General features: G+C 38.3%; 1 protein-coding gene across 2 annotated transcripts; it reads left to right on the top strand.

Annotated features, from left to right (window-relative positions):
* Positions 1-6,217: 6,217 nt before the first annotated feature.
* On the top strand, positions 6,218-70,898 carry EDEM3 (ER degradation enhancing alpha-mannosidase like protein 3). Of its 2 annotated transcripts, none has more exons than XM_069074416.1 (20): positions 6,218-6,663; positions 12,145-12,190; positions 24,295-24,395; positions 25,879-25,918; positions 30,289-30,401; positions 32,235-32,388; positions 38,850-38,984; positions 41,324-41,429; positions 42,922-43,019; positions 44,598-44,723; positions 45,707-45,790; positions 50,794-50,877; positions 51,540-51,664; positions 53,051-53,216; positions 53,487-53,641; positions 54,511-54,664; positions 55,911-56,105; positions 59,719-59,884; positions 62,966-63,151; positions 66,939-70,898. In XM_069074416.1, the coding sequence occupies exons 1-20, from the start codon at positions 6,491-6,493 to the stop codon at positions 67,343-67,345; spliced, it is 2,814 nt and encodes a 937-aa protein (XP_068930517.1). In that variant the 5' UTR covers positions 6,218-6,490; the 3' UTR covers positions 67,346-70,898. The 2 variants fall into 2 exon arrangements, with proteins under 2 accessions (XP_068930517.1, XP_068930516.1); XM_069074415.1 differs by having other exon boundaries at positions 6,223-6,663; positions 54,508-54,664.
* The last annotated feature ends 54,807 nt before the right edge of the window (positions 70,899-125,705 follow it).

The following is a 125,705-nucleotide window of genomic DNA, read 5'->3' as shown; positions in this document are numbered from 1 at the left end:
CCCATTTTGAGTTGCTTTCCTTTAACAAAGCAGATCCAAGAACCTGTATGGGCAGCAAACCCTGAGGACGCGCTTGGGGTGCTTGCTGCTACAAAGAGCTGTTTTTCTTTCTTTCCAAACTACAACTAACAACCTCAGAAAAGAACTTATAAAGTAATTGCAGCCAACTCCACAAAATAAGAAGATGGAATCCCTAAACATAGCGAAAATCTTATGCTATAACATCAGAGAATTTGAATACTTTGTCCTCATATTCAGCACCTCCAGGTCACACATTTGGGGACAAGCAAACACAGCCTTGTGAATCATGGTCCAGCTGTAGGATCCTTGCTTGTTTAAACCATGGCAGTGATACAATTTAAAACTCATGTGACTCCACAAAAAAAGATGGCAGACACTGATTCTGTTATTCTACAGGAAGGAAAGAGTTAATGACAGAGGAGATGAGGTGGGAAGGGGAGAGACAGGTAGAAGATGCAGGCTGCACTCAGAGGCACAGGTTAAAGGGGAAAGAGCCTGGGAAATCCAAATAATGTCAGTCCTTTCCCTTGTAGAATTTATTCAAGGCAGCAATTGGGCCAGACAGGCCAACTCCTATAATCCATAATTTTAGAAGGCTGAGAATAACATTTATCCTCCCATGTCTGTAGCTTTGGGGGTCTATGCAGCAGTGGACAAAGGAAGAGCCTAAGAGTGAGAAAAATCCAGAGGCCAGTAATAGGAAGCTAAAAGACCAAAAGTTCAAGAGAAAAAGCCTAGTGTACAAGCAGATGAACCAAAAGGATAAGGTCATAAAAACACAAGAAACATGAAAAAAAAAGCATACAATAAAGATGGCAGATAATAGCCATCTACACCATGAAAACATGTCACGCAATTTATATGAATTTATATTATGCAATAACTAAAGGAAACAACTTCAAAAGACCTCCTTTACATTATCATAATCTTTTATTAGTTTTCCTAAGTCTTATGACTTCCTAACCCTGTTCTTAGTTCTCATCATTCCCAGCAGCTCTCAATTCTTTTATAAGCTATCAAGTCTGCACTGGCTATGATCTCTTCCCTTCCCTACCTTGAATTTCTACACTATCCTCTTCTTTCAAATAACTTGTTTGCTTGTCCAATTGCCCTGGATTACTCTTACCAAAGATGTCCTTTGTTTCTATTCAGGTACTGCTTAGCAGAGCTACAGAAACTGCACTTATTGGGTCTGCTGCAAATTTACATGATCTTATTTCAACTAGGTCCTTGCTACAGGGAGGTAAATATTCTGTTCCTCTCTAATCATGTCGTTATCCCACTTCCTACAGTGGCTATTACAAATTTCATCTCTTTAAGCCTTTTCTGGCCCCACCCTCCCTCCTTCCTCCACTTCGCCGCTAGCAAGTACCTAGCCTCCAATAATCAAGCCAATTCACCAACAGTTCCAACTCATCTCATATCATTCACACGTCTTCCTCCACCCTCTCCTACTTTAGTGTGGTCTTGAAAGAAGAGACCCTTTTCCATTTCAAAGTCAGAACTGAACCTTTCCAATCTCTCCATCAGACTAACACCACTAACATCCCCATTCCAGTTTATCTTCAATCTCTCCTATTTAGGACCCTTTTAAATCTTCCTACAAACTGACCAATGTCTCCTCATTTTTTTTTAAGGGTCCTCACTTCATCCTACCATCCCTCTTTGTTAGGATATTATAACTCTCCTCTCTTTGTGACTAAACTCAAGAAAGTTACCTATCTACCTCCACTTCCTTCTCAGTCTCTTCTGAATCTGCAATTTGGCTTCTGAGGCAGCTTCATGTTAAGTGATACAATAAGAAGATAGAGTGGTGGGCTTGAACTTAGAACTAAGTTCAGAACCAGCTGAAGACACTTATTGGCCACATAACCCTGGACAAATCACTGTTTGTCTCAATGTCATCATCTGTAAAATGGAGCTAATCACAGCACCTATCTTCCAGCATTGTTGTGAGGACCAAATGAGATATTTGTAAAGCATTTAGCACAGTACCTGGTGAAAAGCAAGCATTTAATTAAATACTTGTTCCCTTCCTCCTCACCTAAGCTGTGAAGGGTTGCATCCTCTGAGACTGACCTCAGTGCCCTAGTCACTGAACTGAATGACTGAGCTACCAAACTTTTAACCTGTTTACTTGACATTTTATAAATGATTCTTATGCCTTTCCATGTTCACCCAATGTTAATTGGATAGTCTATTCCAAAGTCCATCCCATAGATTGGTCTGTGTTGGAACTATCCTTGCTTTGATAATTAGCCTTATCTTGCCCCATCCAGGTCGTCACAATACTTCCCACCATCTCCATACCATATTCTCCCTCTCTCTCCCCAACCTTTTTCAGTCCCTCTTCAGATATTGTCTTCTTCAATTAGAATACAAGCTCCTTGTAAGCAGGGACTGTCTTACTTATATTTCTATCTCCAACACTTAGCACATTGCCTCCCACAAAGTAAAGGCTTAAAAAATGTTCTATGTAGTGTTTAAATTTCCACTTTTCTATAGCCCACATCTCTGTTAATTAGCTCATGAATATCATGATTGGTGATTTCCTCGGTGTAATTTTTAAAAAATACAATTTTAAATTTAATTAACATTTTAATTTAATTTAAAATTCAACTTTTAATTACAATTTAAAAATTTCCCAGAGTCAGCAATTTATTAGCAAGTCTAGGAATCTCCCTTACTAGACTTAATGGGTTAAAATGCAAACTATAGATATTTATTTTTTCCCTATTTCCTCATTAGTTTGGGCTTCTACCTCAGAGATGCTGTGCCTACTAGGCAAAGCTAATGTTTTGACTTTTTAGCTTTATAAAAGACAGTGATTAGCATTTTCAACCAATGGTTAGGGATACAATTAATGATGTGAAAAAGAAAATTCTAATCTCTACCCCCACATAGTTTTTCCATTATGTACAACAAAAATAATGTTTCATAATCTTATAATTTCTAAAAATAAGATTGAATCATGAAACAAAAAGAAACAATACTCTTCACAACTTGAAAATTCAGTTTTTCACCTTCTTCAATACTCCCCATTCTCCCCCCAAAAAGTGAAGGAGTTTTTTAATAGTCAATTCTGCTAGCCTGGATCATTATGAGCCAGATGGGAGAATCTGGGCTATTGGAGACAGTTAATCTATTAATTGGATTTTCTGGTCACAAATAATTGAGTTGATGGTATTTCAGTGAAGTTGAAAGTCACTAGCTAATTTTCTAGTCTCTATTTTTAAAATGCTGGCAGACTATATTTGAGCTTACCCTGTTCATTGGGAAACCCTTATCCCTTGCCAAACGCCCCAGCCAATCCCCACTCCTAGGTGTTTGTTTATTTGGCGACTTTGATCTTTAACTTTGCCAAAGAGAGTCTAGGTTTGCCAGGTTTCTAAACACTGAATAGTAATGCTCTCGATTATCCTAGTCATATCTGAATGAATAAGAGGAAGATATTGTCATTCAACTTAATTCAGTTGGCTTTCTTTACAGCTATATTGGGCAACTGAGTGGTGTAGTGGATAGAGCACTGACCTTGGAATCAGGCAGTTTTATTTTCTTGAGTTCAAATCTGACCTCTGACACTTACTAGCTGAGCAAGTCACTTAACCCTGCTTGCCTCAGTTTCTTCATCTGTAAAATGAGCTTGAGAAGGAAATGGCAAAGTACTCCAGTATCTTTGCCAAGAAAACCCCTACTCACAGAGAGTAGGACATGATGGGAAATGACTAAACAATAACAAAGGATCTGCCAAATTTGGGGGTCAGTGGGAGTCCCCAAGGATTTTGGGTGTGTGCTTTATGCATAGACAGATAAGGGTGGTACCTGGGAGTAATCAGCAACTCACTCCCTAGGTCCTTTAGAAAAAGTCACACCAAGTTGAAGGTTTCTAGTGGGCTTCCATTCATTCTAAATCATAGCTCTGGAGCATTCACTGAAAAGCACTTTCATTAGCCATAGAAAGCAATTCAAATCAAAGGCATTTAATAAAATAGCATAGTAAGAAAAGTAGTCCTAAAATGTTTCCCCCTTAAACCTAGACAACACTCTGCCAAAGAAACACACATATTCAGTACCAAGGTGGACATAGGTGTGTACATACATAGGGTGTTCTATGGCCAGGGCATATAGGAAGGCCCTTGTTAGCTCTAAAGTTCTATGACTGTATGTCGAGTTTTGATACTTCAGTGGATCTGTGATCTCCTGATGTCTCTCCCATCACTCCCCACCTTCTCTGTTCCCTTTCCCTTCCCCCCTCCCAGCAACCTCATCCATTGTAATGAGAATGTAAATTTTAAAGATCTTCCCTGCCCCTAGGCTAAAGTGCAAGTGGAGCCTGGGGTGGGAGGCTTGTTTTTCAGTAGATACTTTTTGATTGGCCAGTGGGTCCAAAAGGTTGTTACATTCTCTGAGTCAGGAGAAGGCTATATAAGCCCTGATGTGTAGCTTTGTTTTGGGACTCACTTTGAGAAGGGTTCTGTGATTTGATCTGAATTCTGGGAAGCTGTTGTTGAGAGTCCCCGGCTTTGAAAAACCCAGATGTGGAAACCCAGAGATGTTGACTGGGTATGGATGTAATGGTTGGACAGTTTGGAAAGCTGTCTACTTGATCTGTTAATGTCTTGATAATTCTGTCTGTATATTTTGAAGTTTGGGGTGCTGACCTTTTCCCCCTGAACAAGGTAAACGATATATGTCTGACCGATTAAAGTAAGCTTGTTAACCCATTTTGAGTTGCTTTCCTTTAACAAAGCAGATCCAAGAACCTGTATGGGCAGCAAACCCTGAGGACGCTTGGCGTTCTTGCTGCTACATCCATATTTTCCTGTAAAGCCTCCATATGGAAGGCTTTCTCTAGCACTCTCCATTATCATGGAGTGGTCCATTAGGTATCCTTCATAGGGTGAAACTGGGATTTTATAGGATGGGTAGGAATTCAAAAGCAAAGTGGAAGACCCTATAAACAATGAGGACAATGAAAGGCACAGAGATTAGAAAGAAGGGTATGCAATGAGTCAGAGAAAATAAACCCTAGGACAGAGAGTTTTAAGGGGCAAAAAAGAGCTAGAAGGTGGGGGAAAGTAGTTTGAGGAAAAAACTAAAAAGGCAGAGTAGTGACAAAGTGTAGAACATTTTGAATGCAAGACAAAGAATTTTAAACAGTAGCCACTGCTTTCCATACATGCGTGCACGCATATTTACACACTTGTTCTATATATTACATGTATTGCACACATGCAATTACAAATGTAATATAAAATTCCATGTTATATAGTACATACATTGTAATATGAAAATGTAAAATATATATCGATATGAAATCATATAATTGTACAACTGGAATGGATCTTGGATATGATCTCCTTAATCATGCGCTCCTCTTAGAATGAAAGATTTAAAGATACAAGGGACTGCTTCACAGCCCTCGTTTGACCAATGGGAATGGCCCAGAGAGGGAAATTAACTAACCCAAAGTCACACAGCTGGTAAGCTGCAGAGAGCGGCCTGGAACCAGCACGGTCCGGGGCGCTGACCTATTATTTAGTTCCCTAGCTACTGCTAAACTTTTCACGTGTTTACTGTGTCTTTCTTGCTGGACTAGATTGTAAGCACCTTCAGGGAAAAGGACGGGTTTTTTTTTTTTTTTTTTACTTTATTGCATCCTCCATCGGACTTAGAGATACTAAAATATCTCTTGGGTGAATTAGTGACTCATTAGAGTCACGGGGCACAGAAAAAACAAATGACGCCCAGGTTCCCAGAGAGCCCCGAGGCGCGGTAGGTGACGGAGCGAAGGCTGACACAACAGATGTTGGCCGACCTGTCAGTGCCCTCGCGGCCGAACTACATATCCCAGAGAGCAACGCGCACCACCGCTGCCCGAAACATGGCCAGGCTGTTCCCCCAAAGAGGCGAAGGAGGGGGGAACGAAGGGGAGGGGGGAGGAAAAGGGAGGGGAGAAATGAGAAGTGCATTCTGGGATTTGTGGTTCTCACACAAATAATTTCGCGACATCAGGCCCCTAGTTTGCGGATTTAGTCAGGCTGGAAGAGGGAAGCCCCTCCCCAATCCCGCCTTTTGTCCACGTTTCACTAGCGCCTGGCGAAGCCGGCTGTCCTCCGGCCCCTGTCCATGACGGGCTCCCATTGGCCCTTAAGCTGAGCGTCATTGGGCCCCACCCGGAAGTAGCGTTAGGGAAGGCGGTTTCCTAGACTACGCCACCGGAAAGCTGGGGGAGGGGTTCTTGGGGCTGTTGAGAGTGGAGGGCGGCGGCGCTGGCGCTGGGAGACCGGCTCCGCTGGCTTTGGGAAACTGTCCGGTGGCCGGCGCACGCCCGGTTCTCTCTGCATCCGCCCTTCTCGGCGACTTCCAGGCCCGGCTCCCCCAGGTCCTCCCCCAACCCCCAGCCTGGCGATGTGTCCCTCCGGCCGGGTGTAGCTGCTGCGCGTGCGCGGGACCGGCCGGCCGGGCCATGAGCGGAGCCGGCGGCGGCAGCGAAGGCGGCGGTCCGGGCTGCGGGTCCCCTGCCGCCTGGCGGGCGGGATGGAGCCTGGTGGCCACGGCCGCCCTGTGCCTGGTCTCCTCCGCCTCCGTGCTGGCGGCCGGGGCCGCACCCATGAGTAAGGAGGAGAAGCAGAGGCTCGGGTAAGGCTCCGCCTTGGGGGGCCGTGAATGCTGTTCTCCGGAACCTCTGGGACCCCTCGGGGGTCGCGGCTGCCGGCCGCCCCAGGGCGCGTCGCCTGAGCCTGCAGGCGGGTGGGGGATTGAGGGGAGGCGGCAGGGACTCTTGGAGAGCAGCGAGGGGTGGGGGGAAGAGGGAGAAAGGAGGGCTCCCCGGGGACGGGGAGCGGTGTGGGGTCTCCGGCCGGACCCCGCGGGGCAGCGGGGACATTTGTCCCTGCCTGGAGTCAGCGCTTTTGCCTGGGAGCTAGTGCCCTTTCGGGCAGAAGTTCTTAAGGTGCGAAACGCTGCCCATCTCCAGGTAGGGAAAATTCTGTTCGCACCTGTTAGGGGACAGTGCCGCAGACGGTCCTCACTGCCCTGTCCTCGGCGCGGCTGGTTATTGCTGTTAGTAGCGAAAGCGGGAAATCTAGAATAAACCTTCGGAACGGAGAAACCTTCCTGGAAACCCTTTGCAAGCGAGCAGCTCGCTAGATTGCACCTCCCCCCCTTCCCCTCCAGTCATCAGCCTGGGCAAAAATGTTCTCCTATAAGCTGTAGCTGCTAAATGCACTTTTCTGTACATGTAGTAATTGATGGCCAGTTCGGAAGCCTGAAGACCCCATTGCTTTTAGAGTATAGACCTTAGATCTAGACATATTAAAAGGTTAGCAAAAGTCTTACTGGGTCGGTCACTTACAGGCTTGACAAAAGTAAGACTTTCATTTCAGAAATGTTCAGATAAGGCTTCTTACTTTTTTTTTTCTTTCTTTTTGGTCTGACGATTTAAAATAACGTTCTTCAGGTGTGGAATCGTTTAAACCAGAGGGGTGTGACAGTGTTATAATAGTAAACGTTTTTGTTGCTTCATCTCAAATTTGGTAATTTCTTAAGAAATCTAATTAAGTTGCATCAGTTTAATGTTGTACTGTTAATTCAGACCGCCTTATTTTATGTAGCATACAAGTATGTGATTGCATAACTGCACCTTTGGGGATTTTCAGGAAACTGAACTGTCCTTGAGGTTCACTTTGTTTTGTTTCTTTAAATAGCCAGTAATACTGTATAAACTAGGAGATATGGTGTTTAAAGAGAAAAATGTTCATAAGCACAGATGATAGAGATATGAATCATCATGGACATTACTTCCAAAAGTTACTGCAGATCATAAATTTGTGTTAAATACAATTATTCATCTCTTCATATGTAAACTACTTGAAACACACCTGTGTAAATGTCATCTTTTCATTGACATTAATGGAAGTGTCAAAAGGCTCTATCTCTGTAGTGAATTTAGCAAGTGATATACTAACAGAAAACTTATTTGTAAAAATGATTTTTAGAATATAAGAATTTAAATTTACATACATGGAGTGGGGGGAGGAGGAGAAGTACTGGAATACAAGTTAGGGCACTTGGGTTCCAGCCTTGGCTTTGCTAATGATTAGCTGTATGACCTTGGAAGGTAGCATTGTACTGTGAAAAAAGCAGTTTTTGGAGTCAGAAGATCTGACATCAAATCCTACCTCTCACTTGGTGCCTTCTGACCTTTCGAGTCACTTAATTCCTCTGGGCACTTTTCTTCTCCTTATCTGTAAAATGAAGGCATTGGACTAGATGACCTTTAAGGCACCTTTCAGCTCTAAATCTATGATCATATGATCCTATAGAATCACTGAACTTCACTTGATCTGAGGTTCTAAAAGTAGAAAAGTCCTTGCCAGTTCTAGAATTCTTTGACTATGTTATGTTTTGATACTTCAATGGATCTGTGATCTCCGTGTGTCCCTTCCACTCTCCCACTTGCCTCTCCCTACCCCCTCCAATAAAGAAAGGTAGTAACCAAAGCACCTTCTCATCCAGTGTGACTCTTGTCCATATTTTCCTGTAAATCCTCCACAGGGAAGATGGGAACTTTCTCAAGAACTCTTGATGTTTTGGAGTTAGACATTAGGTATCATTCACACCTCTCTGACCCACCTTTTCCATTCATTGCCTTTCTGATGAAATCCTTTATGTTGCTCCTTCTGCACATTTCTTCCTTAGTAATGTTTTGCAGTTTACTCATGGTCACCATCTTTCCATTGCATTTTGGGTGACCTTTAAATTGAATTCTTTAGAGAATGTGATATAATATTAAAAAGATGACTTTTTTGTTTCAGGGAGAAACTTGAGTTTATTAAGTATTACCTATTACCAATTGCTGGAAGTTATATTTATAGACAAATTTTTAGCAATTTTTTTTGGTTGACTGTGTTGAGAAAAGGAAGTTTCTATATTCCTTTCTTGGTGTCAATGATTATAAGGAACATGGTATCTAAGTTTCTTCTAAGACAAGTGATCCTAGATCAACAATATAATAGAAAGAATACCTAAAATACTTAATTTTAAAGGGTATTCATTTTTTACTGAACAAACTGTTCCACAAAGTTTATGAATGATCCCAAAGGGTCAGCGAGATTTTTTTTTCTGTCAGGGAATACTTGGTGAATATTAAAATTGTTTCCTTTGTTTAACTTTCAGTGAACTCAGTATTAAGTTCAACTCACAGATCAAAAATGATTAGGTTAGTTATTATAGCCTAATCTGTAAATTGGACTTTTTTGGTCTGCCAGCTTTATCATTACCAATAACAAATAGGAACTTAATTTGATGTGAGTACAATGTAAAGAAAAAAAATCTCTGGACCTTTCCATTAGCTGTTCTGCATGCTTTTGAAAGTGAGGTTATTTTAACTAGAAATGTCTTCTATGGATACGTCTAGTCCACAAGTGTTAAGTGATTAATGTTCCAGGCACTGTGCTAAGCAGTGGGGTTATAAAGAAAGGCAAAAAAGTCAGGACCTGCCCTCAATATACTTATATTCTAATGGGGGAGAATTTCACATATACAACTGGGTAGATAACAAAGTCAGTACAGAGTAGGTAGAAGGCATTTTAAGAAGGGAAGGCATTTAACATCTGAGGGGACTGGGAACAGCCTGTTGGAGTAGGTGAGATTTGAGCTGATTCTTGAAACTGGGGAAAACAAAAGACCCAACTGAAGGGGAAGAGTGTTTCCGGATTGAGGGATTGCTAGTGACAGATGGGGAGAAATACTATTTTGTTTGAGAAATTGTAGTTAGGCTGGTGTTGCTGGAATGTAAAACTTGTGGATGAGAGTGAAGGGCCAAGTTATGAAGAGCTTTAAATGTCAAACAAAGAATTATATATTTGACCCTAGAGGATAATAGGGAATCATTGGAGCTTCTTGAGGGAGAAAGGGGGGTGCATGTGGTCACATCGAGGTTTAAACAATAACATGGTAACTTAAGTGGAGAATGGATTGGAGTGAGGAGAGACTTGTATGGCAGGGAGAACAATTAGAAGGCTATTGAAGTAGACTAAGCAAGAAGTAATGAGAATACGTTGTGATTGTGTGAGTGGAGAAGAGATGTATAGAAAAAATGTTGTGAAGGTAGAATCCACAAGATTTGGCCACAGATAGGATGTTGAGAGAGTGAGGAGTTGAAGATGACATTGATGGTCGTGAGCCTGGATGATTAGAAGGATAGGAGGGTGGTGCCCTCAACAGTAATAAGGAAGTTGAGAAGAAGCAAGGGTTTGGGGAAAAAATAATATTTTCTGTTTTGGAGATGTTGAGGTTGAGATGCTTTCAGAACATCCCATTTGACAAGTTCAAGGGGCAATTGGTGATGTGGGCCTAGAGCCCAGAAGAGAAACTAGGGCTGGATATACAAAGATCTGGGAATCATCTGCAGAAAGATGATAGTTGAACTCATGGCCATTGATGAGATCTCCAGTCTAGATAGTACAGAGGAAAAAAAAGAAGGTATAAGACAGAGCTTTGTGGGATGATTGCACTTAGTGACTGGGACATGAGTGAAGAAACTCAAAGGGGGCATTAAGAAGAAACAGTTGGATGGGTATAAAGAGAACCCAGAGAGAAAGATGCCATAAAATTTTCAGAGAGAGTATCCAGAAAGAGAAGGTGACCAGAAGTGTCAGGAAGGATGCGGATTGAGAAACAGCCATTAGATTTGGCAATTAAAAGATCATTGTTAATATTGGAGACGTCAGTTTTCAGTTAAATGATGGGGTTGGAGGCCAGATCAGTGAAGGTATAGAAGAGACCGACAGGAGAGGAAGTGATCACTTAATGTGATCATTTAAATATATTAAATGTCATTGATAGGAAGTAATGTAAAACGTTATACATATATCAAATGTAAATGACAGTAAGAAGACAGGTGCCTGTAATAATGAGGTAAGTAAAATACAGAAACTTTGGTGGTCTTTATTTTGCCACTAACTTACTATACTAATTTTTTTGACAAAACACAAATCCCTTCAATACTTGCATTTTATTTTAGAGGTAAAAATATTTCTCTCTTTATCTAACAGTTATTTAGAAGTAGACCATGTAATGAATTGCTTGAAAATGGGGTAAGATACACACACACATTTGCATCTTTTGGTATTAGAAAATTTCATTAATATTGGGGAGAAGCTAGAGTGTTAGTGTTAATAGTAACATACTCTTGTATTCTTTAAAAATTTACTTATATTTTTATAGGAGAGTTGGAATTAACAATAAATAGTATCTGTAATTTTTTAAGTGCATTTTTTTCCTCTTTGCCCCTCAACCAAAAAGGTAAATAGTGCTAAATGGTACTTTTTCTTCTACTGGTATTTTTTCCTTCCTGGGTGACAGACAAGTGACATAATTCCTTTAAGTTTTTATTAAAGTAATAAAATTTTCAGAAATGAGAGGTGGCATGATTCATTAGAAAGACATTGGACTAAGAATTAGAAAATCTGGAGCTTTTGTAACATTGAACAAGCCATTCCTCTGGGTCATGGTTTCTTTTTCAGTAGAAAATGAGGTTTAGGTTAGAGCAGCATTTCCCAGACTAATTGAACCACAGAACACTTAGGCTTTTGAAATATTTTGACAGAACCCATAAATGCTTATCTGGGAGGATGGAATACTTCTGGGATAAGGGGGAGGATAGGGAAATTAAAAAAAAAAAGGCAGAAATCCTAGAAAATATATTTTGAACATGCACATAATTTTATGTCAGTAGGATCAATATTTTCTTCTGAATCCTCTACCCACATTGTGTGGAACACCAGAGTTTGGCAAAACTTACATTTGGAAAAACTGGGCTAGATAATTGCTTATTCTCCTTTGGGTACCAAGATTCTGTGATTTTATAAAATATAATCCCAGAAACAATAAAGGTTTTGTTCAACTGTTCTGTGATTTGGTTATAGCAAAATACTGTCTGCCTTATTTTTGTCTGGCTTTGTTTATTTCCCCTACAGCTAAATTAAACTTCTATTTTGTTTGCTTATTGAGTAACATTATAATTTCAGATAACTTTCTAAAAGAGATTTTTTAATATAAAATACATGTTAAACTGGTTACTTACTATTCCCCTACATTTTGTGCTTTTTTAAATAGGAATCAAGTGCTGGAAATGTTTGATCATGCTTATGGTAATTATATGGTAAGTGAAATGCTTGTTTTTATATATCTTATAAATATGAGCTGTTTGGGAGAACTGTTCAAAGTTAGTGATAAGGCTGAGTTACAGAACGTTTAAAGAAATGAAATTTTATTATTTTCATGTACACAGAGTAACTTAAAATAGACTAACAAAGTAAAGTATTCCTTAGAAGTATTTAAGCAGGGGTGTAGAACCTTCGTTCTTGAGGCCACATGTGGCCCTCTAGGTCCTTGAATGCAGCCCTTGACCAAATCCAAACTCCACAGAACAAATCCTCTTAATAAAAGTATTTGTTCTTGGACTCAGTCAAAAGGCCACATGTGGCGTCAGGGCTGCAGGTTCTCCACCCCTGGTTTAGAGTGTCTTTTTATAACTAGGAAAGAATAATTTGTAGCTAATTGTATATTGGACTTTGTCTAAATTACATTTCTAAAGTGCTTGAAATGTAGTTACTTTTAAAAAAATTGCAGGCCTTTTCTCCATAGAACTTAAGACTTTAGACCAATGCCTGTCTAAATTATCATCATTAGAAGAGCCTGGGACATTTTATTATCTTTATATGTATTTGTTTTCTTAATAATGACTAAAGGGGATAAGCTTTTCAGTGTCAGCTACTTGCATTAACTTACTATGAAAATCTTGAGATTAAAAAAAGTCAATATTAAAATAAAATAAGGAGAGGTAGTCTGCTGTCTTATCCAGATTTATCCTTGAGAGTAGTTCAGATGTTTTCCTTTGCATTGTGAAGGATTTAATTTGCTTTTAGAACTATTATCCTTAAAATACATACATGTGCTTTTGGGAAAAGAATTTGACCTGTTGCCAGACTGCCCCACCAGAGAATTGATTTAGGTTTGTTTTGACTTGAAGACTTCTTAATTTCTTCTCTTGGTCCTTTGTCATCTAAACATTAACTAAAACATGATTGTGTGTCTGTTTGAATGTGCTTATATATGTAGGTTTTGTGACTGTATATTTAAATATATTTTTATGTTTTTCACTTGTCTTTCTTGCCAGATCATGATCTCTCTGGAGGTACACATTTGGTGCTCAATAAATATCTTTTTCTATGTGATAATAAACAATTTAATTTGGTTGGGCAAGGAAGAAGCTTATTTTAACATTGAACAGCTTTAAAGTAATTTCTTGAGCCCATCGATCTTTGATTTTCTACTTTATTCATCATAGGCAATCTTTGTCTGATTACCTAGGCTGACAGAGTGTAGCACTAGATTTCAAATGAGGCTTGGGATTGAAACCTGTCTTTGTTGCTTATTCCATGTATAAATTTAGATAAATTAACCTCTTCAAGCCCCAATTTCCTCTTCTGTAAAATAAGGGCATTGGACTAGATAAGATTTAAAACTTCTTCTAACTCTTCTAGACACTGTTTTAGGTGTTTTAATTTTCTTATAACTCTTCTTGGCCAGTTCAAGTACTTCTCTCATTTAGGGAGTTAACATCTCTACCAACAAACTGATCTAACTTCAGAAGATTTCAGCAACTAATTACAGTTCAAACAAACTAGAATTGTCATTCTTTCCACCAACTCCCCTCCCCCCTGATCCCCCCCATGCTCCCCAAAATCCACAATGATTTTGAGGGAGAGGTTTCGTTTGTTTCATTTAATTTATTTTTATTTTTTGCTAGACTGAGGAATACTATGAAATGTGATATGCTTTGGCAAATTTTGTATGGCTGTGCTTAGGCCAAGGCTTTACTAGGACATATATGTGAGTACCACTGTTGAATATAGTTAAAGTTTGTCCTGTAGAGCAAAGTAATATTTAACTTTTTTGTTAAGAGGACTCAGCCTAGAGGTATATTTCACCCTTTTTTGGTGTCATGCATGTCTTTGACAGTCAGAATAAAGTTTTTAAATGCAAGAAACAAGATGCCTAGCATTACAAAGGAAAACATATAGAAATACAGTTATAAAAATATATAAATGTTCCTGAAATCCAGGTTTAGAATCCCTGTCTTAATAGCAATCATTGAACCTCATTATAGGATTAGTTTTCTGTTTTTGTTAGGACTTTGTTTTTCCCTCTCAGTTTTATTTTTGCCCTTATAGTCATCACATTTAATTGTTATATTAATAAACAAAAACCTTTCTTGGTCATGGTGATGTATTCCTCAGTATTGTCTTTTAACTTCTATCTAAATTAGAGTAAATTGTGTTATAAATTAATTTGAAAAAGGTGGTTAAGTACAATGCTATCTTTAACCACTAAGGACTATACTTGGTAATCACTTACATAGTTAATCACATGAGAACAGTTTATGGTGATGATAGATGTATCTTTGTCTTTTTAAATCAGTAAACATTAAATAACCTTCATTGTAAGTTTGAAGATTGAAGGTCATGGTATGTTCTTCCATTAATGGCACAGTTATACTATGAAATAGCTAATTGGTCTACTTTACTATGTAGAAAGATTTTCTATATTATTTTAAATTTTTATTGAAATGTTTAAATAAGCAACATCTGTATTAGGTTGTTTCGTTGATTTTATTTTTGTGTAAGAGATCTGAGGGAATGGGACAAGGTTGAGGAGAGGGGCCAGGGAATGGGACAAGGTTGAAGAGGAGAGGGGCCAGGATAAATAATTTCACTGGAGTGGGGACCTATGTGAGGAAATTGGTTCTACCTTTGCAGATTGCCAGCTGTTGGAGTTTATGTACTCCTAATAACCGAGAGTACTGAAAGATTAAGTGATTTATCCTGGGGTCACATAACTAATCTGACGTGAGATTTGAATCTAAACCTTCCTGTTTTTGAAGCCTTGCTTCTGTCTATCACCTAGTCTGGAGGGTTTGGTTCAAATTCTCTCTCATATACTTATTAGCTGTGTACCCCTAGGCAAGACACTTAACCTCTCTGAAGTTCTGTTTCCTCATCTTTAAATGGGGATAATAATAACATCTGCTTTACAGGGTTATTATAAGGATCAAAAGATTTATCAATTAAATTTGATCATTTGTGTATGACCTGTCCAAATTGGTTTAGAAGCTCATAGTTCTAATGCTTAAGACATTGAATATTATGATTAATTATACATATTTATTTTATGAAATGACTATTTCATTGACTTTTTTCCCCTCGTCAGCTAGTAATAAAAAGTGCATCAGTCTTGGCCAGCAAACCATCTAAAATCTTGAATTATTTCAAGATTCTTTAACTTACATATTACACTAGATTTCAACTTAGCATAACTATTAAAATTTATAGTTTTCTAATATATATTTGTAAGGACTTTGGGGTCCAATCATGTTCTCAGAAACCCCTCAGTCTTATGTAGTGTAAAAACCTGATCATAATATGTGTGTGATAATTGTTCTACAGCAGCATCATTTTAAGGGAGTTTTTCATATGTACCGATTTACAACATTCAAATGGAATTTAGAAGTTTCAGTATATATAGGTTCTTTTTAAAGTCCTTATATAGTTCTTAAACTTAAATAACTTGTAGGTGTAATGGAAGCAAAATCTCTTTTATAGTAGTTATTGACTTTCTTTTCCTAGACTTTAGTTCTGCCAGCCATAGGATATGATTTATCTTTTTGGCTACTGTAACCCATTAAAAAATTTTTTTAAAATTAGACTTGAAATATATTGTGTACAATTGTATAAAGTGTTAAACTTCAGTGCATTTGTTTATTGTTGTAGACTAAATTTCTACCATACCTAAAACCTAAGTTAGTAAACTTTTTAAAAAGTATCAAAGGCTTTTAAGACCTCCCCTTTTTGGAGGGGATTAGAGGAGCGGTTATATATTTAAAAGAGGAAATGTTTGCTAGGAGAAATAATATCATCCTGTGGTAGCCTTATACTTAGAAACTCAAGTTCTATTCTGTCAGAATGGAAGCTTAATATATTTTATTAATATGCAAGTTAACTTTTCAGTAAGAATTTTTGGAGTGACTTTGTGTTTTCATAAACTGGTTTATGTTCCTGGTTTAGCATATTGAGGTTTCATTTTTCATCGTTTGCACCTGTTTAGCAGAAAGCACCCCTGTGATAAATTTTGCCACAGTGTTGTCATGAAAACTTGGTCTTTAAATCCCTTAATTTAGAAAATGAAGGCTGAAGTGAACTATTTTATACTGTGAGAAAAAGAAATTTCCCACCATCTATACATTTCAGAGATATTAAGATTTACTGAAATATTGAAAAACATTTGTAGTAAGCCTCTCCTTTAAACCATGCTAAAATATTTAATTTTAAGGATTTGAAGGTGTTAGTTCCCCTTCTGTTTAAATGTTTCTACTCACTACTGAAACATATATGACATACTGTATAATTCTCAAAGGACTGATACATGTCACATGCAGGAAGAGCATCTAATGTGTGTGTGTGTGTGTGTGTGTGTGTGTGTATAACACTTGGTAATAAGTAGCTTGTCTAGTGGATATGAATGCTGAACGAAAGGGTAATATAGTAATCCTCGAAGTGAAAAGGGAAAAGATAAGTGTTAGAATTAATCAGTAGCAGCAAGAAGGCACCAGAAAGTAACAATATTATTCAATGAATTCTCTCATTTTATTTTAGAAGGTCTTATCATGATATCAGAGTTTTGAATATCTATATTTAAATGTTATTAACTAATTGCTGTTGTTGTTCAGTCATTTTCAGTTGTGTCCTACTCTCCATGACCTCTTTGGGGTTTGCAAAGATACTGGAGTGGTTTGCTATTTCCTTTTCTGGTTCATTTTAGAGATGAGGAAACTGAGTTATGTGACTTGCCCAGGGTCACACAGCTAGTAAATGTCAGAGATTGGATTTGAACTCAGATCTTCTTGACTCCAAGTTCCGCACTCTATCCACTGCACAGCTCAGCTGCTTCAACAACAGTTATTATGAGACCATAATTGAATTTTATTGTTAAAATGCCTTAAGTTCTTGTGAGCAGGGAGGAAGTACAGTAGCTACTGAATGTAGCATGAGTATAAACATTTCAAAATATGTTATTAAAATTAAATAGATTTTACATTTTTGATAACTCATTTTTTTATTTACTACCTTACAGAATAAATTCTTTGACTTTCAATTGATTTTGGTGCAGACTTTATGAAAAACAAATTGAATATTGGTTCTACTCTGGTTTCAGTGGTGCAGAGCAGAGCTATTTACCATCCTGTCCTGTCCCTAGTCCTTTCCCCAGTAGATTTAGCAACCAATGTGGGGACTACTATATTTATTACTTGCAATCAGGCATGTATGCCATCTAATTTTATACAGAACTCTTCAATCAGCTGTTTTATTTCTGACTGAAAAGTAATATATTTTATCCACATTACATCATGATGAAATTAAATAACCTTTTCCTTTTTTCCCAGACTTAGGAATACTTTGGTTAGGAGGAAGTATTACTTCAAATAGTCTGAATGTTTAGCAAACTAATAAGGATGTTTACTTGCCACGTATGCAGTGGAATTAAAACAAGTCAGGTTTCTTTGTATAGTTAGCTTGAATATAGTTAACTTTTATCCCTGATCATGACAAGTAGAAAAGAATATTTCTTTAATAGCAAATTCAAAAGTTTGCTATTTCATTGCAGTAGTTTGAAGTTATTGATGCCTTTTCTTCCTTGGGTAGGTATTTACTTTTTTTGGCACTTGTTTGTTGCTTTATTTTTTGATAGTAAATTGGATTGTAAGGAATTATTTACAAGTAAAATTTATAGGGTTAAAGCTACAGAAAGAGGGGATTTTGGACCTAATGTGAGGAGGAACCTCCTAATATTGGAACTGACTTGGAAAGTGGTAGATTCTTCTTTGCTGGAAATCTTTAGGTAGGGGTTGGATGGCTACTTGTCTGGTATGTTATAGAAAGGATTCTATTCTAGCCCACATATGAGTTGGATCATTTGACCTTTATGGTCCCATCCCACTTTGAAATTCTGTGACTCTGAAATTAAGGCAAATTATGAATTAACTAGTTCCTCTGCTTTTGTCAGAGAGATTTCCAGTAGAATTTCAGGCAGTTGCCATCCCTCATAGCTACAGTGTAATCTTTAAGTGCCTGGCTTTTGATCTTTATATATTTTTTTTAATTCCCCCTTTGCAGCAACTCTGTAGCATACTCCTGTGACTCTTATCATTGCTATTTTATAAGGCTTGACCTCCTAAATTCCTGGATTTCCCAAGTATATCTTCTTATTAAACAATGTCATTCCTTTTATCCATTCTTTTTCTTTAGAATTTGCTTGTCTGTGTGGTACATTTGGTATCCCTTCTCTCTCCCTATTGAATGTTAGTCCCTTGAGGGCAGGAACTGTTTCATCTTTTTTTTTTTTAGTATTCCCCAGATTTAACCCTGTATATATCAGCACATAGTGTTACTTAGTAAATGTTTGTGAAATTGGATTGTGAATTTGAATTTTCATCTTTTTGGAAGTTTATGCAACTTTCAAAGTGCAGTGGCAACTTGAAAAAAGTTTACTTCTTTGCATTCTTTGCTTTTGAATGTTATATATGTGGTTAAAATTTGAGAAGGTAAAGGAATGAAAAATGTTGCTTACTGTGGAAAAGGTATGACTTTCATTGTTTAAGTAATAGGTTTCTGGGAAGTATGTGTTCTAATTGAATTTAGTGAGGACAGGGAATTCTCTTCCTCTAAACTTTGTGGCACCCCCAGTGCCTACCCAGGTAAGGCTCCATACTAGGAACACTTGGTAAATGTTTGTTGACTGATCGGCGTGGTCATGGTTACACATTTACAATTTAGCTGCTACATGTAGTGACACCTTGTTAGGCAGTAAAACTTGAGTTACAGGTTACTCAGAGGGAAGGAGTATCAGGTAAGCAGTTTTTCTTTTAAATGATGAAACTTTAAAAAAATATTGGGATGAAAATCTTTATAAAAATGTGTTATATTTTTCCCTACATGAAACATGTGACTAGATGACTAGTCTCTTATAACTCAGGAATCTTAAGTCTGTTATTGAGTATCATCATTCCCTTGAAGACAACTTGTCCCCTTAGCACCCTTGTCTATGTTGGCTGCTCCTGTCATGCTCCTCAACACCCTGGGCTAGGAGGAGGCACTGACTTAATGCTGTTACTGCTTTCAGACCTTCTGCTGCTACCTTCATCCAGGAACCACTCTACTTTTCAAGTTTACTTCATCTTTTTTTTTCTATCACCCTGGCCAGATCCTTGTCATCTATTGATTTTCACCTCCCTTTTCCTTCCTTCCCTAGTGAGTTCAGCATCTAGCACACAGCCTTCTCTGTCTTTGGTATTTACTTTGACCTTAGATCAACTAGATAACTTGAACTGTTTCACCTTCAAGATAATAAATTCTGAAGTTCTCTTTGATCACAACTCCTGTCTTTTTGCCTTCCCCATTACACCTCTCTTCCTAAACCTGTTCTTTCTTTCTTTCTTTTTTTTTTTTTTTTTGCTTTTTGGAGGGGGGAGGGCAGGGCAGTTGGGGTTAAGTGACTTGCCCAAAGTCACACGGCTGGTAAGTGTTAAGTGTCTGAGGCTGAATTTGAACTCAGGTCCTTCTGACTCCAGGGCCGGTGCTCTATTCATTGCACCACCTAGCTGCCCCTGTTCTTTATTTTCTCTCTGACTTCATGCCTTTTAGATCTCTTAGGCCCTTGATTTTCTCCTAGACCAGCTTTCTTGTGCTGGCTTTACTTTCTTTCATAGTCTTAAATTCAGCATGGGTCATTTCTCTTTTGCTGTTCGTCGAAGGAAGTCATGAGACTTTTTGCAGAATATACCATAAATTCATGTTATCTAACCTTACCCATGTAGGACAGGTCTTTTATTTACCTATGATTGGCTATGTATGATATTCTTCCCTCAACCCCAAGTGACTGTGCTAGTCAGTCCTTCTTTCTTTCCTCTTCTTTTTCTAGCTTCAAGACCCTAACTTTATTCCATTCCCATCCTCTGTCTGCATATGACCTTAACTCTTACTTTATGGAGAATTTAGAGACAACCATTTCTAAGTTCCTACAGCTCTCTTCTTTTGTATATATCTTTACATGTTCTTTCTTCCTTCCCTCTTTTCAGAGAATAAGGAGGCCTTGTCAAGTTTGACCCTTCTGCTCATGTCCTTGATATCTTACTCTCCTGTTATCTTCAGGAGCTTACTCCATTGATCCATTTTCGTTCTTTATCCCATCCCTATATAGTGACTTCTTCCCCATTGCCTACAGATCTACTCAGGTCTCTCTTATCCTTAAAAGTAAATTCATTTGATTCTGCCATCCCCTCTAGCTATTATCCTACATCTCATCCTTTTCATTGCTGAATTCCTAGAAAGAGTAGTTTGCATTTGTTGCCTCTACTGCTAGATCTGGATTGGTCGCATTAGGTATGCTGTTGGGCTGGAGCCAATTACCATATTTTACATAATTATAACATTGAATAGTATGAATTTGAATAGATGTGACAGTTATTACTCCTCAATCTCTTCCTGTCTGAATTTTAACCTTACTGCTATAATGTAATTCTTCACTCAAAGATCACCAACTCAGTTTTTAAATCTAGTGGCTTTTTGCTAGTCCTTATGATCTTATCCTTTATGTTGTTTCCAGCATTGTTGATCTCCTTCCTTTTGGATTGTTTCCTTACAAGGCATCTGTTACTATGTCATAACTTGGTTGTCTTTTGGCCTGTCTTATTGTTCGTTCTGAGACCCTTAGTGTTCATCATCTTTTTTTTCATTCCCTCTGTTCCTCAGACTCTGTCCCAGGTCACTCTTTGCTTACCTCTGTCTGTACAAGCACTCATTTGGTGAACTCATATATGTACTCAAGCTGTCAATTGTAATTTCTTAACAGGTAAACCCCAAATCTTTATGTCTATTCCTAAACTCTCCCCAAAGTTCTAGTCCCATATCTTGCAACTACCTGTGTAGACAGCTCTGCCTTCAAGTTCAGTATGTCCCAAACTGAACTTCTCATCTTTCTCCCTTAACACTACTTCCCCCATTCCAGACTTCTCTATTTTTGCTGCTTCTAATTTCTGTGGTTCAAAATCTCTCTCCTTTCCCCTCTCTCTTTTATATTCCATATCTAGTGAGTTGCCAAGTTCTGCAGATTTTACCTCTGTAAAATGTCTCATCTCTCTACTTCTGCTCCCTCATGGCCACTATCTGTCCTTACCACTTCATTTCTAGACTGTTGTAAAAGCTTCCCAAATGATCTCTCTGCTTCCAGTCTATCACCTCTACCCTTTTTTCCAGTAAATCCTTCATATTGCTGTGAATAGAAACTTACCAGGTCTGTCTAGGGTACTCCTCTGCTCCAAAACCTTTACAGACTCTTGTGGCTAAGATAACACCTTCACAATGCATTTAAAGCCTTCCATCTTCTGGCTCAAAACTGCTTTTCTAGCTTTATTTCACAGTACTTCCTTTCACACTATGTATTTTAGTCAAATGAGTCTGTTAAACCCCATGTCAGTCAGCAGGTGGTTTTTTTTACATCTGCATTCATACAGGCTGTGTGGGGCCTGGAGTATGTTTTCTCCTCATCTCTAACTTTTATAATTGTGTCTTTTTTCAAGGTTGGGGTTAGGTACCTCACAGAGTAACCTTACCTGATTCCCAGCTGTCTCACTTAAGGAGTATTCTGTTCCCCTTCAGATATTCTTTGACCATTTTTGGGGGGTCTCTTCTTTACTCTTCTCAGTCCTTGCTTGGTATTTTACTTAGCTTTTCTTGGCTCTTTAGTTTTCAAGGGAAAAAATATGGCTTGGTAGAAGGAATTTATCTTTGTAGTTGCAACTCAGTGCCAAGTGAAATTTACCAGGCATTTGGGTTTTGGTCAGATAAGACTTTTCTGTATTAAGAGGTTACCACTTTACTACACAGAGGACTTAGAGGTAGAAGGGATTTCAGTCTAGTCTCAACTCTCTCATTCTAAGAAGAGAAAAGTAAAGCTCCAGAAGGTAGCAGAGTTGTATTGTCTTATGGGTGACATGAGCTTCTAAGTCCCAAAGCCAGGGCCCAGGTCCTTTCTCTATTCTTTATTCCTCAGTACTTCAGTTTTTATGAAGATAGTGCAAAGAGCTCTGCATAATTTCTGCTGTTTGCATCCAGTGCTGGCTGGCAATATGTAACTGACTCTTTGGGATTGTCAGATTTTCCTGGTAGAAAAAGGTCTCTAGACTTAGAAGACAGGGACAACCCTTGCCACTTGTTAGTGTCTTTGCTGTAGATAATATGTTTTAAATGTTTGAATGTTATCAGAGTAGGAGCCACTCTTTAATCTTTCAGGTTATGTATATTTATTTCTTCATGCAGAATATTTTAGAACCTCACCTTGTATGGTATGCCACTAGCCTAGAAAATAAAAGACTAGGGAATTCTATTTCTTTAGGTAGGCCATTTAATGCTCACCTTAGGGCAAGTTATTTGGAGGGTGCTATGGAAAGGATGCTGGTTGGGAATAAGAAAGGGATTTAGCATTCCATGTCTCCCACTTTCAGTGTGGGTAATCTTGCACAGATCACTTTACCTTTTTGTGTCCTTTGTAAAATAAAAGGTTTCAGCCAGATGGCTTATGAATTCGCTTTTAGCTATCAACCTCTGATCCTGTGACCTCACTAAACCTTAGTTTCTTTCTTTCTTTTTTTGCTTTTTGGAGGGCAATTGGGGTTAAGTGACTTGCCCAAGGTCACATGGCTAGTTTTTGTGTTAAACGTCTGAGTTCATATTTGAACTCAGGGCCGGGGCTCTTATTCATTGCTCCACCTAGCCACCCCAGTTTCTTCTTCTTTAAATGTGGGAAGAGGTTGGACTTGGTTCTAAGATCCTTTCCCAAGAATTAAAGTCCATAGACTTGTATCTTTATAAATTTTGAATAATTGGATTATCTGAAGTGAAAATTCTTGGCAAAGGATAAAATGTGTGCCATATCATTGTCCTAATGTTTTGTAGAATTCTAAAATGTGTATTTGTCAGTATTTGCAAAAAAATCATTTTTTGATGTTTGTATTGTTCAGTATTGGTTTTGTTCTTGTAGTAAGGTTCTGTACCAGGGATATCATGTGCTGTTCTTTAAATCAAGAGCTAAAAAGCATCCTGTGGCTCAGGCTACCATGCCTTCCTGACTCCTTTGTGGGGTGTCTAACCTTCTGGATATGATCTTACCCCGAACGCCTAAATCCACTCCATTCTTCCTGATCATGTACAGCAATGTATAACTCGGAAGACATCACCATTTGGCATCTGTGGGACCCTATGTGTGGGGACTCTTTGGATTTCTCAGCTGTAGTCTCTGTAGGGGAAGAGACCAAAAGGAAAAGAAAATAAAAAAGTAACGAAGAGAAGCTGCTAAGGGAGTATTCCGGGGTTTTTCACCTCCTTCAAAGCTGAAGTTTGACTTCTGTTTTGTGGGGAAGGAGGTATTTGAGGAATGAATAAAAGAGGATTTATTATGTGTCATGCCCTGTGCTAAATACTGGGAATATACATTAAGACGATCTGGGAGTTTGCATTCTAATGGAGGTAATGAAGGGAGTATCTGGGGAGTTATAGGGATGGTGAATTGATCATAGAATAGTCAATTGATGGTCTTTTCTAGGAGCAATGGTAATGGTAGTGTTGATTTGATTGATTCCTGAACTCAGAGTAAGAGGTAGATATTGGGGGGGGGGGGGCGGTTTGTGAAGCAAGGTACCAGGAAGGATGTCACAATTAGGTTAATGGCTAAGTAGGATCTTACGCATTGTATAGTCTGATGACCTTAGGAACCAGTTAGATATAGTGGGTAGTTGAATTTACTTGGAATGATTTAGAATTTATGGAATTGAATTTACTCTTTGATCAAGATAATTTGGCTCACAGCAAGAGTTTAAAGGTGAATAAATGAACTCCACTAGGGATTGAGGCTGGTGATCTGGTGTGGATGTCCTATTTTGTAGGTAGAGAGTAGTTTGGGCATCAGCAGAGTAGATGGCAGGATGGCTGGGGTGTATGGTTATATGTTTAGGTACCAATTCAGATTCCTTATATTGTAGGAATAGTAGCTCTGATTGTTTCTCATTTAAATGTACTTAAACATGGAATAGGTTGCAATTATTTGGCATGTGCTTTGCCTTAGTTTTCTAAGTAACTCAGTTGATTTTTCTTACAGGAACATGCATACCCAGCTGATGAACTCATGCCCTTAACCTGCCGGGGTCGTGTGAGAGGTCAGGAGCCAAGTCGGGGTGATGTTGATGATGCATTAGGAAAGTGAGTATTTATATGACTTTTATGGTGCCCGAGGTTTAGACCACTTGCAGGAACTTTGCAAAATGATTGATTTTTCAGGAAAACTTTTGTCATCTTAAGAAATTTGAATAGACGCCCATGTATGGTAAATTTTGAAAGATTAAATTTTATGACCAGTGGAAAGGTAAAAACCAATACTCTAGGTAATGCAAGATATGCTTAAAATACCCTTACGTGATTTTATGACTATAATAGTTTTTTTATTTCTTTCAGTGTTTTAGGGAAAACATTCAGACTTCCATCGTGTTTATACTTTGTCCTTCTGATATGTTGAAATAACTGTTAATTGGAATTCTTAGTAAATGTATAGTTTTAGTAGCAGCCCTTGAAAATAGTTCATATGTAACCATAAGATGGATTTGAACTAGATTCGAAGTCAAATGTTAGTCGTTATTCTGGAAAACAGTGCAAGCATTTTACAAAATGACTGCTTTAATAAATCAAATTACTGCATTCTTAACCTGTCATAAACCAAAATTGTTATCATAAAGCATTATTGATGCTGTTATATTTAAGTCATTTGCTTACCAAAAGTGAAATAATAGTTATTATAATTTTAAGAGTTCTCTGGCAAATAAATTCATGAAGAATGCATGCCCACTGTGATGAGTGCATTTGGTTGCTGCTTTAAATTACCTTTCCCAGTAGAAAGAAACGAATTAGGGAGAATAAAGTTAGTGCCATAGTCTTTCAGGATGAATAAACTTAATGTGTTTGTAAAGCCAGAGTCTCTAGAAATAGGTATACTAATTTAGCATTTTAAATAAGTACTTACATTTCTGTAATGTATTTTAGACTGTGATAAGTGAATAACGGAGCCAACCTTTTATATTTACTTGTCTTAAATGTTGACATAATTTAAGTTCTTTGTGTTTTGGTTAAGTAGACAGATATTTTGTATTTGTCTTATGTTTCTCTTTTTGATCTATTCTGTTCCTTATTGCTAGGACTGGTTAGACATGTTTATTAGGAATAGAGGACAAAGAACTCATGAAAAAAGATTTTCTATTTGAAATAGGTCAGGTGCAGTTGGTTAAATGATAGGAATTCAAATTCTCAAAATATTTGTTAAAAAATGAAATATAATAAACTTCTATTTGATTGGGTCACAGATGGGCTATTCTAATTAACCAGATACTGTTTTAAATAGTTATTTTATATCCACCCACACAGATGATCAATGTTCATGGAATAGGATATGACAGGATAATTTTACACCTCAATTTCACTGACAATTGAATCTTTCTCAGAGCATTTTATGGTCTTGCACTGATTCAGGCTCATCTTTATTAACATTAGTTATCACTGTATGATAGGTGACTACAAAAGTACTGGTTATGAGAGAGTGCTGGTAGATAGAATGCCAGATAACAGAGAGTCTGCTGTATGTGGATAAGACATTCAGGATTCTAATTTTCTATATCTGGTTATACTTGTTTCTTAGATTTTCCCTGACACTGATTGATACTTTGGACACTCTTGTGGTAGGTTTGATCCTTCCTGGATTTTTTTCATTCTATGAATTTCATATATATATATGCATATTAAAGTATTATAAAGATAGAGATGATGAAATAATCAGGAAACAGTTGTATTCAAGATTGAGCTTCTAGTTCCATACTTAGTCTCTTGAACCTTTGTTTTTAAATAAATCTTTTATTTTAGATTCCCTATAATTTGGTAAGATATAGTTTAATCCATGCCATCCCCTGAAATTATTCAGAATATTGTAGAGATATCCAGCTACTTTTGTTTGTGATTTAATTTAAATCATATGGTGTTACCATAGTCAGGAAACACAGATTTTTGTTCCTTCTGGAAGAAAATAATTTTAGCCCCTTGCCTTAGATGCTTCTACCCAAAAGTCACTCTTCCCAGTGATATTGAAAAATGATAAAATTATCTTATTTAAATAATGTATTTATGCAGCTCGCCCTTCTCCCCACTAAATTAAACTTACTTCTTCAAAGATAATTTTTTTTTCTTTTGGATCAGTCCTATAATTTCATTGGTGTAGGGAACTTCCCTGTGAAGAAACTCCATCAACTCATCTTTGTATTCTTAGAGTTGCCTGGGTTTCTGAAAACTGAAGTAACTTTTCTAGCATCAGGCTAACCAAGGTGAAACGTGGAGTCGGTAAGACAGTTCAAGCTTGGCTTTCTGTCCACCAGATTCTTACTTCTTGATATTCAATTAGCAACATGATACAACTTTGTTCATTAGCAATTAGATACAAAATTAAGAAGCTTTTAGCTTTTTTAAGCTAGAAAAAATGACGACATTTTTCAGTTTTGTATCTTATGGAGTAATGTTGAATTTTTTCCTTTTCCGTCTCTGGGAGAGCTCTGGCATTTCTTTTGATTTTATTATCTTTCCTTAAAATGTTTTAAAAAATAAAATTTTCCCAAATTCATTGTCTCCCTGAACATATTTTCTGAGTTTATTTTCCCTCTTTATTGACATTCATTCCCTTCCTAGAAAAAAGTCTGAGATGAATATTCTTTTAAGTTTTGGTGGAAAAGGATTTGTGACTAGAAGTAGTAAGATTAAATTTCACATGCCGGAATTACCAAATGTTATAGTTGAATTATTCTTGTGAACTCATGCCCTGTGTAAAAGTGGGAAAAGTTTAAGACCTACATTGTTAAATTTCATTTCAGGATTGTTTTAAATTTGCTAAGATTTTTTTTTTCTTTTGAAATAATGTTCCTTATAGTGATTTTTTAAAAAATTCTGGGATGACTGTTGAAATTATTAATGTCTGGCTTCTTTAACTCATTAAATCTCTACTTTTTTTCTCCTGAGCCTAATTCCAGAACTTTCTTAATCTAATTAGGTCTTTAGATGCTTAATTTATTTGGAAAGTTTTATAAACGTGTAAACAGGGGTGTTAATCCCTCTTCCATTTTTTTTTTTCAGTAGTCTTTGGGGATTCCTCTTTTGTAGAGAAGAGTCAATTTTACAAGAAGTATCTCAAAAGACATGAATTGTCACCTTGGGAGGAACAGATTCTCCCATGGCATAGGACAAAAATTGATAAGACTGTGTGAAGAGTAGGGTCAGCAAGTGGGGGTAAGGACAGACAGTAGATCTCGTGTATCTTTGCTCTGATTATTGGTGAAATTCTCATCTCTACTTTATTTCCCTGTTTTACACTGACTGCCCTCTAGTAATAACATAAGGCTCCATGTCATGGTGTGCTTTCAGGAATACTAGCTTAAGGCATCCATGTATTTTCTATCAAAAAGCATCACTCTTAATTCCAGGCCCATTCCTAAATGGTTTCCTCACAAAATTGACAAGCCTCTCTGGAAACTGGGTAATCAGTTTTCTTGATTCTCAGTGGTAGCAAGCATTCCAGAATAATAACAAATAATTATTTATGTATGGCATTGCATTAGTCATTTTACCATTGTGATTCAGCTTCCTCATCTGTAAAATGAGGGGTTTTGACTAAATGATCTCTAAGGTGCCCTTAAATTCTAAACTTTTGTGACATTTAGAGAAAGCAGGATATATAGGCAAGTAACCCCAGTTTTAGAACCCATCTTCAAGCAGTGTCAGGGGGAAGTCTAAGGTAGCAAGCAACATGACATCTTTCAAATTGCTATTAAAAAATTCATTTAAAAATTATGGTTTGGATCTTCTGTTATTTTTATCCTAAGAAAAAATGTGGACCATTTTGTGGTTGTTATATGCCCTAAATCCATTTTTGAGTGTTGTTTTTCTTAAATAGTTTTAAAATGAGACTCTAAAATGGATCGAAAGCCTCTCTTTTAACCATGTGGTGGTGGTGATTTATTTTTCAGTAAAGCAGTTTCATTTCTAAAGAAATATTTGGTTTTATAACATTTTGACTGAATATAAGCACTGGCATTTCTAATTCACTTTGACTTTAATTTGTGATTTTTTTTTTCTTTCCATGTCCTATATTAAGTATTGGAAGATCATTATATGGGTAGGATTTATCATCCTTGAAGCTATATACAACCTGATAGCTTTTACTTTGGTCTTTTCACTCTTTATTAAGTGATGCTTTGTTTTATCAATAAAATTACTCTGGTGCATTGTTTTAACTGATTGATTCTGGTAGAGTTCAGTGGAAGTTAAGCCAGTATAATTTTTAACTTAAGACTCTATGCTTATGGTTACTAAGAAATTAGCAGTGGGAGAATCATGAGTGAACAGACTTGAAGATAGACTGAGAAGGGAGTGTGGGAACGAAAATCATTTTTTTTAAAGCCCTTTTTATTTTAAAACTTTTCATCATGGTCAAGGCCAGGGGTCTAGGCCAAAATAAATCCCTTGTTCTGTGAAGTTTGGATTGAATCAAGGGGCTGCACTTGAGGGCCTAGAGGACTACATGTGTCTATGAGGCCACAGGTTCCACACTCCTGGTCTAGGCTCAATATTGTATATTATTACAAAGATGAACTTGTCTGACTTTGTTATGTAGAAAAAGAACATTTCCTTTCTAATTATTTGCCTCTTTTGAGTAGGTATTATAGATTTACAAAAGGCCCCCTTTTTTTCTCTGTAGTATTGGCCCTATAGAAAATATAGGAGGAGAAGTGAAAAGCAAGATAACATGGGCTAAAGAGGATAGAATCTGAGGAGATAGTTTTGGGGAAACGAATGTTAAGACATTAAGACTCCATACTAAAATAAACCAAATTAAGGTCTAGTTTGACATGCCTTTTATTCCATCAGAATCCAAAAGTATCTTGTGCTTGAGACTGATAGCCTTCAAATGTATTAACCAGTCTTAAAATGGGATTAATTTGAGTTCCTTTGCTTGGCTTGGTTTTATCTTTTGAAACCTAGGGTGCCATCCATTTCTTTAGTAAGGCATCAGAGTAATACTAATCACACCTCAAATTTTTATAGTGCTTCAAAGTGCTTTTCTTTACAGTGGCTCTGTGAGGTAATTAGTAAAAGTACAGATGAGGAAACAGGCTCAAGCTGGTTAAGGCAATATGGTGACTTGCTGAGGAACATATACATAGCCAGTAAGAGTTAGAGTTTGGACTTGGAACCAAGTGCTCTAACGTTAAAGAACAGTGTTCTTTCCTGCCATACCAAATTGACTTGCTAGGAATTAAAGGAGTAGGACTTGACTAAGAAAAGTAAAAATGAAATAATGAAAAAGATATTTCTAAGACAACTAGAACCAAATATCTAAATGTGCAAATGAGTAGAGCAGAGAAAATTTACCTGCTTTTATAATATTAGGAAGCCCTTCTAGAATCATTTCCAAAGCCTGCACTGAGGAACTAAGAGTACTCATCCCAACCAGACTTCCTTACTGGTATCGTACAAACTTACCAAGGGATGGTGAAAGCAAGCAGTGTAGTATTTAGGAGCCAGAAATGTTTCCTCAGCCCAAGATTCTAAATGCAAGTTGATGATGACCTTCTTTTGAAGAAAGTACTCTCTGTTGATAGTGAGAGAATGACTTATTTTTTTGAGGTATTTATTGAACAAACAACGTTCAGAAATTGGGGGTGGAGTATTGAAAATCCTTCACTCATTGGCAAGTTCTTAATTGTAAATGTCAAGTTCTAGTAATATTTCAGTGTTCCTGTAAAACCCAAGTATAAAGAAATCAGAATTTATCATCGAGAGTTTTTGTTCTTTACTTGGTCAGATGCTATCCCTCCTCACCTTCAATCACCTCATGTTCTTATGAGGAATCTGAGCACATCAGCACATGTTCAGTGTCTGGTATGGTATGCTACACACAAACGCCTATCAGTTTTTGTGCTGTTGGAGTTTTAAAGTGTTTTGCTTTTTAATAACTTAATCTGAATGCTTTAATCTGCAATTTGTTGAAAATTTTTTTTCATTTTCTTAGGTATTAAATAAAACTAAAGAATTTGAAGAGGCTGTGAGAAAAGTTGTAAGAGATGTTAATTTGGATAATGACATAGTTGTATCAGTTTTTGAAACAAACATCAGAGTCCTTGGGTAAGTATATTTATTATATGTTAAAGCTGTAAATTTGTGCCAAAAAAACTTAGGGCATTAAATGAATGGTTTTCAACTTTTTATGGTTTGAAAATAAGACTCTTGATTAGGTTAAAATGAAGGAACATTTTCATTCTGAGTCACAAAGGCTTCAGTCTGATTTCAAATTTTAGTAGTCATGAAGATCAACAAGACTTTGATTTGCGACCCTAACCACATTTTACAAGAAAAAAAAATTTTCACACCCCTATTGTGTGAACAGGACAGTTGATTGAGTTGAGCATTATTCTTTTGAGTCACTTCTAACTCACTTAAGTCACTATCATAAATTACTATCAGGAACACTATATTCCAGTATTAAGGGATATAGGAGGAATATGAATCATCTTTCATTAGTGTGTGGTTAACCTATGATTTAGTAGAAAAATTTATTATATAATTAAAAAAATTAAAATATCCAATTTGCTCCTAAGCTTATATAGATTTCTGACCATAGGCAACTCTTGGTAGAAAAATCTACCTATAAAAACAAATTTTAAAAGTGTATATCTTTGGGGCAGCTAGGTGTCACAGTGAATAGAGCCCTGGCCCTGGAATCAGGAGGACCAGAGTTCAAATGTGGCCTCAGACATTAAACACACAAAAAAAACTAGCCGTGTGACCTTGGGCAAGTCACCTAACCCCAAATGCCCTGCAAAAAAAAAAAAAAGTATATATCTTGGACAGCTAGGTGGCACAGTAGATAGAACACTGGCCCTGAGGTCCTGAGTTCAAATTCAGCCTCACTTGACATTTGACACTTGCCATGTAACTAGAAGTGTGACCCTGGGCAAGTCAGTTAACTTTTTTTTTTTTTTTTAACAATTGGGGTTAAGTAACTTGCTCAAGGTTACATGGCCAGTTATTTTTTGTGTGAGTGCCAAGTATCTGAGGCCGGAACCGATCCCGGGTCTCCTGACGACGGGGCCAGAGCTCTTTCTCACTGCGCCACCTGGCCGCCCCAAGTCAATGAACCTTGATTGCCTTGTCCAGAAAAAAAGTATGTATCTCAGCTAAAGAGATTAAGTGATCATTATATATTTAAAACATATTTTCCTTGGAAGTTTGTTAGGAAATAACCAGAAAGCTGCTTTTAATTATTTTGTGATGATGATTGTTATTATAATCTAATCTACATCCCTTTGCTGGAGATACAGAGAGATTCAGACCTGAAATCTAGTCATCTCTCAATGAAAATTCTCATTGATATGGTTATAGAAATTCATATGGCTCATTAATCCATTTAGGTTTCATGGCAAATTTTTAACTTACTGTTTTTATGATTTGCCATAGGATTGATAAGAATACAAACAGTGGGGGCAGCTATGTGGTGCAGTGAATAGAGCACTGGCCCTGGAGTCAGGAGGACCTGAGTTCAAATCCGGCCTCAGACACTTGACACATTTACTAGCTGTGTGACTTTGGGCAAGTCACTTAACCCCAATTGCCTGCCCCCCCCCCCCAAAAAAAAAAAAGAATACACACAATGTCAAAATTATTTGCTGAGTACTTAGTTTATGTACCTTTTAAAGAAAGTACTTGAGTAAGAATTTTAAAACACTTCACAAATGGATATTATCAGGTCTGACTTATAGAATATGAAACCTCAGTGATTTGCCTTAAATGATTAGAGTGAGTTAAACAACTGAACCGTTTATTCTTTCTTTCCACGTGCTACAACTGGTTATTCTTGTTAACTTTTGTAATACTCCTCACTTTATGGAGACACTCATTGATTTTATGCTTAGAGTGCATTTATGAAATGTGGATAATATTTCTTACATGTAATTCTAGGGGTCTCTTAGGTGGACACTCAGTGGCTATCATGCTGAAGGAGAAAGGCGAACACATGCAGTGGTACAATGATGAGCTTCTCCAAATGGCCAAACAGTTGGGTTACAAGCTTTTACCTGCTTTCAATACCACTAGTGGCCTTCCTTATCCAAGAGTAAGTTATTTTCAAGGGCAGTGTAGTCATTACATACTTCTTTTGATACCTTATATGGGGAATGTTTTTTGGTTGTATTCTGTCTAGTTTGTGTAGAAATGGTGTTCAGAGTGAGTGTTAATACTTCAAATTATATTAAAAAAATTTTTCACTCAGTTTACATCTAAGTGGTTTTAATTTCATCCAAACTTTTCATATGAAGTCACATAACAGAAAAGAATATTATCCAACACGCAGTTCCAGGGGATGTAATAGCAGTGCTCCACAAAGAAGTCAGAATTGGAGGCATAGATTTGGGACTCATCTGCATAGAGGCGATAGTTGAAGTCATGAGAGTGAATGAAGTTTCTGTGGAAGATAGGGTAGAGAGAAGGCCTAAGGAATGACGTATGTAGCTTACCTGCATTGAGGTAATAATTGAAATCATCAATGTGAATATAGAGAATATAGAAGGGCAGAACATAGAAATAGTTCTTATTTTGGGGGAATTGAAAGAAGTGCCAGAAAAGTAAAAAGGGAGAGAGTCATCAGAAAGGTAGGAACAGAATAGGGAAAGAATAGTGAAACATGAAAGGAATCAAGGGAAGAGAGGATTTCTGGGAGGGAGGGTAGTTAGGAGTATCAGGTGCTACAGAAGTTAGGAAGGGGCCTTTGGATATGTTTATTATACATTCACTTGCCAGCTCTTGAGGAAGGCTCTTCAGTCTGCATAGATGGAGGAGGGAATTTAAAGAGAGAGTGGGTGATCAGGAGGGTAGAGGTTTAGTAAAGACCATAATTTCAGAATTTTGAGAGATGTAGTCTTTGGCTGTAGGTCAGCTGAAGGTTTTGTTGCTTTGAGGCAGGAGGAAAGGAGCCAATGGAGAGGAAGAGATTGCTGCTTCTTCACCTTATTCTTATGTTAATGGACCACCATCCTTTTCAACAATTAGGCTTGATTGCCATTTTTTACTACTTTTCCTTCCTTCTCCCCACATTTAATCAGTCAAGTTCTATATGTCTTACTTCCCTAGGGATTCTCAAATATCTACCTCTTGGGGTAGTGGATAGAGTGTTGGATTTTTAGAAAGATAACCCAAGTTCATATCCTTCCTCTTGGCACTTAAGTCTTAAGACACTGGCTAAGTGACTGTGGGCAAGTCAATCTCTCAAAGCTCCAGTTTCCTAATCTGTAAAATGGGGATCATAATATCTGACTACCTAATCTCACTGGGTTGTTTTATAGCTTAAATAAGATAACATATGTAAACTACTTTGCAAATCTTAAAAGTGCTACATAAAATGTCAATCATTAGTCTCTTCCCAGTGTTCCAAACTAAATTAGCTAGTTATCACTTTATGTCTCAGCTATGACTGCATTCTTGATTTTCCCCTTGGGTTCATTCTAAATACCAGCAATACCAGATTAAGCCTCCTAAAAATTACTTTTCATCATGTTACTTCTTTGTTCAGAAGTCATCAGTGGCTCTTCTTTGCCTATAGATAAAAAACTTGGTCTGATATTGAAGGACCTTTCAAATCTGGCTCACAGTATCCAAACAGTTCTACTTCCTGCTCCTTCCTGGCACAGACCTTCTGCTCCAACCTACTGGTTTACTTGTTACTTGTCAAATGCCTTTTGTTTTACCCATCAGTATGCCTTTGGTTACACTATTCATACTACCCCTCTCCACCTCTCCAGATTTTATCTTTCAAGAACCAGGTCTAATTCTCTTCTTCTATGAAGTCTTCTCTGACCAGAAGTGATAAATTGAAGAATTTTGAAAGTGTGTGTGGGTAGGATTGGGGAGAAAGATGGGGGACTTTTTTTGAAATAAAATGTTGATGAAGGATTGAAATATGCAATATATCTTTTAAAAATTCAATTTATTAAGTGTCAAGTGTATATAAAGCATTGTGATAGGCACTGGATATACAAGATGAAAAATGATAGTCTTTTTTCTCAAGGAGTTTGTAGTTAAGGGACTGAAATGTGCACAAATAAAGATACAAATGAAATGATTAAGTTTATAGGTGTGGTCAGAGTGAACAGAAAGATTTAATTGGAAAGGATCACTTACATACTAGAGAGAATTTAGAGAATGCTTAATTAAGAGGTGGTAGCATCTGTGTGGGGACTTGTCCTTTGGTAGAGATGGTAGGAATGGAGATTCATCCTTATTACTAAATTTTTACAGCATATATACAGAAGCAAGAGAGGAAAGGATGAGATTAGAAAACATCTAATTGTCCATTTTTCTGGTGGATAGAGTGCAGGTGTAGAGACAGATTGTTGAAGACCTTGAGTATCAGAGGAAAGAGTTTATATTTTATTAAGGGGAGAATTTTTTTAAAATCAGAAACTGATGTGATTTTACTAGTGTATTAAGAAGATTATCTTGCCAGTAGTATGAAGGATAGATTGAAAGGGGAGAAACTGGAGGCAGGAAACCCAATTAGGAAGTTATTGTGGTAGTTTAGACATTTCATTAGAGGTCTAAATGAAGGTGGTGGACTGAAAAGGAGAGAGATTTTGGAACTAAAATCAACAGTCCTTGGCAGTTTATTGAATGTAGGAACCAAGGAGAGAAAAGTCAAGAATGTCTCCCAGTATTTGGAGTAGGGGTTCTTAACCTGATAAATTTCAGTAGGTCCATTAATTTGGATGGGAAAACAATTACATCTTCACTTTTATGTCTCACTTTTACTTTTTGCTCCTTACTGAAATTTAACATTTCATTCAGTTATGAATGTAGGTAACAAACATTCTGAGAAGTGATCCAAATTGCCAAAGGAGTCCGTGACACTGAAGAGTTAAGACCTGCTTCAGAGCTTTGTTGACTGGAAAAATGTTGTTGTCATCAACAGAAATGAGGAGACAGGAGAAGGGACAGATTTATAGACAGAAATGAGTTAATTGACTTGAGTTTGAACTTCATATGGATTGATATGGAGGAGAATGTCTAGCATACAGTTGGAGATGATGTAAGAAAGGAAATGAATATTTGAGAATCATCTGTGTAGAGACAATAGTTAAGCCCATGATACTTGGTAAGATTGCCCGGGAAGAAAGAATAAAGAGAGAAGGGAAGAGAGCTCATGACACCCTTCTTACAGTTTGAGGGGAGGGGAATGGTATTCTTAAATAGCTAGGAGGAAGAATGAAGATTGATTCTATCAAAGAGAGAGGAGAACCATTGTAGTAGTAGGGACAGAAGCCACTTTGTGGAGGCCAAGGAGTAAGTGGTTAGTGAGGGAGTGGAGGCATTAAGAAGTCAACTGCTTTCTAGAAGCTTAGTAGTACAGAGAAGAGAGAATGATAGTTTAGAAGCGTGGGCTACAGGATCAAAGGAAAGTAGCTTCCTTTTGTTTATTTTTAGTATTGGGAAGATTTCAATACAGGAAGTGGGGGAGGACCCATCAGAGAAGAAGGGACTGAAGATGCTCTAAGGGATGGGGGGTGGTCAGTGGAGTAAGGCACTTGGTGAGATGGAAAGGATAGTGCCAAAGAGCCAAGTGAAGGAGTCAGGCTTGGCAAGGAGGAGGAACAGCCTCATCTCTGAGACGTGAGGGAGGGGGCTAGGATGTGGGGGGTGCTCTATCACTTATTTTAGGAACATTAAAATACGTTTTTATATATATATATATATATATATATATATATATATATATATACTTGGTTTGCTGAGAAATTTGTCATATTTGATTTAAGTGTAATTTATTCCAAAAATATTGACAACTTTACTAATTAAATCTACTTTTAAATGTTTTTAGTTTTTGTTACAAATGGAGCTACAAGCTGCTGAATTTTAAGGAGTCTAGCATCTCTTAGCTTTTGCCAGTTTAAGAGAAGCAGGCAAAGATTTGAGAACAGAAGAAACCATCAACATTAATAGGAAAGTAAAGAAAGTTGTTATGTTTTGTGGACTTAGTGGCCTCTGGTGTGTCAAGCAGACACAGAAAACACTCATTTTCAAAAAAGGAGCTGAGGAAAAAAAGGAGAAAAAGAACTCCAATATGCATTGAATACAACTTCTACTATTTGGGACGTTGTCTAGTCGGTCTCATTTGGAAATTGCATTTGACGACATTATTTGCACATCACGTTTTTTCTTCATAATTATTTGTAATATGTAAATGCTTTTGAATGGTAGAGGTTGGTCTCACCATTTTGCTGTGGGGTGGGGGAATGTAGTTTAGTAATGAGCTCATAAGTGGTGGCCTGCATGGATTTTGTGACAGGGGCCTCCAGAGCTAATTAACTACTCACTTTACTTCATTGCTCATAAATAGTATATGTGCTTTTCTTCCTTTACAAAATATGGAGTTATCAAAAGTTCAGTTATACTTACCAAGGTTATGGAAGTATTAGAATGCAGCTAAATAGAGACTTTTTTTTTTTTAAATTTAGATTACATTTGAACTCTTAAATGGAATACTTCCTCTTATAATTCCCTTATGATTCTCAGAGTCTTGAAGCCATGAGAATCAAGTTTGCTTCCACCTGGGATCTTACTCCCCTGGCTTGAACATTTTGGGCAGGTTGGGCAATAAACCCCCCATTTTTCTAAACTTGAGCAAATGGATACTGCTGCCAGAGTCTCCTCCATTCTCAGTTCTTAGAGGCCTCCTCAAGGTACTGACCCTCCAGAACAGAAGTAGGCAAGAAGAAGTACACAAACAAATCAGGCATTAATCTTTCTGCTTTCTTGGCTAACAATCACAGTGTTCCCTAAAGTCAGAAATGCATTTTATTTTTGTATCAAGAATTTTAATGAACTGCTATTGTAGATAGTTTTGCATACAAACTAGTCTTCTTCTCTCTCTCTGCTTTACTCCTCCAGCCCAGAGTGAGTGCTTCCTCCTCCTCTGAGCTTTATAAAATATAAAATACTTTTGGCATGTAGGTTATTGTCTTGTAATACTAGTTGTATTAGTTGTCTCTGTGTGGATGTGTTTCTGAAACTCCCTGAGGGCTTTGTCTTAGCCTTTCATATGTGCCCTCTAGTCAGTAGATAACTAATTGTAGTAAAAAAACAAAAACAGTTAACTGGAATGTTTGAGGAAATAAGGTATTATTGCTAATTAAATTTATTGGTTAGCTAGTGATACAGTCAAAAAAATTAAACTTGGAGTTTTTTCTAAATTGTACAGATGAGCTTTGCTAACTTTAATGTGTTAGTAACTGTAACTTATCATGGCTTTCTGTTATGATTGCAAGTCTTATATTGTTTGATGGTCTTGCATTCTTTTTTTTTTATTTTAATTTTGTTTTTTTGCTTTTTGGAGGGGGGAAGGCAGGGCATTTGGGGTTAAGTGACTTGCCCAAGATCCCACAGCTAGTAAGTGTTAAGTGTCTGAGGCTGTATTTGTACTCAGGTCCTCCTTACTCCAGGGCTGGTGCTCTATTCCCTGAGCCACCTAGCCGCCCCAATGATCTTGCATTCTTATTGATAGTATTATAAAGTATAGAAGGTAAGCCATGGTCTTTGTGGTGAGGGATTTACTGGATTGAGAGTAAGGGAAGCTGTTAGCCTGAAGATTTGAGTAGTACTAAATGCCTTTTGTGGGTGACTGAAGCTTGTCCCAGCTGGCAGGGTGAAGGTGATGGCAGCTTAAGCTTCTGCCCCCCCTTCCTGGGTCTTGTCTGAAAACAAGGGGGGGTAGCCATCTAGGGGTGACCAAGGGAGATAATTTGTAACTAATCTTAGATCTCCCCTGTACCCAAAGTTGTTTGATTTTTTGTTTTAAGTTCCTTAATTTAAACTTGTTTTCACATAGTATTCCTTTCTCCTAATAATGACATGCTACATAAATTCTGGATCTTGAGAGTTCTGATCATTTGGATTCTGGTTAACTGAAGGTTTTTGTGAAGTATGTTTGTATCATCCTTTTGAGACATTGTTGTAAATGAAAAAACTTTTTACTTGTGTCACATGGTAGAATGATGTTGCTCTGTCAGTAGGCCAGGAAAGTTGACTATTTTCGACATTTAAAAAAAAATCAGTATTTTAAAATCTCAATCTGACACTTTATCACTATTGTAGTAAAAGATTATTTGGTCACTTCTGTCTAAAAGACTGTACTACTAGTTCTAAGGAGAGGATTTTTAGCTTTTATTAAATTGTTCCTTTAGCCTAACTTTTTTTAGACCTGGCCTAGTTTCATCTTGTTCCTACGCCTGTATTGAATAGTTTTAGCAATTTATCCACTAATATCTTTGTTAGAAGATAATTTTTCCATATAACATATGTAATCTAGTTGAACTTTGATTTTGCTGCAGAAATAATTGAAATTATCCTGTCCCTGAGTATTTTATGGAGATGTCTCAGGTGTTTGAGTTAATATCCTTGTATACTTATTTATTTCTCATCTGATTTTCATAGTTTAATAAAGTCATTATGAAAAATAAAGTAGTCATTTGTCAAGGAGTTAGACTGTATCATTATTGCTAAAATGCTTTTTTTTCTCGTTTTGTTCAGATTAACTTAAAATTTGGCATGAGAAAACCAGAAGCTCGAACAGGTACAGAGACAGATACCTGCACGGCGTGTGCAGGTACCTTGATCCTCGAGTTTGCTGCTCTAAGTCGATTTACAGGAACGTCAATATTTGAGGTTTGTTTTTTATGATCTTTGATCTCTTGGGTATTGGGTTTAGCTAACTTTCTGTTGTTTTTTTTTTCATTAAGATTCTTAATTAGAGGGCTACGGTTTTTTATATTATATTTGTTTATTCAATGGAATTTTTATGTAAATCCTACCCTGGAGAAAAATGCTAAGGAAAAATGGATGTTGCTAACTAGTAGGCTAATAACTGTATTAAAAGTAAGAGTAACCTTGTGCTTTGTCAGGAAGGTAGTATTAAGTTAAGGTTTTATCTTTAAACTTTGATACATAGCCATAGTACTATCAGCTTATAGTTCTTTAACAGCAGGAAATTTCTACATAAGTCCAATATAAAGTATTGTGCTTTATTCTCTTGACCTCTGTGTCCCTTATTTCTCCTCAGAAAAGTTAAAAGTACAACATAAATCTTGCATTTTAAATATCGGTTTGAAAACCTAATCTGATATGCCCAATAAGAGAATTTGTTTACCCTAAGGGAGGTTTTGTTACTTGTTACCCAGAAGACTTAATTGCAAAAGAGGTGATAGTGGCTAATATCATTTACCTTTTTTAATTGCTTAAAGCAGGTAACCACCGTGACCTGGACAGTACCACTCTCCAAATATAGAGACAGTTTGGCACTGGGGGAAGAGTACTGGGGTTTCCAATGAGACAGGAGCCCTACATTCAAATTCAGGTCCCAGTTTTGTGATCCTGGTCCCATGAGTTTCATCCTCCAAGCCTTAGTTTTCCCATGTGTAAAATGGGGTTAATATTTATACAGTTTACCTTTGAAATGTATAAATGTGAGTTATGGGTTTTGTTATGATTTTGCATATTACACATGCTACCAAGCAACATTAAGGCAGCATATGTTTACCCAATGGAAGTGAGAAGCAAAATGACATTTTAAAAGTTCAGAAATATAATTTAATTGTGAAATGTATTCTGGGGGCTACAGGACTTGGTTGGTATATAAAATGTTACATGAAATTAGTTCATTTCCAGTGTATATAAAAGAAAGAAAAAGTCTAGAAATTTCCAGACAAAAACCTAACGCCTGATTCATCTATTCATTTACTGTTGACTAGATTGTCTGCCATTGAGATAAACAGATCCTGGATGCCTAACATTTGGCATTTCAAAGACTCTGTCACTTCTCTAATAACCTCACTTGGCTACCCACCTAAGAAATTATGCTTTTCCATAGAATGGCATCTATAAAGAGTTGTTTGTTTTGTATTTGAGCAGGGGAAATTATTTTAAGAGGCTTATTTAGTTTTGCTAATGTTAAATAGTAATTATTTTATAGCGATTTTCATCTTTGTAGTGCCTTTTATTTAACAAGGGGAAAGACTGGAGAGACAGAGAACTGAGTGGATTACAGCATCCAACCCTTACTAGTCATATGACCCCAGGAAAGTCACTTTAAACTCTACCAGTCTTTTTCTTAATTACTAAAATGGAGATAATAATGCCTACTTGTGGTGCCTACCTCAAAGGGTTGTTGTGAGATTCATATGATAGAGAACAGATGAAGTGCTTCACCAACCTTAAAGCTATTATGTTTTGTTCAGTCACTTTTTCAGTTGTGTCTGACTCTGTGACCCCATTTGGGGTTTTCTTGGCAAAAATACTGTAGTGGTTTCCTATTTCATTTTCTAGCTCATTTTATAGATGAGGAAAATGAGGTAAACAAGGTTAAGTGACTAGCCCCAGGGCCACACAGGTCGTAAGCATCTGAGGTCAGATTTAAACTCCAGAAGATGAATTTTCCCGATTCCTGGCTTGGTATTCTGTCAACTGCACTACGTAGCTGCCACTTAAAGCTATTATTAAATAACAATAAATATATGTACCTATATGTAAAGCAAACTAATTTTCCTATTTTGTTATATGTGAACCTGAGGATAAGTAATGTTAATTGTTTACGATTCTACATGAATTGAGAGTCCCAGATTTTCAGAACTGCTAGCCACTGCCATCTCTTTCTTTTTTTTTTTTTTAAAGCAGTTGGGGTTAAATAACTTGCTCAAGGTTACACGGCCAGGTGTTTCTGGGTGGGTGCTAAGTGTCTGAGCCCGTATTTGGTCCCAGGTCATCCCGACTCTGGGGCCGGTGCTCTTACTTGCTGTGATACCTGGCCGCCCCTGCCATCTCTTTCTAACCACTAAAAACTACATTATTGTCATTTTCTCCCATTTAGTTGGCAAGGGTAATGGATCTGACTTTTGAAGAGAATTCTTTAGTAGTGGTACCCTTTTCGTTCTTTTTAAGAAAAATATCACTATGTGACTTTATACATTGCTAAATTATACTTTTCATATATGTATTTATTTTATTTTCAGGAATATGCACGGAAAGCCCTTGACTTTCTCTGGGAAAAAAGACAGCGCAGCAGTAATTTAGTAGGAGTAACTATTAATATTCATACTGGAGACTGGGTGCGCAAAGGTATGTGAGTTGCAGGTTTTTTTCATCATAATTTCATAGTCTCCTCAGAATGTTTTAGGAAATGATTGAATCAGTCTTTTGGGCTTTCTTTTTGGGTCTTTTTTTTTTAACTGGCCATTTCTAGAGCTATGTAAATGCCTTTGAAAAATCACAAGATAGCTGGAACTTCATTCAAGTGTTATAACTGGTCCCCATATCCTAATTCACCTCATGGAGTAAAGTAGATTCAGTCTTGCTAATTGAACAGTTCTGTTTAGTACCAGAGCTTACTGACTGCTCTTTTTGCTGGTGGCATCTACAGAGCATGTTGTGGCCCAGTGTGCTGGGATGCTAAGGATACAAAGTATGAGATACATCCCTGCTCTCAGGAGACTTAAAATCTAATTGGACTGACAAGTCAACCAAATAATGTTATAAATGTTCAGATGAAGGGCAATATTAGAGAAGCCTGGGCTATTTCAGAGCTGGAACTTGACATAAAGGCAGTTTGATCTTGAGGGGAAAGGACGTGCCTTACATGTAAAAAAGGTCATTGTTTAGTTAGCTGACTAAGCCAGGAAGACTTGTGTGTATGGTGCTGTGGACAGTGCAATGAACAATTTTGGGTGAAAAAAACTCCTTTGAATCGAGTTAAAATGAGGGACTGGTGAGGGGAGTTTGCATTTCCTAAGCATCAGGTTGAGGGGTTGATAAGTGTTAAGAGCTGCTTCAAACACATACCTCAAAGGCTCTGCCCCTGGCCTGGTTACCCTGGGAGGTGCCCCCAAAGCAGTGGCTGAAGGACCCACTCCACATAGGGACCGGGAAGGGGCAAGTCCTGTGGGAAGGGACAGAATGTCCTTGTTCTGGGAGGTATTGGTCCCCCTGGTGCTACTGTTGCCACCTCAGGAAAGAAAATTTCTGACCAAGTTGTGGAAAGAGAGGAAGGGTGGGAAAGGGTAGAAAGAATGCTTTTTTCAAATCTCCACTTTCTTTATATATCCTAATTCTGACGAGTTGTATTATCGGAAGTAAAAGTGATAATCCTAGTAAACAGAAAGCACAGACTGATGAATAAGTTCTGGAAGAATTTAGAGAAATAAGAGGTAACTACAGAAGCAAATACTGTGGAACACAAAAATACGTGACTTTTAAAATGGCACAAAAGTGCCCTCTAGTGGTGTTTTGGTTTAGTGTCCCAGCAGGAATCGACTCTTTTATTCTTAATCATAGTAACTCAGTAAATAAGTCTTTCATCTCTCAATTTTGAAATGTTATTAGAGAAACACTATTCATTCATCACAATTTTTTTTCCCACAAAAATAACAGCCTCTAAAAACATTATTTTGTTTACATATGCTATTATTTTTATGTGCTTACCAGTGCCCTTTTCTTTGTTAACATACCAGTATCCTCATTTGCCCTATGTAAATTATTGAAATAACCTCATCTGCATTTTACATAATTTCTGACAATTGTTTTGAATAGACTTATTTGCATTCATTTTTTGTAGACAGTGGAGTTGGAGCAGGAATTGATTCGTACTATGAATATTTATTAAAAGCCTATGTCTTGCTTGGGGATGACAGTTTTCTGGAAAGATTTAACACAGTAAGTTTTTTCACCTTTCATATTTGTGTTACTTTTAGATTTAATTTAAAGTAAATCAACTGACAAGTTTTTGACAGAATTTTATTTATGTAGTCATGAAATTTTGGCAGATAATTGATTTGTTCACATAAGTGTGACAACTCTCATTTATCCTTGATGATTTTAGGACTAGGTTTTTTTAGACAGTGGAAACACATATTCCAGAAAATTCGTTTTAGACTCTCTTTTCTTAGTTTGATCTTTTATCAGAATTGCTAATAAAGGGAAAGTGGATAGATTTCAGTCTTACTATTTTTCTCTGCCTTTGATTATAGAAGGGAATGTGTTGAAATGAATGATATTTTTCACTTTAACTCTTTAACCTGGTTCTCCCAACCACTATTTTACATGCTTGCTTTATGAACTTTGGGCTAGTTTTGCTTTATTTTGCAACATAGTGGCAAACACTGTTGCTTGCTGACAATTTTTCTCAAACTTTTTATGCTTTGTGCACTTTTATAGTAGTTTGTAAAGTTCATTTAAAGTATTTTGAGTCTCTTCAGTGTTTCGAAAATCAAGCTAGCTAGGTAGCCTCTTTTTTTTTTTTACAAGGAAATATATTTTCCTGAACTAAAAATATTTTTCTTTAAAAATCTCAGTTTTCCTTGCAACCCAAGCGATCCTGGTGTTAATGAACAGCAACAAAACTTACAGAACTTACAGAATGATTTTAGGAGGAGATAGTTATATTGACAGTGACATTGTGTTAATGTAGGAAACTTCTACCTACATTCCAATCCATCTATGAATTGATAGATGTAAATAGCTGGATTGATCAAAAGTGGAAGTTCTTAACCTCTTTTTGTGTTAGTCTGATAAAACCTGGAGACCCCTCTTCTCAGAATCTTGTTAAACACTAAAGTGAACTTACTTAGGATTACAAAGCAAACCAATTATATTGAAATGCAGTTATTCAGAATTTTTTTTTAAGTTAATGGACCCCAGGTTAAGCACCATATATACAAGTACCTCACTAGATCCTGAGGGCATCTTGATTTTAGCGATTTCAGTGACACAGAAATTTATATTCATGTTATTAAAACCTCAGTCATCAAAAAAAGTTAATTTATGTTTTGATATTCAGTATAAGAAGGTATGGAAGGATAAACTTAATTTGGAATGATTCCATCAAAATGGTTAAAATAAACTTTCAGCACTGAAATTGACTCAGTTTATAGATTTTTCCCATTTAGGATATAAAGTCATGTTTTTTTATTACAACATTGCCTTGTTTGTAAGATCATAAATTTGGGGGAGGACATAACTTAGAGACCATCTAGTCAAACTCCCCCATTTTGCAGATAATGAAAATTATGTTCAAGGAGAACTTAACCTAGGTTATGTAGTAGCAAACTTCAGTGTCAGGTTTTGAACCTAGGCCTTCTGACTTCAGAGCTCATTTTCTTTCCCTGCTGCTGCTCTGTAATCTGACCTCCTGAGGTCCATTGAGCTTAAAAGACTTGTCTGGAATAGCTTGTTTGAACGTTTCTTCCTTGTGCTGATTTCCTGAAATGCATATTGATTTTTTTTCTTTTTTAGCACTATGATGCCATAATGAGGTACATCAGCCAGCCTCCTCTTCTGCTTGATGTGCACATCCACAAACCAATGCTAAATGCTCGAACTTGGATGGACTCTTTGCTTGCCTTCTTTCCAGGTCTGCAGGTAAAGAGAAATTGAGTTTTTAAAAATAGCATTAGATCATACTGATGGAATCCTAATAAAGCTGCCCCCAGCCCCAATATTCTAACTTCATTATAGGCCCCTATACCTATACCTACCTAGCAAACCTGCCAATGTCCTACCTTCCTCATATATGCCTCATTGCTCACTGGAACAACAGGTGTGTTCCTGAACTCTTAGTTTCCACAGAAACAGCAGGTGTGTCCATGTGATGGGAACACAGCTACTGCCTCTACCTACTCCAGACCCATTCCCACAGAAACAGGTGTGTTCTTGTATTCCATCACAGTTGCATCATTCATCTAGCCCAAGACAGGACCACAATACCTAACTATCTATCTTGACCAGAAAGGACCACAATAGCTGGCTAATTAGAGGGCAGCATGACCAGAATGTTTAACCACTGAACCATGGATGGGCCTCCTCCTCCATTACCCTTAAACAAACCCTTTTTTATATTAATCATATTCTTCTATTCGATGTAAATTTTGATTACGTAATTGCATCTTTACCCTATAAAAATCCATCTTGCTTTCTCTGAAGTTGATGGTTCCTCTTGTTTTCCATGAAAACTTACTGTCTCCCATAGGGATTGAACTCATGGCCTTGGTGTTAATAACATCTTATTTTATAGCCACTGAGCTGATCAGACTACTTTTAGAACAAGAGACTTCCTCTAGCTAGTTACTGATTTCTACTGGTATCTTTCAAATTGGAACAGATCATCAGTGAATGAATTGTATCTTCTCTGACAGGGCCAACGACAGCTGTTCCTGGACTAAGTTAAATGATAAACAGGGCAAATGGGTTTAGGAGCTGCCTGTAAAAGGGCTTTAAGCAAGAAAGGTCATTATTCACATTTAAAAAAAAATTGAGCAAATTAATTTGTGTGGCTCCTCATGATACTGATCACAGATGATTTAGGTAGCAAAATGTGCATATTAACTGTTATTTTATGACTCTAGGTTTTAAAAGGAGACATTAGACCTGCTATTGAAACTCATGAAATGTTATATCAGGTGATAAAAAAGCACAATTTTCTTCCAGAGGTAAGTAAAAAGATTATAGGGATCACAATAAATTTTTTCCAAAAGAAAAGTATTTTGTGGAAGATGTAGATATTATAGTGTAATTTTTTTCTGTTTAAATTTGTATTTTTTAATATTGTTTTTTTGAAATGCTTTATTAACTTCTGATTTACATCATTCATTTCCGCCAGATTTTGAGTTACAAATTTTCTCCCCATTTTTCCCTTACCCACCGCCCCAAAATAGCAGTCCCACAGGATATCCTCTCCTCCAATCTGCTCTCTCCCATGTTTTCTCCCATACCCTTTTCGACTTTTCCAGTGGATCTCTATGCCTCAGTGCCTGTATATCTTATTTCCCAATTACGTGTAAGATGGTATTAATAATAGTATATATATATATATATATATATGTGTGTGTATACACACACACACACACACACACACACACATATATTTGAATATTTGATTTTAAAACTTCCAATTCCAGATTCATTCCCTTCCTTCCTTGTCACCCACCCTTACTGGGAAGATAAGCAGTTCAGTATAGGTTGTACACGTGTGGCTAATGCAAAACAATAACGAAGTAGATATATTGTAAAAGACTGACTATATTTCCCTCCCTCCTATCCCACCTCCCACTTGTTCTATTCTCTGCTTTGATCCCATCCCTTTTCAAAAGTGGGTGCTTCCAACTTCCCTCCCCCCAAGCCTGCCCTCCCTTCCATCATCCTCCCTCTCATCCCCTTCCCCCCCTATTCTCCTGGAGGATGAGATCCCCTATTTAGTGTGTATTTCACTCCCTTCTCAAGCCAGATTCAGTGGGAATAAGGTTGACCCATTCCCTTGCCTTCCTATTCTTCCCCTCCGTTGTAACCATTTTCCCTTGCCACTTCTGTATGAGAGAGTTTGCCCCAATCTGTCTCTCCCCATTCCTCTCACCTCTTAATTTCACCTTTGAAGTATCATCCCTTCCTGTTAAATTGGTCCTGTGCCCTCTATCTATGTATACCTGTAAACATATATACACACATTCACATATGTATTCATATGCCCATATACCCTCACATATAGACATATATATATATATATGTATATATATTTCTAATCCCTTCAACTACTGAGAAAAGTTTCATAAGTTACAATTATTGTTTTTCCATGTAGGAATGTTAATAGTTCAACTTTGATAAGTTCCTTATGATTTCTTTTCCCTGTTTGCCTTCTCATGCTTCTCTTGCTTCTTGTATCTGAATGTCATATTTTCTGTTCAACTCTGGTTTTTTCATCAAGAATGCTTGACAGTCCTCTATTCCACTGAATGACCATATTTTCCCCTGAAACGTGATACTCAGTTTTGCTGGGTAGGTGACTCTTGGTTTTAATCCCAGCTCCCTTGACCTCCAGAATATCACATTCCAAGCCCTTCGATCCCTCAGTGTAGAAGCTGCCAGATCCTGGGTTATCATGATTTTGTTTCCACAATATTCAAACTGTTTCTTCCTGGCTGCTTGTAGTATTCTCTCCTTAATCTGGGAATTCCAGAACCTGGCTATAATATTCCTAGGAGTTTTTTGCGGGGCATCTTTTTGAGGAGGTGATCGGTGGATTCTTTCAACCTCTATTTTGCCCTCTGGTACTAAAACATCAGGGCAGTTTTCTTTGAGAACTTCCTGGAGGATGATTTCTAGGTTCTTACTTTGATCATGGCTTTCAGGTAGTCTAATAATTTTTAAATTATCTCTCCTGGATCTATTTTCCAGGTCAGTGGTTTTTCCCATGAGATATTTCACATTGTCTTCTATTCTTTCATTTGTTTGGATCTGTTTAACAGCATCTTGATTTCTCATAAAGTCATTAGCTTCCATTTGCTCCAATCTAATTCTGAAGCAATGATTCTCCTCATTGAGCTTTTGAGATTCTTTTTCCATCTGGCAAATTCGGCTTTTTAAGGCATTCTTCTCCTCATTGCCTTTTTGGGCCTCCATTGCCATTGAATCAGTCTGTTTTTTAAGGTATTATTTTCCTCAGTCAGGCTGTTGACTCTCATTTCATAATTTTCTTGCATTGTTCTCATTTCTCTTCCCAATTTTTCCTCCACTTCTCTTATCTGCTCCTTAAGGTCGTCCTCTGTGGCCTCTAACCAGCTTGTATTTTCCTTTGAAGCTTTTGGTGCAGGAGTTCTGACTTCACTGTTTTCCTCCTGTTCCATTCCTTGCTCCTTCTTGTCCCCAAAATAGGAGTGTAATGTTGGAATCTTCTGTCTGCTTTGTTTCCTTTGCCTGCTCATTTTGCCACTCAATTACTTGACTTTTGGGTTTTTTGCCACAGTAGTACTCTGCCACCAGACAGGGGAGCTTTCGTCCCAAACGCTGGGGTTTTCTCAGCTGCTGGAGGTATTAGATGGGTGCCCTCTCTGAGGTCTCCACACGCTCTGGCAAGCTGGACACACACCCCAGGACCTCCACCCCAGACTGCAATCCAGATCCAAGCAGGTTGAAGCAAGAGAGATTACCCCTCAGGCTGGTGCTTGGTCCCCCTACACTCTGCAGGCCAGGAGCTGAAGCTGCCATGTGGTGCTGGCAGGCTGTGCTGTCTCAAGTGGTTTCTCGCCCTGGGGGTAAAAGCCGCGCACTCCCACTTACTGGTCCCAAAGTCCAGACTGCACTGACCTCTTACTTTGTCTTTCACATCTATGTGTTGATAAATCTCGAAAGGGCCACAGCTGCTGCTGATCTGGAGTTCCTCTGGCCAGGGCTGGTCAGGCCTGCCCTGTGGCTAAAGCCTCAGCATGGGGCTGGGCTCGGCTCCCAGAGCACTGTGCTGGCCTATTCCTGCTGGCCTGCCTGGGTGTCCTCAGCAGGAGGTTAGCTTCTCTGTGTCATTTTGTGCGTTCTGCAGCTCCAAAGTTTGTTTAGAGTCCCCTTTTTACGTGGATTGGGGAAGGTGGAAGCTGGAGCCATGGGAAGGTCATGCTTCTACCCCTCCATCTTGGCTCCGCCCCTAAATTTGTATTTTTAACTTTTTTACCATCACAAATATGCATTATTAATAGATGGATTCCTCTGGATGAGTGAAGTCATTGGTTTTTCATATAGTAACATGTATATATTTTGGCAGTTTTCTTAGGCAGCTAAGTTTGTTGCTGTGAAATCTTGTTATCAGATTAGATTTGATTTTTAAAAGCAAGATATGTGTGGTAACTCTCCTACTAATTTAATATGTTACCACTAAACTAATTTTTAATATCAGCTTTTAACTTCCTGGTAAAAGGTACATTTCAAAATTGTATATAGATTGTCTTGTCTTTAAACTATTAGCTGCTCAGGAGGAATTCTTTGAAGCATTTAACTGGTTCATATACTGTATGTGATGAAAGCTTAGATTTCTTTTTTTTTTTTTAATCCTTAAGAGTATAAAACTCTCAAGGATATTGATTTCATTATCTCCAGTTTTTTTGGTGATATTCCTATCATTTTCTCTGCTTCTTTATGGAACAGACTTTTAAGTATCTTTTTCTTGGAATTTCCTGTAAATCTATGGAAATAAAACCCTTGATAAAGAGCTTTATGACAGTCATTAAAGATCACAAGGTTTTTTTTTTTCTGGTTGTAAATTGCCCTCTTTAAAAAATGCTAAATTTTATTGATGTTTTGTTACATTACTTAAATTTCCCTTTATATGCTTCTCAATTCCTCTTCCAGAGTATGCAGTTTTTTCTTTTATCAATCTGTTCCCATCCCCACCCTCATTAAACATATTAACAAAAAATATTGGGTGGAGTGTCTGACAAAATAAGTTCCTACATTGACCATGTTTGAAAATATGTCTCTCATTACATTTTAAACTCATCACCTTTCTGACCTGATTGGTGTGTTTCATCTTGTTTCTTCTAGAATCATTTTATTGATTAGAGTTCTTAAATCCCTTGAAGTTTATGTAAATTGGTTTCCTAGTTCACTTAATGAGGCAGGCATTTATTAAGTGCCTGTTATTGCCAATCACTCTGCTAAGTGCAGAGAGGATGCAAAGAAAGGGAAAAAAGAAAATTTTTGCTCTCAGGGAGCTCAGATAAATCTCAGAGGCAAGGCACAAAGATTAAGAAAAACTAGGAAAGACTTTTTGTAGAAGGTGAGAGTTTAGCTGAGACTTGAAGAATGTTAGGAGATAGAGGTAAGGAGGGAAAGAATTCTGTGGGAGACAGCCAGTGAAAATTCCTGAAGTTGGGAGATGAGTGTCTTGGGGCAGAGTGGTAAAGAAGGCATTTTCACTCTGCATCACTTCTTAGAGGTCTTCATGGTTTCCTCTGAAACTGTCCGTATCATAAATTCTTGTGGCATAATAATGTTGCATTCATATATAGCAAAATTAATTTAGCCATTTCCCTATAGAAATATCCCCTTAGTTTCCAATAGCTATCACCAAAATTGCTGCTGTAAATGTTTTTGTACACATATAAGTCCTTTTCATTTTTTATTTCTTTTGGGTATAGGCCCAGTAGAGGGTAGCATGGTCGAACAGTATATATGGATTAATAATACAGATTAGTTTGAGCATAGTTCTGATTTGCTCCCCAGAATGGCCTTCCCGATTCATAGCTCCACCAATATTAGACCTCATGGACCTGTTTTCCTGCAGCACCTCTGATGTTTGTTATTTTCGTCATCTTTACCAGTCTAATCCACGTGAGGGGGAACCTCAAAACTGCTTTAATTCATATTTTTCCAGTTAGCGATTTAGAACATTTTTTTGTATGGTTGTTGACTGGATTTATTTTTTTTCCTTTGAAAATTGCCTATTCACATCCTTGACCATTTATTGTATTGTAAATTTCAATCAGTTAAGATCAAAAGGTTTTTTTTAAGGGTTTATTTTTCTTAATACATAATGTATTTGTTATGTTTTTTAGCTGAGTATTCTATATCATCTATAGTATTGTCAGCTGTTCTAAAACTGTTTGCCATTTTTATGATGGGGTTTTTTTTTCATCTAAATTTTATCTGGTATATGTGTTTAATTTTTGTTTAGGCTTTTACTACCGATTTCAGAGTACACTGGGCTCAGCATCCCTTAAGGCCAGAATTTGCAGAAAGTACCTACTTCTTATATAAAGTAAGATAATTTTCTTTCTTTTCCCTCCATGCCCTCTTACATAATTTGTCATTTGAAAGTGACAGTTGAATTTTCAAAATCCTTATTGAATATCTCATTGGTTGAATGTGTCATAGTAACTTTTTAACACATGGTTATTAGAAGATATTGTAGTTGACATCATCTGTTCTTTCCAATCATCTGTACTATAAAGTGAAACAATTGGGGCGGCCAGGTAGCACAGCAAGTAAGAGCACCTGCTCCAGTGTTGAGAAGACCTGGAGATCGAATCCTGGGCTCAGACACTTAGCACCCACCCAGAAACACCTGGCCGTGTAACCTTGAGCAAGTTACTTAACCCCAGTTGCTTAGGGGCAGCCAGGTGGCTCAGCGAGTAAGAGCACCGGCTCCAGTGTTGGGACGACCTGGAGATCGAATCCTGGGCTCAGACACTCAGTACCACACCCAGAAATAACTGGCCGTGTAACCTTGAGCAAGTTACTTAACCCCGATTGCTTTAATAAAAAAAAAAAAGTGAAACAATTTTGTTTTGCTTATTTAAGAAGTTTATAAGAACTTTATGTGTTTAACTGGACTCATAAATTATTTTTAGAAATAGATTCTACTTAATAGGTTTTGTGGCATATTTTATACATAACGCATATTTTTTTTCTTTTTAATAGGCTACAGGGGATCCTTACTACCTCGAAGTAGGGAAAACACTTATTGAAAATTTAAATAAATACGCTAGAGTGCCTTGTGGGTTTGCTGCCATGAAGGATGTTCGTACTGGAAGTCATGAGGATAGGTAAAATGCTCCTAGGATTCCCTTGTCTTCAAATTAATGTTTACACAATTTAAAAACTTTCGTTAGTGTTCAAATAAATTTTCCAGATTGACAGAATTTGCTTGAGAAATAAGCCCTAATTTTTGTGCTAATTTAATTTATTCTTACCGACTTTTTGTAAACCAGCTCTGTACTGTTGGAAATTATTTAATAATGTTTAAATCTTATGAGTATCAGAAATGAGTGTATTCTATTCTTTTAGCATTTATAAGCAAAATAGTGTTTAGAAATGATCTAAATTTGGGTAGTTTTTCTGAGTAACAAGTTTATTGCAGGATAAACAGATTATGTTTAAACATATCCTTAGCTATAGGTAGTATAGTTGATTTGCCTTTTATTTTGTTAACCAAAAAAAAAAAAATACTGACAAGTTTTATTCTATCAGACCCTGTGATAGAATACCATTTTAATAACAAAAAAATCTTATGTGGTAATTATCATCTATGGTAACATAGATTGTCTCAACATCTTTGTGAGGTAGAGAGTATGAATGTTATTATCCCGAATTGGGATAAATTGAAAAAATGAGGCCCAGAGAGGGCAAATGAGTTGCCCAGAGTGGAATTGAGGCTTAAATTCAGTATATCTGCTTCCACAGTAGTGCTGCATATATGAAAATGCACTTGGGTACCAGGATCAAATAGCTAGAACAAAGCTGAAAATCCAGAAGTCATCACACACACACAAAAAATACCAACCAGCCAAATAAAGGTCTCAGAATGCATATGCATCCCTTGCAAGAGATGCCTTCACTCAGGGGCTATTTTAGATACAGGTCAGGGATCTGATTTTGTAGCATAAAGGGGACAAGATGTTTTGTGGAATAGCTTATTTAAGTCTAGGAAATTTTACTGTAACTTTGTCCCAGTTGTGTGACTTTTGACCCACCAGCATTTTCTTTTAACATTCGAAATAAGATTTGAATATTTTGGTAGTTGTGTGTGTATGTGTATGTGGTGTTATTTGCAGAGGAATAATCCAATGAGGAAGTTGACAGAGGTCAGATTATCTAACTCAGTTTTATGATGAATAAACTAAGACTGAAGTTAAAGTGGCTAGCTGGTCGTTGTTACGTGGTCCAGGGACAAACCTCCTAAACTCTATAGTAGGACTAGGAGAAGCAGTCCTCTTCCTCTTTTCTCATCTTTGTTGCACTGTGATTATTCTGATTTTTGTCTCAAAACAACATTAGAGCTAAGAAGGTGGCAGTGCCACTCTGGGATTACTAGAACTTTTCAGGAATCCCTCTGGAAATCTTAAAGTAGGTTATGTGTGGACAAAAAGTGACTTTGTATTGGCTGCTAGGATATTTGGAAGTATTAAAATTTTATTTTTTTATATTTTTAGAATGGACTCTTTCTTCTTGGCAGAAATGTTTAAATATCTTTACCTACTGTTTGCTGATAAAGAAGATATTATTTTTGATATAGAAGATTACATTTTTACAACAGAAGCTCATCTATTACCTCTTTGGCTCTCTACTACAAATCAAACAGTCTCTAAGAAAAACACAGTGAGTTACTTTCTGAATTAAATATTTTATTGTCATTTATACTTGTACCCAAAAAGAAAAATCTGTTAATGGGGTTATTTAATTTGACTGTAACATTGTCTTTTCTCACTTAGATATAGTCTGTGTGTACTTGAGTTTCTGCAGAAATTTTATTGTCAGTTATTTTGCAGTACTTTTTTGAGAGTGTTGTCTTTCTTGGGCAAAGTTTTATTTTTATGCTGTGTTAAAGGAGTGACTAATTCCTTTTTTTTTAATGTGTTTTTCTTACAGACTACAGAATATACAGAACTGGATGATAGTAACTTTGACTGGACATGTCCAAATACTCAGATTCTCTTCCCGAATGATCCAATGTACGCCCAGAGCATCCGTGAACCCTTGAAAAATGTGGTGGATAAAAGCTGTCCTAGAGGTGTTGTCAGAGTGTAAGATGGATAGTTTTTCATATAAATAATTACTATGAAATTTGAATAGTTAAAAGAGCTGGTCATGTCTAGTAGGGGACCTAGGAAAATGACTAGAATGATAATAGTTTGATGGAAAATATACAGTTGTGTAGTTATAACTAGTAAATTTATTTCTGTTTCTGATATAAAAATTTTATTTATTGTATACATATATGGAATGCAACATCAGGTTTTTTTTGTCAGTGCTATCATTTTTAATTGAAAAATTAATAGCTGAGCTATTAATATGTAACTGTACTTTCTATAGCTGTTTTATACAAGATAGTTTTGTGAAATCCATTTACCAATTCATTCAAGAAATGCTTATTGATTGCTTTTTAGGAACTGAGAGAGGTTCAGAGGTCAATAAGGCAAGGCCTCTGCTTTCAAGAAGTTCACAATTTTGAAGTGAAATATTTATAATTCAAAGTAGGATTGTATAAATACATGTCAAGCTTAAACATTCTATGTATAGAATTATAAAAAATAGTCCTTTGTAATAGAATTGTTGAGTGCTGAGGATGATAAAGTAATCTTTTTATGTCCATTCCTGTCATTTTTAATCTTGAGAATATTAATTACTAATTAAAAGGAAAAGAAAACCCAAATCCTCTAAAGAGAAACCCTGGGCATCTAATTCAGTCCCTTTCAACAATCATACTGATAATCTGAGACAAAACAACTCAGGCATATAAATAATGTTGTAACAACAATGTATTCACTTTAAAGTCTCTGTTAATATTAAAGGCCCAAAATATACATGGGAATTTGACTATTGATACATAATATGTGTCTCTCACTATTTTTATTTTGTAATTACAATCCTGGTTTTTTATTATTCTTAGCAGAGAAGAGAGTTTTGGCAGTGGACCTAAACCCCCACTAAGAGCCAGAGATTTCATGGCAAGTAACCCTGAGCATTTGGAAATCTTAAAAAAGATGGGAGTTAGTTTGATTCATCTCAAAGATGGAAGAGTGCAATTGGTCCAGCATGCAATTCAAGTAAGACTGTGCTATGTTAATTAGTTAATTTTTTTCCAATACCTTTTTTTCTATTTTAATTAGCATTAAATAAAACAATTAAACCGTTTGATATCCTGAAAGTTTCATTTTGGCATTTGAATTGTGGAATTTTATGTAATGAATTAGAATCTTGGTTCAGCCTCTTCATTTAAAAGTTAAGGAAAATGGGGCCCAGAGTTGGTACTTGGCTTTTTTATGTGTTGTACTTTTCATTTTTAACATATGTTGGTTTTTTTTTTTCATTTTATTCAATGTAAAAAAAAATAACCTAACTGTGGCATTTTCAGAAATATTAAATTCTTTGCGCATTTTTCTGTTTACTTGTCAAATATCACACCCATTTTGAAAAATTATTTTAGTCTCACCAATTCAAGTATTTTTAGTATTCTGTTGCCAAAATTATTTAAACAGTAAGCTATATATTTTGTACTAGAGAAGAACCATCTGCACTTAGGAACTTTTTTTTTAAGTGAGCCATTAATATGCTTAGTTTGAGCAAACTACACATTTAGATGATTTTTTCTTTGGTGGGTGTCAGCTCATACCCTTGGTAAAGAAGAATTATGTGGGAAGACAGTGGGTTCAATCTTAAAGAGAAGCAGTCATAGAATCTGAGTTGGAAGGTAATTTGGGGCTATTTAATCCAACTTGGACCTGAATAATGTATTCCCTCTACAACATTGCTGACAAATGATCATTCAGTGTTTGTTGGAAGACCTAGAGAGGAGAAACTTTTCTATTTCCCTTCCTCCTCAGGGCAAGCCATTTTTCTTTAGAATAGCCCTAATTTTAGGAAATTTTTATTTCAGATCTAAATTTCCCAATGTCCTTTGGTGACTTCTGTCTATGGCTCATAGTTCTGCCTACTGGGATAATCGGTACAGTAGTAGACAAAAGAAGGCAGAATATGAAAATCAAGATGTTCAATCCCTAATAAAGAATGATTCAGAAGTGAATTCTGTATCCTTTTGGGCATTGTTGATGGCCACTGGCAAATAGCCAGACTGATAAACTTTAGAAAAATTAATTTAATATAACGTAGAATTATTTTTATTCTTAATACTAGGGTGATTATACATATATTTGGAGCATGTGCAAAGAAGTATAGATATAGAGTTAAGTATCAAAGACTAATAGATTCAATGGCACCAAAAAATGAAAATGTTTTGTAGAACATGTAAAGTCGTTTAATTTCCCATATAAAGCTGTTTCATTTTCATTTTAGGCTGCAAGTTCGCTTGATGCTGAAGATGGTTTGCGATTCATGCAAGAGATGATTGAATTGTCTAGTCAGCAACAGAAAGAACAACAGTTACCACCTCGAGCTGTTCAGATAGTTTCCCACCCATTTTTTGGCAGGGTAGTATTGACTGCTGGGCCAGCACAGTTTGGGATGGACCTGTCTAAACACAAATCAGGGGTATGTGTGTATCGTATGTATCTTGACTATCTAATGCTTTTGGATTGTTCAAAATACCAGGCAAATTGTCTTTTCTCTAAAAATGTAGTTTTGATTTATCAAAAAAGTTGTAAATATTCACAAGTCCAAATTTGTTCACACTGCACTAAAAAAAATATGCATTTGAGCATGCTAAACTTAAAAAAATTAAATATCACTAGAGTAATTTTTGTCACTAATTACCTAAAAATTTAATTTTTTGTATCTCTTAGCTGGAAATCCTTCTGTTTCAGGCTTTTGCTGCTCTTTTGGATGACATGTAGAATATGATTCCTTTTTTTTTTTTCAAGTGGTTTTTGGCCTCCACTAATATAGGGAAGAGGGTTAAAGTGTACCTAGTATTCATTCTAAGGATGAAATGCCTAGCTTTGGTAGGATTTTGGTTTTTTAAATTAATCTTCTATGAAGTTATAGCAACGTTCAGAAAGTTTGATACAATTATGATTGTCTAAAGGTTATTGTTTTTTAAAGAAAATTTTTTGATTGTTTATGCAGCATTATCTGTCAGTAGACAAATATTCTTAGGGGTCATATAGTCTTCTACCATGGTTCTGAAACAGTCATCTGTTCTTCTTGAGCACTTGCATTCACATGAAACTCACTATATAGCAAGTCATCCCATTCCTTTTTGAACAGCTTTAATGCATTCATTCATTCAACAGGTCTTTCAGGTGCTTACTCTAGGCTATGCCTACTTTTTTTTTTACAGTCAGTGAAGGAGATAAATAAGACAGGATATATTTTTATACTTGATGTGATACACTTGATGTGCTAATTGTTCATTTATCCTTTTATTGATCCATAATCCTGGCTTTATAGGCATTAACTTCATTTCTGCCATTAGTCCTAGTACTGGAGCTACACAAGGAATAAATACAGTCTCTTTTACATGTGATAGCTTTAAAATAAATGAAAATAGCTATTATGTTCTTTCCTCCATCCCCTCTCCTAACTGACCCCCAGGACTTCTTTTCTCTATGCTAACTTTGTCCTTAATTTCTTTAGTCATTAGCCATGACATGGTTTGGAGTTCCTTCACTATTCTGGATATCCCCTTCTGTATGTATTCTGGTTCTTCAGTGTTCTTAAAATATAGCATCTGTAATAAAATGTAAGACTCCAGATGTAGTCTCACTGGAAAGAATGAAGTCAGGCTCCTTATGGCCAATGTAGCCATTAGTGACTGTCTAGATACCCACCTTAAAACATTCTATTAATTTCATCAGTGAAAACACCCTTCTGATTGTGAAGTTCAAGATTGTATTTGATTTTTTAGCAGCTATATCCTATTAGGCTTATATTGAGCATGCAATTAACCATAAATCTGTGGTCTTTTATTACATAAAGTACTCTTAAGCCACATCATAGCCTTTGTGTGCAGTTACTTTTTTTTAACTTAATTTCAGGACTTAAAGACAGTCATTTCAACCTGTCAGAATCTTTTTTTTATGAAGGATCTTCATGCCTTTTTATATATTTATGTTTATATATTGTTAACATATTTTTCAAAATCTTTTAGGTATAAAGGTTAAGAAGTAAATCACACAATCTGTCCAAGTAGTGAGCTCACTCCTGCTTTAGGTCATAGGATCCTAGATTTAGTGCTGGAAGCCATCTTGTCCAATCACCTCATTTGAAAGGTGAGGGAAATTGAAGCCCAGAGAGATTAAGTGACTTGCCTAAAATCACACAGGTAGCAAAAGCCCGTTCTGGGATTTGAAATAAGATCCTTTGTCTCCAAATCCTATACCCTTTCTTCTGTACCATGCTGCTTCCCACGTATTTAAACAGAGATTTGGATACTGTTTGTCAAAATTGTTATATATACTTTGCATAGTTGATAGTATCCTGGACTTAGAGTTGAGAAAACCTGGATTCAGGTGCCACTTCTGACACTTACTAGCAGTATGATGCTGAGCAAATTACTTAATGTCTCTGCTTCCTCAAGTAACTACTAAATATGTTATTTGAGGGATATAGAGATTGAGTAACTAGGTCATGGTTTCATATCTCCTAGTGAGTGAGTTGTATTGAACCCAAAACATCTTGACTCTCAGCCCCATACTCTATTCACTGTGCCAGTAATCTGCATTGGTGGAAAGAGTTCCTATTTTTCACATCACATTGATGGAGATATCATATATCCTTGGCACAGTCACTGGCATGTGACAGAACCAAGCCATGTACACAGAAATTACTTAATAGATGTCTAGTGAACAAGTTCCACAGAATGGACTTATGCATTAGGTAGGAAATAAACCGTATGACATATAAGGTCTCTACTAAACTTGTAAGAATTTGGGGGCAGGGTTGGAGAGGATGGTGAAAATCAGCAAGAGTTGTGCTAAAGTTTTAAGGAAAAATGGATTTGGTAACAAGAAGTGAAGTGCTCTGTAAAGGCTGGCTATTAAAAAGCAAACTGTTCACAGGTTTATGTTTTGTTTGTCTTTTGAATTCATAATGAATCCATAGTTTAAAATCATGTTGAATTTCTGTAGGCTAATATAGCTAATAGAATACCATTTGACTTTCATCTATATTTGTATATTTGAGGCAGTGCATTCATTAGGTTTTAGGGAAAACTATTAAAGATAATGTAATGGAAAGCACACCGAAGGGCCAGGTTGTCGTTTTAACTGGACTAATCAATAGTCATCCATCTGTTCTTTTGATTTTTCTTCTATAAAATAAGTAATTGAATTAGAAGAACTCCTAAGATTCAATTTAATGAATTCCTAAGAGTCTAACTCTTAACGTTCTCTGATTTTATAAGACATTAAAAAAATAATTTCTAGTTGAGCTAGAGTTTCACTTTGGTTTTCATAAAAGCTAGTTGGAAATTGAGTTGGAAATTTCTTAAAGCCCATCCTCTCTTGAACATGTTGGTGTGTTTTTGGTAGAATATAGTATGTTTATAGATTTTACCAAACTGATAACAGTTTATGAAATCTCACATTAAACTTATATTAATCTGAAGTCTTCTTTTCTCTAACTTCTGCTGAAGTTCTGTTCACTGGAACAAGTACAAATTTCTTTTTTCCACATGCTAGCCTTCAAGTATTTAAAGACAAGCTTTCATGTCTCACCTTAGTTTCATCTTCAAAGCTAAGTATCCTAAACTCTGTTAAGTATTCTTCCTCATGCCATGCTTTTAGAGTCCTTGTCATCCTGATTGTCTTCTTCTGGATAAACTAGTTTACCAGGATCTCATTTGAAATCATAATTAATTAAACCCAACAAATATTTATTGAACACCTAGATTGTGCACAGTGATATATTAGTTGCTGAATTGATGGCAGTTTTTCAGTAGTGATCTGACCAATACAGGCATGAGAATAATAAGTACCCTGAAACAACCAGATATTTTCTAGTTTGGTCTTGTGACAGAATGTAGTTCAATTAGCTTAAAATGTACAGATGTGATACAGTGTATGCAAAGGAAATGAGTTTTTGTCAAAATTCTTCTTTTCATGAAGTCTCGAGTGTTATATTTAATGATTACTTGAGTTATTTGGAGAGTCAGAATTTTGTCTTCTAACCAAATTTTTAATCACTCGTTATATATTTCAAATAGACAAGAGGATTTGTTGCAAGCAGTAAACCGTACAATGGCTGTTCAGAGATCACTAACCCCGAGGTAGTGATGGGGAAAATTGCTTTGATGCAAAGAGGCCAGTGCATGTTTGCTGAAAAGGCTCGAAACATCCAAAAAGCTGGAGCAGTTGGTGGCATTGTTATTGGTAAGCAATTTTTCCTCTTATTACTCGAGCAGATGGTCACCCATGTAACTTTAAAAGACTTAGGGACCTTCATAAAATGTCCTTCCTGTAAATTGAATGTATCCTTTTTTATGAGTTGATTCACCAGGGGGATTGATCTTGGTAGTTGCTATGAACAGATATCTCAGCCATGTCCTTAAGAAGGAGGCAGTGACTACAGAGGGAAGCCTATACATATTTGAACATTTCAGCAACAGGATATTTTTATCTTCGGGTATCTTCAACATTCTTAAGCACCATAATAGGTGAAAAGGATGTTATAGAACATCGGTTTCAAAGATTTTTGACGAGTCCTTTTAGAATTTCTTTTGTTAGCTACCATAGCTTATCTCACCCAGGTCAGTGAAGGTTTCTGTAGGAAGTGGCCTTTGAGCTGAGCCTTAAAGAAAAGTAAGAAGTCTTAAGAAATGGAAGTGAGGAGGGAGCGTATTTCAGGCCTGACAGATAGCCCTACCAAAGGTATGGAGGAGGGCAGGGGGATGCTGTGCTCTGGGCAAAGTAAGAACATCACTTGGGCTGGAACATAGAAAGCATAGTAGTGTGAACTAAGCCTGGAGATGTAGGTTGGTGCCAGATTGTGAAGAACTTTGTAAGGACCTCTTGGAGACTTAGAGGATGGAGCTACTGAAGTTTATGAACAGGGAGAAAGCAGTTTTTAGCTGAGTGGTTGGGTTGTAAATTTCCAGAAAAAGGGAAGGGAGATGTAGAACAGTAGTTTGAGGGGATAGTAGGGTTAAGTGAAATGTTTTTAAGGTTGGGAGAAATCTAGGAACATTACCAGGCAAGATCCTAGACATTAAGAAGAGATTGGATAGTTGAAGGGTAGAAAAATGATGAAACAAGCTTCTACAAGAGATTGGGTAGTGTGTACAAGGGAAGGTTGTCTTTGGCAAGGACAAAGATGACTTTTTCATTACAGGCTGTGGCAGAGGACTAGGAAGACAGGCTGATGTAGATGGTTTTGAAATCTAAACTAGGGGAGGAGAAGGAGGGAAAGCCATGGAGCCTCTTATCTCAGTGTGTGCAGAGAGGGAGGGGAAAGGGGTTGTAGGAGGAGGGAGGAGAGACAAGCAGCTGCTTGGGGGCATTCAAGAGAATGAGTCACAGAAGAACAAAAGCATTGCCAGCCCCGGTCATATTAGATAACCTCAGTTTGTAGTGGATCTCTTTAGCCCAATTGGGTACTTCTTTGAGCAGCAGGCAGGAGCACATGAATGGGATCCTACAAGAATCCCTTCTAAAGCAAATCCAAGAACTGATGATTGAGCTTTTGCTGCCCTTTTGATCCTGCCACCCAACATGTTAATCGCCCTTCCCAGTCACCTGCAAATTTGACAAGCATACCATCTATACTATACATTTATCCAAATTGTTGATGAAATATGTTCATAGCCCAAGATCAAGGACAAATCCTGAGGGACTCCACTAAGGATTTCCTTCTAGGTTGAGAGTGGATGATAATTGACTACTCTTTGATTTGGGCCATTCTACCCCTTCCAGATATATCTGGCTGTGAACCTAGCCTTCTGTCCTGTTTGCAAGAACAGCAGGAAATATAGTCATATGGTTTGTTAAATTTGACATAAATTCCATCTCTGTCTGCTATATTCCCTGATCTACAGCCCGGTGACCCTGTTAGGAAAGGAACTTAGCCTCCCATGGCCTATTTCAGATAAAACTGTGACACTTCCTGGGGTCACTGTGGCCTTTTTAGTGTACACTTGCCGGGAGACAGAATCAGGTTCATTGACTTAGATTTAGCTAACTCTGCAAACTCTGTTCTCTTCCTTTAAGTACAAACACTTGTGTTTCTTGTCTAGCTGAATGGCATTGCTCTCGTTTCCTGTTGTCCTTCAGAGAGCCCTTTTAGAGTTTCAGCATCATAGCCCTCAGATTCTTAAGGAGCTGATTTTTATCAGAGTATTTGCTTTCTTGCCATTAATATTGCCATTCTTGTATATCCTCAACTTAAATAAAACTACTTAAAGTACAGAATATTTAAATGCATTTCTTTACTTAAAAAAAAAAATCCATAGTCAGGATAAATACATTTTTTCAAATAGAATTTGAGAATTTCATTTCAAGCGGAAAAAAATGAATTAGTTTTCTAGTCCCTAGAAATTTCATGTAGTAACTTGTTCCACCATCTTTCTTCATAGTCATAGGCTCTGAGAACAAAAAAAGCTTTTAAGCTTTCTAGTTCAACATTCTCACTTTGAAGATGAGGGAGGCCCAAAGAACTTAACTGACTTCGAGGGCATACGGATAAAGTGGCCGAACTGACTTTCAAACATGGGTTCCTTGACTCCTAGTCTGATGCTTTTTTAAATTGTTTATTCTCCCTTGAGGCCATTTTCATCAGAGAATCATTTTTACATCTTCAGTGTGAATGAAATTGCTTGTGACTATAAAATATCGAACATTTATGTTAGTGTTTCTTTTAAAAAATTGCTTTCACTCCCTAAGAAACACTTTAAAATTTAGCAAATGTAGTAAAGTTTTCCTTTTTATATTGAGCATAGCACTTGTTAATGCTAAAACATTTAAGTTTGTTTCATCAGTTATTTTATTTCATATGTGTTCTACAGAATCATATACTAGTCTAGTTGCTACAGGGAATTAGGGAAGAAATGAAAACTATTCTTGTATAGTATTTCTGTTATCCAGGGATGTTGGAACATGGGGAAAATAAGATGTAAATTACTCTGAAGGACAGCTACTGGCAATGTGAAGATCAGTCATTGGATTTTTCCATCTTTCCCCCTTCTAAAATGGTGATCAACCTATCAGTCTTTTGATCATTGGGTAGATGGGAGCCGATTAATTTTATTCTGTCCTTTATGAAAGTGGAAACTAGAAAAAAATAAATTGAAAATCAGTGAATCTTGGTGCCCATTCAATTTTCAGCTAAGAGTTTATGATGATTTTTAACATAAAAACTTGATCTAGATGTGTATACAAGACAAAGGGACAAAAAATCATGGTAGGTATATGTACTTACTGGAAAGTGTTTTCAAATTTGCTATATTTATCGTTGGGTAGATGACAATGAGGGGAGCAGTAGCGATACTGCCCCTCTTTTCCAGATGGCTGGTGATGGAAAGAATACAGATGACATTACAATCCCCATGCTGTTCTTATTCAATAAAGAAGGAAATATTATATTGGATGCAATCAAGGAATATGAGGAGGTAGAAGTGCTTCTCTCTGATAAAGCAAAAGATCGAGGTAAGGGCAAAATTACTGGCTTATTATGCAGGTCAACACTAGCTCTGATTGATTACAAAAGTAAGTTGCAGGATTTTCTTTATAGAGTAAAATTTTAAAAATATTTTAAAGTACTATATTTATATCTTGGTGCTTAGAATGAGCTGAAATAACTTTTTTTGCCTTTTAGTTTTCACAAACTTTTAGGGGTATTATAATCTTTATCAATGCTTTATGTTAGTTGCAGTGTTTGGGTATGTTTGTATGCTCATAGAAGGGATGTATGATGCACATACAGGGGATTAGAGTCATTTGGATACTCTTTGTCCAGTTTCACTGAGTCTACTTTTCTTTCAGTCATCTTTTATAATTTGATTTTCTGCTAGCAAGATGACCGAATTTTAGAGTCAGTATGATAATAGTTCCTTCTCTTAAGACTCCATTTCATCAAATAGTTATCTTAGGTTCTCATAATAGAAATATAATACTCACTCTGTTGACTGCTAAATTTTGCAATAAGCTCTTGGGAAAGAGACTGCAACTGCAAATAGTTTAAGTTTGAAATCCAAAACAAAGCACACTTTAATGCCATTGAGCATATTTAGCACTTTATTTTAACTAAAGTAGTTTTTAAGAATCTGAATGCACTGAAAAGAAAAGCGACTTGTAAATTTAAAATATTAGTATCATTTGCTTTTTTTTTGGGGGGGGGTGGCAGGGCAGTTGGGATTAAGTGACTTGCCCAAGGTCACACGGCTAGTAAGTCATGTGTCTGAGGCCAGATTTGAACTCAGGTCCTTCTGACTCTGGGGGGGCCGGTGCTCTATTCACTGCGTCACCTAGCCGCCCCAGTATTAGTATCATTTGATATCATCTGCAACATTTGTCCATTTCCATACCCAAAGAGGAGAACCAGAAGAGGTAGGGTATTTGTTATATACTCTTTACTGTAGCCCTCAGAATGCAAACAGCTGAATCAACAGAAGGCCACATGGGGTTATTGCTCTTCACTCTAGCCAGTTAAGAAGAATTGTAAATAATCCACTTTTGTGATTGTTCTCTTATCCCAGAGTGCTTAATAGAGGTTCAAATGGAGCTTTTAAATTGAGTAATTTTTCAGGTGAGACCTTTTTAAAGTAGGTTCTCTGTGCTGATCTGTCTATGGCCTAGTCAGAAATTTATTTGTTTTGACCTTAAATTATTTATCAATTGGGATTTTTTCCAAGACTTAATATTTACCAGTGAATGAGAACAGAACAAAGTGGTTTTCTGAGGTTATTTCATTTTGGGCCACTTGTTCTAAGTCTTGGATTCCTCCTTTTCATTCATTCTTTCATTCATTCACACATGAAGAATTATTTCTTGTTTTTGACTAGTTAATGCATTTTCTTTTCCCCCTTCCCTTGCCCCTTTCTGCTGCCCTTGGAATTTCAGCAACGATATTTAAAGGTAAAATGCTTCCAAACTACATTTTTGATAGCAGTAAGTATCTTGAATGAATAGTCCTCAAGTTCATGTGTGCAAGTTGAGTGCTGTTTTTAAAAATGCCATAATAACATCTGGCTATATGTAATTCAATAATTTTCATGTCCTTTTCAGGAACAGTACATTATTAATCCAACATATCCTTTTAGAGGAAAACTATAATAGATATTGTCACCATTCTCTGTCCATGTATAAGTCACTAATGAATATATTGTTTTATTTACCATTTGTGTATAAATGCCAATATTTTGATCATACTTTTTATAAAAAAGTTTTGCAATTTGTTAGATTTTTTTAAAAAGGTTGTGCTGGTTTTCAGATTGAGAAAGGTTGGTTATTGTCCCTCTCCCCCCACACACACACAACATGCAGCAAAATAGCTTTTTAAGTCTTCTTTGTAATGAGATCCCTTATTCTTGAAAAATCTTTAAGTATTTTTATTTTCCTTCTGAGAACCATTCATTTACATAATTGAGTCAGCAACAGGTTATATATTATGTCAGTATTTATCAGTGTAGTTAAAAAACAAAAAATAACACCACAGGACAGTGATTTAATAAAGTAGTATGACTGACAGTATTTAAAAATAACTTTAACTTGGTAGACACCACTATCCTTTGATTTATCTGTAGACTCCTTTCTATTCTAACTGTCTGTTGCTAAACTAAGTTGTTGCTTGTAATAGTTGCCATTCATTTGTTCCTCCACTGTAGTGGAACCTGTTCAAAGACAATACTTTTGGACTCCGTCAGACCTGTATGAATGTGATAGGCAGCATGGTATACTACCAGAATGAGCACTGGGTTTGTGGGTTGAATTCAAGTAAGGAGGCCTAGGTTCACATTCCTTCTTTAACACTGACTGTGCACCACCGGGCAGATCGTGTAACCTCTTACCCTCAGTTTCCTCGCTTCAAAAATGGGAATGGTAACACACAGGTTTTCAGTGAGGAAAAATACTCTTAAACTTAAAATGCAATGTAAATTTTGAGTTGTTTTAGTATTTTAAGATTTTATTATTCAACATTGCCATGCTAATTTTAAATAGGTGGCATAATGATCAGTTCAGTTTTGAATTGGTCCCATGTATGTTTCTACTCTGTATTTTGAAAGTAACAGGAAAACATCTGCTTGTGATATGCTGTTGCATCTTTTCCTAGTATCTCATTCTCTAAATTTTTATTATAAGGATACATAAATTCTTATGTTTCTTAAGACCCAAGGAAGAGCCCATTTCTCCAATTAAGCATTTTGTTAATTATTTATTTCTTCACTCATAGCATTGTGCACAATAATCTGTTGCACTTTCTGTCATCAAAACATGACAAGAAGCCACAGATGGAATTTCAGTGCTTTTCAACCATTTTCTTATAGCACTCAAAATGTCTTTATGTCTTTCATTAAGGTTTCACTTTTTTGGGCATTACTAGAAGTGTAATCTCATTTTTAGACTACCATATGGATTTGAGAATGAATGCTATTTATACATTTAAGATAGAATTCAATTTTAGAATAATAGCACTTACCTCCCAGGGTTATCGTGAAGATCAAGTGAAATAATAATTTTGAAGCATTTAGCACAGTGCCTGACACATATAGTAAGTGCTGCATAAATGTTAGCTGCTATTTATTATTAATAATACCATTATTGCCACCTAAGTAATGATGGGTTGTTTGTTTCTCTTTCTTGAATATAAAAGACCCTTCAACAATACTCACTTTGATTTTTCTCTTAAGAATAAAATTATGAGATGTTAAGCCTCTCCTAAATGTTATTGTATTATACCTGGATTATAATGGAAATTTTAGCTAAAAAGAAAATACCTACATTATTACAAAAATATGAGAAATATAGCCCTTTTCTTGTATTTGAGATTTTCTTATCAGTGTAGGTCTTTCTTATTTGGGCTATTTATCTGATAAAGTTTTCTTCTTTTGTGTGAAGGGCTGGATGGGGTGGGGTGTTGAGAATATTTTTACAAAAGTTTTTTTTAACTTGGTTTTTTACCGATAAATACCAACACAAAGCAGCCTTTTTAATCCATTGGATGATTGCCTCTTTCAGTTTTATAAGTAATACTTTTTTTTTGGTCTGAACTTGGTTAGAAAATAATGTTGAATATTTTAATAATTGTATTGTTAATGCAGTTTTAAGAGAATTAACCTGAGTAAATTCTCAGACCATTTGGCGTTTTAAAATTTTTGCACAGGAAGGAATAATTTGCCTTTGAGAGGAGAGGATATGTGTGGTATAAAGTAGCACATTATTATTGCTTTGTGCTGCCTTTTAAGTCTCATGAAGCTTGTTTTTCATTCTTTTAAAGATCTAGAAGTAGAAAACATGGAGCAAAAGTCTTCTGAAAATGACTCTGAGAATCAAAAATCTGAAAAGACTACATCAGGTTCTCAGGACCTTAGTTCAGTCAGTCAGGAGTCTGCGGAAGAAAGTTCTTCAGTTTCTCAAGCAGAATCAGTATCTCCTGCTGATGTGGACAGTGCCAGCATTTCGTCTTCCAAAGAAGATTCTTGTCCCACTGAAAACCCTAAGACTACAATCCATGACAGTGAATGTACAGAATTAGATAACCAGCCTCAAGAACAATCAAAAACTGAGGAAGAGTCTAGCCCTAATGTTAGCTGGGATAATAAAGTCCAGCCTATGGAATCCATATTAGCAGACTGGAATGAAGATATAGAAGCATTTGAAATGATGGAAAAGGATGAACTATGACTCACAAAATCATCTACTGGTGGGTATTTAAAAAGGGAGAAAAGGTGAACTTTGGTTAAAGTAGACCCTAATACCAAGGAAGGCTCTCATGTGGGAGTTGTTAAATATGGTGATGAGGAACCAGGTTCTGACTGGATTATTTAAAAATCCTAGAAATCCAGTGCATGCTATGTTAGGATTGGCCTTGTTTAAAACTTTTTCCCATTAGAAAGAAATGGGAACTTGCTGTTTTCCCCTCCAAACATGGCAGCATTGCAACACAATGATAGCATATCTCCAATTTTGGAATAATTAATGGGCATTCCTGGGCATTGGGGCCACTGAAAGGGAGAAGCATAAATGCATTCTGTTAATGTAGTAGCCCTTATTACCTCCTGGCATTAGAGCTTTGGGAGGTGGAAGTTGGGTTGCCCTTTGAAGATAAAGGCAGGTAAGTGCTGTGAACATTCAGGATTGTGCTGCCTTACAAACACCACTAAAATTGGTACAGTTTGTTACAAAGCAAATATGTTTATATTAAGAACATTTTTTTGCTCATTATTTCCATTTGTTTCTTTCATTGGCGAATGAACAAGGTGATTTGGGTTTTTATTCTTGACATTGCCCTTTTTATACAAACCAAAGGTGAAGCTAATGTGCTTTCTCAGTGAATTTCTCTGCATGGAAGCCGATCAAGTGGGACCAGGCAAAAAGGTCATTGTGATATGTGGAAAACGGTCGCTTAGTACTTTTGGAAAACAGGGCCAAAAAAAAATATATAATTTTGCAATACAGACTTCCTTTTGGGCCTGCCATGGTAAAAGCTTTTAAAGCTATAACTACTCAGTAACACTAGAACTTAGTGTTGTTCTCTGTTGTAGACTAGACCACAAGTCTCTTTTCAGTTCATTTCTCTTGAAGATGTTACCTCTGAACATCATCAGCCTTATAATATATCACACTTTTAGTATGCAATTTGAGCCATAAGGCCAGTATCACCAACAACTGACTACATTTTGTTCCATTTGTCCAGCTTATTAGAGCCATGATAAAACTATGGTGGTGATATAGAAATCCCGGGATAACTGGTATTTTTGCTTTGAAGACTTCTCTTTCTAAAGTCGTCACGTGATGAGGGCTAGTCATGTTTTCTGTCGAATCATGTTTTCATAAGTATTCTTGGATGGGTACCAGAAAATGTGTCTGTGGTCCTCTAGGAAGAAACTCACACAATAAATAGCAACTAACACGTAGCTTTATGAGTAAACTTCATTTTGTGGTAATCTAATGTTGACCACATTTAACCAGTTTTAAGTGTTTGGTTAATTAACTTTTGATTTCTGTAGACATCTTGTTCATCAGTAAATCATGGCTTCATTTTGTAATCCTTTCCAAAACTATGAATCAGTCTAAAAGTTCATAATACATACAGGTTTAAATCTCTTTCCTTGCCCCCTTTCCCCCACCTGCCTTTTATCATTTGGCAAAATGACTTTTTCTTTATGTACAGTTTTGTGGTACTGGTGAACTTTTAACGGTATATGCAGCTGTTAATCAGAATAGCTGTATAGCATTTGTAGTTATGTATATTCATGTACAGTGTGACTTAGATCCCAGATAAATGGTGTATTCTTTTGTAAGGGGGGGAAGTAATTGCTTTAAAAAATTCTAGTTAAACATAAATGAGGCAGGAGTAAATTAAATCTAATGAGAATTCACTTTAGAAAGAAATTGGTAGCAAATAAGATCTTCATTGGTCCTTAATTAAGTCTTACTCCAAAATAGATTTTTTTTTAGTCTTTCTGCATGTGAAATTTGGTATTTGAAGATGAAGCTTCATACCACAAAATAAAGGAGGAGGGATAAAGTGCTTTGTCAATCTTGATTTCAAAACTGCCAAAATAGCTGAAGCTTAATAATACTTGACTTGCCTTGATTTAAGGGGCTGGGGCTTGGTGAGGAAGAGCAGATGGTTTTCCAAACTTTGATTATGGGAGCCTTATATGCATCACTTTCATTTTTGTAGCTTAGAGCCATTACTTCCTGAATCTAAGCTTTTTGAATTGTCAAAGTAAATTATTTTCCACCAAGAACCTAACAACGCAGGATCTTGGGGCATGAAAGAGCCGGCTTGCTGCCATGCCTCCTTCCCTTTGGCCAGTAGGGGGACCTCTTTCCTTTATTTAAGGTCTGGAAGGAGCTTGCTCACTTGTTTAGGGATTTGAATCATTTAAAAACAAATAAAAACCCTGACAAATTAGGCCAACTGCTTGAAACAATTACAGTCTTTAAATTTATCCTTAGGATAATAAGTAATGTTCACCTCACATAGCCCAGTTGTGTCTTTGCCTATAATTTACTGGCATTAGGGTCTTAAACAATTTATCATACTGCCACTAAATAGTCTTTTATTTCATTAAGAAAAAACCCCAACAGTATCACGTAAGATTTTTTTTTTTTGGACATACTCGTATACATTAAGTGTTTCCTATAGATTTGGGAGACTTTAAAAAAAAATCCTGAACTTAAAAACATCTGGTCTACCTCAGTTATATGTTGACTGCCTGGAGATTGAGCTGAAGTGATCACCAGAGCCATAAAAGTAGTTTGACCAGGAGGAATTTGCACTCTGTTTACAAACCTGGAATCAAGGATTTTAATCTGAAAATTAAATTTAGACATGAAGGAAAGGGGCAGGAAACAAAAGGAGACGGCTTAATTCAGGTATTTTCACGTTTAGAAAGCTAACATTTACCATTTAATAGAAAGAAAACAACTAGAATCTTAGCCTGCTCATAGCTGTTCAATGAACCATTAGCATCAGTCTTCAGTACTTTTCCTTTGAAACTTCCAAGTATAAGAGAATTATAATTTATCAGATGTGGTTGAGTGGGGGGTTTTGTTTGGGTATATGTTTTATAGACTCTGAATGACAATATAGGTCTTGTATCAGTACCAGTCATCGTAACATTTTCCTTACAATATTGGATTAGTTAAAATTAAAGAGTTTTAAAATCACACTCTCCAACTTAAGTCAATTCTTATTCTCTTAAAGATATTTATTGTCTACTTTTATTTATCATTTTATTTATCATTATCAACTGTTTTACAATAAAATTAACATTTGTTCTCCTGCCAAACCCAATGTCCAACTTAGAAAGCTCAGCATTAGTCAAATGTTCATAATTTGGGGGTGGGGGTGGATGAGAAAACTAGTAAATATTCCAATAGTTTGTTTTATGCACAAGGCTTCAGTCAGAACATAGAAAAAAAACATTCTGTGAATGAAATATTGTATGTTCAGATTTTATAAAAGACATTTTTAAAAGCCCAATTTACAGCCGTATATTTTCTTATAAATGTAATTTATGAAAAAGATGTCTGTACTAACAGGTGCTGTAACACTACTGTTGGATTTTACTGTTTGGTGATAAATGTATACAATATTTCTAAGGAAAACTGTACTGTGATGTAAAAGTCTGGGCAGAAATGTATATAATCCTTGTATATATAATTGTGTATTTGATTATAATTGCCGATTGTAAAGATTTAATAAAATATGTAAATATTCTAATCAAGACTTCCTTTGAATTTTTAGTATTATCTTGTAACGTTTACAGAAAATTGTCATATATTTGATCCTGCCTTGAGGTTTCCCTACTGTTCCTATCACATTTCCTTTATTAGTTCAGATTTAAATAACTTCCTGTGGAGTTAATTAAGCTCCAAAAATAGAGTAAAAAAGGGGCATTTTTACCATCTCAGCTAGTATTTCATTAAACAAGTAGCACTGTGGTTCTCAAAGTGGTTACTCTTTGGTATTAAATAGCGTTTTATTCTGCTATAATATCTGTTTCCAGTATAAATTTTGCTGTTTTACTTAATAAAAATTAGATGTGGGGCAGTGACTTGTTTAGGATCATAGTTAGTGGCAGAGCCAGGACTAGAATTCTGGTACCTTAACTAACTCCCAGCCTATTGTTCTTTATGTTATATACTATAATTTCCTTGGAAATCTTCTAGCAGATGTTTTTGATATGGAACCTTGGTTATCAGGCCAGAATGCTTCTATAAACAGGTCTATGTCTGCCCTATCCTGAAAATAATCCTCACTTGGTCTTCCATCTCCACTGTCCTCTATCTCCTCAGTCCCTTGTGGCCAGATTTCTTGAGAAGGCAGTCTACAATCCTTTGTGATCTGGCTTCTGACCTCCTTTCGCCAAAACTGCTCTCTCCAAAATTACTAATGATTTTAGTTGCCAAATCCATTGGCCTTTTTAAATCTTCCTTCTCCTTGACCTCTGTCCAGCCTTTGACGCTATTGGTTTGGTTACCCTCTCTTCTCTTTAGGTTTTCAGGACACCGCTTGATTTTGATTCTACTCTCTGACTGTTCCTTCTTATTTCCTTGCTGGATCCTTTCCCCCCTAAACCCTTACCTTCTTATATTTTTCCTGTACTGTAGAGCAACACTGTTCTCCTAGTTCTTCAGACTTGAAACCTAAGTCTGCTCCTCAACTTCTCACTTTCTTGTCCCCCATAGCCAATATGTTACCTACGCCTGTTTTGATTTCAACATTTTCACCATCTGGAACATCTTTGCAAAAATACATCCCCTTCCTTCACTGCTGGTGCAGGCCCTCATCCCCCCATGTCTGGACTTACTGCAGTAGTCTGCTGCTGGGTCTGCCTGCTGGTCTGAGGCAGTGGCTCTTCTTTCTTGGAGGTCTTTGAACAGATACTGGATGGCTACTTTGGGGTATGTTATAGTGGGAATTACTTCCTGTATAGATTGGACTAGGTGGTCATCAAGGTTCCTTCCAACTCAAATTCTGTGAAACACAGATCTAATCCCTATCCTATATAGATCTCATGTGTGCAGAGCCCAAGGCTGGGTGCCTAGGGTGCCAACACCCACCATTCTTGCTCTCGAGGAATTTAAAGTGGCCGCAGGGGAGCTCCATGTGTACCCAGATAAGTTTTATGTGAAATTATGTTGTGCTGTGCGTAAAGCAGAAACTTGGAGTGCTTTGGGAACATTTGAGGGGAGAGAACACTTCCAACTAGAGTTGAAACAGTATGCTTCATAGAATTGGTGACAGCTGAGCCTTGAAAGAAGAAATGGGAGATGGAATATATATGAGGTATGTTTGTATGAACGAGGACAGAAGATGGCAATGCTGAGTCTAGAGAAAAGCATGTAGTCCAGTTAGACTGTAAGATTTTAAATGACTAGCAGACTCCTTTGGGGGTGGGGGAGGTCTCCTCAAATGAGTTCAGCTCATTTTATAAGTAAATGACTACCAGTTTTCTTTCAAATTTAACATCTCATTCCCCACTTACATACCTTCATGCATGCCTGAAATCCACTTCCTTAATTGTAAGCCACATGTTGGACATAAGTAGGATACAACGTATTCCTATTGAAAATTTCTAGTGAGGGTCAGAGAGATGTATCAAAACAAAAACCAAAGTGGATTAGCCAATTAGTAGGGAGTGAGGGGTAATTGAGGAAAGTCTGCAGTGGAGAATACTGACAGAAGGCTGCAAGGGGAAGGGAACATGCAGTTATTAAGCACCGCTATGTGCTAGGCACTGTCCTAACCCAAGCACTTTACAAATACTATATAATTTGAGCCTCATAGCAACCCTAGGAGGTAGGTGCTGTTATTTCTATTTTACAGTTGAGGAAACTGAGGCAGACAGGTTAAATGACTTGCCCAGGGTCCTACAGTGAGGAGAGAAGTGAGCTTAGGTTTTCCTGATTCTAGCCCCAGTGATCCATCCGTTGTTTCACATGACTGTCATGGTCACTGTGTGCAGGATTTGTGGGAGAATGTAGGATAGAGTAGTCTCAGGTGATTGGGCCATATAGGTGAGTGGCATTTTGCACCACTGGAAGAAATGTATCCATTGGTGAGGTCACAGATTCATAAAAGTAGCCGTTAAACTATTTAAGTCCTAGCTTTTTGGTTTTGAATTTGCCTGTGCTGTATCTCTAGCAAACAATTGAATAGCCAGATGAGATCTCAAAAAGGAGGAAGAGGAACAACAGAAACCTTACCAGAAGGTATCTTTATTTAAATTTTTAAAAAAGTAATAGAAAGGGACAGCTAAGTGGTGCAGTGAATAGAGCACGGGCCCTGGAGTCAAGAGGACCTGAGTTCAAATGCAGCCTCCGACACTTAACACAGACACACAAACTAGCCATGTGACCTTGGGCAAGTCACTTAACCCCAATTGCCCTCCAAAAAGCATAAATAAATAAATAATAATAAATAGTAATGGAAAATTATATTCATTAAAAGATTACTTCCTTTTGGTTTTATATTACACTTGTTTCCAAAGTATTCCTCTCGTCTCACCTACCCAGGAAGTCATCCCTTCTAATATATATGTGTATATATGTATATACACACACACGCATGCACACCCACACACACCTATAAAGAGAGGACAAAAAATAATTCAGCAAAACTAATCAGCATATAGACCAACACATGGTGTTCCACATCTGTAGTCTCCCATATTTGCAAAGAGGGGAAGAAGGTGAATCTTGTCATCTCTTATTTGGGCCAAAGTTTGGTCATTACAATTACACAGTATTCTGGGCTTTTTCTTTCCTTTTACACTGTTATGATCCTTGTGTATAGTGTTTTCCTGGGTTCACTTAGTTCTATATAACAGTTCCTAGCAGTCTTTCCATACTTTTTTTGAATTCTTCATTCATGTACCACAATTTAGTCACTTCCCCCATCTACTTTACTTCCAGTTTTGCTATCAAAAAAAAAGTTTTGCTATGAATATTATTTTTTTTTTACATCCTTGAAATACATGTCCAGCAGTGAGACTTCTGAATGAAAGGGTATGGACATTTTAGTTGCTTTTAAAGTATAATTCCAAATTGCTTTCCTGAATGAATGGACCAATTCGCTACTCCACCACAAATATATTTGTGTGCCTGCTTTTCCATAGTTCCTCCAGTATTGATTATTTCCATTTTTTAAGTCACTTTTGTCAGTCAGCTGGGTGTGAAGTGAAACCTGAGAATTATTCTGATTTGCTTTTCTTTTAACAATAATTGGAGCAATCTCACATTATTAAGTTTGTAGTTCTTTGGGGAACAGTTCGTTCATGTCTGTTGACCATTTATCTTGTGAAGTTCTTGGTTCTTGTGGTTCTTGGTCTTATAAATTTATATTCATTCTCTTTATATCTTGGATATCAGACATTTCACTGATATTTGGTGGAAAAATTTCTCCCATTCTCTTCTCTTTTTATCCTAGTTGCATTGATTTCATTTAAAAATGACAATTCCTTGGCTAAAATTGACTGAAATGATTAAAAACCCAGTGACTTTCTATAATAGTTTATATTTACTAACACTGTGGTTATGAAGCACTTTTCATCTTTATTGTGTTATTTGAGCCTCATGGCAGTCAAGTGAGGTAGTTAGGGAAAATACTGTCTTTATTTTTACAGATAAAGCCTTAAGTAAAAGAGAAAAAGCATCTTCCTCAAGGTCTGAAAACGAATAAGTGGCAGTTAGGACTGGAATCCAACCCTTCAGACTATTAAGTGTCATGCTTTTATATATATATATATATAAGCAATTGGGGTTAAGTAACTTGCTCAAGGTTACATGGTCAGTTATTTCTGGGTTGTGGTGCTGAGTATCTGAGCCCAGATTTGATCCCAGGTCATCCTGACACTGGAGCCGGTGCTCTTACTCACTGAGCCACCTGGCCGCCCCAAGTGTCATGCTTTTGTAGAAGAACAATCTAGGGTCACTCAGAGCCAGGCTGGCTACACCTTCCCCTCAGGACCCGAAGGGTACCTTGAAGGTCTTGGAGGTTTCTCTTCTTTAATGCTATTAACTCAGCCCCCCACCTGCTATATTTTCCTCTATGTTAGGTGGCAGTCACAAGCATATCAGGTCCATTTAGCCAATTAACATCAGTTTACTTTTATAGAAAGTTTACTTACAAGCTGTTGTGAGGAACAAAGCATGTTTTTTTCTCCCATCTCCTCAAGGGCACATTCTGCCCAACCCTACCTTGGTCTGGGGAGAATGGGCTCATTCAGCACAGATTCGTCATGGTACAGTTTCACATCTAGATGTGATATGAAGAGTGTGAACCAACTGACCTAGAATTCCTGAGTTTTATTAGATTATAATGTCAATCACCATATATAAATGATCATACTCTTCAAATCAACCTGTAGGGTGATCTTTCTTGTGGCTCTAAGAAACTGTAACATATATAGTAAGTAGCCACACCCCCTTCTCAGCAAATGAGCTAAAACAGGTTGAAGGTAACAGGCTTCAAGCCTGTCGCTGACTTAGGGAGATGTCTAGCCTAAGCATCTGAGGTCTTTCCCCTGGTGGAATGGGTGGATGAGAACAATTTGTTTCAATGGCCATGAGGGAGGCTGAAGTAAGTGCTGTGGAGCTCTTAGAACTTGGTCGGATATTGAAGATTCCAAGGTCATCCACCGGCCATCACCAGTCATCTTTGACTTTTGTCTGGCCGCTGGACTTCAGTGCTTCTGGAAAAGAGGTTGATGACTTTGAGCAACTCTGTCTCACTTAAATCCAATTCATGCGCAAGTCAAGACATCACCTATCACATTGCGATATGATTGGTCCTCTTTGAAAATGAAGGACAAAAACCAACCTATATTAAGAATAGGCACAGTATCTATAGGAGATACTAATTATAGTCTTCTAACAGAAGAAAAAAAGTTGACACTGAGATCTTCCCAAAACCAGTCATCCAGAGAGAAAGAATAAATAAAGGAACCATCTGGTTAATTTCCATAGATTTTCCTTATCTGAGAAGATTTTTTTGGAGTCAAAGGTTACAAATTGAAACCAGCCTTCCCAGAGTAAAAGAATAAGTAGCAAAATTATATCTCATAGGGTCACCTGTCTTTGTCCCTTGGCACAGTTAACATCTTAAACCTAGACCTGCCAAGTGGAAAAGCTTAATATTGCTTGTTGGCCTCTTATTAATACTTGGCAAGCAGTGATGGAGATGAAAGTTTGTAAGGCAGATTCAAATCTGCCAGAGAACAAAATGTGTGTAGCATTGAGTGCACAAACCACAACAGCAAGTACAACATCTGCAGAGGCAGACTGCAAAATGCCATTTTACTGAAAATCTCTAAAGTTAGAGAAATGACCTCATAGTTTTTTTTATTTAAATTAAAAAAATATATATTTAGAATTATGACAATTTATATTTATTAATAAGTAAAATTATTTATTAATATAAATATTCAACATTCAATATTCAAAAAATTCAACTAATTTTTAAAAGTCACCTATTTCTTTTTTCTTTTTCCCATCTCTTCCTACCCTTACCCATACAATGAAGAAATGAAACTCCCAAATTAGTAGCTTAATAATTCCAAACAAACAGCTTGGTGGGAGAGAATGAATGTAAAATTAATGTAAAAGTACCCTTCCTGATGTTTGCAAATAAAGCTATTTCAAATAAACCAATATCATTTGATCATCCGATGTGGATGCAGGGAGGAGATTAGAAGCAAAGACTCCTTGAGAGCATCTTTGGTCACATAACTGCTATGCAAATGAAAAATGTTTCATGCCAACAAGCCAATGGGATGCTTGTCCTTTAAATCAACTTAATTCTCTGAGATGTGGGCATTACATTTCTTTTGATGAAACTCCTGGAATCCCTGGAGCCTACACAAGAAGCATTTATTTTTATAACAACAATAATAATTGATAGTGTTTATAAATGATGAGTTTGCAAAGGACTTTACAAATATTTTATCATCATAACAACCCTGGGAAGTATGTGCTATTTTTATCCCCTATAAAACTGAGGCAAACAGAGGTTGTGACTTTCCCAGAGTCACACAGCTAATAAGGAAGTTGTATTTGAACTCAGGTCTTCCTGACTTCAGGTCAAGTCTATCTACAATTTGCCCATTATTTCTTAGAATACCTAACCAGGTAACCATATGGTAGAATCAGAATGTCAGATATAGAACCTTTTCTGCCTTAGAGATCCTATCTAGTCTAGGGGCTCTCAACGTTTTATATGTGAGTGGGTCATGGATCCTTTTAAAGGCCTAATGAAGAGCCAATAAACTTCTCAAAAAGTATTTTTGTTTGTTTTTTTAATTCATATTTGAAGGGAATGCTTAATTTTCAATTAGAGGTTGGTGAAGATAATATTAGAATTTTTTCTTATCCAAGTTCATGGATCCCCCAAAAATCTATCCCTAGGGGTCCAGGTACCTCAAGTTAAAAAAGTCCTGCTCTGGTCAGAAACCCAGAATCTCAGAATTGGAAAGGACATTACACCAATCCATACCAAAGCAAGAATCTCTACAATGTACCTGAAAAGTAGCTCTCCAGCTTTTGTTTGGAGACTTCAAGGGAGGAGGAACCCACTTTTGTATAGTTCTGTTTCCTTTCATGGAGCCTAAATCTACCATAATATAATGTCCACCTAATGTTCCTGATTCTGCTGTCTGGAACCAATCAGAACAAATCTAAACCCTTTTCTCCATGACATCCTTTCCAGTACTTAAAGATAGCTATCAACCTCCTCTCCCTATCTTCCCCTTCTCGTCTCCAAGTTAAACTCCCCTTCTTTCAAACATTCTTTATTTAGTGTGATCTTGAGATTCTTCAACTTGATCCCCTTCTGAATGATCACTAGCTTATCAATGTCCTTATCATTGTTGTTTGTCCTTTGTTTTCTAAGAGGACCGATGACATCATGGGTGATGTCTTGACTCCTGCGTGAATTGGATTTAAGTGAAACAGACTCATTCTCTCTTCCAGAATCATCGAAGTCCAGTGATAGGACAAAAGTCAAGATGACTGGTGATGGCCCAGGATGCAATGGGTGACGTTGGCATCTTCAGTGCTCCACAGTGCCTACTTCAGTCACCTTCATGGCTGTTGGAACGATTTTTTTTTTCATCTTCCCATTCCACTGGGGAAGTCTTCGGATGCTTGGGAGAGACAGCTCACTAACTCACCCACGAGTTTGTGGCTTAGTGGTTACCCTTAATCTGGTTTAGCCCATCTACTGAGATAGTTTACCAGGGTGACTGCTGCTTGTACTACAGTTTCTTGGAGCAACAGGTGAGGATTCAGTGTCACATGGACACTGAAGGTAGACGAGCCTCTCTGAAAAGGGCTTGGCAAGCCCTCATACCAGAGGGCCTAGCCTTCCCTGAACACCTCCCACACCCCATGTCTTTACCAAAATGCAGTGGGTAGAGTTGAACACAGTGCTAAACCTGTGACCTGATCAGTGCATATTACAATAGGACTATCTCTTCCCTAGTGTGGGATGTTATACAGCGAGTTGTAGTGGGAAGAAAACTGGGCTCAGGAGACTCCATATTTAAACCCCTGGGTTTAAATCCTGCTTTTGACACTTAACTGGCCATGTTACGGCGGTCAAGGTCAATGTCCATTTTCCCAATCTGTGAAAGTTGAGATAATACTTAGAGTACTTAGCTCAAAGATGCCAGGCTATGTAGGACCTAGATAATCACTTCTTTTAGGTGGAGATCCCAGACATATTGTTTTAGGTTCAAGGAACTCTATGGGTTTGAGTCCACTAAAAATAAAACAACGCTGGCCCACCAAAAATAAAACAAAACAGAACAAAATGAAACAAACAACACATGGTCGCAAGTATTTACTTTATGAATATGTTCACCTTTACTAGTTGGCTGAAAGACAATAGTTCAGAGAAAAGGCATTTAATGAAATAACATAAGAGAAGTAGCAATTGATCATTCCTCCCCACCCCACCCCCAACATGGGGCACCTTATCCCACAAATCCACACACCATCATTTGGAAGAGTAGTCACACATAGAGATCAAGTGTGGAAAGGCATACATTCAGTAAACACATATAACCAAGGCACATTTGTGAAAGGGCAGTTCATTCCTCCAGCACTCCAGGGGCTCTCATGTATTCTGGTGCCTGTACTGCCCCATGCCTTCTGGGGCTGCTCACTACTGGTCTTGCATGGCATACTGTCTCTGCCACATGTGTGGGTATGACACCTCTCTGCTGGGAATTGCTTCTTCCTGATATCATGTGGCCACTGAGGCTGGCTACTGCCAAATGTAGTTTTTCTAGGTCCAAGTTTGTGCCCAGCTATTGATTTTAGTTGGAGTTCTCCAATGAGGTATTACCTTTTCCCTGTAAGGGAAGAATGATTTCTATTTTTCTTTTAGTTTCGAATTCAGAGGCTTAAGCTCCTGCTGCTCTAGAGACAAAGAGCTCTCAAACAATTGAACCAGGGGAAAACCCTTAGTTGCTTTCCTCTCCACAAGAGTCTATGAGTTAGTTCTTAAAACCTTAGGTATGATTCCTCTTCAAAAGGGAAAACCCTCCATGAGCCAAGATCTTAGCATACAGGACATCGAGCCAGCTTAAGGAGAGCCTACATTTCTCAAGTTTATTTTTTTTAAACCTCAACTTCCTACTCAATGAGAGCAATGTTTGTCCTCAGCCTTTCTGTAATCTGGGATTAGAAAATTAGAGGGGTTATGTGCATTGTTCTGATTACTGGTTCTGATTACTACATTCTACATTAGTTTGTTAAAATCTTCCCAGGTTTGAATCATTAATATTCCTCATGTCTCATGGAATGCATTACATTCATATACCACAATTTGTTTGGCCAGTCCCCAGTAAAATCAGTGTCAACAGCTCCTTTATTAACAAATATATTACTATTAAATGCTTGTTAGAACAACAGAACTTTACACTTTTTTTTTGCTTTTTGGAGGGCAATTGGGGTTAAGTGACTTGTCCAAGGTTACACAGCTAGCAAGTGTTAAGTGTCTGAGGTCGGATTTGAACTCAGGTCCTCCTGACTCCAGGAACCATGCTCTAAATCACTGTGCCACCTAGCTGCCCCAAACTTTAAACTTCTTAAGTATGCATTGGTTTTTTTTACTTTTAACTTAGTTGTGATCAGCTCTTTTACATTCAACTAGTAATTCACTTTTTACAAAATCTTTTTCTCATTCTGACTGCCATAGCTTATATTATAGGCTATAGGTTATTATTTATTAATATTATATTATTAGTATATCTCTAGAGTATAGGTAATTATTCTAACCTCTAGATGTTTTTGCTCTTCAGTCAGTGGGAAAATTTCAGTTACTCTTAAATCCTCCCCAAAGGAAGAGAGAACTCTGGACCTTTCCTTTCTTCCCTCACAATCAGGTTTAACTACTGTTAACTTGACCTCATCTTGCCTTGCAACTAAAAACTTTTATATTTTATTTTTCCCCAATTACATGTAAACACAATTTTTAACATTCATTTCCCTCTCCCCAACTTGAGACAGTAAACAGTCTGATATAGAAGGTTAGAAAGATGATTATAGGTTATACATGTGTAATCATGTGAAACACTTCCATGTTAGCCATTTTGTGGAATAAAATTTAAATAAGAAAGAAAGGAAGAAAGAAAGGGAGAGGGGGAAGAAGAAAGGAAGGAAGGAAGAGAGAAAGAAAAATCGTATGCTTTGGTTTGTATTCAGAACCATCAGTTCTTTCTCTGGAAGCAGAGAGCATTTTTCATTATGAGTCTTTTGAGATTGTCTTGGATCATTGTGTTCTGAGAATAGCTAAGTCATTCATAGTTGTTCATCACACATTATAGCTATTACCGTGTACAATGTTCTCCTGGTTCTGCTTACTTCCCTTTGTATCAGCAACTAACAATCCTTAAAAGAGCTGGTCATTTCTGAACATTTTAAGTGTTCGAAGAAACCTCAAGTGAGAGGAAGCCACTGCCTCCTAAGGCAGTTTCTCTTTGGCATTTGACACCCTCTACAACCTGACTCCAAACTCCATTTCCAGCTTTATGATACATCATTCCTGGTTTTACAACCAAATTTGTTTTCTTTCTGTTCCTCATACACAGAACTCCATCTCTATCTCTGTGCCTTTGCCTTGGCTGTCCTGAATACCTGGAATGTACTCCCTCTTCCACTCCACCTCAATCCCTCCTTTCCTTCAAAGTTTAGCCCAAGTAAAAGCTCAGGCACTTTTACTTTTACTGAAGCCTTTCTTGATCCCCCCCACCCCAGAAGCCAGTACCTTCCCCTGCAGGAAATTTACTTTGTATTTATCCTGTGTGTATTTCAAATATACTTGGATGTGCATACATTGTCTCATCTAATAGAATTTAAACTGACTGAGGGCAGATACCGTTTCATTTTTCTTTGCATTTCTAGCACCTAGCATGGTACCTGACACATAGAAGGTACTTAATAGATGTTTATTAAATGATTGAGTACAAGCCTGGTGAGAGATGATTATTTTTTTGTCTGAGGACCTGCTGGGTTAAGTTGGAGAGAAGCTTATCACTAAGCTGGTCTCAAGGTGACATTTTTTTTTTTGTTACAGCAGCTTTTGAAGACCATCTTTCAAGTTATAGAAAAGGTTGCAAGCATCATTTGTCAAGAGCCCCTACATTGATTAAAACAAGACTCCACGGCTGAACTTGAGGTTAGGCAGACCAGTGTTCAAATCCTGTCTCTGACACAAGGTGTGTGGCTATAGGCAAGTCATTTGATTTGAGTCTGTTGCCCCATATGTAAAATGAGATAATGATACTTAGAATGCTTAGTACCTTACAGGGTTGTTGTGAAGTTCAAATGTGTATTTTTATATATATGATGTATCTAATACATAATGTGTATGTCAACTCTTATTACTATTATTTCTATGAATTAACAGACTTTAAATTCCAGAAAATGCTGTTCTCCATGGTATTGTGTTATTTCAGATTGAAAGTGTTAACAATGAAAGCTCAATGCCTTCTCTGGGCTGGGGGGGGGGGGGGGGGGGGGGGTATTTTTTTTTTTTTCAGTGGGAAGATATATTTATTTATTTAATTTTTCAAATGCTTTATTAACTTCTGATTTACATCATCCATTTCCACCAGATTTTGAGTTACAAATTTTCTCCCCATTTTTCCCCTACCCACTGCCCCAAAATAGCAGTCACACAGCATATCCCCTCCTCCAATCTGCTCTCTCCCATATTTTCTTCCATATCCCTTTCGACTTTTCCAGTAGGGCATAGTAGATCTCTATGCCCCAATGCCTGTATATCTTATTTCCCAAATACATTATATTAAATTAAATATGTTGTATTAAAATAGTATTAATAATAGTATATATATATATATATATGTATAAACATTTGATTTTAAAACTTTGAATTCCAGATTCATTCCCTTCCTCCCTTGTCACCCACCCTTATTGGGAAGATAAGCAGTTCAGTATAGGTTGTACATGTGTGGCTAATGCAAAACAATAACATAGTAGATATATTGTAAAAGACTGACTATATTTCCCTCCCTCCTATCCCACCTCCCACTTGTTCTATTCTCTACTTGATCCCATCCCTTTTTCAAAAGTGGGTGCCTCCAACTTCCCTCTCCCCCTAGCCTGCCCCCCCTTCCATCATCCCCCCTCTCATCCCCTTCCCCCCTACTCTCCTGTGGGGTGAGATACCCTATTTAGTGTGTATTTCATTCCCTCCCCAAGCCAAATTCAATGGGAATAAGGTTGACCCATTCCCTTTTGCCTTTCTATTCTTCCCCTCCATTGTAACCATTTTCCCTTGCCTCTTCTGTATGAGATAGTTTATCCCATTCTGTCTCTCCTCATCTCCTCTCATTATATTCCTCTCTCACCTCTTAATTTCACCTTTTAAGTATCATCCCTTCCTGTTAAATTGGTCCTGTGCTCTCTATCTATGTATAAATGTAAACATATATACACACATTCACATATAGTATTCATATGCCCATATACCCTCATATATAGACATTTATATATTTTTATTCCCTTCAACTATTTTCATACTGAGAAGTTTCATAAGTTACAATTATCATTTTTCCATGTAGGAATGTTAATAGTTCAACTTTGATAAGTTCCTTATGAGTTCTTTTCCCTGTTTACCTTCTCATGCTTCTCTTGCTTCTTGTATCTGAATGTCAAATTTTCTATTCAACTCTGGTTTTTTCATCAAGAATGCTTGAAAGTCCTCTATTCCCCTTAATGACCATATTTTCCCCTGAAACATGATACTCAGTTTTGCTGTGTAGGTGACTCTTGATTTTAATCCCAGCTCCTTTGCCCTCTGGAATAACATATTCCAAACCCTTCAATCACTCAGTGTAGAAGCTGCCAGATCCTGTGTTATCCTGATTGTGTTTCCACAATATTCAAATTGCTTCTTCCTGGCTGCTTGTAATATTCTCTCCTTAATCTAGGAATTCCGGATCCTAGCTATAATATTCTTAGGAGTTTTCTTTTTGGGATCTTTTTCAGGAGGTGATCGGTGGATTCTTTCAACCTCTATTTTGCCCTCTGGTTCTAAAACATCAGGGCAGTTTTCTTTGAGAACTTCCTGGAGGATGCTTTCTAGGTTCTTACTTTGATCATGGCTTTCAGGTAGTCCAATAATTTGAAATTATCTCTCCTGGATCTATTTTCCAGGTCAGTGGTTTTTCCAGTGAGATATTTCACATTGCCTTCTATTCTTTCATTTGTTTGGATCTGTTTAACAGCATCTTGATTTCTCATAAAGTCATTAGCTTCCATTTGCTCCAATCTAATTCTGAAGCAATGATTCTCCTCAGTGAGTTTTTGAGATTCTTTTTCCATCTGGCAAATTCAGCATTCTAAATCATTCTTCTCCTCATTGCCTTTTTGAGTCTCCTTTGCCATTTGAGTTAGTCTTTTTTAAGGTGTTATTTTCTTCAGCCAGGCTGTCGACTCTCATTTTGTAATTTTCTTGCATCATTCTCATTTCTCTTCCCAATTTATCCTCCACTTTTCTTATCTGCTTCTTAAGGTCCTCTATGGCCTGTAACCAGCTCATATTTTCCTTTGAAGCTTTTGGTGCAGGAGTTCTGACTTCACTGTCTTCCTCCTGTTCCATACTTTGCTCCTTTTTGTCCCCCAAATAGGAGTCCGATGTTAGATTCTTCTGTCTGCTTTGTTTACTTTGCCTGGTCATGTCTCCCCTCAGTCACTTCACCCCTGGGCTTTATGCCACAGTAGGACTCTGCTACCAGACAGGGGAGCTTTCGTCCCAAATGCTGGGGTTTTCTCAGCTGCTGGAGGTATTAGATGGGTGCCCTCTGAGGCCTCCACATTCTCTGGCAAGCTGGACACACACCCAAGACCTCCACCCTAGACTGCAATCCAGATCCAAACAGGTTAAAGCAAGAGCGAAAACTCCTCAGACTGGTCGCTTGGTCCCCCTACACTCTGCAGGCCAGGAGCTGAACCTGCCACATGGCACTGGCTGGCTGAGCTGGGTGTCTCAGCAGCTACTTGCAAAAGCCAATGTACTCCCCTTACTGGGTCCCAAAGTCCACACTGCACTGACCCGACCTCTCACTTTGTCCTTCACATCTATGTGTTGATAAATCTGGAAACGGCCATAGCTGCTGCTGATCTTGAGTCCCTCTGGCTCGTGGCTGGTCAGACCCACCCTGGGGCTAAAACCTCCAGCTCATGAGAGCCTGGGCTCAGCTCCCAGAGCGCTGTGCTGGCCAAATCCTGCCTGCCGGGCTGTTCTCAGTGGGAGGTTAGCTTCTATGTGTCATTTTGTGGGTTCTGCAGCTCCAAAGTTTGTTGAGTCCCCTTTTTACATTGATTGGGGAAGGTGCCAGAGCCATTCGGAGGTCCTGCTTCTACTCTGCCATCTTGACTCTGCCTTTTGTTTTCTTTTTATTAATATTTTATTTTCTCCCCAACTGCATGTAAAAACAATTTTTAACATTTTAAAAAAAGTTTTGAATTCCAAATTTTATACCTCCCCTTCTCTCTTCCCTCTTCCCTGAGATGTTAAGCAATTGTAGAGAAATGTACAGTCATGTAAACATTTCCATGTTGATCATCTTGTGCAGGAAAACTTGAAGAAAAAATAAAGAAGGAACAAGGAAAAAAAAGAAAGGAAAGAAGGAAGAAAGAAAGAGAAGGAAGGAAGGAAATAGTATGCTGTGGTCTGTATTCAGACACCATCAGTTTCTTTCTGGAGGTGGATGGCATTTTTCATCATGAGTACTTTGGGATTGTCTTGGATTATTGTATTATTGAAAATAGCTAAGTCATTCACAGTTGTTCATCATATGATATTGCTACAATGTTCTCCTGGTTCTGCTCACTTCATTTTGCATTGGTTCATGTAAATATTTTCAAGTTTTTCTGAAACCATCTTGCTTATAATTTCTTCTCTTTTTTATTTCTTTTTGGAGGGGCAATTGGGGTTAAGTGACTTGCCCAAGGTCACATGGCTAGTTTTTTGTGTTAAGTGTCTGAGACCAGATTTGAACTCAGGTCCTCCTGACTCCAGGGTTGGTGATCTATTCACTGAGCCACTTAGCCACCCCCACTTATCATTTCTTATAGGTCAATATTATTTATAGCAATCACATATCACAACTTTTTCAGCCATTCCCCAATTTATGGCATCCCCTCAATTTCCAATTCTTAGCCACCACAAAAAGAACTGTTATAAATACCCTTGTACAAATAGTTCCTTTTCCTTTTTTTTTTTAATGTCTTTGGAATACAGACCTAGTAGTGGTATTTCTGTGTCAAAGGATATGCACAGTTTTATAGCCCTTTGGGCATAATTCCAAATTCTTCTCCCAGAATGGTTGGATCAGTTCACAACTCCAGGAACAGTGTATTAGTATCCTAATTTTTCCTCATTCCCTCCAATGTTTATCATTTTCCTTTTTTTTTTCTTATTAGCCAATCTGATAGGTATGAGGTGGTGCCTGAGAGTTATTTTATTTTGCTTTTCTCTAATCAACAGTGATTTAGAGCATTTTTTTCATGTGACTATAGATAACTTTAATTTCTTTGAAAACTGCCTGTTCATAGGGAGGATGCAAACCTTGCCTAAGGTATACCTTCTCCTTCCTCTTCTGGGGATAGCAAAGACAAACTTCATCTGTTTCATAATTTTGCCTAAAGTTGGCCTTAATATCTCTCTCTCTCTCTCTCTCTCTCTCTCTCTTTCCCCTCTTTTGTCTTTCTCTCTTCCCTTCTCTCCCTTTCTCTCATAACCCAACAGCTGCAAGTTGTCCTGTACCCCAAATCCTGGCACAAAATGTATAGCAACATTTTGAAAGTAGCATCAGAACAGGTCTAACCAATTATGTGACTAGTAAAGTGACTTCTTTACTTCTCCAGGATTGCCCTAGGCAGCCGCCATGTGTCTTTTCTTTCTCCCTGACCCCTTGCCTGGGAACAGGGTTGATTGTCACTCCCACAGTGACTCTACACTGCCTGTCAATGGGCTACTGAAAAGCCCATCTTCCCACTCCACCTGACTTGGTGTAACCACCTGTTAACACTGCAACTCCTTTCTCTTTGGGGAACCCCCAGTGAATATATCGTAAAACTTTTCTGGCAGTCCCTGTCAACATGTTTAATTCTCTATTTCTCTGGTTCATTGCCACACCCCAGACAACCATCTGTCCATGCACATGGGAAACTCTGTGTCTGGAGCCAAATATGACCATGTCACTGTCAGAGTCCCCTCCCCAACCAGTAACTTTGGCAGCTTGTAGAGATGGCTTGGAGCAGTAAGGGACTAAGCTCTTGAAAGAGTACAGAGGAGAAAGTGAAGAGGACCTGAACCAGGGTCTTTTTTATCAGTGTGGTGAAGAGGAGATGTGTAGGAGAGATGTTGTAGAGATAGAAACTATAAAACTTGCCAGCTGACTGGATATGTAGAGTGCGATGGAGTCGAGGATGACACCAAGGTTGTGAATCTGGGTGACTAGAAATATGTTTGTGCCCTAAACTGTGACAGGTAAGTTCAGAAGAGGGGTAGGTTTTAGAGGGAAAGATGATGAATTTGTTTCAGACAAGGTTAGCTTAAGATGTCTATGGGACATCCCAGTTTTAAATGTCCAGTGGGTACTTTGTGGTGTTAGATAGGAACAAAGGAGAGAGATTAGATTAGAGCTTGAAATATGGATTTGGGAGTCATCTGCGTAGAAGACTTGTCTAAGTGAGTGACTTGTCCTGGGGTCACACAGGGTCCCATAGGACTGGACTCCAAGGCTGGCTCCTTGGCCATACTTCTGTATTCTGCTTCTCAGGTAATGTAACTACCATAGGTCTCACCATCCCCATTTTATCCTCACTCTATCATTCTATCCTATGGGACCTAAAGGAGGGGTGAAGTCACTTGCTTGCAGCATGGTAGTGACCCGGATGCACTTTCCTTACCCTGTAGCAGCAGCTGCTGAATTTAGGAAGCACGCTAACATAGGTCCTCAAGTCCTCTTGTCTGGCTGGGAATGAGGGGATGCCACTGGATGCTGGGAGGGATGCAGGGGAAGCCTGGATTGTTTCTATGGGATATGTGCACATGCATGTGTGTGTACATATGAACGTGCTCAAGACTGAATCTCATCCTTGCTAAGTGATGAAGTAGTGTGGTGATCCTGGTAGTAGTGACATTAGCAGGAGAGACACATATTGAGAGAAAGACAGAAAGAGGGAGGAGGGGAGAGGAGAGAAGTGAGAAGGAGAGGGAGAGGAGAGGAAAAGGAGAGGAGGAAAAGAGAGAAAGAGAGAAGGGAGAGAACAAGAGAGAAGAGGAGGAGAAAAGAGGAGAAGGAGGAGAAGAGAAAGAGATGAGGGAAAGGAGAGAGAAGATGGAGAGGAGGAGAGAAGAGGAGGAGGAGAAGAGAAAGGAGGGAAAAGAGAGAAGAGGAGAGGAGATGGGGGAGAGGAGGAGAGGAGAAAGGGAGAAGAGAAGAGAGAGGGAAGGAGAAAGAGAGAAGGGAGAGAAGAGGGAAAAGACAGAGGAAAGAAGAGGAACTTGTCCCCATTTAGGCTATCAAAGTAGCCAGAATAGAAACAGTGTTTGTTGCTTATCTGTTGTTTTGAATTCATATTTATTTACCTTCCATTAAGAAAACACACTGGTTGGTGATTCTAATCCTGTTTGATTGCTATTTGCAGCTTGGGAAGGATTATGGACATCTTTCCTAGGAGAGCTGGGGGATATAGTGTTCAACAAGAGCTAAACTGGGGCTAAGGTAGGAGAATTGAACTTTTCTAGAATTTATTTATTCCATATATCACTATATGTATATGCATATATATGTGTGTGTATATATATATGTATATGTGTATACATCTCTCTCTCTCTCTCTCTCTCTCTCTCTCTCTCTTTCTCTCTCTCTCCTTACTCTTTTTCAGGTACTCTTTGACCCAGTGTTACTGGCTTCCTTGCCATTCCTCACACAAGACACTTCATCTCTTGGCTCCAGGGGATTTTCTTTGGTTACTCCCTCTACCTGGTAGGTTCTCCCTCTTCCTTCAACTTCTGACTTATCTGTTTTCCTTCAAGTCCCAACAAAAATCCCACTTTGTACAAGAAGCCTTTCCCAACTACTGTTAAATGCAGTGCTATACCTTTCAATTATTTCTGATTTCTCCTGTATGTAGCTTGTTCTTATTGGTTTGCTTATTGTCTTCCCCATTAGATTGTAAGCTCCATGAGGGTAGGGACTGTCTTTTGCCTTTCCTTTTTTTTGGGGTGGTATCCCCAACTCTTGGCACAGTACCTGTAACATAGTAGGTACTTAATAAATGTTTCTTGACTGACTAACTGTGATCTTTTTCATGTTAGGATTCCCATAAATGTTACTTGAAATCATCTTGATGCAGAAAGTCAGTTTGGAGAGCATGGGAGAATTATGACAGTTTGGACATCTCTTTTTCCAAGCTACAAATAGCTTTGATACAAATTAATGTTAAACTAATGTTAGATGTTAAAAAGACTTGAGCCTAGGGGTGGCTAGGTGGCAAAGTGAGTAGAGCACCAGCCCAGGAGTCAGGAGGACCTGAGTTCAAATCTGGCCTCAGACACTTGACACACTTACTTGCCGTGTGACTTTGGTCAAGTCACTTAACCCCAATTGTCCTCCAAATAGCAAAAAAAAAAAGACTTGAGCCCAAAAATGCAGAATACAGTATTAGAATTAATAATTTTTCTTCAACAGGGGTAATAGAGTGCCGTTTTTGGAGTCTAAGGACCCTACTTTGAATCATAGCTCTACTACTTAGTAGCTGTGTGAACCAAGTCACGTATCTTCCCTGAGCCTCAGTTTCTTCATCTGTAAAATGAGGGGGATTGGACCTCAAGATGGCCTCTAAGGTCCCTTGCAACTCAAAATTCATACTTCTATTGTAGCCCAATTCCCTTATTTTTTAGATGGAGACTGAGACCAGGAAAAATTGAACAGCTGGACCAAATTCACATAAATTGTAAGCAGCAGAGCCAGGATTTGAATAAGTCTTCTGACTCCAAGTTATCTAGTACAACCCACTTATCTTACAAATGAGAGGGCAGAGGCCCTGGGAAGTGAAGTGACCTTGTCCAAGTTCCAGGATAATCAGTGGCATTTCAAGAGGATTTCTAAAAATATGCCCTAACCACAAGGTCCCCTCTGTCACTGGCATTCACCTCTTTCATTCCCTCTAGCCCTGATGCCCCAGATACTTCTTGATTCTTGGTCCTGTGCAAAAGCCCATTGGATATTGTGGACCTCCTTTTCCAAGGTCACCAAACCCAGTACAGCTAACATCCTCTCTCTTTCAATGAGTGAGGTAGATTTTTAAGACCTGACTAAGCCCAAGCCTTGAATCAGAACTTTGGCAGGAAATTTGAGGATCAGTTAGCCTGTCTGTTTGCTTTGGCAGGAGGGCTTCAGATAAGTTCCAGATAAACTGGTTGGGTCCCAAGTCCCAGAGATGGAGTTCTGATGAATAATTCACTTCAGAAGTAATATCCATGAATGCCCTGTCTATAAAACCAAAGAAGAAATGGGAGGCTGGACCAAATGACACTTTCTGCTAGAATTTCAGTCCAATATTGAAGCACCAAGATGGAGGCAGTTGGAATTGGGAGGACCTGAGTTCAAAATTGACTTCAGATACAAGCTATGTGACCTTGAAGTAATTTAGCCTCTGTTTGCTTCAGTTTCCACAACTATAAAATGAGAACAATAATTTCGCCTATTTCTCAGGACTGTCATGAGGATAAAATGAGATCACAGTTGTAAAGCACTTGGCACAGTATCTGGCATGTAGGAGGGCCTATCTAAATGTTTATTCCCTTTTTCCTTCTCCTGCATTAAATCAGCCTAACCTGAGAGTAGGAAAGATGGCATTATGCTTTACTTTCAAGTTATTTGGAACAATCCTGCTGTTATTTTTTCACTGAAAAAAAATTAGAATTAGAGAACACTGGGGGAAAGGTATGGAGGTACAAGAGGTGGTCTTTAAATCACTGCCTCTAAACAACTGATTTCAAATGATTCACATTCTAGGAAGCTTCATAGGATAGCTGAGGTGAGAACAGTATGGAGGACTTGGATGGTAGAGAAACTTGACTATGGATTTGTCCTGAGTAGTCTCTCCAGCAGATGGTGAAATTATACTGTAGGTTGGGATTTAAAATCTTTCTAAGTTCTCACTATCTCTCTCTATCTCTCTGTCTCTGTTTTTCTCAGCACTCCACTGAAAGACCATATCCAGTAGTTTAACAGTCTCAGAGTTTCCCACTGCTGTCTGAGGCCAAGACAATTTCTTTTCGGTAAAAATTACTTTTACTGAAGTCCCAGAGAACTACTCTCTCAACTGACTTCTTTCTTTTCTGGAAAGGAGATCAGGATCTGCCCACCACACAAAAAAAGGTTGCATGTTTCCCTGAAATGGGGAATTGCTTGATACTGTGAAAAGAAAAAAAGCAAAAAGAGAAAAGAAATTCAATGCTTTGTGATTCAGCAGTTGTTTCAATATTGAAATGCTGTGAGCCTTCATCTCATCCAAAACCAAGCCCTAATTACATCACTTTTCCATCAGCCTGGAATGTGATAAAGGACATCAGATGCACACGGAGATGTGTGATTCTGCCCCTCACAGCTGGTAAAGGGTATCAGACTATTTCTTAATATACAAGCAACTGACAAGAAGCCTGATTCTTGGGCTCAGTCCAGGTGACTCAGAAGCCCAGAATGGGGTGCAAGGCAGGCTGGCAACAAACATTAAATACTTATTATGTGCCAGGCACTGTGCTGAGCACTGGAAATTGTTGTTGTCACTGTTTATCCTTGGTTCTTGAAGAGGAACAATAACATCAGGAGGGTTATGTCTTGACATGGAAATGAATGGGATTTAAGTGAGGCAGAGCTGGGCAAAGTCATCAACCTCACTCGAATCTCCTCCAGGTTAGAACAACTGGATGTGACTCCAGATATAGTGGGAGACCTTGGCTTTTTTAAACTAGGGCTTTCCCAGGTCTAAGTTTGTCTGAGACAACACCCATTCAGTAATTAAAGGGCAGGTAAGAATATAGGCAAAAGATGGCCTAGTTTGCCTTCACAAAAGAATATATCTGGGAGGGAAGACTCTCAGATTTTCTTGCCAAAACAGAAATAGATGCCACTGGAAATAGAAACACAAGCCAAAAAGACAGACAGTTCTTGCCCTCAAAGCTTACATTCTTTTTTTTTTATTTTTTTAATTAAATTTTATGTCTATTTTTTAGTTTATATCATTCATTTCCACAAGATTTTGAGTTACAAATTTTCTCCCCATCTTTCCCCTACCCACCACCCCAAAACAATGATCCCACTTAAAACCCCCTCCTCCAATTTGCTCTCTCCTATATCCTCCCCCATCCCCCCTCCGACTTTCCAGTAGGGCAAGATGGATCTCCATGCCCCAGAGCCTGTATATCTTATTTCCCAGTTGCATGTAAAATATATATATTTTTTAAACATTTGATTTTAAAACTTTCAATTCCAGATTCTTTCCCTTCCTCCATTGTTACATACTCTTACTGGAAAGATAAGCAATTCAATACAAGTTGTACATGTGTAGCTATGTAAAACATTTCCATAGTGGATATATTGTGAAAGACTGACTATATTTCCCTCCGTCCTATCCCTCCCCCCCCCCACTTATTCTATTCTCCACTTTGACGCTGTCCCTTTTCAAAAGTGTGTGCTTCCAACTTCCCTCCCCCCAACCTGCCTTCCCCTCCATTATCCCCCCTCTCATCCCCTTCCCCCCTAATCTCCTGTAGGATGAGATACCCTATTTAGTGTGTATATCATTCCTTCCCTAAGCCAAATTCAATGAGAGTAAGGTTGACTTGTTCCCTTTTGCCTTCCTGTTCTCCCCCTCCATTGTAACAGTTTTCCCTTGTCTCTCTTTTTTTTTAAAGCAATTGGAGTTAAGTAACTTTATTTCTGGGTGTGGTGCTGAGTGTCTGAGCCCGGGATTTGATCTCCAGGTCATTCCAACACTGGAGCCAGTGCTCTCACTCGCTGAGTCGCCTGGCCACCCCTAAGCAATTGGGGTTAAGTAACTTGCTCAAGGTTACATGGCCAGGTATTTCTGGGTGGGTGCTAAGTGTCTGAGCCCGGGATTCGATCTCCAGGTCATCCTGACACTGGAGCCGGTGCTCTTACTCGCTGTGCTACCTGGCCGCCCCAAAATTGTTGATACTTTTTTTTTTTAAGCAATTGGGGTTAAGTAACTTGCTCAAGGTTACACAGCCAGTTATTTCTGGGTGTGGTGCCAAGTATCTGAGCCTGGATTCGATCCCCAGGTCATTCCAACACTGGGGCCAGTGCTCTTACTTGCTGAGCCACCTGGTCCCCCCTACCCTTGCCTCTTCTATATGAGATAATTTACCCCATTCTGTCTCTCCCTATCTTCTCTTATTATATTCCTCTCTCACCTCTCAATTTCACCTTTTAAGTATCATCCTTTCCCATTCAGTTGGTCCTGTGCCCTCTGTCTATGCATACCTGTACACATATATACACACATTTACATATGTATTCATATGCCCATATACCCTCCTATATAGTCATATATGTATGTATACATATACATATTCATATATACATATGTATATATATTCCCTTCAAATATCCTCCTACTGAGAAAAGTTTCATAAGTTACAATTATTGGGGGCGGCCAGGTAGCACAGTGAGTAAGAGCACCAGCCCCAGAGTCGGGATGAGCTGGGATCGAATCCGGGCTCAGACACTTAGCACCCACCCAGAAACACCTGGCCGTGAAACCTTGAGCAAGTTACTTAACCCCAATTGCTTTAAAAAAAAAGTTACAATTATTGTTTTTTCCATGTCGGAATGTAAATAGTTCAACTTTGATAAGTTCCTTATGATTTATTTTCCCTGTTTACCTTCTCATGCTTTTCTTGCTTCTTGTATCTGAATGTCAAATTTTCTATTCAGCTCTGGTTTTTTCATCAGGAATGCTTGAAAGTCCTCTATTCCATTGAATGACCATATTTTCCCCTGAAACATGATACTCAGTTTTTCTGAGTGATTCTTGGTTTTAATCCAGCATATCATATTCTAAGCCCTTTGATCCCTCAGTGTAGAAGCTGCCAGATCCTGTGTTATCCTGATTGTGTTTCCACAATATTAAAATTGTTTCTTCTTGGCTGCTTGTAATATTTTATCCTTGATCTGTGAACTCCAGAACCTGGCTATAATATTCCTAGGAGTTTTATTTTTGGGATCTTTTTTAGGAGGTAACCCGTGGATTCTTTCAACCTCTATTTTGCCCTCTGATTCTAAAACATCAGGGCAATTTTCCTTGAGAATTTCTTGAAGGATGATTTCTAGGTTCTTTTTTTAGATCATGGCTTTCAGGTAGTCCAATAATTTTTAAATTATCTCTCCTGGATCTATTTTCCAGGTCAGTGGCTTTTCCAATGAGATATTTCACATTGCCTTCTATTCTTTTCATTTGTTTGGATCTGTTTAATAGTATCTTGATTTCTCATAAAGTCATTATCTTCCATTTTCTCCAATCTAATTCTGAAGGAATGATTCTCTTCAGTGAGCTTTTGAGATTCTTTTTCCATCTGGCAAATTCAGCTTTTTAAGGCATTCTTCCCCTCATTGGCTTTTTGAGCCTCTTTTGCCATTTGAGTTAGTCTGTTTTTTAAGGTGTTATTTTCTTCGGTCAGGTTGTTGACTCACTTTTGATTATTTTGTTGCATCATTCTCATTTTTCTTCCCAATTTTTCCTCCACTTTTCTTATTTGGTTTTCAAAATCCTTCTTAAGCTCCTCTATGGCCTGTAACCAATTCATATTTTTCTTGGAAGCTTTTGGTGAGGGAGTTCTAACTTTGCTGTCTTCCTCCTATTCCATACTTGTCCCCAAAATAGGAGTGTAAAGTCAGATTGCTGTGCTTGCTTGGCTTCCTTTGCTTGTTCATGTTGCCACTCAATTACTTGACTTTTAAGCTTTTTTTCACAGTAGAACTCTGCTTCCAGAGAGGAGAGCTTTGTTCCAAATTCAAATCACTGGGGTTTTCTTAGCTGCTGGAACTATTAGTTGGCTGCTCTCTCTGTAGCCTCCACCAGCTCTGGCACCTGGTCGTGCACCCCAGGACCTCCACCCTAGACAATGATTCAGATCCAAGCAGGTTAAAGCAAGAGCGATTACCCCTCAGACTAGTCGCTTTGTCCCACTACAATCTGCAGGCCAGGCCCTCTAAAGCAGGCACACAGCAGTGGCTGCCACACCGCAGCTGCTTCTCCCTCTGGGGGCAGAGGCCATACCGCACTCCCAGACTCCCTGTTCCCAAAGTTCACACTCACCTCTCCCTTTGTCTTTAGCATCTGTGGGTTGATAATTCTGGAAACCATCACAGCTGCTGGTGATCCATTCTCCCGAAGTCCCTCCAGCCAGTGGCTGGTTGTGGCCACCCTGAAGCTTAAACCTCAGGCTCACATGGGACTGGGCTCTGCTCCCAGAGCGCTGCAATGGCCCCTTCCTGCAGGCCTGCTGGGCTGTCTTCAGCAGGGGGTTAGTTTGTCTCTGTCACTTTGTGGGTTCTGTAGCTCTAAAGTTTGTTTAGAGTCATTTTTACATGTATTGGAGGAGGTGGAAGCGGGAGCCACACAGAAATCCTTTTTCTACTCTGCCATCTTGGCTCTGCTCCCCAAAGCTTACATTCTGATGGGGAAAGTTAACACACAAAAGGGGGCTGAAAAATAGGGGGTGGGTTGGAATGGGTAGCAAAGTCCAGAATGTCAGAAGTACAGCTAAGAGGGGATAGGAAAGCTGACTGACCTGGATCCTTCCCCAACATGGTGGTCCTGGGAGGAACTTTGGAGGAAGGAGACAGCAAAGTGGAGAGATGTTCTAAGGTGAGCTGGTTACAGGGTAGATGAATGCTTCAGCAGGAGGAGGCCCCAGGCACTGAGGCATGTTCCAGGGTGAGACTGCAGCTGAGGCATTGTGATGTAGTCTAGAAAGTCAGAAGCACAGTTGGGAGGGAGCTGAAGCATCAAGCTGGTATATGTGCCTCTAAAGGCACACCAAGGGCTCATGGAATGAGACCATTTCACAAGCTAAGCTAGCTTTTGCTAGAGAAGTGGTATTGTATAAGGCCCCAGGGGGGGAGGAACCTGGGGCTCACATGTGGCCCTCTATGTCCTCAAGTGTGGCCCAAAAGGTTACATGTGGCCTCAAGGCCCCCAATTCCTCTGCCCCTGAAGCAGTCAGAGGAACAGAGATGTGTCCATGGGCAGTGCTCTTGCTACTGGAAACACACCCGGTTGGATTCTTGCTGGAGGTTATTAATACCACAAGATGAGGACTGAGCTTTCTACCTGTTGTGTGGTTCCTAAATAACTTTTTCAAAAGAGTAGAGAAGAAAGGAAAAGGAGACCAGCCCATGTGGGTTCTAGCTCTGATACCAACTCTTGGTGTGTTTGTGACCTTGGGAAAATCAGAAGCGTTCAATGACCCAACCTTCAAACTGAACACAATTTATAATTCTCTATTTACAGTGGAATCCCTTTGACAGTCTGTGAAAAAAAGTGCTTTGCTTTTGTATAATCAGTCAGATGTCTGCTGCTTAATCTTTATTATTATAATAAAGGGTATCCTAAAAGTCAAGCTTGACACTGCACTAAGATTTTTGAGACAGCCTGTGTTTTGTTTATGAGTTCAAATTAATATAATGTTAACTTAGAATTGTGTAACTGTGAGTAAGTGCCTTCTTTTTCTTGGTCTCAGTTTACTTAGCTATATAAATATATACTAGGATACTGATATGATTATATGTTGGAAGGTACCTCAGAAGCCACCTAATCCAACTCCTTTATTTTACAGGTGAGAAGAGAAATAACATTTACAAAGCATTTTGCAAATCTTAATTGCTTGCTAGGTGACAAAATGGATAGAGCATTACAGGGCAGGCGGGGAGACCAAGGTCATACAGGTAATATAGATGAGAGGTGAAATTTGAACCCAAGTCCTTTGATTCCAGAGGCCAGTGCTTAGCACAGTACTTGACACATAGTAAGTACTTAATAAATGCTTGTTTTTCCCTACTGCCTCCAGCTCACATTTATACCACCCTTCACAGATTACAAGGTATTTTAAATATTATTTATTTCATTAAATATTTCCCAGTTACATTAAAAAAATTTTATATTCATTTTTGAAAATTTCAAGTCCCAAATTCTCTCCCTCTTTCCTACCTCTCCCCCACCACTTGAGAAGGCAAACAATATGATATCAATTATATATGTGAAGTCATGCAAAACATATTAGCTATGTTGCAAAATTATTTTAAAATATACACTAAAAAACCCTCAAGAAAAATAAAGTGGAAAAAAATGTGCTTCAATCTTAACTCAGGATTTATCAGTTTTCTCTCTGGAGGTAGATGGTAGATAGCAGTTTTCATCATGCGTTCTTCAGAGTTATCTTTTTTTTTTTTTTAAAGCAATCGGAGTTAAGTAACTTGCTCAAGGTTACATGGCCAGTTATTATTTCTGGGTGTGGTGCTAAGTATCTGAGCCTGGATTCGATCCGATCCCTAGGTCATCCCGACACTGGAGCTGGTGCTCTTACTTGCTGTGCTACCTGGCTGCCCCTCTTCAGAGTTATCTTGGATCATTGGATCATTGTCTTGATCTGAGTAGCTAAGTTTTTCACAGTTGATCATTGTTACAATATTACTGTTACTGTGTACAATGTTTTTCTGGTTTTGCTCACTTCACTTTGCATCAGTTCATATAAGTCTTCCCAGGTTTTTCTGAAATGATCCCGCTTGTTATTTCTTATAGCACAATAGTATTCAATCACAATCATATACCACAATTTATTCAACCATTCCCCCCCCAACACCTGATAGGCACCCCCTCATCATCTAATTCTTTGCCAACATAAAAAGAACTGCTATAAATATTTTTGCACAAACAGGCCCTTTTCCCTTTTCTTTGATCTCTTGGGGATATTGCTTGATCAAAGTGATACTGCTTGATCAAAGGATATGCACATTTTATAGCCCTTTGGACAGAGTTCCAAATTATTTTCCAGAATGGTTGGACCAGTTCATAACTCCACCAACAGTGCATTAGTGTCCCTATTTTTACACATCCCCTCCAGCATCTGTCATTTTCATTTTCTGTTATGTTAGCCAATCTGATAGATATGAGATGGTATCTCAGACTTGTTATAATGTGCATTTCTCTAATCAATAGTGATAGAGGATTTTTTTCATGTGCCTATTGATAACTGTACAAAGCACTTTTTTATGTATCTCTTTTGAGCCTCACAACGAGCCTCTGAAGTAAGTTGTTGTTTTCCTTTGTCCTCAAAGAAGACCAATATGACATCACACTGTCCGGGTCACTGCACATTATGTCTAATTATAGTTGATCATATTAATATGAGCTCAAATGAATCTACCCCATTTCAGGAACAAACAGTTCACATAACCATTTGAGAGTGAGATATTTCTAAATTTGTTCATCTCACATTTCTTTTGAGCTACTGCAATTCTGCTTTGCTCATAGAGCACAGTGCCTTCTTTGATGCAGGCACACCATGCAGGGTGATCCTGTACCAGTGTTTTCCATGTCTCACAATTGATACCAAAGTCCTTGAGAGTCTTCTTGCCTCTTACTACTACCATGTAAGCACCTGCCTTATGAGAGTTCTCTGCAAAATAGTTTTTTTTAGGCCAATGTACATTTGGCATTCAAGCAATGTGGCCAGCCCATTGCAGTTCCACTTTCTGCAGAAGAGTTTGAATGCTTGCTTGACAGTTCAGCTAGGACCTTAGTGTACTGCAAAATTTCTTGCCAGATGATCTTCAGAATCTTCCTAAGACAAGTGGAAGTGGTTCCATTTTTTGGCGTGGTGCTGGTAGACTGTCCAGGTTTCACAGGCATAGAAAAATGAGATCAGAACAATAGCTTTGAAAACCTTCATTTTGTAGGCATCCTAACAACCTCTTCTCTCCCACACATTCATTCTTTTGGAGCCTCCCAAATGCTATGATAGCTCTGGCTATGCATGCATCAACCTCATCATGTATGTATATGTCTCTGGAAAGTATACTGCTGAAGTAAGTGAACTTATCCACAACATGCAAAATTTCTTCACTTGCTGTAAACAATGGTGTTTGCACATATGGATGGTGTAGTGCTGGTTAATGGAGAATCTGTTTTCTTGGTGTTAATTGCTAGGCCAAAATTAGCATAAGCAACAGAGAACCTATCCATACTTTGTTGCATCTCATTCTCAGAGGCTGCATTGAGTGCACAATAATCTGTGAACAAAAAGTCACATATCAACTCTCCCTCCACTTTAGTCCTGGCTTATAGCCTTTTAAATTTAAATAATTTACCATCACTTCAGTAGTTGACCTTGATGCTGTTTTTATCCTCCTTGAAGGTGTCTGACAATGTCACTGAAAACATTATGCTAAAAAGCATGGGGGCAAGCACACAGCCCTGCTTCACTCCACTGGTGACTGAGAAATTGTGACAGCATCATCCATTATCCAGACTCCATGCAAGCATGCTGTCATGAAAGTGGTGTACAATACTGATTAGCTTCTCTAGGCAAGCAAATATTGCCATCATTTTCCACAAGCCCTCATGACTGACAGAATCAAATGTCTTGGTTAGATCAATGAACATTTTTACAGATCTGTGTTCTGCTCCTGGTATTTTTCCTGGAGTTGGGCAGAAAATACCATGTCAACCATTCTGCAGCCCTTTCTGAAGTCACACTGGCTCTCAGGTAGATAAGCATCATCCAGAGAAAGGATCAGCCAATTAAGGAGGACTCTAGCAAGAATCTTGCTGGCAATGACAGAAAGACAGACAGAGACAGAGACACAGTGTGATAGTAATGGCAATTAAAGATTCCCCTGTATTGGCTTGGTTTTCAAATTGATTGTATTAAAACCCAGAGTTTGTTAATCCCACCTGTGGGATGGGCTTGTTGATGTGAAAAGAAAGTCCTGAACTGGGAGGAGCTGGTGATGTAGATTTGGAGAGATAAGAGAGAGGTGGAAGATCTTTTTGGAAGCAGCACCTCGTGGAGAGAGAGAGACTAAGAGAATTGCTGGTGGCCGCTTTGAATTGCCCTGGACTTTTGAGACCTGCCCCCTGAGCTGCCAAGGACTGAGGAGACATGGCTGTTTTGCTGGTACTTTGTCTGTCTGTTTTGATGTTGTTTTGCCAGATTTGTCCACTGGTGAAAGACAGTCCTTTTGTTGAAGAAGTCCTGGAACCTGGCTGTTCGCTAAGAAGGCCTGAGACTGTCCTGCAGACAGAGAGTGAATACTGTCCACTGGTGAGGGACAGTACTGTTGTTGCAGGGGTCTGGAGACTGTCCTGCAGACAGAATGAATACTGTCCACTGGTGAGGGACAGTACTGTTGTTGCAGGGGTCTGGGAGCCTTTCTGTTGGTTCAGAAGCCCTGAAGAAGGATTTTCTTGTTGTATGTTTACAGAAATCCTGGGAGAGGGCTTTGCTAATGTGTTCAGGGGTTCTAGGGCTGTTCTACAGACAGAGGATAAATTCATGAAGGGACTGGCAATGTATCTTATGGCCTTGCTAAGCCTTGTCTCTCCAGGAACTAAGATTGCTGAGAACTTGCCTCGTGTCAAGATGAAGAAAAGACCTCCATTTGGGTATTAAGTGCTGTGTTTAAACTTGATGTAACTCTGGGGTAGATTCAATTGTGATCCAGGAGGTGGGGAACTTTTGACCTTATTGTGCTCTGTGATTGACAAATGAAGGTACTTTACCTATGTTTGGAAACTAATCTCCATTTGAGAAGAGGGGTTTTGTGGTGGACTTAATTAAGGTATAGCCTAGGGGTGGAGTAGTATTTAGAACAAGGACTTTGTAATTGATTGAATGATTGGAAGATCCTGGGGTGGGGTAGTACTTGGAGATTATTTAATCACACTTAGTAAATGCTGTATTTTGAATGATGTCATGTTTTGATCTTCTCTGTTCTGGGTTTGTTACTGAATAAAATAGAGAGCACCTATGCTGGTATTTTGAACCTGGGAAGTTGCCTTTCTTTTGGCATTACATTACACACAGAGAGACAGAGAGAGAGAAAGACAGAAACAGAGAGGGAGGGGGAGACAGAGAGAAGAAGGGGGGAGAGAGAGAGAGAGAGAGAGAGAGAGAGAGAGAGAGAGAGAGATTGAGAGACCCCTCTGTGGTTGTCTCAGGACAACCTCTTTCCTTTTCCTTTATGTAGATGAACAATAGAGCATTCTTGATTTCCTGGGGGATAATCTCCTCTTGCCATTATAACCCAGAAGATTTCCATCAGCTTTTGTATGAGCAGTGGATTCCCTACCTTGTAAATCTCTGTTGGAATGGAATCAGCATCAGACACTTTGCTACATGAAAGGAATCTAACAACATTCAAAACCTTTTCTTCAGTTGCAAGTTCAGCTAGAGAGGTACTGATTTCAACATTGGTTGATGACAGCCTGTAGAGAATACCACAGAAGTATTTAGCCTGTCTTTCCGGGATCATGTCCTTATCACTGATCAGTGTGGTTTCATCAGCACTGAGTAGTTAAGATGCACCAAAGGTCTTTGGCTCATAAATATCCTTCAAGGCATCACAAAAACACTTTGTCTTGTTACTGTCAGTGTAAAACTGAATTTCATCTACCTTCTTACTGAGCCAAGAATCCTGCATCTCTCTAGGCTTTGCTTGAATTTTACTTTTGGTGGTATAAAATGCTATCATTTTTAAAGACAAATGAACTATCCTGCTGGTAGACCCTGTAGAAGTCTCATTTTTCATTTAGTAGCTTCTGAATTTCCCTATCATTTTCATCAAATGGATCCTGATGGTTGTCAGTGTTCTGGCCCAGATGAATAAATGTGATGCTGTACTGTAGCTAAGTGGCATAGTGGATAGAATGCTGGGCCTGGAGTCAGATAGACTTATCTTCCTGAGTTCAAATCTGGCCTTAGACACTTGCTAGCTATGTGACTCTGGGTAATCAATCAATCCTGTTTGCCTCAGTTTCCTCATTTGTAAAATAAACTGGAGAAGGAAATGGCAAACCACTCCAGTAACTTTGCCAACACTAAATGGGGTAATGAAAAGTCAGACACAATTGAAATGAACAAAAACCACACCAGATCTCTGAAAGCTGCACACTCCTTTTCTGCTCCATTGTTACCAACATTGTGTTGTCTCAGATTTCCCCCCAAGTCAGTAACAAACTGTTCACACTTGGAGAAGCCCTCTAACCTATTGACATTGTCCATATTGTTGGATGTGAATGTTTATCTTGGAGAGAATAAGTCCATGATTACTCCAGCACTCTCCACCATACCACTCTCATATCCTGTCTCTTCTCCTTACAACGACAGTCTATTAAATGCCAATGTTTCCTGTAAGGGTATATCCACGAAGTTTTGCTGTGTTTAGGTGAATGGAAAACAGTGTTGGTGATGAAGTCATGAGATACACAAATCTTCAATATTAAGTGACCATTGCTTTTGCTGTTGCTATTTCCAACTCCATTGCTCCCAAGGCCTCCCTGCCATGTCCAATAGTCTATGCTTCTGGTGTTAAAGTCACTCAGAATCATAAGCTTTTCCCCTTTCGGCACAATGCTGATGAGAATTTTCAGGTCTTCATAAAATTTTTCTTAGACTTCATCAAGGTTCATAAATGGTGGGAGCAAATGCACTGATGATGGTGGTATGTTACTTTCCTATGAGAGGAAATCCCATTGTCATGAGTCTGTCACTCACTCCTTTTGAGAGGCATATAAGCTTGTCCACTAGATTAGATTTGATCAAAAACCCTATGCCATTTCCAAGGCCCATCACTGCAGTCACTCCCGAAAAATGTGTATCTAGCCCTGACTTTGGTAATCTGACCTTCGTTTGCTAGCCTTGTTTCACTCAAGGATATTATTTGGATGCAATAATTGCTGAGTTCTCTTGCAACATGATCTATTTGTCTTTCAGCTGTATTGGATTTCCTGTTGTCCAAATGTGTGTGAACATTTCATTTGCCAGTGGTGAGTGGAATCATCTTCACAAAAGTTTGTGCATATTTTTGTGTTTTGACCGCAGGATGGGATCCCCACCTGTTACATTAAGCAGGACAGGGTTAAGTGAAGCAAACAATTTTTAGGGCACCTTTCCTAACCCCTTCCTCACACCAAGAGGTGATCAGTGCTGTCCCTAAGAAAGCTGATCAGTCATTCTGGGGACTGCCAAATCCCACTGCTGTTTCAGTCCAGTGAAAAGACAACCCTATGGACTGGGCCACCTGTGTAGAGGTTTGTGACCACAGCTGTGTATCCACACCTGCTGCTTTATCACTAGCCCATCCCTGCAGGATTTCATAATAGGCAAGATAATAAAAAAGTCGAATAGTAAAGCAATAAAACAATAAAACTGTGAAATTATTAAATAGCAATAAAATAATGAAATAGTAAAAGGGTATAGGCGATGCCTTTTGATTCATGCATAAATTGGATTTAAGTGAGACAGAATTGTGTGAAATCATCAATCTCACTCTCTCTTCCAGAGTCATAGGAACTGAGAGTCAAAACAAAAGTCAAGATGACTGGCAATGTCCCAGGATGCAGTGGATGACCTTGGTGTCTTTGATGTCTGACCAAGCTCTAAGAGTTCCACAGCTCCTGTTTCCGCTGCATACATGGCCCATTGAAACAAAATGTTCACATCCATCTATTCCACTGGGGAAGTCTTCACATGCTTGGGGTAGATACCCCTCTAACTCACCAATGGGTTTGAAGCCCCTTGGTTACCTTCATCTGCTGAGATGGTTTACTAGGGTGTGACCACTGTGCATGCTATAGTTTCTTGGAGCCATGGGTGAGAGTTGGATGTCGAATGGACAACAAAGGTGGATGAGCAGCTCTGAAAAGGTACTGTTTCTCCCTTGAACACCCCATATACCCAAAGTAATAAGTAACAATAACAATAACAGCATTTACAAAGAACTTTGTGTTTTGCAAAATTATTTACAAACTTCACAATGACCCTGGAAAATAGGTGCTATCATCACAGTTTTACTGATGAGGAAACTGAAGCATAAAGAGGTTTCAGGCTGGATTTGAACTCAGGTCTTCTTAACTCCAGTTCCAATGCTCTTTTCATTCCTCCATCTAGTTGCCCCATACTAACAGCTAGCATTTATATAGCTCTTTGATATATAAATTTACATATATATATATATATATGTATACACATTTATAAAGCACTCATTTTATCCTCACAGCAGCCATGGAAGGTGGGTGCTATTATTATCTCCTTTTCACAGATGAGGAAACTGAGACTAGGAGAGGTTAAATAACTTGGTCAGAGCCACACAGTTAATGTGATATTGGATTTGAACTTGGGTCCTTCTGTTTCCTGGTCCACTGAGCTACCCACTAAACCACCTAGTTGCCTAGTTTAACAACTATTATCTTTGTTTCATAGATGAAGAAACTGAAGCTGAAATTGATTGTGACTTAGCCAAGCTAGTAGCTTGTCAAATTGTTAGTAAGTGGGTGCAACTCAAACCCAATGCTCCTGACAACAGATCCAGTGAACAGCCTCCAATACTACCCCCTTTCTCATTTGAATAAGAAGGGGTTTAAACTGAATGATATAAAAGATCTGATGTTACACATGCATCCTCCATTTGGCTATCAAATTAAACTTTCTGAAGTGCAAGTCTGATCAGATCACCCTCTCCTCCCATTCATTAAACTCCAGTGGCTCCCTATTGCCTATGGGATCAGATATAAAATTCTGTTTGTTTTTTAAAGCCCTATATAGCCTGCCCTCACTTCACCTTTCCAGGCTCCTTATACATTAACCCCACTCACCTATCTCCCTTCCATGTACCTTGGGATTCAGTAACACTGGCCTCTTTGCTGTTCTTCAAACAAGATACTCCCATATCCTAGTTCTAGGCATTTTCACTGACTGTCCACCATGCCTGGAGTACTATCCCTCCTCATCTTTGCCTCCTGACTTCTTTCAAGTTTCAGCTAAAATCTTACTTTCTACGAGAAATCTTTCCTGATCCCTCTTAATATGTTGATTAGTTCAAATTTGTTCTGTATATATGGGTGATCCTCAACTTTTGTGGGGGGAAACATTCACAGAAAAACAGTATAAAAATAAAAAAATGCCAATTTTGATACATTGAAATTATGGGAAATAGGGAGTGTTCCTGTGACCACCAGAAACTGTAATCTTTCACTAGAAATTGCTGAAAATATACCTTCCTGCAAACAGTTCTTTATGACAAAATATTAGTTCTGATAATATGCACTTTTCCTATTACAGTATCCATGAAATAAGCCACATATTGAGTATACAAAATAATATTGGTAGCATGGAAAATATTTTTTCTTGCTAGTAATTCCCTAGAATTCTGTGACCTTTTTTTGCTAACATCTCAATAAAAAACATTGATTTCAGACAATATTTACTTTTCATAACACATTAAATCTACAGTACCAGAAATACTTTACAGCAAAAAAAATTCTTAAACTGACAGGGAGTCAAGATGGCAGAGTAGAAACAGGACCTCTGTGTGGCTCCGGCTCTCACCACCTCCAATCCATGTAAAAGGGGACTCTGAACAAACTTTGGAGCTACAGAACCCACAAAATGACACAGAGAAGCTAACCTCCCACTGAGGACAGCCCAGCAGGCCAGCAGGAATTGGCCAGCTCAGTGCTCTGGGAGCTGAGCCCAGCCCCACACCAAGGTTTTAGCCCCAGGGCAGGTCTGACAAGCTGCTGGCTGGAGGGACTCCAGATCACCAGCAGCTGTGGTGGTCCAGATTTATCAAAACATAGATGCTGAGGACAAAGTGAGAGGTCAGTGCAGTGTGGACTTTGGGACCCCGTAGTTGGGAGTGTGTCGGCTTTTGCCCCCGGAGTGAGAACCGCTAAGGGCTGTGGCCCAGCCGCTGCCATGCAGCAGCTTCAGCTCCTGACCTGCAGAGTGTAGGGGAACCAAGCGACCAGTTGGAGGGGTAATCACTCTTGCTTTCACCTGCTTGGATCTGGATTGCAGTGGAGGGTGAAGGTCCTGAGGTGCGTAACCAGCTTGTCAGAGCATGTGGGGGCTTCAGAGAGGGCACCCAATTAATACTTCCAGCAACTGAGAAAATTCCAGCATTTGGTACAAAGCTCCCCTGTCTGGTAGCAGAGTCCTACTGTGGCAAAAAGCCCAAAAGTCAAGTAATTGAGTGGCAACATGACCAGGCAAAGGAAGCAAAGCAAACAGAAGAATCCAACATTAGACTCCTATTTTGGGGACAAAAAGGAGCAAAGCATGGAAAAGGAGGAAGACAGTGAAGTCAGAACTCCTGCACCAAAAGCTTCAAAGGAAAATACGAGCTGGTTACAGGCTGTACAGGACCTTAAGAAGCAGATAAGAGGAGTAGAGGAAAAATTGGGAAGAGAAATGAGAACAATGCAAGAAAATTATGAAATGAGAGTCAACAGCCTCACTGAGGAAAATAAAAACTTAAAAAATAGACTAATTCAAGTGGCAAAAGAGGCTCAAAAAGCCAATGAGGAGAAGAATGCCTTAAAAAGCTGAATTTGCCAGATGGAAAAAGAATCTCAAAAGCTCAATGAGGAGAATCATTCCTTCAGAATTAGATTGGAGCAAATGGAAGCTAATGACTTTATGAGAAATCAAGATGCTGTTAAACAGATCCAAACAAATGAAAGAATAGAAGGCAATGTGAAATATCTCACTGGAAAAACCACTGACCTGGAAAATAGATCCAGGAGAGATAATTTAAAAATTATTGGACTACCTGAAAGCCATGATCAAATAAAGAACCTAGAAATCATCCTCCAAGAAATCCTCAAGGAAAACTGCCCTGATGTTTTAGAACCAGAAGGCAAAATAGAGGTTGAGAGAATCCACCAATCACCTCCTGAAAAAGATCCCAAAAATAAAACTCCTGGGAATATTATAGCCAGGTTCTGGAATTCCCAGATCAAGGAGAGAATATTACAAACAGCCAGGAAGAAACAATTTGAATATTGTGGAAACACAATCAAGATAACTCAGGATCTGGCAGCTTCTACACTGAGGGATTGAAGGGCTTGGAATATGATATTCCGGAGGGCAAAGGAGCTGGGATTAAAACTAAAAATCACCTAACCAGCAAAACTGAGTATCATGTTTCAGGGGAAAGTATGGTCATTCAGTGAAATAGAGGACTTTCAAGCATTCTTCATGAAAAAAACAGAGTTGAATAGAAAATTTGATATTCAGATACAAGAAGCAAGAGAAGTTATGAGAAGGTAATGAGGGAAAAGAAATCATAAGGAACTTATCAAAGTTGAACTATTTACATTCCTATATGGAAAAATGATAATTATAACTGATGAAACTTTTCTCATTATGAAAATAGTTGAAGGGAATATATATATATATATATATATATATATATATATATATGTCTGTATCAGAGGGTATATAAGCATATGAATACATATGTGAATGTGTGTATATATGTTTACAGGTATACATAGATAGAGGGCACAGGACTAATTTAATAGGGAGGGATGATACTTAAAAGGTGAAATTAAGAGGTGAGAGAGGAATATAATGAAAGGAGATGGGGAGAGACAGAATGGAGTAAACTATCTCATATAGAAGAGGCAAGGGAAAATGGTTACAATGGAGGGGAAGAATAGGAAGGCCAAAGGGATTGGGTCAACCTTATTTCCATTGAATTTGGCTCAGGGAGGGAATGAAATACACACTAAATAGGGTATCTCACCCTACAGAAGAGTAGGGGGGAAGGGGATGAGAGGGGGGATGATGGAAGAGAGGCAGGCTGGGGGGGGAATGAAGTTGGAAGCACCCACTTTTGAAAAGGGATGGGATCAAAGTAGAGAATAGAACCAGAAGGAGGTGCAATATGAGGGAGGGAAATATAGTCAGTCTTTTTGTTTTGGTTTGGTTTGGTTTTGCCTTTTGGAGGGCTATTGGGGTTAAGTAACTTGCCCAAGGTTACAGGGCTAGTTTTTTTTGTGTGGTTGTTAAATGTCTGAGGCCAGAACCGAACTCGGGTCCTCCTGACTCTGGGGCTGGCACTTTACTCACTGTGCCACCTAGCTACCCCTATAGTCGGTCTTTTACAATATATCTACTATGTTAATGTTTTGCATTAGCTACACATGTACAACCTATACTGAACTGCTTATCTTCCCAGTAGGGGTGGGTGACAAGGGAGGAGGGGAATGAATCTGGAATTCAAAGTTTTAAAACCAAATGTTAAAAAAAACATATATGTATATACTATTATTAATACTATTTTACATGTAATTGGGAAATAAAAGATATACAGGCACTGGGGCATAGAGATCCATCATGCCCTACTGGAAAGTCTAAGGGGGTATGGGAGAAGATATGGGAGAGGGTAGATTGGAGGAGGGGATATCCTGTGGGACTGCTATTTTGGGGCAGTGGGTAGGGGAAAAATGGGGAGAAAATTTGTAACTCAAAATATGGCAGAAATGAATGATGTAAACCAGAAGTTAATAAAGCATTTGTAAAATGACCAAAAAAAAGAATGTCATGCCAAAAAAAATTCTTAAACTAAAACATCTTTAATCTAAATCTTACATTTAACTGTATCAGATGACAGTATAAGGGCATAAATCTCTCTATCTTGGCCATCTTCTGAAAACCAAGGGAGAAGTAGATGAGACTTTAGTAGCTGCTGTTGGAAGATACTGAAACTGGTGAGGTCTCCACTTCACTTTAGAGCCCAAAAGATTTGCATTACTCTTTGTGGGCATGATTGCAACACAAAACTTGAGTTTTAAAGAGAAACAATGAAAATATGCAATGAATGCACGGGAAATGCTTTATGACAGTAGGGTGAATAAGACAAGTAGGAAACCAACAGCTATATTTTCAATGTCCTATGCTACAGTTGTTTTTCCTATAAGCCAAAGGAATAAGGTCATTAAGGAAGACAAATTGTCTTCAAGCAGAAAAGTCACAGATGGCATTCTAATCCCAGAAAGCCTCACAGAAAATGCATTATCTAGGAATAGCGCAGGTCTATAGATCCCTACTCATAGAAAGGCCACTTAAAGAAAACAATGTTCTAATGGGTAGTTCAATAGTGTGGAGTGATTGAAAGAGCATTGCTGGGCCAGGACTCAAGAAACCTAGGTTTGAGCCTTAGTTCTGCTTTAGCTTCCTTCAGGACCTTGGGCAGCTCATTTAACCTCTGGGAAAACTAGCTTCAACAAAACAATGGAGTTACAAATTTTGGTGGAGGGTGAAGGTGGGAAGGAGAAGGGCATCTTCATTTCTTGACCCCCATTCTCTGAAAATACAGGATACATATCTTTATTTCTCTAGTTAATTACATTTGGAATTAGAAAAATAAGAGTCTAGTCCACTCATCTATTTGATTTAACTTTAAAAGGAGACTCAAAGAACAAAGACTTCAAAAGCTAAAGAAATTCCTATGTAATGGTGAAATTTCAGGTTCCAGGACTAATGAGGAGAGTTATTTTCAGGCAAGTTTCCCTGACATCTTCAAATAAAAGCAACAAAGTGGCTGCCTGCTACTTGGACCTCAATTTTTCTCATCTTTAAAGTCAAGATCATATCACCATTTCTCCTCACTACATAAAGGTTGCCTTTGAGGCAAATAGTACAGTGTGAAAACACTTTAAAAAGTTAAAAGTGCAACATAAGTAGCGTTCTATCAGAACGCTTTTTTTTTCAGGGATAAAAATTATTATCACATAAGGTGTTGGAAATTTGGTACCCAAATTTTGAAATGTAGTGAAAGGGATACGGGACTAGTATTTAGATGATTTGAATATAATACTTATTGGGGGATCTTGGGTCAACAATGAGACTTCTCTGCCCTAGTTTCTATATCTATCTTCTCTGGTTGGCCCACAACATGGTTATAAGAATTGAATGATATCATAGGATCATAAATTTCAGACTGGAAGAGATCTTAGCAGTCATTTAGCCCAATGTCCTCATTTTACAGAAATGAAGATCAAGAAAGGTTAAGTAATTTCTGAAAGATCATGGAAGAGTTAGATAGAGGATCCAGGATTGCCAAGCCACGTCCTCTTACTTGGAATCTATTTCTCTTTCTTTTGTACCATGTCAGTAACAGTTCTAGATATTATATGTAAAAGTTCATCAAAAGTCATAAAAAATTGAAAGTTATATAGCATGATTATAATCATCGATAGCAAGACATATGGACAACCAGCCTTGGAGAAAAGTAGACCTGGGTTCAAATCCTACCTCTGACACATATTAGCTATGACTGAGTAATCTAACCTCTCAATGCATCTCTATTAAGTCTACAAATGACAGAGAAGTTGCCACATGTGGAGGGAGCTTCCACACTGGGAATTCCCACACTAATAAAATTACAGGACTGAACCAAAAGATCTAGATATAGATGTCAATATCTATACTTATTGAAATTGTCATCTTGATAAGTAAATGATGGGAAACAATGACCATGTCATCTTAGAGTTTATAATAGATAAGGGAGTGAATGCTCAGTTACAGTTTGACCTCAACCTTTAGGAGAGCGATATCTGAAGAATTCAGAGGTAGGACCAAGGGTCTGGGACATTGGCTCAAGAGGGATTAAAGTTTCTGAAGACTGAAATTGTGCTTATGTAGTCTTAGATGATTCCAATAAGGAAGAACAGGAGGGAACATAGAAAAAGACCAATGTGGCTAAGCTGGAATCGTGTCCATAGGCACAGGTTATTGAAACCAAAGTACTGTACACAAGACTAAATGAGGGCAGTCAATTGAAGACAAATGCAAGAGTGGCACCTTTATGTAAGTATATTAATACTATCAAGAAAGCTAAACCAAATATGTACTAAAGCTCTTTCATTATTTCAACAAGTGTACTCATCCAATAGGCTAGCAGACAATGCTAAAAGCAATAAAAGGAACTTTTTATTTTTAAAAATTAAGTAATTTAATTTTAATTTTCAACACCCACTTCCATAAGATTTTGAGTTTTAAATTTTCTCCCTTTCCTTTCCCTCTCCCCTGCCCCCTCCCTAAGACAGTATGCAATCTGACATAGACTCTATGTATACATTCTTATTAAACATTTTCACATCATTCATGTTATAAAGAAGAATTAGAACCAATGGAAGGAACCATGAAAAGAAGAAACAAAGCAACTGAAAGAGAGCAAATAGTATGCTTTGATATGTATTCAGACTCCATAGTTCTTTCTCTGGATGTGCATAACATTTTCCATCATGAGTCTTTTGGAGTTGTCTCAGATACTTGCATTGCCAAGAAGAGCCAAATCTATCAAAGTCAGTCATTGCACAATGTTACTGTCACTGTGTACAATGTTCTCCTGGTTTTGCTTGCTTCACTCAACATCAGTTCATATAAATTTTTCCAGGTTTTTCTGAAATCCAACTGCTCATAATTTCCCATAGAACAATAGTATTCATTACATTCATATACCACAACTTGTTCAGTCATTCCCCAACTGATGGGCATCCCCTCAATTTTTAATTCTTTGCCACTACAAAAAGAGCTCCTATAAATATTCTTGTTCATCTTGGTCTTTTTCCCTTTTTTAATGATCTCTTTGGATTACAGACCTAGTAGTGCTATTATGGAATCAAAGGGTATGCACAACTTTATAGCCCTCTAGGCATAGTTCCAAATTGCTCTCCAAAATGGTTGGATCAGTTCACAACTCCACCAACAATTCATTGGTGTTCCAATTTTCCCACATCTTCTCCAACATTTGTCATATTAGTCAATGTGGTAGGTATGAGGTGGTACCTCAGAGTTGTTTTAATTTGCATTTCTCTAATCAATAGTGACTTAGACAAACTTTTTTAAAAAAATAGACTACAGCTAACCTAAATTATTACTATAATCATTACACATGTCATATAGATTAATATGAAAATCATAATTCCCTTCACAACTTTAAACTTGTAGGTAGTTAGGCAGCATAATATAGAGAAAAACATGCTGCACTTAAACTAAGTCCCAGGATCAAATCCTATCTCTGGTACTTACTGACCTGGAAACCCTGGGTAAATCATTTACTCACTCTGAGGCTGTTTCCTTATCTACAAAATGAAGAAACAAATAACAATAGTACCTGTCAATCAGGGATATTGTAAAAACCAGTTGAGTTGTATCTAAGGTGCTTTGTTGTTGTTCAGTGGTTTCAGTCATGTCCAGCTCTTTGTGAATTTGAAGTTTCCTTGGCAAAGATGCTGGAACAGTTTACCATTTCCTTCTCCAACTCATTTTACAGGTGAGGAAACTGAGGCAAATAGGGTTCAGTTATTTGCCCAGGGTCACACAGCTACTAAGTGTCTGAGGCTAAATTTGAACTCATCTCCCAAAAGAACTATCTGCCAACTGTTATCATCAGGTCATCTGCTAATTAACTCATGAGGATGAATCACAATGGAGAGTGACAACAGCATTATGATAGATGAGATTCTTCCACTTGGGGGAAGCCTGGACTGGATACTTCCACAAGAGACAGGAGCAGGGAGGAGGGGCACAGCAACACTTCTCAGAAGGCCTTGAATTCCAACTCCTTTGGATAACTCTAAGATTTCATGAACTTGAGTCATACAAGGGACACAGTTTTGGGCCCAGCAGGGGTGTGGTATTAGTTAATAATTAACAAAGGGTAAGGGCCCCTTGCTGAAATTTTTTTTTCAGGAGCCCCCGGTTCACCTGAAATACCAGTTGAGGCGTTTTATCTTTTTGGTTCCTCCTGCTTCAGTTTAAACAGATAAAGGACATCAAAGGCCTTGCTGTTTAAAGAGGCAGAAGCCAGACTCTAACTGACAAAGCAATTTGCCAGATTTGGGGTGGAAGTGGAAGGGGGTGGGGATGGATGGGAAGAGAGAATCATTGCTCTAAAGTCTCATTGGCCTTGACTGAATGTTTGCTAGGCAGGTGAGTGATAAATGTGAGCTAAAATTAAAATCTAATGGATTCTAACTAACATCATATGATTAAAAAAAAGAAAGAAGAAATATGACTAGCAGAGAGATTGGGCTAGTCAGGAAAACAGCAAAATGAATATGAAAAAGGGGATGTATGACCTTGGGCAAGTCACTTAACCCCAATTGCCCTCCAAAAAGCAAAAAAAAAAGGGATTTAAAGAAGTTGGCAATAATGATAATTAGTATTTATTAGCACTTTGAGGTTTGCAAAGTGTGTTGAAATATTATCTCATTTTATTTATTACCATTTTACAGATGAGCAAAATCCAGCAGATAGAGGCTAAGCAATCTGTCTAGTGTTACACCACTATTAAGTGTCTGAGTCAGGATTTGAACTCAAGTCTTACTGACTCCACACTCAGCACTGTATCCAGATGAAAGGGTTCTTTCTAGTTCAACCCCTTTTCATTTCAGGAAACTGAGGTCCACAAAGATGAGGTGACCTTCCCAAAGCCACATGGTGAAGTTATCTGAGTAAGCTTGGCCCCACTGACACAGCTTATGTGGACAGAGTCTGCTAGGGGCTGGTGAGAGGCTTCTGTACTACTCTGGAGAGAGCAATTACTATGCCCAGCTTTTGACAGTGTAGGCAGAGTGATTATTTCCTCCTACCTTTGATGTCTCTATGTCAATGAAAACACTGAGCTCCCATCAGTCAGTTAACATGCATTTATTAGGCACCCACTGGCTAGGCACCTGTCAACAGTGACAGTCACTCCCTTGAGGAGCTTGCAGAGACAACATGAATATTTATAGTTATGCACAATATGATCTGAAATAAATGCCAGGTAATTTGGCAGAGATTGTGGGTGAGGAGAACCACAAGAAACAATAAACACATGTTTACCTGTCCTTTGTTTCACTTTGATTCAGTGTCACCCACAGGGATCTGGGGCCACAGGTGTCTGTCTAGGATGAGACTTGGTTGCTTCTGGGCCCTTCCAATTCCTGCTTGTTCCATATGCCAGGTGAGAATACCAAACACCAAATATCCACGGGGAGACTGGGGCATCTGAAATGGCTCAGTCTCTGTGCTTTTACACTTGGGGATGGGGAAGACAGGCTTCTGGGTTGGTGTTACCTTCCTAGTTAAGATCCTTGCCTTAGGAGCGTTGAACACATTGATTGCAAGGGTGAAAATGAGACTTGCCTTGTATGCATTTTATATAGCACTCACGGACTGGGTGCTTACACTACCTTTTAGGTATAACTTTATCTCAGAGGCATCAAACACACCTCCAACCAAAATCAGATTAAAATGTAATTGGAAAATATTGAGCAAAATAAATACAATGCAATAGAACATAGATAATGGCAGTATGTGGTTTTCTAAGTCAATATGTAGCCAACAGGGATCCTTAGCTAGTTAGTGGCTCCCTATTTCTGAGCCTGAATTTGGCACCATTGGTTTATCTTATAGATCTACAAGATGAAGACCACATACAATGAGATCTTGGACAAAATTAAGAAATATTACAAGCAAAAGTTTCACTGTCTGAATGTATAAAATTCAAGTTTATAAACATCTCTATAGCTAAGGTCCCCTTTATGGTGGTATTGTATTTGAAACTACATCACATATAGGACTTACCTGGGCCATCACATTGCCCCCTAGACAAAATCACTGGCATGAGGAGGTATCTATTAAAAAGAAAATGATAGGTTTTTGAGAGACTGTAAGACATTGAAGATTTGGGGCAAAGCAGAGATGTTATGTGGAATATTTTACAATATAAGCCATCAGTAATAGCAAACCATAACATTCTAGCCCTACCCAAGATATAGGAGTGGAGAGGAGGGTCACAGCAATACCTGGTCTCAGAATGTACTGAAGTCAAAGTTTTTTAGAAGAAATTGGTGAAGATTATGGGAAAGAAAGAGTGAGTAAGTTCTGGCTACAAGGTTAAGATTTATTGGCCTTTGCAGGAAGGGAAGTGGAAAAAAAGGGAAAGAATTATGCCCTTGGGCATAGAGAGTCCCTGGGATAGCAGAAGTGATGAGGAGTCAGGAGACTTACAGGCTGAAATGTAAAACATGCCATGAAAAAGAAAGAGAGAGAAAACAGAGAAGGAACATAGGAACATTAAGTTTACAGTGATTATAAGAAAGAAGTATTATGTCACTTATGTTATGGGAAAAAAAAAAGAAGTAACCTGTATGGTGGATAGAGTGTCCGTCTTGGAGTCGGGAAGACCTGGGTTGAAATTCCACCTTGGACCCTTTCTGACTAAATGACTCCAGGCAAGTCATTTAACTTTATGTGACCCTGGAAACTCCCTAGGATCCACTGACAAATTGTGAAGTGTTTCTGTGGAAGAAATCCCCCATGCTGATGAAACCATAGATCCTTTCTGGTGTTTATAAGGAATTGAATGTTTGTGGATTTTAGGGGTTTTTTTGTTTGGTGATTGGAAAAGAATCATAAATAGGACTGTGTAAATAACTTTAATGGCAAAATGCCTGTGAACTTCATGGGCTAGTGTGGGAACCTGCTTTGAACAGCTGAAAGCTTAGTACACACTTGAGATATTGTCAGTCAGGAGACCCCAGGTCTGACAATACGTGATGGTAAGATATGTGGAAATAAGACTTTCAGTCCTCCCCTAAGAGTCATAATCATAACAACAACAATAATGTTTCATTTAATATCAGTGATTTATTTGAATATTGACGAAATACTATCCATTTAGTCATTTAAGGTTTGTGCAGTGCTTATAAGAGCTATTTAATGTTATCTTTTAGTTCTATAACATCTTAGACAAAATTAAGGAATATAACCAGCAAGCAAAAGTTTCACTATGTGTGTGTAAGGTTTAGTTTCATCAACAGCTCTATCCCTAAGGTCTCCTTTACCATGGTATTGCTTTCAAAACTACATTGGACTTATTCATTTGGGCCATCATGTTTTCCCCTAGACAGGGTCATTCTACATAAGGAAGTTGCATCCCCCCAAAAAGAAAATAATAGGTTTGAGGAAGAGACTGTAAGACATTGAAGATTTGGGGCAAAATAGATACCGTGTGAAATATTTTACATAACAGGCTATTAGTGAAAGCAAAATATAACATTTTCTAACCCTGCCCAAGAGACAGGAGCAGGGAGGAGGGGGCAACAGCAACACTTCTTCTCAGAATGCACCGAATTCCAAGTCCTTTGGACAACAACCCTGGGACATAGGTGCTATTATTGCCCCCATGTTAGAGTTGAGAAAACTGAGGTAGACAGAAGTTAAGTGACTTGCCCAAAGTCATATAGCTAGCAAGTATGAGGCTAGATTTGAACTAAGGTCTTCCTGTCTTCAGGTTCAATGGTCTACCCATTGTGCCATATTAAACTATGCTTAAAAGTCCGTTGAATCAATTCATACCTATGTTCTCAAACAAATCCCTATGAAGCAGGGACTACATGCATTATTATGTCTGTGTTACAGATAATAGAACTGACTCTCAGAGTATCTTTTTTTTTGTAGGGGGAAGGCAGGGAAATCAGGGTTAAGTGACTTGCCCAAGGTCACATGGCTAGTAAGTGTGATCAAGTGTCTGAGGCCACATTTGAATTCAGGTCCTCCTGACTCCAGGGCTCTATTCACTGCACCACCTAGTCTCCCCAGTCTCAGAATATCTTGCACACAGCTAATGTCAGAGGAAAAGTCTGGACTGAAGTCTTTCCTAGTTTTCTTTTCATGTTGCATCCAATTCACCACCGTGTTAGCCCTACTATTAGCCTGAGCAGAGCACATCTGAAGGACCCAGGCCCGTTCTAGGTACCACATTTTAGGAAGGAAATGGATGAGCTGGAGGCAGCATGGCTGGATACAGCTCCAGGCTGGGAGTTGGGAAAGACCTCTATTCTAATCCTGCCTTTGATACTTACTGTCTAAATGACCCTGGGCAAATTGTTAAATACCCTTTATAGGAAGATGATAAGCTCTTAGGTCTAGAGCTGGAAGAATCTCAGAAGCCACCTAGCCCAACAATTTCATTTTATAGATGAAGAGAGTGAAGGTTAAGTCTAAAATCTCATAAGTAGTAAGTGTAGGAGGTGAATTAGGTCATCTGTCTCTGGAACCATACTCTTTTCGCCATTATCGCATTACTTCTTGTGTCCCAGGTAACTCAGGGGCAGCGTGGAGCACTCAATAGAGTATTGGACCTGAAGTCAGAAAGTCCCAGGTTCAAATCCTGTTTCAGATGCTTGCAAGCTTTGTGACCTTGTTCAAGCCTGAGCCTCAGTTCTTCCTTCATCTGTAAAATGAGGGAGTTGGACTTCATGACTTTTAAGGTTACTTCAAACTTTAAATTTATGAACCTGTAATACAGCTTCAGACACTTAACACAAAACTAGCCATGTGACCTTGGGCAAGTCACTTAATCCCAATTGCCCTACCTTCCCTCCTCAAAAAAAAAAAGCAAAAGTAAATTTGTGAACCCATAATCCCTAGGGTTTGCCTACTAAATTATAGGCTTTGATACCTTCCATGATGGAGGGAATCTCCTTAGGAGTGCCCTGAAATGCTGTTCTCAGAATTTCTTCTTGTATTCATATATTGATAAAACATTTATGTCTTTATCCAAGTAATTGATAGAAAAGAATAAAACCAGCAAGAGATGCCTGGGACATTCTCCTCAAGACCTTCTTGTATATGACTGACCCATATTTGATTATTCTTGCAATCTATTCATTCAATTACTTCTGAAATAACCTAATTTTATTATCATTTAGCCATCATCTCTTCATCTTATCCATGGGAATAGTAAAGACTGTTAATTCTTTTTTTATTTTTTGCTTTTTGGAGGGCAATTGGGGGTTAAATAACTGGCCCAAGGTTACATGGCTAGTATTTTTGTGTGGGTGTTAAGTGTCTGAGGCCAGAAACGAACTTGGGTCCTCCTGACTCTGGGGCTGACGCTCTACTCACTGTGCCACCTAGCCACCCCAACTTTGTTAGTTCTTTAAAAAGTATGTCTTCTGGGGGGCGGAGCCAAGATGGCGGAGTAGAAGCAAGACCTTCCCGTGGCTCTGGCTTCCACCCTCCCCAATCAATGCAAAAAGGGGACTCTAAACAAACTTTGGAGCTGCAGAACCCACATAATGACACAGAGAAGCTAACCTCCCGCTGAGGACAGCCCGGCAGGCTGGCGGGAATCGGCCAGCACAGCTCTCTGGGAGCCGAGCCCAGCACCACACCGAGGCTTTAGCCCCAGGGCGGGCCTGACCAGCCACCTGCCAGAGGGACTCCAGATCAGCTGCAGCTGTGGCCGTTTCCAGATTTATCAATACATAGATGCGAAGGACAAGGTGAGAGGCCAGTGCAGTCTGGACTTTGGGACCAGAAAGTGGGAGTGCGTGGCTTCTACCCCTGGGGCGAGAAACCGCTGAGACGCCAGCACAGCCTGCCAGCGCCACGTGGCGGCTTCAACTCCTGGCCTGCAGAGTGTAGGGGGACCAAGTACCAGTCTGAGGGGTAATTGCTCTTGCTTTAACCTGCTTGGATCTGGATTGCAGTCTAGGGTGGAGGTCCTGGGGTGTGTGTCCAGCTTGCCAGAGTGTGTGGAGACCTCAGAGAGGGCACCCATCTAATACCTCCGGCAGCTGAGAAAACCCCAGCGTTTGGGACGAAAACTCCCCTGTCTGGTGGCAGAGTCCTACTGTGGCAAAAAGCCCAAAAGTCAAATAATTGAGTGGCAAAATGAGCAGGCAGAGGAAACAAAGCAGACAGAAGATTCCAACATTACACTCCTATTTTGGGGATAAGAAGGAGCAAGGCATGGAACAGGAGGAAAACAGTGAAGTCAGAACTCCTGCACCAAAAGCTTCAAAGGAAAATACAAGCTGGTTACAGGCCATAGAGGACCTTAAGAAGCAGATAAGAGAAGTGGAGGAAAAATTGGGAAGAGAAATGAGAACAATGCAAGAAAATTATGAAATGAGAGTCAACAGCCTGACTGAAGAAAATAATACCTTAAAAAACAGAATGACTCAAATGGCAAAGGAGGCTCAAAAAGGCAATGAGGAGAAGAATGCCTTAAAAAGTCAAATTTGCCAGATGGAAAAAGAATCTCAAAAGCTCACTGAGGAGAATCATTGCTTCAGAATTAGATTGGAGCAAATGGAAGCTAATGACTTTATGAGAAATCAAGATGCTGTCAAACAGATCCAAACAAATGAAAGAATAGAAGGCAATGTGAAATATCTCATGGGAAAAACCACTGACCTGGAAAATAGATCCAGGAGAGATAATTTAAAAATTATTGGACTACCTGAAAGCCATGACCAAAGTAAGAACCTAGAAAGCATCCTCCAGGAAGTTCTCAAAGAAAACTGCCCTGATGTTTTAGAACGAGAGGGCAAAATAGAGGTTGAAAGAATCCACCGATCACCTCCTGAAAAAGATCCCAAAAAGAAAACTCCTAGGAATATTATAGCCAGGTTCCGGAATTCACAGATTAAGGAGAGAATATTACAAGCAGCCAGGAAGAAACCATTTGAATATTGTGGAAACACAATCAAGATAACCCAGGATCTGGCAGCTTCTACACTGAGGGATAGAAGGGCCTGGAATGTGATATTCCAGAGGGCACAGGAGCTGGGATTAAAACCAAGAGTCACCTACCCAGCCAAACTGAGTATCATGTTTCAGGGGAAAATATGGTCATTCCATGGAATAGAGGACTTTCAAGCATTCTTGCTGAAAAAACCAGAGTTGAATAGAAAATTTGACATTTAGATACAAGAAGCAAGAGAAGCATGAGAAGGTAAACAGGGAAAAGAAATCATAAGGAACCTATCAAAGTTGAACTATTTTTTTTTTTAAGCACTCGGGGTTGGGTGACTTGCTCGTGGTTGCATGGCCAGTTGTTGTTTCTGGGTGTGGTGCTGGGTGTCTGGGCCTGGATTTGATCTGGGTAGTCCCGGCACTGGAGCCGGTGCTCTTGCTCGCTGAGCCACCTGGCCAAAGTTGAACTATTAACATTCCTACATGGAAAAACAATAATTGTAACTTATGAAACTTTTCTCAGTAGTTGAAGGGATTAGAAATATATATATATATATGTATATATATGTGTGTGTGTGTATATATATATATATATATATATGTCTTTATATGAGGGTATGCGGGCACATGAATACATATGTGAATGTGTGTATATACTTTTACAGATATACATAGATAGGGGGCACGGGACCAATTTAACAGGAAGGGATGATACTTAAAAGGTGAAATTAAGAGGTGAGAGGAATATAATGAGAGGAGATGGGGAGAGTTAGAGTGAGGTAAACTATCTCATACAGAAGAGGCAAGGGGAAATGGTTACAATGGAGGGGAAGAATAGGAAGGCAAAAGGGAATAGGTTAACCTTATTCCTATTGAATCTGGCCTGAGGAGGGAGGGAAATACACACTAAATAGGGGATCTCACCCTCTAGGAGAATAGGGGGGAAGGGGATGTGAGGGGGGATGATGGAAGGGAGGGCAGGCTGGGGGGAGGGAAGTTGGAAGCAACCACTTTTGAAAAGGGACAGGATCAAAGTAGAGAATAGAACAAGTGGGAGGTGGGATAGGAGGGAGGGAAATATAGTCAGTCTTTTACAATACATCTACTACATTATTGTTTTGCATTAGCCGCACATGTACCACCTATACTGAACTGCTTGTCTCCCCAGTGGGGATGGGTGGCAGGGGGGGAAGGGAATGAATCTGGAATTGAAAGTTTTAAAATCAAGTATTCAAATATATATATAGATATATATGTGTGTGTGTGTCTGTGTATAAAAAAAAGATTAAAAAATAATAAATAAAAAGAAAAAAAACAAAAAAATTAAAGAAAAAAAATTAAAAAAATAAATTTAATCTTCATTATCAAAAAAAAAAAAAGTATGTCTTCTTCTGGTCCCTAATTTCCAAGTCTAGAACCCAGTCCAAAGCAAGGAAAAAAAGGTAAACAAGGTCAATCTGCCATGACCTAATATTGTATTGATAAGATCATGTTGCCTTTTAGTGATTACTCTTTCCCTTTCTAAGTTCCCGCAGCCAAGTTCCTTAATAAGATATTTTACAACGTACATGTACAGATAGTCATTGCTTTATATAAATTCACAAATTTGATTCCTTGGTATGTGGCAAGACCTCATGCTGGCTGGTGTCCCAGCAGAATTGTCCACTTACATTAATCAAGAACTGGCTGTAGTATTTGTTGGTTAGTTTTGATCAATTACATTTCCCCCCTCCTTTTTTATCCCTTGCTATAAGGGATGAATTGCTAGGTAGGGAAGAGGGTGACATACACAGAAATAAAGGTGATATAAAACCAAAAGACATCAATAGAAATTTAAATGAAAAATGACATTCTAGATTATTTTTCTCAGGAAGCTGTTGACATCTCCGGTCTTTGAATATGCAATTGCCTTGCCTTTTTTTTTTTTAAGATTGTAACATTTCCCCATATCCATTCCAGAAATATATTCATCATTCTCTGTGGTTTGTTTGTTTGTTTTCCAAAGACTGAGAATCTTCCAGGATGGTGGAATCATGAGAATGCCTTGCTTGTCGTCCAGGTATGCCCAGGGAATGACACCAGTACCCAGCCCACACTTGATTCATGCCTTTGTCTGGTGTGCAGTTTTCTAAGACCTAGGGACTTGAACTCATTGAGGGTAACTATATTTTCTTTCACCATTTCTTTATTTATCTTTTCTTTCTTTTTTAAAAAATATTTTTATTGTTATCTTTTGTTTCTATATTACCAAAGAGAGCTTCTACAACTGTTTTTTGTACACATGCATCCCCAGAATTTAACAATTTTGAATCTGCTCTCTTTGGTTAGCTCAACCTCTCATCCGCTAGCCCCCACCAAAACCTTGCAGGGCTGAATAAAACTTGGCCTTGTCTCCTGCTTAAGTCTCACTTAGATCTTGTTATGAATTTCTGGTTTGACTATGCTACTTTTGCCTTCTTGGGGATCTTTCCTTTCCTTTCATTTGATTTGTCTGTTACTGATTCCTGGTGCACAGTGTTCCTGATTCCCAGCTGGGACTTCTCTTCCACACCCTTCTTCCTGCTCTCCAGGGGGACAATCAGCACTATGTACCCCTCTCAGCCATTACCCTATAAGACCCCATCCTGATCCCTGTCTAGGAGCAGAACCAGACAAAATAGTATGCACTCAGTTGTAGTACACGGCTCATCCAAGTTGTCTCTTAGCATCTACTCCTTCAACTTTCCTTAAATTAGGGGTCTTTGACCTTTTTTGTTTCATGGACCCCCTTAGTGAAGTCTATGGATCCCTGCTCTGAAAAAATATTTTAAATGTATAAAACAAGAGACAAAGGAAATCAGTTATATTTAAATCAGGATCTAAATTTTTCCCCTGCCAGTTTACAGACACCCTGAAATCTATCCATGACCTCCTTAGGGGTCTGTGGACACAAGAATCCAAGTTTTAGTCAGCCTATCCAGTTATGTTTTATTCTTTTAATGCCTTATCTTGCATTGTGTTTTATTCAGTAAACTTCCCCAGCTCTCCTTGGAAAGAGGTGGAGGAACAAATCTTAGAGAGAAAAGGAAAGAAAAATAGAGTTTCTAGTCTTAAAGAAAAAAAAGGAACATTCCTCCTCCTCCTCCTCATTCCTCTTCCTTCTCCTTCTTCCCCCTCCTCCTCCTCCTTCCTCTTCTTCTTTTTAAAATTTAAACTGTATCCCAAGGGAGTAACAAGGCAGCAGGTTTCTCTTAAGTCAATATCATAAGAACATAAGAAACACCATACTGAGTCTGCCCATGGTCCTCTGGGATTCTGTCTCTGACAGGGACAATGAACAAAGTGTATCATGATGTGATTCCATGTAGTTTTGGCTATAATTGACAGCATAACGGAATCATAGAATGTCAGGAATCTGAATGGATGGGGCGCCAGAGCCTCCAGGCAATGATTCTCTAGACATTACTGTCATTGAGACATTTCTGTTATAGTGTCTGTGCTGAAATGGGTCAGGATGCTGGTCTTGGAGTCAGGAAGATATGAGTTCAAATTTGGCCTCAGACACTTACTAGCTTTGTGACATTGTGCTAGTCACTTAATTTCTGTCTGCCTCAGGTCCCTCAACTCTAAAATGGGGATAATAATACCACCTGCCTATTATAAGGATTAGAGGGATAATACCTGTAAAGTCCTTAGCACCATGTCTGGCACACAGTAAGCGCTGTCTAAATGCTAGCAATGCTGCCGCTGAAATGGTCAGGACTAGATGACTGGGCAGAGGACAAAGGAATGAGAAAAGGGGAGCCGGGCACACTAAGGACAAGATGTGATGACAGAAGTTAATGGCCACTGTGGTGCTAGAAGACTCTTATTCCTCCTGTGTTTGGTGGCCTTAGCTCACAAACATTGAGGGTCCTCTTCTCCTCACTCCCTCAGTGTGGTGAATCTTTGCCTTTTTGTGCCAGGAGGATTCAAACTAGGCCTGCGTCAGAGGGGCAGAAGCTTTAGCAAAGCAGAAGACCTGTTCTATCATCAGGCAAAGGGGAAAGAAGCAAGCATTTATATGGCACTGACTACATGCCAAGCACTGGGCTAAACACTTTACAATTATCTCATTTCACAAATATCTATCATGCAAATAATATCTCAATCCTTCAAGGTCGGTGCAGTTATCACCCCCATTTTACAGCTGGAGAAACTAAGGCCTATAGAGATTAAGTGACTTGTCCAGGGTCACACAACCACTAAATGTCTGAGGCTGGATTTGAACTCCAATCTTCCTGAGTCCGGGCCTGGAGCTCTAGCCACTGAACCACCTAGCTACTTCAGGAGAATATGCAGAGAAACTACACTACATCATAGGGGTGGAGGGAGTGCAATTTGTGGTTAATGTGCAAGGAAATGAGGGAGGGGAAGAGCTTGTAGGAAGACAGCCAAACCTGCTGCTTCCCGCCTCCTCTTGTGGAAAACTTGATCTTGGTAGCAGTGTTCATCTGCAGTAAATTTTGCTATCTGTACCTGTTGCTGCTTGATATGACCAAACTTTTCCCGATAAAGCTGTTTTGATTTCCTCTGATCAGGGGTCCAAGTGAATTGTTGACAGCTGGATCTGAAACAGGAAATCTTTCAGGATGTGGGGGCTGAGCCAAGAGTTAGCCAGAATTTGAGTAACAGGTAGGTAGTTCTGGGGAGAAGACAGTCCCCAAACTTTATTACGTACCTGGATACATCAGAGCTCAAAAGGACCTTGGAGATCTTGCCGTTTATTTTATTGGGGAAGAAACTGAGGCCCACAGAGAGTGGAAGCGATTTGCCTAGAGCTACACAGATGCTAAGTAGCACAGATATTCATCAATGAAAGTAATATATCTCATAGTCTAATCTGCACAGTAAGAGCTTGTCTGAGAAAATTAAAACATTAAAAAAAAATCTCTGGTTGACATGTTCTATTCTTAACTACTTTCCTCACAGGCTATTTAATCAATGCATTAACATTTAAATATCCTTTCAGGCTAGGAATTTACCAGTCATCCAGTCAGATGAATTTCTGAGCACTCACTGAGTCTGGATTACTGAAACTGTGTGATATGGCTGGGCTAGATGGAAAAGATGAGATCCTTGTCCTTAGGGAACCTGCAATCTAAGGACCCAACAGAAATACACAATTTAGAGCTTGGAAAGAAATAATTGAGAGAAAGTACATCTATATTCCTTCCTTCCTTCCTTCCTTCCTTCCTTCCTTCCTTCCTTCCTTCCTTCCTTCCTTCCTTCCTTCCTTCCTTCCTTCCTTCCCTCCTTTCCTTCCTCTCTCTCTCTCTCATCTATGAAAGACATCTCCTCACCCCCACTCCCACCCCCAATGTAATAGTATATATAAAAAAGGCATTTACCAAAATAAACAAGAGTTCGGATAACATCTAGAAAATGAAGTGTTTCTGTAAATAGGGGGAACCAGGAGGCTGATCTGTGTGGGAGAAAGGAAAGGTAGGGATAGGTTTAAGAGGCAGGAGTTTAGGGAACAGAGAGTCATTGCCACCATGCTTTCTCGATTGTGGCTGGTTTGACTGGTCTTTTGTCTCCAGGTTTTGGAGAGGTTATACTTAGTTTTACATTCATGTTTCTTTATGAAGTGGTGTCAGTCTTGGCTGCTCCACCATTATGGCATCATAGAAAAATGGCTCAGGAACTATTTTAGGTAAAAACCCTCACAGACACGGTGAATAAATGTGTCTGTGTGACTCATTCAAAGGGTCTATTAATAGAAGATCAGAGGGATAGGAAAACTGAATTTCATTCAGTTTCAGCCACTGGCTTTATTTATACCTACTCTTTTTGAACAAAAACCTCTTTCTTTAAAGTATTTTGTCTTGCGGGGGTTTTGAATGGAATGGAGAGAAAGAAGCTTGTTTTCCCCTTTAACTCAAAGGCAGTTCACCTTGGCTTCTTCCTTGGACTGAAAACTGTGTTCTCTATTGAGGCAGACTCCAATTCTTTTATTTTATTTATACTGTAAGTCACACATGCTTGAATGATCACATAAAATCAATTTAAGTTGATGCCTCTTTTCAACAAGCCACGAATGGAGACAACCGTCTTATCTGGGAAATCAACAATAACAAAAACAAACAATATGTCCTCATTCCACTACCCCCTTCTCTGTCCTGAGTTTGGGAATTAAAACAGAAAGATCTCCGGGAAGTGATCAGGCAGGCAGGCAGAGGGCTACTTCTCCACTTTATGTTCTTCATATGAAACTGCAATGCTACCAAATAAGGCCGAAAAAGAGGAATGCTGTGGCATAACGAGCAGCTTGAAGTCAAAGCCTTGAGGTCAAGAACGAATGAATGACAGAACATTTATTGTTTGTTATACGCCAGTCACTGTGCTGAGATATACTCTCCTCACATGATCTTTTTCATATAGAGC

The sequence above is a fragment of the Petaurus breviceps genome, unplaced genomic scaffold, assembly GCF_028583685.1.
Source record: "Petaurus breviceps papuanus isolate PSGF00001 unplaced genomic scaffold, PetGlider_PUasm1.0 90895, whole genome shotgun sequence".
NCBI classification, from domain to species: domain Eukaryota; kingdom Metazoa; phylum Chordata; class Mammalia; order Diprotodontia; family Petauridae; genus Petaurus; species Petaurus breviceps.
This window is presented reverse-complemented; position numbering and strand designations above follow the sequence as displayed.

Coding starts and splice junctions, on each gene's coding strand:
- EDEM3 (XM_069074415.1), top strand. CDS start 6,491: ATGAGCGGAGCCGGCGGCGGCAGCGAAGGCGGCGGTCCGGGCTGCGGG. Junction 6,664..12,144: donor GAGGAGAAGCAGAGGCTCGG/GTAAGGCTCCGC, acceptor TTTTTTAAATAG/GAATCAAGTGCTGGAAATGT. Junction 45,791..50,793: donor AGCACAATTTTCTTCCAGAG/GTAAGTAAAAAG, acceptor ATTTTTGTTTAG/GCTTTTACTACCGATTTCAG.